Consider the following 121896-nt stretch of genomic DNA (forward strand, 5'->3'; position numbering starts at 1 on the left):
CAAGGAGCAACTCAGCCCATGTGCCACAACTATTGAGCCCGAGTACCACAACTCCTGAAGCCCGCGTGCCTAGAGCCCGTGCTCTGCAACAAAAGAAGCCACCCAGTGAGAAGCGCGCGCAATTCAACGAAGAGTAGCCCCCGCTCGCCGCAACTAGAGAAAAGCCCGCGCGCAGCAACAGAGAACCAACGCAGCCAAAAATAAAAGGAAATACATAAATTTATTTTTTTAAAGTGATTCAGTGGGGGATTCCCTGGCGGTCCAGCAGTTAGGACTCGGTGCTTTCACTGCCGCGGCCCAGGTTCGATCCCTGGTCGGGGAGCTAAGATCCCACAAGCCGAGTGGCACGGCCAAAAAAACAAAAGTGATTCAGTGAATAAATCTTCATTTTACCAAGGATCCCCATACATAATCAAGGAGCCGATACATAATCAGTGAAGGCTCAAGCATTTAGTGCCAAGTGAAGACGCAGAACCAGGTAGCTGTCTCCTGGAGAGCTTGGTCCCATGTGGGCAGACAATGCCATTGGTGCTCAGGGAAATTTCATTAAAATATCCTCATCCATTCATTTTGACCCTGAATGTTCACCTAGCCACTTCTTGCTGCAGGAAAAGCTATCTGAGGCAAAGGCTGGCATTTTTTCCAGGGCATCCTGGCACTAAGGTGCCACCAGCTTGTGCCTGGGAAGAGCCCAGCTACTACTGAGAGCTGTGCTGCAGCTGACCAGGCCCCTATAGTCAGATATGAGGAGGAGCCAACCACTCAGACCCCAAAACCAAGCAGCACGAATTCAAAAAATAGGAAGAAAAGGTTTCACAACCAAACAATAAAAGAACAAGGGAGAAAGACTTGGGGATTGCAGGCACCAGGCTATAGCTGCCAAGTGGCCAGAGGCATCCCAGGCTGCATTTTTATCCAGGTGGGAGAGCGTTTGGGTGAATACGGGGAGGCTCAGTGTCCTGGTCCCTTTCCCTCCACAGGGTTGCTGGCTCTGTGATTCCAGATTAGAACCATATCTGAGCAATAAGAGGTTGGGGTAAGGTGTAGTTGGGATTATGAGGGCTACCCCAGGAGACCTGGATGAAAGAGAAAGTGCCGAAGCAGTGGCCAGCTGTTTCTGAATCAGGTTGGCCCACAGAGGAAAGGGGCTGTCCCAGAGGCCTGCCCCCAGTGTACCAAGCACTGGAAGAGGTGGCACCACACATCCTTGAGGATCTTCCTCGTGGGAGAGTAACTCTTTGATTCTGTGATTGGGAAGAACAGGCTGAGACCAACCGGGGTTCATTCCAGGAATGCAAGGCTGGTTCAACATCCCAAAGTCAACCAATTTTTAATTTATTTATTTATTTTTTGCTTTATAACAAATTTAATCAGTTATACATATACATATGTTCCCATATCCCCTCCCTTTTGCGTCTCCCTCCCACCCTCCCTATCCCACCCCTCCAGGTGGTCACAAAGCACCGAGCTGATCTCCCTGTGCTATGCGGCTGCTTCCCACTAGCTATCTACCTTACGTTTGGTAGCGTATATATGTCCATGCCGCTCTTTCGCTTTGTCACAGCTTACCCTTCCCCCTCCCCATATCCTCAAGTCCATTCTCTAGTAGGTCTGTGTCTTTATTCCTGTCTTACCCCATGTTCTTCATGACATTTTTTTTCTTAAATTCCATATATATGTGTCAGCATACAGTATTTGTCTTTCTCTTTCTGACTTACTTCACTCTCTATGACAGACTCTAGGTCCATCCACCTCATTACAAATAGCTCAATTTCGTTTCTTTTTATGGCTGAGTAATATTCCATTGTATATATGTGCCACATCTTCTTTACCCATTCATCCGATGATGGACACTTAGGTTGTTTCCATCTCCGGGCTATTGTAAATAGGGCTGCTATGAACATTTTGGTACATGTCTCTTTTTGAATTATGGTTTTCTCAGGGTATATGCCCAGTAGTGGGATTGCTGGGTCATATGGTAGCTCTATTTGTAGTTTTTTAAGGAACCTCCATACTGTTCTCCATAGTGGCTGTACCAATTCACATTCCCACCAGCAGTGCAAGAGTGTTCCCTTTTTTCCACACCCTCTCCAGCATTTATTGTTTCTAGATTTTTTGATGATGGCCATTCTGCAAAGTCAACCAATTTTATCTACCAAATTAACAGACTAAAGAAGGAAAATCACATTATTGTATATCAATCATTGCAGAAAATGCATGTGACAAAATTCAAAACTCATTCGTACTTTAAAATTCTCAGAAAAACAGTACTAGAGAAGAGCTTCCCTGGGAATTCCCTGGCGCTTCAGTGGCTAGGACTCCACTCTTTCACTGCCAAGGGCCCGGGTTCAATTCCTGGTTGGGGAACTATGATCCCACAAGCCATGTGGCACGCCAGAGGCACGGAGTGGGGGGTTGGGGGGAAGAAGGAGAAAAAGAAAGGGTGAGAGAAGAACTTCCCCAGCCTGATGAAAAGCATCTACAGAAAAAAACATCTACAGCTAACATTATACTTAATAACGAAAGACTGAATGCTTTCCCCCTAAATTCAGGAACAGAGCCACTGTGTCTGCCACAGGATTACTTCTAGCAAAAGAAGAACAATCCTAGGAGACAATTCTCTACAGGTCTTTCATGTTTCTGCATAACTTGTAAATGAAATACTTACTGTTCTTTCTTCCAGACTATCTTTTCAAGGATGTTTGTTTAGCAAGCAGCTTTGGAAAATAAAGATAGTTTCTGGACTTCCCTGGTGGCGCAGTGGTTAAGAATCTGACTGCCAAAGCAGGGGACACAGGTTTGATCCCTGGTCCGGGAGGATCCCACATGACACGGAGCAATTAAGCCTGTGTGCCACAACTGCTGAGCCTGCGCTGTAAAGCCTGCGAGCCACAACTACTGAGCCTGCGTGTCACCACTACTGAAGCCCGCACGCCTAGAGCCTGTGCTCCGCAACAAGAGAAGCCACCACGATGAGAAGCCCGTGCACCGCAACGAAGAGTAGCCCCCGCTCACCGCAACTAGAGAAAGCCCGCGTGCAGCAATGAAGACCCCATGCAGCCATAAATTAATTAATTAATTAATTAATTAACTAAAGGTCCATAAATTTTCAAAAAAAGACAAGAAAAGAAAGACAGTTTCCCCTTTAGAGCAAAAGGCAGGCATGCTTACTGACTGCTATATAACATTCAGGTTCTCTGAAATCAGGGTTCCTCTCTGTAATAAAATCCATTGCATAAGCAGGCATTCACCTGTGTTACTCCCATTTGACTTGGGGGAAAAGGGAACTGATGCAAAAAGAGAAAACCCAGATAATCAATAGGAAGACTATAAAAGGAGACATCATTATAGATGGTACACTCATTAAAATGATTTTTTAATGACATTATGAAAACTTCTTGCAATATATTTGAAAATTTAGATGAAAAGAGCAAGAAACTATAGCTTACCAAAACATACTCCAGAAGTAGAAAACCCACACTGTCCTCTAACCATTAAAGAAAATGAATCAGTAATTAATTTTTTCCATAAGATCAGAAGCTTCAGAGAATTCTATCAAACATTCAAGAAAAAATTATAGTCTTAAACTCTTCCAGAGATTAGAAACAGATGGTACATCTTTTCAAAAAATCCCTTTCACAGGTTTTCTGGAGGAGCGGCCACAGCGCAGGAATAGACACCAGTCTTGGAGAGTTACAGTCAGTTAAGGAGAGAGTGGCAAATGTAGCTAAGTGGACACTGGTCTCTCTTCACATCACTTGTTCTTTTTTTTTTTTCGGCTGCCATCGGGTCTTCGTTGTGGTGCGCGGGCTTCTCGTTGCAGTGGCTTCTCTTGTTGTGCAGCGCTGGCTCAGTAATTGAGGCACACAGGCTCACTAGTTGTGGCTTGCGGGCTCTAGAACGCAGGCTCAGTAGTTGTGGCGCACGGGTTAGTTGCTCCGCGGCATGTATGATCTTCCCAGGCCAGGGCTTGAACCCGTGTCCCCTACATTGGCAGGCGGATTCTTAACCACTGTGCCACCAGGGAAGTCCCAGCTCGCTTGTCTTTTACCTTTTACTAAAGATTTTGTGGAGAGGAATGTGTGGGAGGTTGCCTTCTCATCTAAGAGGGAATGTTTCCAAGGTTTCATCTATTAGGTATGACCTTTGCTATAGTCTTTTGTAGATAGCTCTTACCACACTGAGATTCAATTTTTTCAAACTTTCTTTCTATTAAGATTATATATGTGCATTGCTAGATGGTACATTATTCCTTTTACATACTGCTAGACTCAATTTGCCAATGTTTTGTGTAGAAATTTTGCATCTATGTTCACAAGTAAGATTGCTATATAACTTCTCTAGAGCCTCACTTACAGATTGGGGCAGGGAGTCAGAGAACGCACTTCCCAGCCTACAACTTAAACTTGGAACAGTTTTCTAAAACAACAAGTTGGCTGTATCTTCTATTTCTTAACTACGAACCGCTTTATAGTTCTACACATCAGCCATTTGTCTTTGAAAACCCACATCCTTACCCTTATTTAAAGTAAAACCTCCAAAGATTCCACTACCAATTCTCAAGTGCTTCTCTCCACGAAAGTCTTTGCCAAGACAAAAACGATTTCGTTAAACTGGGGAGAAATGCGTATGTGTGTACCATGCATGCCCATCCTCCCATATACTCCTTGGTCCCCCAACGTTTGTGGTGCCTTTGTACCTACTAACAAAAACTTGTCTTCCATTGTAGAGAATTACCCCTAAACATGTTCTTACTGGGTAAAATCTCCTGACAAGAAAATAAAAGGTGGGACTTCCCTGGTGGCGTAGGGGTTAAGAATCCACCTGCCAACGCAGGGGACACGGGCTCGAGCCCTGGTCCGGGAAGATCCCACATGTCACCGAGCAACTAAGCCCGTGCGCCACAATTACCGAGCCCGAATGCCACAACTACTGAAGCCCCCGCGCCTAGAGCCGGTGCGCCACAACAAGAGAAGCCACCGCGAGGGGAAGCCCGTGCACTGCAACAAAGAGTAGCCCCCCTGCTCGCCACGAGTCGAGAACAGTACCCGTGCACACTAACAAAGACTCAACGCAGCCATAAATAAATAAATCGATTTTTCAAAATTTCTTTTAAAGAAAATAAAACATTAATTTTTGTTTATCAAACAGATAATACTGTTAATATTTCTCACGTAGTCTACACTGCATTCTGGTATGCAGATGAGCTAGAAGTGGAGGGGCCAAAAGCACTTGACTCTGCAGCTGGGGGCACAGCTCATTTCTAAGCCCTGTCTTCCATGCAGCAAGCACTTGTGTTTACCAGCTGTCCTATCACACCACATTACCTGCCCGCTTCCAGCTCTGCCTGTCTGGGGTTCTTTTCTCTTTACAAAAATATTCAGTCCTCTGCCATCTTCACAGGCTCTCCCACAGCCCACCGGCCCCTTTTATAGCACTTCTCACCTCGGCCCCTCCCCTGGTACACCCCACACACAGATCGGCCTCGGCGCCGCCGGCGGGAGGGACTGCCCTGGCTTGGGCTTCTCCACCTGGCACCCTTCCGTCCCCTTTCCTGCCCTTCCAGTCAGGCTAAGAGCCTGACCGCAGCCTGCAGCCTCCATCTGCCCACGCCCAACTCCAAGTCCAGGCTGCCCTGGCATCCAGGCCAGTTCCCCGTGCTCCTGTCCTCAGGGCAACGCCGAGGACTTAGAGGTGAAAATAGACAGCATTCAGGCAGACATCTTGACGACCAAAAAAGTCAATGTCACCAAAGGTGAGTGGGGTGTGAGGGGGCCTGGGGCAGAGGTGCAGGCGGCACCCAGACTCAGGCTCATCTCCCTGTCCCCAGAGCTGTATCTCAGTGGCCTCTCCGACAGCACCATGAGCTTTTACTTTGGCCATTGTAATCAGAGTCAGGTGGCCTACATCACACACTTCCAGAAAGAGGCTGTGGAAGCAAAGGACTAACAGAGCCTCCAAGGCAAGCCAGGAAGCTGAGGCTGTGTGGCAGGGAAGCCTGGCAGAAGGAAGGAGCCAGGGCCAAGCTCCGGTTGACTCCTCTTGGCCCTTGGTGGGAGGCTGGGGTTCTGCCCGCCAGAAGGGGAAAAGGAGAGCTGGCTGGGAAGGGTTCAGTAAACAAACGGTCTTGCTACCTATCTGGTGTCCGTGTGTGCAGGGCAGAGGGAGATCTAGTGAGAGTCATGATGATGGGTCGGGGTGCCTCTGCTCACCAAGGATAAAAGCTGGTCTGAGGGGAAGGACCACCAACGTCGTAGAAGATTCAAGGGCACAGCCTGAGGAGTGGGCCTTACCTCAGCTCCCTGCTGGCCCCTTGCGCTCTCCCCTCCTGGACACCACACCCACCTGTTTTTTCTCCTGCCTCTCCGGTTGCTTCCTTTCATTCTCTTTTGCTGCTTCCTCCTCTTCAACCCAGCTTCCTTCAAGGTGGAGTGAGGCAGGACTCTGTGACCTGGAGCCTCATCCCTACGTTTACACCCTGGTGATTCCATTGCCTTAAATACCACTTCTGTGCAACGACTCCCACATTTCTATTTCCAGATAAACATTTCTATGTCATTGTGTTGTCGACGAATAATTTAATCAGTTGACCTAAGAAAGCAATGGAAAATTTTATTCGAGCCAAATTGTGGCGTATAAGCCGGGAACAGCCTCTCAGAAAGCTCCAAGAACTGTTCTGCCTGTGAGAGGTCAAAGCACAGTTATCCAGGGCTCTGTACCTTAAATGACGTACACAGTGACATTCACACAATCCAGATCGACACCTACAAAGCAAGTAATGGGTCATGGGTCATCAGGGCCCCTTACAAGATCAAGAAGGAAGGTTATCTCCTAAGGACTTATCTCATTGATACTAAGAGAATGTTGCTTTTTAGAGTTGAGCAGGTATTTCTGCCGATGGGGAGGTTGGTCGATGCATGGTGCAGATACGCAATGCACAGTAGAGGGAGGAGAGGAGGCCAAAGGGCAGAGAAAAACTTTTATGTTCAAATTTTCCTTGACTCGCTTTAGAATATGGATTTATATTTCATCAGTGTCCAAAACTGAACTCCCAGTCCTGCGCCATCTTCCCCAACTCAACTGATGGCAACTCCTCCTTCCTGCTTCTCAGAACAAAAACGTGGTGTTCTCCTTGATGTCTCTCTTTAACCTCTGGATCCATCCTGTCTGTTGACTCTACCTTCCAAATATATCCAGAATCCAACTGTGTCTCACTACCTCCATTGCTGATACTCAGGTCCAAGCCACCATCATCTCTCCTCTAGATGACTCCGCTTTCTGCCCCATTCTCTTTGTCAACGCAGCAGCCAGAGTGCTCCTTGTAAACTTCAGATTCTGTCACTCTGCTCAGAACCTTGCAGGGCTCTCCATTTCACTGAGTAAAGCCCAAGCCCTTACTGTTATGGCCTCCAGGGTGATCTAGTCTCCCATGACTTCTGAACTCTCTCCTACTTCCCTCTCTCTTCTTCACTGGGCTCCAGACACATTGGCTGTGTGGTTCTTGAAGGTGACAAAACAAGCTCCTGCTTTAGGGCTTTGGTGCAGACTTTTCTGCTGAACACGTGAGAGAGGTTCTATTCCTAGAACCCTCACCCCAGGTGTCTGCATGGCTCACTCCTTGACCTCCTTTCAACTCTTTACACAAAAGGTATCTTCTCAGGACTTACCTCGTGGTGCAGTGGAGAAGACTCCGTGCTCCCAATACAGGGGGCCAGGGTTCGATCCCTGGTCAGGGAACTAGATCCCACGTGCATGCCACAACTAAGGAACTGGCGAGCCACCACTAAGGAGCCCGCCTGCCGCAACTAAGACCCGGTGCAACCAAATAAATAAATAATTTTTTAAAAAAACAAAGTTATCTTCTCAGGGACGGTTACCCTTTTTTAAGTCACATCCCACACTACCAACCCCTATACTCTGACCCCCAACGCCTACCACTGCTGTTTTTTCCATAGCACTTATTTATGTGTTATTTATTTATTGTCTGTCTCCCCACCTGAATGTCAGCTCCAGTAGGGCAGGGATATTTGTTTTCATTACTGATATGTCCCAAATGCTGAGAACAATGCCTGGCACACATGAATGAACAACAGAGTTACTGGGAGGGACTTGTCCCTCAAAGTCAGAGGCCATCAAGTCAGATGGCAGTAATTCTCCAGGGTGCCACAAGAGGGCATCACCGGCCCTGATCTTGTTGGTCAAAGGCAGCCTAACTTACCCCAAACTGGGATTTTTGAGCCTCAGCTTTCCTCTATTTGGGCAGAGGGAGGAGAGAAAAGCTAACGAAATATCGGTATGTTTTCCATAAAGCCAAATGGATTTCCTGTTTGAAAGACGTGTCCTGTCCTTTGGTGTCAAGTCACTCTTACTGTTTTTAGTCTTGGAATGGCCTTTTTGTAGAATCATGATTTTAAAAACCAGTACCCCAGAAATTTTTTGGAAATTTTAATAATTGGAAAATCCAAAAATCTGGAAACCACTGGTCTAAGACGATGACACTTTAATAACAATGGAACTTTAAAACATGAAATCTTAGGGGACTTCCCTGGTGGTCCAGGGGCTAAGACTCCACGCTCCCAATGCAGGGGGTCCAGGTTCGACCCCTGGTCAGGGACCTAGATCCCACATGCTGCAACTAAGTGTTCTCATGCCATAGCTAAAGATCATGCATGCCGCAGTTAAGACCTGGCTCAGCCAAATAAATATTTTTCAAAATAAATAAATAAAAATGAAATCTTAAGTATAATACAAATATCCAAAACAAATCTACGTTACATGAAATTTATTACTATACATTTATTTTCCCCCATCGTTTTATTTCCAAAAGTTCAAAACTACAAAAAGTTGAAAGAATGAGTACCTATGACCCATTTTCTTTCTCTCTCTCTCTTTCCTGGGCTATTTGAAAGTTTCAGATATCATGACATTTCACTACTAAATATTTCACATTACGTGTCTACTAAGAATAAGGCCGTTCTCCCACATAATTACTATATCATTATTGTGGTAGTGTGAGTCATCGCCTCCACATACATCCACATCCTAATACCAGGAACCTGTAGATATGTTACTTCACATGGTACAAGGGATTTTGCAGGTGTGATGAAGGATCTTGAGATAGGGAGATTCTCCTGGATTATCTAGGTGGGCCCCAGGTAATTACGAGGGTCTTTTTACGGCAGGAGGATCCAGAGTTAGGAGATGACACGACAGAAGCAAGAGATTTGGAGTGCAAGGAAGGGGTCACAGGCCAAGGAATGAAGCCAGCTTTCTAAAGGCAAGGGGACAGATTCTCCCTTGAAGCCTCTAGAAAGAATGCAGCCCTGTCAACACCTTAATTCTTCACTCCTGGCCTCCAGAAGTTGTTTTAAGTCACTAAGCGTGTGATAATTTGTTACAGCAGCAAGAAAACAAATACAATTATTAACTGAATAACGTCACGTGAAATAGAGTACATACTAAAATTTCCACAAGGGTACCAAAAGTGTACCTTCTCCTTTCTTCCTGCCTTCCTTTTCTTGGTGTGTTCTGGGGTGTTTGTTCAGGATCCAGTTAAGGTTTGTATATTGCATTTGATTGTCATGCAGTATAAGCTTTTTTGTCTGTCTAACTTATGTATTGTACTTATTTTGGGCTGTGTTGGCTCTTCGTTGCTGCGCGCGGGCTTTCTCTAGTTGCGTGGAGTGGGGGCTGCTCTTCGTTGACGCTGTGCGGGCTTCTCACTGCGGTGTCTTCTCTTGTTGCCGAGCACGGGCTCTAGGCACGTGGGCTTCAGTGCTTGTGTCACTCGGGCTCAGTAGTTGTGGCACGCAGGCTCTAGAATACAGGCTCAGTAGTTGTGGTACCCGGGCTTAGTTGCTCCATGGCATGGGGGATCTTCCGGGACCAGCGCTTGAACCCGTGTCCCCTGCCATGGCAGGCGGACTCTTAACCCCTGCACCACCAGGAAAGCCCTAAGCTTACTTCTAAAGTTAAAATTTATAGCAATTACTTGCTGTCTTGATCCACATTAGAAACTGGAAACTTCAGATGATCTTGAGCATGTTTCCTCTTTTTGGGGGGGGGGGGGCCGCACCGCACGGCCTGCTGGGTTTCAGTTCCCCAACCAGGGATAGAACCCGCGCCCTCTCCAGTGGAAGCGTGGAGCCCTAAGTCCTAGAGCGCCAGAGAATTCCTAGGATTTCGTATTTTTAACAGTTCTAGTTTTAAAGCTAAACTACCTCATCAGAAAGTATGTATATAAATATATATCATACGGAAATCAACCAACTATACTTCAATTTTTTGGAAGTTTTTTAAAAAGCCACGTTACACAAGTGCAGCAGTTACAACCACAGTCCCAGAGGGGAGGGCCGCGCCCGAGGTGCTCACGTACTGCCTTGAAAAACCTTTGCAAACAGAGATGCCCAAGCCTGAACTTGAATTCAAGACCCGAACCAAAGCCAGGTTAAGCGATTAGTCTACAGCTAGCAACCGTCTATTGGACGACTGACTGCTCAGTGCCAGGCACAAGAAGCAGTTTAAGTTTAATGCCTGGTGGTCTCCAACGTGCGAACATAAAAACCCGAAGCCCTAGGAACAAAGTGTGTTCTCGAGCTCTGTGAGTATTTGAATTCCTTATAACGGCGGGGGGGGGGGGGCGATTGCTTTAAGGAAGCGTGGGACGATTCTCTCACGCCTGCTTCTTTTCTTCCCCGTCCCACTCCCGGGTGCCACCTTCCTCGAACCAGGACCAATACCACACAACTGTGCGAACACCAGCTGCACCGTCCACACCAGGCTCGCTTCCTGCAGACAACCTCACAGGAACATGACAGAACACCTTGCTCCCCCCGGCAAGTACAGCTGCCTACGAATGACAGCCACAAAATCGCAAGCACGGATCACCCCTATATTTTACCGAGCTCGCTTTGACTCTGCTGTGACTGCAGGCGCTGGGTCGGGTTCCGAAACCACAGGGACGTGACGCTTCTCAACGCGAGAATACCAACAAACCAACCATCAAGGTGAAAAACACGACACAGCGAAAAGAATCCCGGGAGAAACACAAACCCCAACACACCACCACAAAAACGGCCTACAGCAAAGTCGAAACAGCATCGACACCCTTTCCAGCACGTGGAATACTAGCAGCAGATACACACCAAAGCACAAAACGTTCTTCTTTTTGCACAAACTTATTAGCCTTGCGAAGACAAGGCTTCCAAAAATTGTTGAGCCACTCTGAATTATTTCTCTCCACGAAAATCTTCAGTAAAAGGCGAAAGATTTATGCGTTTTGAAGAGAAACCCCACAATAGTGTCATAACCTCTCACACAGTCCTCGGCTAACTGGCAGTCCCAAGGAACCAACGGTAACTATTTACCCCCACACAACGAGTGAGTCCTGCCATTATTTCAGAAAATTCTCTGAAAATATCCTGATTTCGAGCGGGAGCGGGAGTCAAAAGAAATAGAAGAATCTAGCTTTTGAAAGGAGGCAAGATCCCGAGTGCAATGCACTGTGGGTATGTAAATGAAGCAGGGTCACGAACCCCGCGCTTTGGCAAACGCCTTCCTTTATTAGTTTTCCTGCTCGGTCTAGAGCCACCACCAGGGGGCGGAGCAGAAGACAGATAGGAATATAGTCGCCGAGTCCAACGAGAAAGTCTATTTTATTTTGTTTTTCTTTTTTTTAAGGGACGACATTTATTCCTTTTCCAAATGTTACAGTAACACCAGGAGGAAGAAAATGGTCTTAGCAGTTAGAAAAAAAAAAGTGCAAATCTGGGGTTTCGCCGTAAAAAGTTATTTACAACAGGGCTTCCCTGGTGGCGCCGTAGTTGGGAGTCCGCCTGCCGATGCAGGGGACACGGGTTCGTGCCCCGGTCCGGGAAGATCCCACATGCCGCGGAGCGGCTGGGCCCGTGAGCCATGGCCGCTGAGGCTGTGCGTCCGGAGCCTGTGCTCCGCAACGGGAGAGGCCACAGCAGTGAGAGGCCCGGGTACCGCAAAAAAAAAAAAAAAAGTTATTTACAACAATGTGGTGGGAGGGAAGACAAGAAGTTGTTTCACATTACAGACCTCCCCCCAACCCCAAAGCTTAATATTTCCTTACAAGTCAAAAAAGAGACACAGTTGGTTCACAAGCTGGAGGTTGGAACTTGAGTAACACACTTAGAAAAACCTAGACAAGGGCAGCGTCCTCCCCAGCCCAGGTGCCACTGTAGGCACAGCACAAGAGACTACAGACAGCAGGGGAAGGTGGACACTCAGGGTTTGGGAGTGTAGGCACCCCCGCCTCTGGCTCAGGGATTTGGGGAGTAAACATAACCTACTTGGAGAAGAATCGGGGAAGACAACCAGCAAACTGCCTTCTGCGCGGCTGGGGACAGGGAAGGAGGTAGGGCCAGGGGCAGGAGAATTTCACATCACTAACCTAACTTGGGAAACTGCAAGGGACCATCTTCAACTGGCCTTAAGAGCAAGAGCAAATGGATGATGGTGTTGCCGAAATATCAGCTTCCCTGTGCACCACTGCCGAACAGAAATACGGAGACAGATTTTGGAGGAAGTGAGAGATGGCTTTATTTTTCTGCCAGGCAGAAGGGAAGACACAGCAGGCTAGCGCCTGAAGAACTGTGCTCCCATCTCCTTCGGGAATCAGAAGAGATTTTATATGTGGGGCTCGCAGTCTGGCATATATGATAAGGATCAAAATAGTGAAGGTCTTGCATTACTCTTCTTCCTGCATTATTTCTAAACAGTGACTGCTGGCATCAGGCAGCCCGGTAACTGGGTCGGTTTGTCTCGGGGCTGTTGGCCTGCTGTGACCATTTTTCTGAAATGCAAATGCTACAGGGGGTGATTTGCTACAAGGCAGTGCAGGATGTAATTCACGTAGTGTTAAAGAGTCATAGGTTCGGGATGTCCATGGTGGCACAGTGGTTAAGAATCCACCTGCCAATGCAGGGGACACGGGTTCGAGCCCTGGCCCGGGATGTTCCCACATGCCAAGGAGCAACTCAGCCCATGTGCCACAACTATTGAGCCCGAGTACCACAACTCCTGAAGCCCGCGTGCCTAGAGCCCGTGCTATGCAACAAAAGAAGCCACCCAATGAGAAGCGCGCGCACTTCAACGAAGAGTAGCAGCCGCTCGCCGCAACTAGAGAAAAGCCCGCGTGCAGCAACAAAGACCCAACGCAGCCAAAAATAAAAGGAAATACATAAATTTATTTTATTTTTTTTAAAGTGATTCAGTGGAGAATTCCCTGGCGGTCCAGCAGTTAGGACTCGGTGCTTTCACTGCCGCGGCCCAGGTTCGATCCCTGGTCGGGGAGCTAAGATCCCACAAGCCGAGTGGCACGGCCAAAAAAACAAAAGTGATTCAGTGAATAAATCTTCATTTTACCAAGGATCCCCATACATAATCAAGGAGCAGATACATAATCAGTGAAGGCTCAAGCATTTAGTGCCAAGTGAAGACGCAGAACCAGGTAGTTGTCTCCTGGAGAGCTTGGTCCCATGTGGGCAGACAATGGCATTGGTGCTCAGGGAAATTTCATTAAAATATCCTCATCCATTCATTTTGACCCTGAATGTTCACCTAGCCACTTCTTGCTGCAGGAAAAGCTATCTGAGGCAAAGGCTGGCATTTTTTCCAGGGCATCCTGGCACTAAGGTGCCACCAGCTTGTGCCTGGGAAGAGCCCAGCTACTACTGAGAGCTGTGCTGCAGCTGACCAGGCCCCTATAGTCAGATATGAGGAGGAGCCAACCACTCAGACCCCAAAACCAAGCAGCACGAATTCAAAAAAAAGGAAGAAAAGGTTTCACAACCAAACAATAAAAGAACAAGGGAGAAAGACTTGGGGATTGCAGGCACCGGGCTATAGCTGCCAAGTGGCCAGAGGCATCCCAGGCTGCATTTTTATCCAGGTGGGAGAGCGTTTGGGTGAAGACGGGGAGGCTCAGTGTCCTGGTCCCTTTCCCTCCACAGGGTTGCTGGCTCTGTGATTCCAGATTAGAACCATATCTGAGCAATAAGAGGTTGTGGTAGGGTGTAGTTGGGATTATGAGGGCTACCCCAGGAGACCAGGATGAAAGAGAAAGTGCCGAAGCAGTGGCCAGCTGTTTCTGAATCAGGTTGGCCCACAGAGGAAAGGGGCTGTCCCAGAGGCCTGCCCCCAGAGTACCAAGCACTGGAAGAGGTGGCACCACACATCCTTGAGGATCTTCCTCGTGGGAGAGTAACTCTTTGATTCTGTGATTGGGAAGAACAGGCTGAGACCAACCGGGGTTCATTCCAGGAATGCAAGGCTGGTTCAACACCCCAAAGTCAACCCATTTTATCTACAAAATTAACAGACTAAAGTAGGAAAATCACATTATTGTATATCAATCATTGCAGAAAATGCATGTGACAGAATTCAAAACTCATTCGTACTTTAAAATTCTCAGAAAAACAGTACTAGAGAAGAGCTTCCCTGGGAATTCCCTGGCGCTTCAGTGGTTAAGACTCCACAATTTCACTGCCAAGGGCCTGGGTTCAATTCCTGACTGGGGAACTACGATCCCACAAGCCATGTGTCACACCGGGGCGAAAAAAAAAAGAAGGAGAAAAAGAAAGGGTGAGAGAAGAACTTCCCCAGCTTGATAGAAAGCATCTACAAAAAAAACATCTACAGCTAACATTATACTTAATAACTAAAGACTGAATGCTTTCCTCCTAAAGTCAGGAACAGATGCACTATGTCTGTCACAGGATTACTTCTAGCAAAAGAAAAATAATCCTAGGAGACGATTCTCTACAGTTCTTCCACGTTTCTGCATACCTTGTAAATGAAAAAATAACTGTTCTTTGTTCCAGACTATCTTTTAAAGGTTGTTTGTTTAGCAAACAGCTTTGGAAAATAAAGATAGTTTCTGGACTTCCCTGGTGGCGCAATGGTTAAGAATCTGCCTGCCAATGTAGGGGACACAGGTTTGATCCCTGGTCCCACATGCCACGGAGCAACTAAGCCTGTGTGCCACAAGTCCTGAGCCTGTGCTGTAAAGCCTGCGAGCCACAACTACTGAGCCTACATGCCACAACTACTGAAGCCCGCGCGCGTAGAGCCTTGTGCTCTGCAACAAGAGAAGCCACCACGATGAGAAGCCCACACACCGCAACGAAGAGTAGCCCCTGCTCTCCGCAACGAGAGAAAGCCCGTGCGCAGCAAAGAAGACCCCATGCAGCCATAAATAAATAAATAATAAAGTCTATAAATTTAAAAAAAAGAACACAAAGACAGTTTCCCCTTTCGAGCAAAGGCAGGCATGCTTACTGACTGCTATGTAACATTCAGGTTCTCTGAAATCAGGGTTCCTCTCTGTAATAAAATCCATTGCATAAGCAGGTGTTCATGTGTGTGTTACTCCCATGGGACTTGGGGGAAAAGGGAACTGATGCAAAAAGAGAAAACCCATATAATCAATATGAAGACTATAAAAGGAGACATCATTATAGATGGTACATTCATTAAAATGATTTTTTAATGACATAATGAAAATTTCTTGCAATATGTTTGAAAATTTCGATGAAAACAGCAAGAGAATATAATTTACCAAAACATACTCGAGAAGTAGAAAACCCACCCTATCCTCTAACCATTAAAGAATATGAATCAGTAATTAATTTTTCCCATAAGATCAGAAGCTTCAGAGAATTCTATCAAACATTCAAGAAAAAATTATAGTCTTAAACTCTTTCAGAGATTAGAAAAAGATAGTACATCTTTTCAAAAAATCCCTTTCACAGATTATCCTGGAGGAGTGGCCATAGCACAGGAATAGACACCAGTCCTGGAGAGTTACAGTCAGTTAAGGAGAGAGTGGCAAATGTAGCTAAGTGTACTCTGGTCTCTCTTCACATCACTTGTCCTATTTTTTTCTTTCGGCTGACGTTGGGTCTTCGTTGTGGTGCGCGGGCTTCTCGTTGCAGTGGCTTCTCTTGTTGTGGAGCGCTGGCTCAGTAGGTGAGGCACGCGGGCTCAGTAGTTGTGGCTTGCGGGCTCTAACACGCAGGCTCAGTAGTTGTGGCGCATGGCCTTAGTTGCTCCGCGCCGTGTGGGATCTTCCCAGGCCAGGGCTCGAACCCGTGTCCCATACATTGGCAGGCGGATTCTTAACCACTGTGCAACCAGGGAAGCCCCAGATGGCTTGTCTTTTACCTTTTACCAAAGATTTTGTGGAGAGGAACGTGTGGGAGGTTGCCTTCTCACCTAAGGGAAAATTTCCAAGGTTTCATCTATTAAGTATGACCTTCGCTATACTTTTTTGTAGATAGCTCTCACCACACTGAGATTCAATTTTTTCAAACTTTCTTTCTAGTAAGATTATATATGTGCATTGCTAGATGGTACATTATTCCTTTTACATACTGCTAGACTCAATTTGCTAATACTTTGTGTAGAATTTTTGCATCTATGTTCACGAGTAAGATTGCTATATAACTTCAATAGAGCCTCACTTACAGCTGGGGGGAGGGAATCTGAGAACGCAGTTCCCAGCCTACAACTTAAACTTGGAACAGTTTTCTAAAACAACAAGTTGGCTGTATCTTCTATTTCTTAACTAGGAACCTCTTTATATTTCTACACATCATCCATTTGTCTTTGAAAACCTACATACTTACGCTTATTTAAGTAAAACCTCAAAAGATTCCACTACCAATTCTCAAGTGCTTCTCTCCACGAAAGTCTTTACCAAGACAAAAAAGATTCCGTTAAACTGGGGAGAAATGCGTATGTGTGTACCATGCATGTCCATCCTCCCGTATACTCGTTGGTCCCCCAACGTTTGTGGTGCCTTTGTACCTACCAACAAAAACTTGTCTTCCATTGTAGAGAATTACCCCTAAACATGTTCTTCCTGGGTAAAAGCTCCTGACAAGAAAATAAAAGGTGGGACTTCCCTGGTGGCGTAGTGGTTAAGAATCCACCTGCCAACTTAGGGGACAAGGGCTCGGGCCCTGGTCCGGGAAGATCCCACACGTTGCTGAGCAACTAAACCCGTGCACCACAACTACTGAGCCTGAGTGCCACAATTACTGAAGCCCCCGCGCCTAGAGCCGGTGCGCCACAGCAAGAGAAGCCACCGCAAGGAGAAGCCCGCGCACTGCAACAAAGAGTAGCCCCCCTGCTTGCCACAACTCGAGAAGTCCCGTGCACAGTAACAAAGACCTAACGCAGCCATAAAGAAATAAACAGATTTTTAAAAATTTTTTTAAAAAGAAAATAAAACATTAATTTTTGTTTTTCAAACAGATAATACTGTTAATATTTCTCACGTAGTCTACACTGCAATCTGGTATGCAGATGAGCTAGTCAGGGAAACAACTTTGACGTCGAAGTAAGTGGAGATGCCAGCAGCACTTGACTCTGCAGCTGCGGGGACAGCTCATTTCTAAGCCCTGTCTTCCATGCAGCAAGCACTTGTGTTCACCCGCTGTCCTATCACACCACATTACCTGCCCACTTCCAGCTCTGCCTGTCTGGGGTTCTTTTCTCTTTACAAAAATATTCAGTCCTCTGCCATCTTCCCAGGCTCTCCCACAACCCACCGACCCCTTTTATAGCACTTGTCACCTCGGCCCCTCCCCTGGTACACCCCACACACAGATCGGCCTGGGCGCCTGCGGCGGGAGGGACTGCCCTGGCTTGGGCTTCTCCACCTGGCACCCTTCCGTCCCCTTTCCTGCCCTTCCAGTCAGGCTAAGAGCCTGACCGCAGCCTGCAGCCTCCATCTGCCCACGCCCAACTCCAAGTCCAGGCTGCCCTGGCATCCAGGCCAGTTCCCCGTGCTCCTGTCCTCAGGGCAACGCCGAGGACTTAGAGGTGAAAATAGACAGCATTCAGGCGGACATCTTGGCGACCAAAAAAGTCAATGTCACCAAACGTGAGTGGCGTGTGAGGGGGCCTGGGGCAGAGGTGCGGGCGGCACCCAGACTCAGGTTCATCTCCCTGTCCCCTGAGCTGTATCTCAGTGGCCTCTCCGACAGCACCATGAGCTTTTACTTTGGCCATTGTAATCAGGGTCAGGTGGCCTACATCACACACTTCCAGAAGGAGGCTGTGGAAGCAAAGGACTAACAGAGCCTCCAAGGCAAGCCAGGAAGCTGAGGCTGTGTGGCAGGGAAGCCTGGCAGAAGGAAGGAGCCAGGGCCAAGCTCCGGTTGACTCCTCTTGGCCCTTGGTGGGAGGCTGGGGTTCTGCCCGCCAGAAGGGGAAAAGGAGAGCTGGCTGGGAAGGGTTCAGTAAACAAATGGTCTTGCTACCTATCTGGTGTCCGTGTGTGGAGGGCAGAGGGAGATCTAGTGAGAGTCATGACGATGGGTCGGGGTGCCTCTGCTCACCAAGGATAAAAGCTGGTCTGAGGGGAAGGACCACCAACGTCGTAGAAGATTCAAGGGCACAGCCTGAGGAGTGGGCCTTACCTCAGCTCCCTGCTGGCCCCTGTGCTCTCCCATCCAGGACACCACACCCACCTGTTTTTTCTCCTGCCTCTCCGGTTGCTTCCTTTCATTCTCTTTTGCTGGTTCCTCCTCTTCAACCCAGCTTCCTTCAAGGTGGAGTGAGTGAGGCAGGACTCTGTGACCTGGAGCCTCATCCCTACGTTTACACCCTGGTGATTCCATTGCTTTAAATACCACTTCTGTTCAACGACTCCCACATTTCTATTTCCAGCTAAACATTTCTACGTCTTTGTGTTCTCGACGAAAAATTTAATCAGTCGATCTAAGAAAGCAATGGAAAATTTTATTCGAGCCAAATTGTGGCGTATAAGCTGGGAACAGCCTCTCAGAAAGCTCCAAGAACTGTTCTGCCTGTGAGAGGTCAAAGCACAGTTATCCAGGGCTTTGTACCTTAAATGACGTACACAGTGACATTCACACAATCCAGATCGACACCTACAAGGCAAGTAATGGGTCATGGGTCATCAGGGCCCCTTACAAGATCAAGAAGGAAGGTTATCTCCTAAGGAGTTATCTCGTTGATACTAAGAGAATGTTGCTGTTTAGAGTTGAGCAGGTATTTCTGCCGATGGGGAGGTTGGTCAATGCATGGTGCAGATACGCAATGCACAGTAGAGGGAGGAGAGGAGGCCAAAGGGCAGAGAAAAATTTTTATGTTCAAATTTTCCTTGACTCCCTTTAGAATATGGATTTATATTTCATCAGTGTCCAAAACTGAACTCCCAATCCTGCGCCATCTTCCCCAACTCAACTGATGACAACTCATCCTTCCTGCTTCTCAGAACAAAATCGTGGTGTTCTCCTTGATGTCTCTCTTTAACCTCTGGATCCATCCTGTCTGTTGACTCTACCTTCCAAATATATCCAGAATCCAACTATGTCTCACTACCTCCATTGCTGATACTCAGGTCCAAGCCACCATCAACTCTCCTCTAGATGGCTCTGCTTTCTGCCCCATTCTCTTTGTCAACGCAGCAGCCAGAGTGCTCCTTGTAAACTTCAGATTCTGTCACTCTGCTCAGAACCTTGCAGGGCTCTCCATTTCACTGAGTAAAGCCCAAGCCCTTACTGTTATGGCCTCCAGGGTGATCTAGTCTCCCATGACTTCTGAACTCTCTCCTACTTCTCTCTCTCTCTTCTTCACTGGGCTCCAGACACGTTGGCTGTGTGGTTCTTGAAGTTGACAAAACAAGCTCCTGCTTTAGGGCTTTTGTGCAGACTTTTCTGCTGAACACTTGAGAGAAGTTCTATTCCTAGAACCCTCACCCCAGGTGTCTGCATGGCTCACTCCTTGACCTCCTTTCAACTCTTTACACAAAAGGTATCTTCTCAGGACTTACCTCGTGGTGCAGTGGAGAAGACTCCGTGCTCCCAATACAGGGGGCCAGGGCTCGATCCCTGGTCAGGGAACTAGATCCCACGTGCATGCCACAACTATAGAACTGGCGAGCCGCAACTAAGGAGCCCGCCTGCCGCAACTAAGACCCGGTGCAACCAAATAAATAAATAATTTTTTAAAAAAACAAAGTTATCTTCTCAGGGACGGTTACCCTTTTTTAAGTCACATCCCACACTACCAACCCCTATACTCTGACCCCCAACGCCTACCACTGCTGTTTTTTCCATAGCACTTACTTATGTGTTATTTATTTATTGTCTGTCTCCCCACCTGAATGTAAGCTCCAGTAGGGCAGTGATATTTGTTTTCATTACTGATATGTCCCAAATGCTGAGAACAAAGCCTGGCATATATGAATGAACGACCGAGTTACTGGGAGGGAATTGTCCCTCAAAGTCAGAGGACATGAAGTCAGAGGACATGAAGCCAGATGGCAGTAATTCTCCAGTGTGCCACAAGAGGGCATCACCGGCCCTGATCTTGTTGGTCAAAGGCAGCCTAACTTACCCCAAACTGGGATTTTTGAGCCTCAGCTTTCCTCTATTTGGGCAGAGGGAGGAGAGAAAAGCTAACGAAATATCGGTATGTTTTCCATAAAGCTAAATGGATTTACTGTTTGAAAGACGTGTCCTGTCCTTTGCTGTCAAGTCATTCTTACTGTTTTTAGTCTTGGAATGGCCTTTTTGTAGAATCATGATTTTAAAAACTAGTACCCCAGAAATTTTTTGGAAATTTTAATAATTGGAAAATCTAAAAATCTGGAAACCACTGATCTAAGAGGATAATACTTTAATAACAATGAAATTTTGAAAATGAAATCTTGGGCTTCTCTGGTTGCGCAGTTGTTGAGAGTCCGCCTGCCGATGCAGGGGACACGGGTTTGTGCCCTGGTCCAGGAAGATCCCACATGCCGCGGAGCGGCTGGGCCCGTGAGCCATGGCTGCTGAGCCTGCGCGTCCGGAGCCTGTGTTCCACAACGGGAGAGGCCACAACATTGAGAGGCCCGCGTACCGCAAAAAAAAAAAAAAAAGAAAGAAAAAAAAGAAATCTTAAGGGACTTCCCTTGTGGTCCAGGGGTTGAGACTCCATGCTCCCAATGCAGGGGGCCCAGGTTCGATCCCTGGTCAGGGACCTAGATCCCACATGCTGCAACTAAGTGTTCTCATGCCGTAGCTAAAGATCATGCATGCCGCAGTTAAGACCTGGCTCAGCCAAATAAATAAATATTTTTCAAAATAAATAAATAAAAATGAAATCTTAAGTATAATACAAATATCCAAAACAAATATACGTTACATGAAATTTATTACTATACATTTATTTTCCCCCATCGTTTTATTTCCAAAAGTTCAAAACTACAAACAGTTGAACGAATGAGTACCTATGGCCCATTTTCTTTCTCTCTCTCTCTTTACTGGGCTATTTGAAAGTTTCAGATATCATGACATTTCACTACTAAATATTTCACATTACACGTCTACTAAGAATAAGGCCGTTCTCCTGCATAATTACTATATCATCATTGTGGTAGTTTGAGTCATAGCTTCCAAATACATCCACATCCTAATCCCAGGAACCTGTAGATATGTTACTTCACATGGTAAAAGCGATTTTGCACGTGCGATCATGGATCTTGAGATGAAGAGATTCTCCTGGATTATCTAGGCGGGCCCCAGGTAATTACAAGGCTCTTTATACGGCAGGAGGATCCAGAGTTAGTTAGGAGATGACATAACAGAAGCAAGAGATTTGGAGTGCAAGGAATGGGGCACAGGCCAAGTAATGAAGCTAGCTTTCTAAAGGCAAGGGAACAGATTCTCCCTTGAAACCTCTAGAAAGAATGCAGCCCTGTCAACACCTTAATTCTTCACTCCTGGCCTCCAGAAGTTGTTTTAAGTCACTAAGCGTGTGATAATTTGTTACAGCAGCAAGAAAACAAATACAATTATTAACTGAATAACGTCACATGAAATAGAGTACATACTAAAATTTCCACAAGGGTACCAAAAGTGTACCTTCTCCTTTCTTCCTGCCTTCCTTTTCTTGGTTTGTTATGGCGTTTTGTTCAGGATCCAGTTAAGGTTTGTATATTGCATTTGATTGTCATGCAGTATAAGCTTTTATTTTGTCTGACTTATGTATTGTACTTATTTGGGGCTGTGTTAGGTCTTCGTTGCTGCGCGCGGGTTTTCTGTAGTTGCGTGGAGCGGGGTCTGCTCTTCGTTGCAGTGCGCAGGCTTATCACTGCGGTGGCTTCTCTTGTTGCCAAGCACAGGCTCTAGGTGCGCGGGCTTCAATGCATGTGGCACTCAGGCTCATTACTTGTGGTGCCCGAGCTTAGTTGCTTCACACGGCATGGGGGATCTTCCGGGACCAGGGCTCGAAGCCATCTCCGCTGCAGTGACAGGCAGATTCTTAACCCGTGTACCACCAGGGAAGCCCTAAGCTTAATTCTAAAATTAAAATTTATAGTAATTATTGGCGGTCTTGATGCACATTAGAAACTGGAAACTACAGATGATCTTGAGCATTTCCTTTTTTTTTTTTTTTTTTTTTTTGGCCGCGACACACGGCTTGCTGGATTTCAGTTCCCCAACCAGGGATGGAACCTGCGCCTTCTGCCATGGAAACGTGGAGCCCTAACCACTGGACCGCCAGGGAATTCCTAGGATTTCTTTCTTTTTTTTTTTTTTTTTTGTGGTATGCGGGCCTCTCACTGTCGTGGCCTCTCCGGTTGTGGAGCACAGGCTCCGGACGCGCAGGCTCAGTGGCCATGGCTCACGGGCCTAGCCGCTCCGCGGCATGTGGGATCTTCCCGGACCGGGGCATGAACCCGTGTCCCCTGCCTCAGCAGGCGGACTCTCAACCACTGCGCCACCAGGGAAGCCCGGATTTCTTATTTTTAACAGTTCTAGTTTTAAGGCTAAACTACCTCATCAGAAAGTAGTATATATAAAATATATATCATACAAAAATCAACCAACTATACTTCAATTTTTTGGAAGTTTTTGGAAAAGCCAAGTTATACAAGTGCAGCGGTTAGAACCACACTCCCACAGAGGTGAGCCTCGCTGGAGATGCGCACATACTGCCTGGAAAAAACTTTTGCATACAGATGTGCCCAAGCTGAACTTGAATTCAAGACCTAACCAAACCTAGGTTAAGCGAATAGTCTACAGCGAGCAACCGGCTACTGGACGGCTGACTGCTCTGTGCCAGGCCGCGTGCAGGGCAAAACAAGCAGATCAAGCTTATTGTCCTTGGTGGTCTCCAACGTGCGAAGTCAGACCCGAAGCCCTAAGAACAAAGTGCGTTCTCAAGCTCTGTAAGTATTTCAATTCTTTAAAACTGTGGGTCCGCTCGCGCGAAGAAAACAGGGGGCGCTTCTCTCGCGCCTTTTTCTTTTTTTTCCCGGCGCCGCCTTTCTCAAAACAGTATCCATACCGCCACCCAGAACACGACACGGAGTCCGCGAGCAACAGCTGCACCATCAAGTTCGCCTAAAAACAACCTCACAGAAACATGAGACAACACGTAACTCCCATCGATGAGTGCAATTGTTTATGAATAACAGTCAGAAACCGAAAGCACGGCTCGCAACTGTATTACAGCGCTTCGCCAACCAGTTTAAATCCAGGCGCCCAGGCGCTTGGCCGCAATCCAAAATCACACGGATATCACGCTTCTCATCGCGAGACTACCATCAATAACCATCAACGTGTGGAGACAAAACAAACCGAAAAACTAAACCCGGAGACACTATCAGGAAAACGGCCTACAGCTAGCTCAAAACAGCATTATTACCTTTTCTAGCATGTAGAACACTATCACCAGAGACACACCGCATCACAAAATATATCTTCTTTTGCACAAACTTACTAGCCTTGCAAAAACAAGGCCTCAAAAAATTGAGTAAAAACTCGGAATTGTTTCTCTCCACGGAAATCTTTAGTAAAAGGCGAAAGATTTATGCGTTCTGAAGAGAAACCAGAGTATGGCACCGTCACCGCTCACACAGTCCTCGGCTAACTGGAAGTCCCAACACACCAATGGTAACTATTTTCCCGCAAACAACGAGTGAGTTCTGCAATTATTTCACACAATTCTGTGAAAATATGCTGATTTCGAGCGGGGGCGGGAGTGAAAAGAAGTAGAAGGCTAGAGCCTTTTGAAAGTAGTCAAGATCCCGAATGCAATGCATTGTGGGTATGTAAATGAGGCTGTCACCAACCTCGCGCTTAGGCAAACCTTTATTAGTTTTCCTGCTCGGTCTAGAGCCACCACCCGGGGGCGGAACAGAAGCCAGATAGGAATATAGTCGCCGAGCCCAACCAGAAAGTCTGTTTTATTTTATTTATTTATTTATTTTATTATTTTTTTAGCGGTACGCGGGCCTCTCACTGTTGTGGCCTCTCCTGTTGCGGAGCACAGGCTCCGGACCCGCAGGCTCAGTGGCCATGGCTCACGGACCCAGCAGCTACGCGGCATGTGGGATCTTCCCGGACTGGGGCACGAACCCATGTCCCCTGCATCGGCAGACGGATTCTCAACCACTGCGCCACCAGAGAAGCCCCTGTATATTGCATTTGATTGTCATGCAGTATAAGCTTTTTTTTGTCTGTCTAACTCATGTATTGTACTACTTTGGGGTTGTGTTGGGTCTTCGTTGCTGCGCGCGGGCTTTCTCTAGTTGCGTGGAGTGGGGGCTGCTCTTCGTTGCGGTGTGCGGGCTTCTCACTGCGGTGGCTTCTCTTGTTGCCGAGCACGGGCTCTAGGCGCGTGGGCTTCAGTGCTTGTGTCACTCGGGCTCAGTAGTTGTGGCACGCAGGCTCTAGAATACAGGCTCAGTACTTGTGGTGCCCGGGCTTAGTTGCTCCGCGGCATGGGGGATCTTCCGGGACCAGGGCTCGAACCCCGCTCCCCTGCAGTGAGAGGCGGATTCTTAACCCCTGTAGCACCATGGAAGCCTAAGCTTACTTCTAAAATTGAAATTTATAGCAATTATTTGATGTCTTGATCCACATTAGAAACTGGAAACTACAGATGATCCTGAGAATTTCCTTTTCTTTTTTTTTTTTTTTTTTTTCTTTTTGGCCATGGCGCGCGGCCTGCTGGGTTTCAGTTCCCCAACCAGGGATAGAACCCGCGCCCTCTCCAGTGGAAGCGTGGAGCCCTAACTCCTAGAGCTACAGAGAATTTCTAGGATTTCTTATTTTTAACAGTTCTAGTTTTAAGGCTAAACTACCTCATCAGAAATTGTATATACAAATATGTATCATACAAAAATCAACCAGCTATACTTCAATTTTTTGGAAGTTTTTGAAAAGTCAAGTTACACAAGTGCCACAGTTAGAACCACACTCTCAGAGAGCTGGGCCTCGTCGGAGGTGCTCACGTACTGTCTTGAAAAAACTTTTGCAAACAGATGTGCCCAAGCCTGAACGTGAATTCAAGACCGAACCAAAACCACGTTAAGCAGATAGTCTACAGCGAGGAACCATTTACTGGACGACTAACTGCTCTGTGCCAGGCCGCGTGCTGGTCACAAGAAGCAGTTCAAGTTTGTTGTGCCTGGTTGTCTCCAACGTGCGAAGATAAACCCCAAGCCCTAAGAACGAAGTGCGTTCTCCAGCTCTGCATTTCAATTCCTTAAAACTGTGGGGCCGCTCCGGCGAAGAAAGCGGGGGTCGTTTCTCTCGCACGTGTTTCTTTTCCTTCCCGGGCGTCGCCTTCCTCAAACCAGGATCGATACCGCCTCCCCAGAACATCACACGGACTCCGCCAGCACGAGCTGCACCGTGCACACCAAGGCCGCCTCCTGAAAACGAACCTCACAGAAACATGACACAACTCCTTGCTCCCACCGGGAAATGCAGCTGTTCACGAATAACAGTCAAGAAACCGCAAGCACGGCTCACCACCGTATTACACCGCTGCGCCAACCCGTTTAACTCCAGGCGCTTGCCGAGGCCCGAAATCACACGGACATCACGCTGTTGGTCGCGAGAACACCAACACAACAAACATCAACGAGGAAACACGACAAACGAAAAAACAAACGCGGAAAAACCATTCCAATAATGGTCTACGACTAAGTCAGAACAGCGTTGGTATTCTTTCAGCGAGTGGAATGCTATTAGCAAAAACACACCAAAGCACAAAATATTCTCTCTTTTAGACAAAGATATTAGCCTTGTAAAAACAAGACCCCAAAAAATTGAGTAAAAACTCGGAATTGTTTCTCTCCACGGAAATCTTTAGTAAAAGGCGAAAGATTTATGCGTTCTGAAGAGAAACCAGAGTATGGCACCGTCACCGCTCACACAGTCCTCGGCTAACTGGAAGTCCCAACACACCAATGGTAACTATTTTCCCGCAAACAACGAGTGAGTTCTGCCATTATTTCACACAATTCTGTGAAAATATCCTGATTTCGAGCGGGGGCGGGGTGAAAACAAATAGAAGGCTAGAGCCTTTTGAAAGTAGGCAAGATCCCGAGTGCAATGCACTGTGGGTATGTAAATGAGGCTCAGGAACCAACCTCGCGCTTCGGCAAATGCCTTCCTTTATTAGTTTTCCTGCTCGGTCTAGAACCACCACCAGGGGGCGGAGCAGAAGCCAGATAGGAATATAGTCGTCGAGTCCAACCAGAAAGTCTGTTTAATTTTGGTTTTTTTTTTTTAAGGGACGACATTTATTCCTTTTCCAAATGTACAGTAAGACCAGGGGGAAGAAAATGGTTTTAGCAGTTAGAAAAAAAAAAGTGCAAATCTGGGGTTAGGCCGTGAAAAGTTATTTACAACAATGTGGGGGAAGGGAAGACAAGAAGTTATTTCACATTACAGACCTCCCCGCAGCCCCAAAGCTTCAAACTTGCTTACAAGTCAAAAAAAGAGACACAGTTGACTCACAAGCTGGAGGTTGGAACTTGAGTAAGACATTTAGAAAAACCTAGACAAGGGCAGCGTCCTCCCCAGCCCAGGTACCACTGTAGGCACAGCACAAGAGACTACAGACAGCAGGGGAAGGTGGACACTCAGGGTTTGGGAGTGTAGGCACCCCCGCCGCTGGCTCAGGGATTTGAGGAGTAAACATAACCTACTTGGAGAAGAATTGGAGAAGACACCCAACAAACTGCCTTCTGCGCGGCTGAGGGACAGGGAAGGAGGTAGGGCCAGGGACAGGAGAATTTCACATCACTAACCTAACCTGGGAAACTGCAAGGGACCATCTTCAACCAGCTTTAAGAGCAAGAGCAGATGGATGATGGTGTTGCCGAAATATCAGCTTCTCTGTGCACCAATGCCGAACAGAAATACGGAGACAGAGATTTTGGAGGAAGAGAGAGATGGCTTTATTTTTCTGCCAGGCAGAAGGGAAGACACAGCAGGCTAGCGCCTGAAGAACTGTGCTCCCATCTCCTTCGGGAATCGGAAAAGATTTTATATGTGGGGCTCGCAGGCTGGCATATATGATAAGGATCGAAATAATGAAGGTCTTGTATTCTTCTTCTTCCTGCATTATTTCAAAACAGTGACTGCTGGCATCAGGGAGCCCGGTAACTGGGCCGGTTTGTCTCGGGGCTGTTGGCCTGCGACCTTTTTTCTGAAATGCAAATGCTACAGGGGGTGATTTGCTACAAGGCAGTGCAGGATGTAATTCACATAGTGTTAAAGAGTCATAGGTTCGGGATATCCATGGTGGCACAGTGGTTAAGAATCCACCGGCCAATGCAGGGGACACGGGTTCGAGCCGTGGCCCGGGAATTTCCCACATGCCAAGGAGCAACTCAGCCCGTGTGCCACAACTACTGAGCCCGAGTGCCACAACTCCTGAAGCCCGCATGCCTAGAGCCCATGCTCTGAAACAAGAGAAGCCATCAAATGAGAAGCCCGCGCACTTCAACGAAGAGTAGCCCCCGCTCGCCGCAACTAGAGAAAAGCCCGCAAGCAGCAACAAAGACCCAACGCTGCCAAAAATAAAAGGAAATACATAAATTTTTTAAAAGTGATTCAGTGGGGAATTCCCTGGCATTCCAGCAGTCAGCACTTGGTGTTTCACTGCCGTGGCCCAGGATCGATCCCTGGTCGGGGAGCTAAGATCCCACAAGCCGAGTGGCACGGCCAAAGAAACAAAACTGATTCAGTGAATAAATCTTCATGTTGCCAATGATCCCCACACATAATCAAGGAGCAGATACATAATCAGTGAAGGCTCAAGCATTTAGTGCCAAGTGAAAACGCAGAACCAGGTAGCTGTCTCCTGGAGAGCTTGGTCCCATGTGGGCAGACAATGCCATTGGTGCTCAGGGAAATTTCATTAAAATATCCTCATCCACTCATTTTGACCCTGAATGTTCACCTAGCCACTTCTTGCTGCAGGAAAAGCTATCTGAGGCACAGGTTGGCATTTTTTCCAGGGCATCCTGGCACTAAGGTGCCACCAGCTTGTGCCTGGGAAGAGCCCAGCTACTACTGAGAGCTGTGCTGCAGCTGACCAGGCCCCTATAGTCAGATATGAGGAGGAGCCAACCACTCAGACCCCAAAACCAAGCAGCACGAATTCAAAAAAAAGGAAGAAAAGGTTTCACAACCAAACAATAAAAGAACAAGGGAGAAAGACTTGGGGATTGCAGGCACCAGACTATAGCTGCCAAGTGGCCAGAGGCATCCCAGGCTGCATTTTTATCCAGGTGGGAGAGCGTTTGGGTGAATATGGGGAGGCTCAGTGTCCTGGTCCCTTTCCCTCCACAGGGTTGCTGGCTCTGTGATTCCAGATTAGAACCATATCTGAGCAATAAGAGGTTGGGGTAGGGTGTAGTTGGGATTATGAGGGCTACCCCAGGAGACCTGGATGATAGAGAAAGTGCCGAAGCAGTGGCCAGCTGTTTCTGAATCAGGTTGGCCCACAGAGGAAAGGGGCTGTCCCAGAGGCCTGCCCCCAGAGTACCAGGCACTGGAAGAGGTGGCACCACACATCCTTGAGGATCTTCCTCGTGGGAGAGTAACTCTTTGATTCTGTGATTGGGAAGAACAGGCTGAGACCAACCGGGATTCATTCCAGGAATGCAAGGCTGGTTCAACACCCCAACGTCAACCAATTTTATCTACCAAATTAACAGACGAAAGAAGGAAAATCACATTATTGTATATCAATCATTGCAGAAAATGCATGTGACAAAATTCAAAACTCATTCATACTTTAAAATTCTCAGAAAAACAGTACTAGAGAAGAGCTTCCCTGGGAATTCCCTGGCGCTTCAGTGGCTAGGACTCCACGCTTTCACTGCCAAGGGCCCGGGTTCAATTCCTGGTTGGGGAACTATGATCCCACAAGCCATGTGGCACGCCAGGGGCACGGGGTAGGGGGGTCTGGGGGGAAGAAGGAGAAAAAGAAAGGCTGAGAGAAGAACTTCCCAGCTTGATGAAAAGCATCTACAGAAAAAAACATCTATAGCTAACATTATACTTAATAACGAAAGACTGAATGCTTTCCCCCTAAATTCAGGAACAGAGCCACTGTGTCTGCCACAGGATTACTTCTAGCAAAAGAAGAACAATCCTAGGAGACAATTCTCTACAGGTCTTTCATGTTTCTGCATAACTTGTAAATGAAATACTTACTGTTCTTTCTTCCAGACTATCTTTTCAAGGATGTTTGTTTAGCAAGCAGCTTTGGAAAATAAAGATAGTTTCTGGACTTCCCTGGTGGCCCAGTGGTTAAGAATCTGACTGCCAAAGCAGGGGACACAGGTTTGATCCCTGGTCCGGGAAGATCCCACATGACACGGAGCAATTAAGCCTGTGTGCCACAACTGCTGAGCCTGCGCTGTAAAGCCTGCGAGCCACAACTACTGAGCCTGCGTGTCACCACTACTGAAGCCCGCACGCCTAGAGCCTGTGCTCCGCAACAAGAGAAGCCACCACGATGAGAAGCCTGTGCACCGCAACGAAGAGAAAGACCGCGTGCAGCAACGAAGACCCCATGCAGCCATAAATTAATTAATTAATTAATTAACTAAAGGTCCATAAATTTTTTTACAAAGACAAGAAAAGAAAGACAGTTTCCCCTTTAGAGCAAAAGGCAGGCATGCTTACTGACTGCTATATAACATTCAGGTTCTCTGAAATCAGGGTTCCTCTCTGTAATAAAATCCATTGCATAAGCAGGCATTCACCTGTGTTACTCCCATTTGACTTGGGGGAAAAGGGAACTGATGCAAAAAGAGAAAACCCAGATAATCAATAGGAAGACTATAAAAGGAGACATCATTATAGATGGTACATTCATTAAAATGATTTTTAATGACATTATAAAAACTTCTTGCAATATATTTGAAAATTTAGATGAAAAGAGCAAGAAACTATAGCTTACCAAAACATACTCCAGAAATAGAAAACCCACACTGTCCTCTAACCATTAAAGAAAATGAATCAGTAATTAATTTTTTCCATAAGATCAGAAGCTTCAGAGAATTCTATCAAACATTCAAGAAAAAATTATAGTCTTAAACTCTTCCAGAGATTAGAAAAAGATAGTACATCTTTTCAAAAAATCCCTTTCACAGGTTTGCTGGAGGAGCGGCCATAGCACAGGAATAGACACCAGTCTTGGAGAGTTACAGTCAGTTAAGGAGAGAGTGGCAAATGTAGCTAAGTGGACTCTGGTCTCTCTTCACATCACTTGTTCTTTTTTTTTTTTTTCGGCTGCCATCGGGTCTTCGTTGTGCTGCGCGGGCTTCTCGTTGCAGTGGCTTCGCTTGTTGTGGAGCGCTGGCTCAGTAGTTGAGGCACGTGGGCTCACTAGTTGTGGCTTGCGGGCTCTAGAACGCAGGCTCAGTAGTTGTGGCGCACGGGTTAGTTGCTCCGCGGCATGTATGATCTTCCCAGGCCAGGGCTTGAACCCGTGTCCCCTACATTGGCAGGCGGATTCTTAACCACTGTGCCACCAGGGAAGTCCCAGCTCGCTTGTCTTTTACCTTTTATTAAAGATTTTGTGGAGAGGAATGTGTGGGAGGTTGCCTTCTCATCTAAGAGGGAATGTTTCCAAGGTTTCATCTATTAGGTATGACCTTTGCTATAGTCTTTTGTAGATAGCTCTTACCACACTGAGATTCAATTTTTTCAAACTTTCTTTCTATTGAGATTATATATGTGCATTGCTAGATGGTACATTATTCCTTTTACATACTGCTAGACTCAATTTGCCGATATTTTGTGTAGAATTTTTGCATCTATGTTCACGAGTAAGATTGCTATATAACTTCTCTACAGCCTCACTTACAGATTGGGGCAGGGAATCAGAGAACGCAGTTCCCAGCCTACAACTTAAACTTGGAACAGTTTTCTAAAACAACAAGTTGGCTGTATCTTCTATTTCTTAACTACAAACCACTTTATAGTTCTACACATCAGCCATTTGTCTTTGAAAACCCACATCCTTACCGTTATTTAAAGTAAAACCTCCAAAGATTCCACTACCAATTCTCAAGTGTTTCTCTCCACGAAAGTCTTTGCCAAGACAAAAAAGATTTCATTAAACTGGGGAGAAATGCGTATGTGTGTACCATGCATGGCCATCCTCCCATATACTCCTTGGTCCCCCAACGTTTGTGGTGCCTTTGTACCTACCAACAAAAACCTGTCTTCCATTGTAGAGAATTACCCCTAAACATGTTCTTACTGGGTAAAATCTCCTGACAAGGAAATAAAAGGTGGGACTTCCCTGGTGGCGTAGTGGTTAAGAATCCACCTGCCAACAGAGGGGACACGGGCTCGATCCCTGGTCCGGGAAGATCCCACATGTCACCGAGAAACGAAGCCCATGCGCCACAATTACTGAGCCCGAATGCCACAACTACTGAAGCCCCCGCGCCCAGAGCCGGTGCGCCACAACAAGAGAAGCCACCGCGAGGGGAAGCCCGTGCACTGCAACAGAGAGTAGCCCCTCTGCTCGCCACGACTCGAGAACAGTACCCGTGCACAGTAACAAAGACTCAACGCAGCCATAAATAAATAAATCGATTTTTCAAAATTTCTTTTAAAGAAAATAAAACATTAATTTTTATTTATCAAACAGATAATACTGTTAATATTTCTCACGTAGTCTACACTGCATTCTGGTATGCAGATGAGCTAGAAGTGGAGGGGCCAAAAGCACTTGACCCTGCAGCTGGGGGGACAGCTCATTTCTAAGCCCTGTCTTCCATGCAGCAAGCACTTGTGTTTACCAGCTATCCTATCACACCACATTACCTGCCCGCTTCCAGCTCTGCCTGTCTGGGGTTCTTTTCTCTTTACAAAAATATTCAGTCCTCTGCCATCTTCCCAGGCTCTCCCACAACCCACCGACCCTTTTATAGCACTTGCCACCTCGGCCCCTCCCCTGGTACACCCCACACACAGATCGGCCTCGGCGCCGGCGGCGGGAGGGACTGCCCTGGCTTGGGCTTCTCCACCTGGCACTCTTCCGTCCCCTTTCCTGCCCTTCCAGTCAGGCTAAGAGCCTGACCTCAGCCTGCAGCCTCCATCTGCCCACGCCCAACTCCAAGTCCAGGCTGCCCTGGCATCCAGGCCAGTTCCCCGTGCTCCTGTCCTCAGGGCAACGCCGAGGACTTAGAGGTGAAAATAGACAGCATTCAGGCGGACATCTTGGCGACCAAAAAAGTCAGTGTCACCAAAGGTGAGTGGGGTGTGAGGGGGCCTGGGGCAGAGGTGCGGGCGGCACCCAGACTCAGGCTTATCTCCCTGTCCCCTGAGCTGTATCTCAGTGGCCTCTCCGACAGCACCATGAGCTTTTACTTTGGCCATTGTAATCAGGGTCAGGTGGCCTACATCACACACTTCCAGAAGGAGGCTGTGGAAGCAAAGGACTAACAGAGCCTCCAAGGCAAGCCAGGAAGCTGAGGCTGTGTGGCAGGGAAGCCTGGCAGAAGGAAGGAGCCAGGGCCAAGCTCCGGTTGACTCCTCTTGGCCCTTGGTGGGAGGCTGGGGTTCTGCCCGCCAGAAGGGGAAAAGGAGAGCTGGCTGGGAAGGGTTCAGTAAACAAACGGTCTTGCTACCTATCTGGTGTCCGTGTGTGGAGGGCAGAGGGAGATCTAGTGAGAGTCATGACGATGGGTCGGGGTGCCTCTGCTCACCAAGGATAAAAGCTGGTCTGAGGGGAAGGACCACCAACGTCGTAGAAGATTCAAGGGCACAGCCTGAGGAGCGGGCCTTACCTCAGCTCCCTGCTGGCCCCTGTGCTCTCCCCTCCAGGACACCACATCCACCTGTTTTTTCTCCTGCCTCTCCGGTTGCTTCCTTTCATTCTCTTTTGCTGGTTCCTCCTCTTCAACCCAGCTTCCTTCAAGATGGAGTGAGGCAGGACTCTGATCTGGAGCCTCATCCCTACGTTTACACCCTGGTGATTCCATTGCTTTAAATACCACTTCTGTTCAACGACTCCCACATTTCTATTTCCAGCTAAACATTTCTACGTCTTTGTGTTCTTGACGAAAAATTTAATCAGTCGATCTAAGAAAGCAATGGAAAATTTTATTCGAGCCAAATTGTGGCGTATAAGCCGGGAACAGCCTCTCAGAAAGCTCCAAGAACTGTTCTGCCTGTGAGAGGTCAAAGCACAGTTATCCAGGGCTTTGTACCTTAAATGACGTACACAGTGACATTCACACAATCCAGATCGACACCTACAAGGCAAGTAATGGGTCATGGGTCATCAGGGCCCCTTACAAGATCAAGAAGGAAGGTTATCTCCTAAGGAGTTATCTCGTTGATACTAAGAGAATGTTGCTGTTTAGAGTTGAGCAGGTATTTCTGCCGATGGGGAGGTTGGTCGATGCATGGTGCAGATACGCAATGCACAGTAGAGGGAGGAGAGGAGGCCAAAGGGCAGAGAAAAATTTTTATGTTCAAATTTTCCTTGACTCCCTTTAGAATATGGATTTATATTTCATCAGTGTCCAAAACTGAACTCCCAATCCTGCGCCATCTTCCCCAACTCAACTGATGACAACTCATCCTTCCTGCTTCTCAGAACAAAATCGTGGTGTTCTCCTTGATGTCTCTCTTTAACCTCTGGATCCATCCTGTCTGTTGACTCTACCTTCCAAATATATCCAGAATCCAACTATGTCTCACTACCTCCATTGCTGATACTCAGGTCCAAGCCACCATCAACTCTCCTCTAGATGGCTCTGCTTTCTGCCCCACTCTCTTTGTCAACGCAGCAGCCAGAGTGCTCCTTGTAAACTTCAGATTCTGTCACTCTGCTCAGAACCTTGCAGGGCTCTCCATTTCACTGAGTAAAGCCCAAGCCCTTACTGTTATGGCCTCCAGGGTGATCTAGTCTCCCATGACTTCTGAACTCTCTCCTACTTCTCTCTCTCTCTTCTTCACTGGGCTCCAGACACGTTGGCTGTGTGGTTCTTGAAGTTGACAAAACAAGCTCCTGTCTTAGGGCTTTGGTGCAGTCTTTTCTGCTGAACACTTGAGAGAAGTTCTATTCCTAGAACCCTCAACCCAGGTGTCTGCATGGCTAACTCCATGAACTCCTTTCAACTCTTTACACAAAAGGTATCTTGTCAAGACTTACCTGGTGGTGCAGTGTATAAGACTCCGTTCTCCCAATACAGGGGGCCAGGGCTCGATCCCTGGTCAGGGAACTAGATCCCACGTGCATGCCATAGCTAAGGAACTGGCGAGCCCCAACTGAGGAGCCTGCCTGCTGCAACTAAAACCCGGTGCAACCAAATAAATAAATAATTTTTTAAAAAAAACAAAGTTATCTTCTCAGGGACAGTTACACTTTTTTAAGTCTCATCCCACACTACCAGCCCCTATACTCTGACCCCCAACCCCTACAGCTGCTGTTTTTTCCATAGCACTTATTTATGTGTTATTTATTTATTGTCTGTCTCCCCACCTGAATGTAAGCTCCAGTAGGGCAGGGATATTTGTTTTCATTACTGATATGTCCCAAATGCTGAGAACAATGCCTGGCACATATGAATGAACGACCGAGTTACTGGGAGGGAATTGTCCCTCAAAGTCAGAGGACATCAAGTCAGAGGCCATGAAGTCAAATGGCAGTAATTCTCCAGGGTGCCACAAGAGGGCATCACCGGCCCTGATCTTGTTGGTCAAAGGCAGCCTAACTTACCCCAAACTGGGATTTTTGAGCCTCAGCTTTCCTCTATTTGGGCAGAGGGAGGAGAGAAAAGCTAACGAAATATCGGTATGTTTTCCATAAAGCCAAATGGATTTCCTGTTTGAAAGACGTGTCCTGTCCTTTGGTGTCAAGTCACTCTTACTGTTTTTAGTCTTGGAATGGCCTTTTTGTAGAATCATGATTTTAAAAACCAGCACCCCAGAAATTTTTTGGAAATTTTAATAATTGGAAAATCCAAAAATCTGGAAACCACTGGTCTAAGACAATAACACTTTAATAACAATGGAACTTTAAAACATGAAATCTTAGGGGACTTCCCTGGTGGTCCAGGGGCTAAGACTCCACGCTCCCAGTGCAGGGGGCCCAGGTTCGATCCTTGGTCAGGGAGCTAGATCACACATGCTGCAACTAAGGGTTCTCATGCCGTAGCTAAAGATTATGCATGCCGCAGTTAAGACCTGCCTCAGCCAAATAAATAAATATTTTTCAAAATAAATAAATAAAAATGAAATTTTAAGTATAATACAAATATCCAGAACAAATCTATGTTACATGAAATTTATTACTATACATTTATTTTCCCCCAACTTTTTATTTCCAAAAGTTCAAAACCAGAAAAAGTTGAAAGAATGAGTACCTATGACACTATGACCCATTTTCTTTCTCTCTCTCTCTTTCCTGGGCTATTTGAAAGTTTCAGATATCATGACATCTCACTAGTAAATATTTCACATTACATGTGTACTAAGAATAAGGCCATTCTCCTACATAATTACTATATCATTATTGTGGTAGTGTTAGTCATAGCCTCCAAATACATCCACATCCTAATCCCAGGAACCTGTAGATATGTTACTTCACATGGTAAAAGGGATTCTGCAGGTGTGATGAAGGATCTTGAGATGGGGAGATTCTCCTGGATTATCTAGGTGGGCCCCAGGTAATTACGAGGCTCTTTATACGGCAGGAGGATCCAGAGTTAGTTAGGAGATGACATAACAGAAGCAAGAGATTTGGAGTGCAAGGAAGGGGTCAGGAGTGCAGGCCAAGGAATTAAGCTAGCTTTCTAAAGGCAAGGGAACAGATTCTCTTGAAGCCTCCAGAAAGAATGCAGCCCTGTCAACACCTAATTCTAGACTCCTGCCCACCAGTTGTTTTAAGTCACTAAGCATGTAATAATTTGTTACAGCAGCAAGAAAACAAATACATTAATTGAATAATGTCATGTGAAATAGAGTACATATTAAAATTTCCACAAAGGTACCAAAAGTGTAACTTCTGCTTTCTTCCTGCCTTCCTTTTCTTGGTGTGTTACGGGGTTTGTGTTCAGGATCCAGTTAAGGTTTGTATATTGCATTTGAGTGTCATGCAGTATAAGCTTTTTTGTCTGTCTAACTTATGTATTGTACTTATTTGGGGTTGTGTTGGGTGTTCGTTGCTGCGCGCGGGCTTTCTCTAGTTGCGTGGAGCTGGGGCTGCTCTTTGTTGCGGTGCACGGGCTTCTCACTGCGGTGGCTTCTCTTGTTGCCGAGCACGGGCTCTAAGTGCGCGGGCTTCAGTGCTTGTGTCATTGCGGCTCAGTAGTTGTGGCATGCAGGCTCTAGAATACAGGCTCAGTAGTTGTGGTGCCCGGGCTTAGTTGCCTCGCGGCATGGGGGATCTTCCGGGACTAGGGCTCGAACCCTTGTACCCTGCAGTGAGAGGAGGATACTTAACCCTGTACGAGCAGGGAAGCCCTAAGTTTACTTCTAAAGCTAATATTTATAGCAATTACCTGCGGTCTTCATCCACATTAGAACCTGGAAACTACAGATGATCTTGAGCATCTCAATTTTTTTTTTTTTTTTTTGGCCGCGTCGCGCGGTCTGCTGGGTTTCAGTTACCCAACCAGGGATAGAACCCGCCCCTCTGCCGTGGAAGCGTGGAGCCCTAACCACTGGACCGCCAGGGAATTCCCAGGATTTCTTATTTTTAATAGTTCTAGTTTTAAGGTAAACTACTTCATTAGAAACTATATATAAATATGTATCATACAAAAATCAACCAACTATTCTTCAATTTTTTTGAAGTTTTCAGAAAAGCCAAGTTACACAAGTGGAGCAGTTAGAACCACAATCCCAGAGAGGTGGGCGTCGCCGAAGATGCTCACGTACTGCCTTCGCAAAACCTTTGCAAACAGATGTGCCCAAGCCTCAACTTGAATTCAAGACCTGACCAAAGCGAGGTTAAGCGGTTAGTCTGCAGGTAGCAACTGTCTATTGGACAAGTGACTGCTCTGTGCCCCGTGCCGGGCACAAAAAGCAGTTCAAGTTTTTTACGCCTGGTGGTCTCTCACACGCGAAGATTAACCCGAAGCTCTAAGAACAAAGTGCGTTCTCCAAATCTGTGAGTATATGAATTTTTTATAACTGTGGGGCTGCTCGGGTGAAGAAAGCGTGGGTCGCTTCTCTCGCGCCTCTTTCTTTTTCTTCCGGAGAGCCGCCTTTCTCAAACCAGCATCGATATCGCCTCCCCAGAACACCACACGGACTCCGCGAGCACCAGCTGCACCGGCCACAGGAAGCCGGCTTCCTGAAGAGAACTTCACAGCAGCATGACAACTTGTTCCTACCGAGAAGTGCAGCTGTTTAAAAGTACAGTCAAACCGCAAGCACGGCTCGCCACCGTGCTTATAACATCGTTTTACCAACCAGTTAAACTCCAGGTGCTTGCCTGGGATCCAAAATCACACTGACATCACGCTCCTCCTCGCTAAAACACCAACAGAACAACCATCAAGGAGGTAGAGATAACACAAACACAAAATTTCTGGAGAATAAACAAACGCGGACACACCATCACAGAAACGGACTATAATTAAGTCAAAACAGCGTTGTCACTCTTCCCAACATGCGAAACGCTACTAATAACGACACACGTAGCCACAACACATTCTTTCCTTTGCACAAACTTACTAGCCTTGCAAAAAGAAGGCCTCAAAAAATTGAGTAAAAACTCGGAATTGTTTCTCTCCACGGAAATCTTTAGTAAAAGGCGAAAGATTTATGCGTTCTGAAGAGAAACCAGAGTATGGCACCGTCACCGCTCACACAGTCCTCGGCTAACTGGAAGTCCCAAGGAACCAACGGTGACTATTTACCCCCACACAACGAGTGAGTCCTGCCATTATTTCAGAAAATTCTCTGAAAATATCCTGATTTCGAGCGGGGGCGGAGTGAAAAGAAATAGAAGACTAGAGCCTTTTGAAAGTAGGCAAGATCCCGAGTGCAATGCACTGTGGGTATGTAAATGAGGCTCAGGAACCAACCTCGCGTTTCGGCAAATGCCTTCCTTTATTAGTTTTCCTGCTCGGTCTAGAGCCACCACCAGGGGGCGGAGCAGAAGCCAGATAAGAATATAGTCGCCGAGTCCAACCAGAAAGTCTGTTTTATTTTGTTGTTTTCTTTTAAGGGACGACATTTATTCCTTTTCCAAATGTTACAGTAAGACCAGGGGGAAGAAAATGGTTTTAGCAGTTAGAAAAAAAAAAGTGCAAATCTGGGGTTAGGCCGTGAAAAGTTATTTACAACAATGTGGGGGAAGGGAAGACAAGAAGTTGTTTCACATTACAGACCTCCCCCCAACCCCAAAGCTTCAAACTTGCTTACAAGCCAAAAAAAGAGACACAGTTGGTTCACAAGCTGGAGGTTGGAACTTGAGTAAGACACTTAGAAAAACCTAGACAAGGGCAGCGTCCTCCCCAGCCCAGGTGCCACTGTAGGCACAGCACAAGAGACTACAGACAGCAGGGGAAGGTGGACACTCAGGGTTTGGGAGTGTAGGCACCCCCGCCTCTGGCTCAGGGATTTGGGGAGTAAACATAACCTACTTGGAGGAGAATCGGGGAAGACAACCAGCAAACTGCCTTCTGCGCGGCTGAGGGACAGGGAAGGAGGTAGGGCCAGGGGCAGGAGAATTTCACATCACTAACCTAACTTGGGAAACTGCAAGGGACCATCTTCAACTGGCCTTAAGAGCAAGAGCAGATGGATGATGGTGTTGCCGAAATATCAGCTTCCCTGTGCACCACTGCCGAACAGAAATACGGAGACAGAGATTTTGGAGGAAGAGAGAGATGGCTTTATTTTTCTGCCAGGCAGAAGGGAAGACACAGCAGGCTAGCGCCTGAAGAACTGTGCTCCCATCTCCTTCGGGAATCGGAAAAGATTTTATATGTGGGGCTCGCAGTCTGGCATATATGATATGGATCAAAATAGTGAAGGTCTTGCATTCTTCTTCCTGCGTTATTTCAAAACAGTGACTGCTGGCATCAGGCAGCCCGGTAACTGGGTCGGTTTGTCTTGGGGCTGTTGGCCTGCGACATTTTTTCTGAAATGCAAATGCTACAGGGGGTGATTTACTACAAGGCAGTGCAGGATGTAATTCACATAGTGTTAGAGTCATAGGTTCGGGATGTCCCTGGTGGCACAGTGGTTAAGAATCCACCTGTCGGGCCTCCCTGGTGGCGCAGTGGTTGAGAGTCCGCCTGCCGATGCAGGGGATGCGGGTTCGTGCCCCGGTCTGGGAGGATCCCATATGCCGCGGAGCGGCTGGGCCCGTGAGCCATGGCTGCTGAGCCTGCGCATCCGGAGCCTGTGCTCCGCAACGGGAGAGGCCACAACAGTGAGAGGCCCGCATACCACAAAAAAAAAAAAAAAAAAAAAAAAGAATCCACCTGTCAATGCAGGGGACATGGGTTTGAGCCCTGGCCTGGGAAGATCCAACATGCCAAGGAGCAACTCAACCTGTGCACCACAACTACTGAGCCCATGCACCACAACTACTGAGCCCGCGCACCACAACTACTGAGCCCGCGTGCTACAACTACTGAAGCCCACGCACCTAGAGCCAGTGCTCTGCAACAAAGGGAAGCCACCGCAATGAGAAGCCTGCGCAATGCAATAAGAGTAGCCCCTGCTCGCCGCAACTAGGGAAAGCCCACGTGCATCAATGAAGACCCAATGCAGCCTAAAATTTAAAAAAATAATATAAAAATAAATAAATAAACTCAAGAGAAGTCTCACTTTTGGCCTTATCCTCTCCACCCTATCCCCTCCACCCTTGGTTCCCCTGTGTTCATTAGTTTCTGGTTTATCTTTACATGTTTCTTTCTGAAGAAAAAAAAAACATTATCATCATTATTATCACACATATTTTATTTCCTTTAACAAAAGGTAACATACACTTTACCTATTTCATTTAATAATACACCCTGGAAATCAAGAACATCAGTTTATAGAGATCTCCCTCATTCTTTTGTGGCTGCACAGTACTCCATTGTGTGGACATACTATAATTTATTTGGTCAGTCCCTATAGGGGGGAATTTCAGTTGTTTACAGAATTTTGCTATTACAGATAATACTGAACTAATAGCTTTGTGCATATGTTTTTTCATATTTCTAAGTGTGTATTTTGGGTAAATTCTCAGAAGTGAATTGTTGAGTCAAAGTCTAAATTCACATGTAGTTTTGTTAAATACTGCCAAATTCTATAGTTTGTTTCCAAGTGTGCTCCCTCCAGCAACATATGAGGGTGTCTGTTTCCCCACAGCTTTGTCAACAGGATATTGTCAAGTTTTTAAATTTCTACCTATCTAAATGGTGAAAAATGGTATCTCAGTTTTAATTTGCATTTCTCTTTTTATATGTGAAGTTGAGTATTTTTTCTCTTTTTTATAAGTGAAGTTGAGTATATTTTTCATTTTTGTATCTTTTGTGTGTGTGTATTTTCTGTTTATATCTTTTGTCCATTTTTATGTTTGCTCTTTCCCCTCAATTTTTCTCAGAAACCTGCATTGTCATCTTTCAGCCATGCATCACAGAAAGGAAAAGTTTCCCATTATTTTAAAGAGCTCTCTGTGTGTTAAGGACATTAGTTCTTTATCTGCCATGTATCATTAAGTTGTTAGTATTCTCTCCCAGTTTTTCATTTTGCCAAGCAGGTGTTTTTTAATGGAGTCCAATTTATAAATCTTTTATCTCTTCTGGATTTTGAGTTATAGTTCAAAAGGCATTCTTCACACACGGATTATTAAGAAAAATACACTCATGTTTTCTTTTACTGTTTCATGTAGTTTTTTAAAATTTATTTATGTATTTATTTTTGGCTTTCTCTAGTTGTGGAGAGTGGGGGCTACTCTTTGTTGCAGTGTGTGGGTTTCTCTTGTTGCGGAGCACAGCCTCTAGGTGCGCAGGTTCAGTAGTTGTGGCTCGTGGGCTCTAGAGTGCAGCCTCAGTAGTTGAGGCGCACGGGCTGAGTTGCTCCACGGCATGTGGGATCTTCCCCGGCCAGGGCTTGAACCCGTATCCCCTGCATTGGCAGGCGGATTCTTAACCACTGGGCCACCAGGGAAGTCCTAAAATACTTCTTTTAAATCTCTTTTTCACTGATTTCTACCTTTTCCCCTTTCATTTCTTTGAATCTCAACTTTGTAGTTCTTTTTCAAATTATTGAACAAGGCATCAGTTAGGAATATTTTAGTTAGGTATGTTTTCAGTTGTTGATTAAAGAAAACATGAATAATGGTGGCTTAAATAAACAAGTTGGGGGACTTCCCTGGTGGTCCAGTGGCTAAGACTCCATGCTCCTAATTCAGGGGGCCCGGGTTTGATCCCTGGTCAGGGAATTAGATCCCACATGCTTCAACTAAGAGTTTGCATGCCACAAATAAAAAGATCCCACACACCACAACTAAGACCCAGCGCAGCCAAATAAATAAATGAATATTTTTAAAAAATAAATAAACAAGTTGGTTTTTGTTTTCTTTTCTTTTGTTTGTAGTTACATAGCAAGGACTTGGATTGTAGGTGGTTGCTGGCATTAGTTCAACTGTTCAGCCACCAAGAACCTTCTTGGGCTCTTCCTGCCTTCCTACTTGGCTGTCCTGAGTGTGTTGAATTTTCTTGATCTGATGACTATCAACCTACCTCATGATCGCAAGACAGCTGTCACAGCTCCTGACAAAACATCCATGTCCAAGGCAAGAAAAAAGGGGGAGGACATATTACAAGCAAATGATCCTCATTTCAGCCCCTTCTTTTTCGATCTCCAATGTGGAGATAAGTAAGGGAGAAGGGGGCTGAGAATGGCTGTAGGATTAGTCACCAACAGTGTGGGTCACAAACAACTAGCTCATTTGTTTTCTATCTTTCTTGTTTTCTTTATCCCTTCCTGATGCCGTTTGGAAGAATCCTCACCCTAACCTTATTGCTCATCGTTTCATTTTGGCTGTAACTATTCTGCTATTCAATCCATGTATGGATTTCAACTATTAAATTTTTCATTCCCAGTATTTCCAACCGATTCTTCTTGTTTGTTCCTACCTTAGGTTAACAATATCCTCCCTTATATTTTGAGGATATTTATTATACTTATTTTAAACTTGACCAGGTCTAGGGGCTTCCCTGGTGGCACAGTGGTTGAGAGTCCGCCTGCCGATGCAGGGGAAACGGGTTCGCGCCCCGGTCTGGGAGGATCCCGCATGCCGCGGAGCGGCTGGACCCGTGAGCCATGGCCGCTGAGCCTGCGCGTCCGCAGCCTCTGCTCCGCAGCGGGAGAGACCACAATGGTGAGAGGCCCGCGTATCGCAAAAACAAACAAACAAACAAATAAACCTGACCAGGTCTATTAACTCAGCTTCATCTAATATAGGTTTCTCTGTTTGTTGTTTTTCTTTCATTGCAAATATGTTTCCCTTTGAGTTCCTATTATTTTAGGGGTGTCAGTGAATTTAGGGGAAGGCTAAGGCCCAGACCCTAGGATATGAAGCAGGTGGGGAGGTAATGTTTAAGGTCCACTGGTCTAGCCCTACCTAGTCAGGCTGGAGTGCTGGGTTTACAGCCTCATGAGGCAATGGGGCAGGTAATGATCCACTCAGGGTCCTGGGGAGTGGGGGTGAGGAGGGGAGAGGCACAGGTGAGCACAACTGAAATAGCTCTCCCTCTCACCCCCATCTCAAGGCATCTGACCCCCTTCCACTCTGGCTACAGTCACAGTCTCCCCACAACTGGCCCCCAACTACCTTCCGTCTTCACATGGATTTCTCGGTTTTCACTCTAGTTTCTCAAATCCTCAACCCCTCTTCAGTCCAGTGGTTGAGACTTCGCCTTCCAATGCAGGGGGTGGGGGTTTGAGTTAGATCCCTGGTTGCAGAGCTAGAATCCCACATGCATCGTGGTCAAAAAACCAAAACAGAAAACAGAAGCAATATTGTAGCAAATTCAATAAAGACTTTAAAAATGGTCCACAGCCAAAAAAAAAAAAAAAAATCTTTAAAAAAAATTTTCAAACAAATAAACGTTAAGTGCAAAGACACCATTTTCCATTAGCCTGCATCTACTATCATCAATTCATGGCCACAGTTATTTCCTGTCTCCTCATCCCTCACCGCTGGCCCACTGGATTATTGAATAATTTTAAAACAAATCTCATTTCTAGATATAAAAGACTTTAGGGAATTATTTTCAATTTTTTAAGTATAATAATGATACTGTAATTATGTGGGAGAATGGTCTTATTCTTGGGAGATGCATGTTGAAATACTTAAAGAGTCATGATGTTTGCAACTGTTAAAGAGAAAAACCACAGGCCCAAAATGGTGTCACTTGTGCTAAAGCCCATGACACCAATCCTAGATTTAATACCTAACCTATGGCAGTTTCAACCTTCATTGGAAATGTAATCTTAATCACTTAGTCTGGAATTTTCTAGTCAACACCAATGAGGTAATCTGCCAAATGGGCCCTCTTCATTCCCCAGAGAAAGAAGAATCAATCTGTATAATAAAACCCTTGCCGGTCCCTTCCCCCACAAAAAGATGTCCTGGACTAAAAATAATCCTTTCTTCTCTTTTGCTAATAGCTCCCTTGCCCCACCCTCCTTCCTATAAAAACCTTCCATTTTATACAACCACTTAGAGCACCCTCCTAGTTGCTAAATGGGATGCTGCCCGATTCATGAGTCACCAGCCTAATCACCAATTAGATCTTCAAATTTACTCGTTAAATTGTGTTTTTTTAACACAACTTTCAAGTAGTTCAGAAAAAAATAATGAATAAAACCTAAGTCTAGAGGCTGGATTTAGCTTACACATTTTTTGGCATCATTTTCTCCTAGATGATGCTGTGTACTTCATCTTGTATCCTATCAGGAGACACTTAATGTCAGGGTGCCTCACTACTGGTGATACTGTTTGATCACTTGGTTATAATGATGACTGCCACATTTTTTCATATAAAGGTGTGCTTTCCCTTTACAAATGGTTAACAAAAAATCTGTGGAGCAATACTCCGGCACCCTACAAACATCCTGTACTCAGTAACCTTTCACCTAGCACCCACTGAATCATTTAATTAATTGGGAATTGTAGTACAGTTCCAGAGGTTTTTTTATTTCAGTGGCTGTACTTTTAAAGTGTTTCTAGTTTTTGGTTTTTTCATATAGGTCTTTTTTTAAACATATTGTTCTATCCTTTCACTATGATTTTTTTTAACTTGCAATTTTTTTGATGTAAAGCATACCAATTTTATAGACTCTGATTGTTCTATTACCAGTTCAAGGAAGGGAGGGCTTCTTTTTCTCTCTATTGTGGTGATATGTACATGGTAATATGTTGGAGTCCCTGGCACACATAAGTGTCCCCAATTTAATGGCTTTGTGTTTCCAAAAGTCCTAGAGGTTTCATTATTCTCAGACCATGGGACTCTTCTGGGTCAGTTCCCCTTGCTGCTCTGACTACTCTCTTCATTTTTGGCACAAAAGGAATTCTTGACTTTGGAGACTCTGAGTTTCCTGTTGGTTTTACTGTTTTTGGACCACTCGGTGTTAATTCCTTGACTTCAGGTTCCTATAACAGGAGGGTATTGGAATAAGAAACAAGTTATGAGGGCTGGAGTTTTATCATCCATGCAGGGCCAGGAGAAATTCACTAGGTCTGCCCAAGGTTGAGGAATTGGAAATGCCCCCTGCAAAACCCCAAGTGCCCCAAGGGCCTTGGGATGCAGCAAGGAAGTTTGCAACTACTTGGACCCACAGGTGGAAAAAGGTGGGGATGGGTCTGAATTTATATTGCCCTCCTAACTCAGGAGGCACAGAAAATAACATAATGAACATCATGTATACCCATGATTCATGTTAAAAAACAAAATTCTATTTTGTTGAAGTACCCCTCTCCAACCACTTTACTCTCTCTGCCAGAGGCAACTGCTCTCTTGAACCTTAGTGTTTATCATTCCCAAGCATATCTTTATTCTTTTATCACATATGTATGTATCTGTAAACAATATCCCACTTCTCTCTCTACTCTGACTTTCATCTTCAATACTTTACCAAGACTGATCAAGGTCACCAATGACTTAGGTGCTAGCAAATTTAAAGGATACTTCCATGTCCTCATCTTGCCTGTCCTTATTGCAGTTCTCCAGAGTTACTTCCTCCTTCATTCCTTCCTCTACTTCTACTCCTTGGTTTTCCTCATCCCTTCAAACCGCCCTAATCTCACCTCCTTTACTTCTCCTCTGCCCTCCCTCAAAATGCTGGTATGCCCCATGGCTCCATGATGGTTCTTCTTATGTCCATCTATACTCTCTCCCTAGGAGATCTCATTTAGTTCCAGGACTCTGAATACATCTACCTAAAATGACTGCCAAATTTCTATCTCTGGCCTGGATCTCTCCCTGAGCTCCTAATTTGTGTATCCAACTGCTAACCTGACACCTCCACTCTGAAGTCTTGTATATAACTCAGACTCAACATTACCAAAGTGAAGCTTTTGACCTAACCCCCCCAAACTGTTTCCTTCAAAACCCCACTCCCCTATTTCAAGAAATAGTCCACCACCCACCCAGTTGCTCTAGCCAGAAACCAGCAGTCATCCATGATTATCCCTTCTCCTTCACCCACGTATCCAACCTGTCAACCTAAACAGGCAAACCAAGGCAAGCTCGAATTACCAGAAATTGAGTTGCAATTTGAGAAACATATGCTGTAGCAAGATACAAGCAAGTCCGTTGAGGGTTTGGGCAGAGTTGTGTTTATGGACCAGAAGCAAGTCTGACCAGAGTCCTAAAGTATTAAGTTCATTGGCTTGAGGATGGGGAGTAATTCTTGGTGGATGTTCATTGGTCAGGAAATAAGTCTGTTTTCTGTAAACCAGGCAATTATGGGAAATCAGTCTCTAAGTTCCATTCTTTGGAGGGTACCTTTGTGAGATTCTCCATTTCAGATCCTCCTGTTTCATTTTAGACTGAAATCCTTTCACAAACCCATCAGCAAGACTCATTCACTCCACCTTTCCACCTCCCAAATTCACTCCACCTTTCCACCTCCCAAATTCCACCTTTAATCCATCCTCTTAGCTACATTTCCAGTATCATGACCCCAGGCTAGGCCGGTATAATCTCTTGCCTACTAGGTCACCTCACTTCCAGTCCTGCCCCCTTCAAATCAGTTCTCCACACAGCAGCAAGCCCAATAAACATAAAATCAAATGTAATTCAGATCTTGTCACTCCTCTGCTCAAAATTCTTCAATGATTTCTCATTAGGACAAAAGCCAAAATTATAATATTACTATGGGATACAAGATGCTAAGTTGATCTCACTCTTCTCCCCCTCACCTATTGCCTTCCATCCATATAGGCTTCTTTCAGTTCTTCAAGATCAAGTTCTGTCCCACCTCAGGGCCTTTGCATATATCATTCTCAGATCTTAGTCTGGAAGCCTCTCCACCTCCCTGCCCTTCATTTTGACATTCCTCCTTGTTCTCTAGAGTCAGGTTAAGTATCACTTCAAAGATTTCACCCCTGACTATTTTATCTAAAGTAGGTTCCTCCATTTTTCTGTATTCCAGTTCTCGGTTTCCCTCAGAGCACTTACTACATATCGTAATTTACTTGTAATTGTCTTCTTTTTGTCCCCTGTTCACGTTAGAAATGTTAGTTCGAGGGCAGGAACTACGTGTCGTTTTCATTATTGCTATCTCCAGCGCCTTGCACCATGCCTGCCACGTGGTAGACACTCGATAAAAAGCTAGTGAATCTGGTCTTCCATTCACTGTAAATGTAGCCCCTCATTGAAACTTTGCAATAATTCCGCGAAGGAGGAAACATGCTCCCCACTGCGTGAAGAGGGGAAGTTTGTAACTTGTCAGAGGTCACTGAGCAGGCAACTAAAGAAGTTCGGATTCGAACCCATGACTGTAGGACCCGTGAGCCCTCCCTCTGAAACACCATCTTGAGGTTTCTCAGTTTAGGGAACCCCAGCAGTACTGCAACCCTCTGAATGCCTGTAACCTGTCCCCTCCGGCCGCGACTGCTCGCGAAGCTCTCAGCAAGCCCAGCGTTCTCGGCTGTGGCCTGACGAGTGGGCGGTCCCAGGCCCCGGAAGGCCCCCCCTCCACGGAGACTACGTATCCCAACAGGCTCCGCAGGGCGCCGCTGATTGGCGGAAGAGAGGCCGGCGACAGCGTGATGACGTTCAGGGACGCCGGCGCGCGGGATTTAAACTTCGGCGGTTTACGCGGCGTTAAGACTTCGCAGTGTTGGTAGAGTTGTGGTTTTCTGTCATTTCGCGTTTCTCTTCCCGGAGCTCCTGCCTACCCATGGACTCGTCGCTTCTTCAGGCTCGCCTGTTTCCCGGTCTCGCCATCAAGATACAACGCAGTAATGGTGAGGGGCGGGGTCCTGAGGCCAAGGGGACCCGTGGGCTGAGACGGCAGAGATTACCTCCCCTCCCCAAACAGCAGGCCCTGAACCACTACTGGGGATTCCCCTCCACCCCCCAGGTCTAGGTCTCCGCACTGGCAGTCAGTCTTCTCTACCAGGGCCAGGGGCCTCTGCACTGGCGGTGGGTCCCCTCCCCGTCCTCCAGGAATGGGCGGAGCTCCTTTGTGTCACTGGACCTCTCCGGGACGTCAGGGTTGCTGGATTCATTTCCCCTCCAAAGTTCGCCCCTGCAACTGCCCTGCTCTTGTAGGGACCTCGGTTTTCTGGCCCCTCTATTCTCCCATAAACGCTGTGCACTTGCAGTATGTCAGATACTGGGATTCAGGGTAACGAGGCAGACGAGATCCCTGCTCTTCAGGAGTTTGCAATCCTGCCCTCTCTTTTTTAGTTGAGCAGCTACCTCAACTCTGGCAGGTCTAATACCCATATCACTAGAATGGTCGGACATAAAGGTCAGGAGTGAGATAGGGAAACCTGGGGGCGCTAGAGCCTCAGTGCTGTGTTGAGGAACTGCTCACCTAAGCACTAGTGTGATTCCCCTGCTCAAACATACCTTCACCCCACTGTAGGCTCTCTTTTGAGTAGGGATGAGTCCTTATCCTCTGCAGCTCGGTTTTAAGAACTGTTCCTTGCCTACCTCACTGTGGGATATCCCAAGGGTGAAGTGCCAGGAGGTTTGTCTCCTGGGGTTAGAAAGAAAGTCAACTGTCCCTTCCTTCAGGCCAACTCTACATTAAGAGTCTCTGTGGGATCCTAAAAGTGAAAAAGATGGGTAACTCTGATCTTTTCATACTATAGGCTTAATTCACAGTGCCAACGTAAGGACTGTGAACTTGGAGAAATCCTGCATTTCGGTGGAATGGACAGAAGGAGGAGCCACAAAGGGCAAAGAGGTAGGTTCTATGAGTATGCCTGTACCACATTTAACACCTTCCTACCTAAAAGATGTGTGTGGAAATGGAACTTGTGTCAGCCTTGTTTTTGATGTCGACTTGTCCTCCCTAATCTTAAATATGGTCCTCTTTGAATGCATTGGGATTTTATTTAGGCAGGCCTGTTCTAAATTGAAGCAATCAACAGTTTCTATTGTGTTTCTAGAAAGTAAACTGCACAGAATTCTAAAACCTTGCTCACCCAAGCTAGCTCTGAGTGCACACTACCTATGATATTGATTTGGGGAGCAAAATTGATAATCTAGTTGGGGAGACAAAAGTATGTTTCTGAAACACCAAATAATAGAAAGCAACTACAGATGAATAATGCTAGAGCAGCTCAGAGGTGGAAACTCACTGAGGATGAGCTGGGCTTGTGGGGGCCAGAAAGCTTAGTAGAAATAGTGAGATGGCCCTCATGGGGACTGGTAAAGAAGCTGGCTCCGGGCATTGAGGAAGGCCAAGGATGCTTGGCAGCAGCAAAAAGGCTAAAAAAGGAAACTAGAGGGTTTTTGTCTCTGGCACTAAGTTGTTTAAGATTTTATTCTGTAGGCAGTGGGAGCCTTGGAAGGATTTTGAGAAGAGGAGGGATGTGCCTAAGATATTTATGTTTTAGAGGCATTGTGGTGTGGTGAAGAGGTCACCAGGCTAAGAGTATGAAAACCTGGATTCTAGAGTCTGGCTCTGCCACTACTTAATGTGTTCTCAGGCACGTTTCTGTCCCTCTTAAAAATTCAACTTCCTCATTTCTAAAATGAGGATGATAATAATATCTACTTATTTTGGGTTGTTTTGAGGACTTATTCAACAAATCCTTTTGTACTGGTTCTAAAATGCCAGCCAGTGTGTTTGGTACTGGGGATACAGAAGTGAATAAGACAGACCTGGACCCTTTTCCGTGGAGCTTAACAGATAACACATGTAAAGGGCTTGCTTAGCATAGTGCCTTATGGTAGGTATGCATATATTTAGGTGGTATATCTGAGAAATAGAAGAGCTGAATTCTTTACATTATCTGTCCTTGAATCAAGAGGTTCCTAAAATTCCTTTCAACCATCTATTAGCAGTTCCGTGTGACTTATTTTTGTTTTTGTTGTTCGTTTAGAAATACAGCTCTTATTGGGTCTCGCTCCAGCTTAAATATTGCCTTTGGAATAAAGTCCAAACTTCTTAGTGAGGAATTAAAGCCTTTTCAAGATCTGATCCCAATCAACTCTTTTTCTTTATACCACACACTCCTTCCAAAGTAGTGCCAGGGACAAATGGGACAGTTCCCCACTCTATGATCCTGCCTAGTGTCTCGCTGCCTTCACACTCTCACTCTTATTCCTTCCTCCTGAATCATCAAAGTGAGGATCAGTTAATGTCAAAACTTTGGTCTCCTGTGTTGTTTATGCTCTCTGTAGTTTAGGGATTGGAATCGGGGGAGTGGGGGAGGGTAAAGGTCTGTAGCTGTCCAAGAAAAGTGGATAGAAGCCTGGCTACTGAAGTACTCGCCAGCTTTTGCATTTGGTGGTTCTCTCCTCCTCGTCTATCCCGTGCTGCTTTGGTTTCTAGCCCTTTCTGCGCATGGCTTCTGTCTCCCACTAGCATGTGAGCTCACTGAAAGCAAGGGCAATACATGTCTTAATTCATTTTTTTTTAAATTTTATTTTATTTATTTTTTGGCTGCATTGGGTCTTCATTGCTGTGCACGGGCTTTCTCTAGTTGCAGCGAGCAGGACTACTCTTCGTTTGTGGTGCACGGGCTTCTTACTGCAGTGGCTTCTCTTGTTGTGGAGCACGGGATCTAGGCACACAGGCTTCAGTAGTTGTGGCACATGGGCTCAGTAGTTGTGGCTCGTGGGCTCTAGAGCGCAGTCTCAGTAGTTGTGGCTCATGGGCTTAGTTGCTCTGTGGCATGTGGGATCTTCCCGGACCAGGGCTCGAACCCATGTCCCCTGCATTGGCAGGTGGATTCCTAACCACTGCGCCACCAGGGAAGCCCTTAATTCATTTTTGAATACCTTCCCCCTGCGGCCTTACTCATGACTAATAAGTGTTTGAATAGCTGATTAATACATAAAGGTTGTATTGTATAAAGGTTGCAATTGGATTGAACAAGCTATGTTGTTCACAGAAGCTTTCACTTGCTCCTTGCAGATTGATTTTGATGATGTGGCTGCAATAAACCCAGAACTCTTACAGCTTCTTCCCTTACACCCGAAGGACAATCTGCCCCTGCAGGAGAATGTAACGGTTCAGGTAGGTGCCTGTCACCTGACTGCAGCCAGTGCCCCATTTGGCTTGTTGGCTCTTTGCTGATTTGTTTTCTGGGGCTGCTTAGTTCTTCAGCACAGCACATGGGCCCAGGATAGGCCCTTGAGAATTGATAAGAGCCATATATTGTGGTGGTCTGTTTTGTTTTTCAGAAACAAAAGCGCAGATCAGTCAGCTCCAAAATTCCCGCTCCAAAGGAAGGTAAATGGATTTCTACTGGCTCACTGTCACGGGGTTTGTGCCAGGAATGATGTTCTTGGAGCTCAGGAAGCTGTGAAGTAGACTCATTGCTCCAGTTTAGCAGGTGGCTTTTGTGTGGGCTGAGTCCTGCCCTGTCTTCCAAGCATCTTCCTCAGTGAGGAAGAATCTAACCTACAGGGAGGAAGAAATGGAGAGGTGTTGGTCAAAGGGTACAGAGTTTCAGTTATGCAAGATAAAGAAGTTCTGGAGATTTAATGTATAGCATAGGGCCTATGATTAATAATAGTGTATTGTATACTTAGAAATTTACTGTGAGGGTAGATCTTATGTTAAGTGTTCTTACCACAAAAGGAAAAAACAAAATACAAAACAAAGGGAGCAGGAGGAAACTTTTGGAGGTGATGAGTAGGTTTATGGCATTGATTGTGACGATGGTTTCATGGGTGTATACCTACCTCCAAACCCATCAAATTGTACACATTAAATATCTACAGCTTTTTATATGTCAATCATACCTCTAAAGCAGTTTAAAAAAAAAGAAAAGAAGAGAAAGAATTCAACAGTTCAACCTACAGCTCTTACTTAGGCCAACCTCTTGGGGACCTGGTGCATTTGGGAAATTTGCTGACTGGCCTGTGGAATCCAGAGCAGTAATCAGCCATTGTGGGCTTGTTTTCTCTCCTTGGGGGAACAACATGCCTTGGAGTGAGGTGGTGGGCAGGCTGTGAGAAAAGCTAGGTCAGGGCCATTTAGAAGTAGAGTTGGCAGTGCTGTGGTGATCTGGGGTGGGGTGAGATTGGAGAGATAATAGCAATGCCTCGAACTCCAGCAGAAGGTTGGGCTTTCTCTGCAGAAGGAGTCAGCATAAACCTATTTGACTACAGTCATCTGTGACGGTGACTACAGGCACAAACTGCCCAAATAATCCAGCTTATAACCCAAAACCAGCTATACCTCACAGCCTGTCCCAGTCCAGGGGGTATCACTGCCTTGACATAACACAGCCACCTCGAGCCCAGAAACGACATGCCTGGAGCCTCAGGTTCCCGGGGGCCCAAGGTGAAAGGTGGTGCAGTTTTGAGCTTGAGCTGGGCATGACTGGTGTGTTGCTGGCCCTCTTGCAGGCTACACCACCGTAAGGGCCTGCAGGAGAGATGGGGGTGGCAGCCATCCCACTCCACGTACATGACCCGAAAGGATACTGCCACCGCTCCTTTTAATGGAAAAAAAACCTTAATGAATGTGCATGATATTGAACAGTAGAAATGAAACACAAGATTATAGATCTTTTGGGAAATAGGAAAATTATAATAATTCATGCTCTTTATGAAAAGTAGGCATTATATAGAGCCATCAGATCAGCCTAAATTTAGGAAACTCAAATTCAGTACAAGTTGATATTTTCTTATATGACACCAGTGTTTTATTTCCAAATTCACTACTTCTTTTATTTTTGGTTCATTATTTCTTTCTTATGGAGAGAAACTATATAGATGGGTAGAAATTGGCAAGAATTAAAGTATAACTCAATTGTTTTTCTCAGTTAAGCATTCTTTTAAGATTCCAGAAAATTCATGTAGCTGATCCCATGGTTTCTAAAGATGTGGCCCAGGCCTGGCTCTGTAAAATATCTTGGAGCAGTGGAAAAAGCCCAGACTGGAATCTGGCAGTCTTGGCTTCACATCCTGGTTCTGACGCTTACTAGTTGAGTGGCATTGGGCAAGTTGCTTAATTTTGCTGTGCCTTAATGTCGTCTTCCATTAGTTGGGAATACTGATACTTACCTCATGATGTTTCACGGTATGGGAAGACTGTAGAATGGTAGGTGCTGTTCTAAGGTTAAGAATGCTTTTTTTCAGGGATTAAGTCTATGTCTCCAGAAATGAATTCAGATTGTCTGTAGGTCCCTCCATTTACTCAAGACAGATGCTCTTGTGGGAGCCCTCAGTAGCTCTCAGATTGCAGAACGTAACAAATTAGTTTTGGGGTCACTAGTACTTGGCCTTTCTAATTTTTCCTTTCCTTGGATGGAAGGAATGGGGAGTTGGTGGGCTCCTTTCCTGTATAGAATCTTGGAGGGTTACCCCCGACCGCCCCTCTATTATGCCCGTTGGCTCTCCTGATCATGCTGCACTGATCGGCTGCTGCCCTTGGTCCTTCAGGTCTCCGAGGCCGCTCCACTCGCATGTCCACTGTCCCAGAGGTTCGCATCACCACTCAGGAGAATGATATGGAGGTGGAACTGCCTGCATCTGCAAATTCCCGCAAGCAGTTTTCAGTTCCCAGTGAGTAATGAATCTGTCCTCCCTGTTTGAAGCCCGGGAGCGGCTCCTCACACATCGCCCTGAACCTGTTCTAGAATATCCTAGGATTCCTACACTCCCTGGCTTTCGTATTGTTCTGCTCCTGCCCCACTGCTCCCTTATCTGGAAATCATCTCACTTTACTTTTTAAACTTTATTTAAACATAATATATACAGAAGAGTAAACCTATGGTTGACTACATAGTTCACAAAGTGAACACACTCATGTAACTGACACCCAGATCAAACAGAGCATTACCAGCACCCCCAAAAGTCCCCCTGAGGCCCCCTCCCAGTTCCTAAGCCCCCAAGGGTACCTACGTCCTGACTTCAGATCGCAAAAATTAACTTTTTCTCTTTTTTGGACTTTATATAAATGGAGTTTTTTAAACTTTTTTTAAATTTTATTTTTGGCTGCGCTGGGTCTTTGTTGCTGCGCGCGGGCTTTCTCTAGTTGCTGCGAGTGGGGGTTACTCTTCGTTGCGGTGCACAAGCTTCTCACTCTGGTGGCTTCTCTTGTTTTGGAGCACGGGCTCTAGGAGTGCTGGCTTCAGTAGTTGTGGCTCGCGGGCTCAGTAGTTGTGGCTCGCGGGCTTCAGTAGTTGTGGCTCACAGGCTCTAGAGCGCAGGCTCAGTAGTTGTGGTGCACGGGCTTAGTTGCTCTGCAACATGTGGGATCTTCCTGACCAGGGATCGAACCCGTGTCGCCTGCATTGGCAGGTGAATTCTTAACATTGCGCCAGCAGGGTAGAGGGTAGTCCCAAACATTTTTAATGGTCAGCTTTTACTAGTTATTAGTAAATAAAGTAGGTGATTTTTGTAATCATTACATTTAATGTGTATCAAATTCAGCTCTAATAAAGTGAAGGCAAACAAAAGGGTCACGACCAGGTATGGGAAGTAGTGAGTCACCATGGGTTGTACCTTTCTGGGTTGAATCAATATGGTTGGTTGGGGCTTCCCTGGTGGCGCAGTGGTTAAGAATCCACCTGCCAATGCAGGGGACACAGGTTTGATCCCTGGCCCTGGAAGATCCCACATGCCGCGGAGCAACTAAGCCCGTGAGCCACAGCTACTGAAGCCTGCGCGCCTAGAGCCTGTGCTCTACAACAAGAGAAGCTCGCGCACTGCAAAGAAGAGTAGTCCCCACTCGCTGCAACCAGAGAAAAGCCTGCACGCAGCAACGAAGACCCAACGCAGACAAAAATAAAAATAAATAAATTTATTTTAAAAATATATATGGTTGGTTGTTGCTCAGGTTCCCATTATTCCTGGCTTTCAGTCCTTGCTCCTGTTAACCACCTGGGTTCTGAAGTCAGAAATTTCTCCTAAATGAGTAGAAAGGCCTGGCCTGGCCTGAGAACCCATGCTTGGTCAAGCCTGAAGAGTAGGCCTTTAAAGGCTTTTCCCTTCATGGTGAAGCCCACACTGAGCTACTCACACACTCTTTAAGATTTCTTGACCCCAGGAGCCAGCCCCTGTGGAGGGACTTGTTGGGTTCAAGGTGTGGGCCGAAATGCAGGAAAAAGCCTGAGCTTTGCTCACACGGTAGGAGCCTGAGCCCTTGCTGAGCTGGCAGTCGGTAGCCTTCCTCCAGGCCTATGACCCGCTAGGGCTCAGATGAGCATGGCTGTCGTATGCCTGCCTGCTTCTCCAATGACTCTTGTTCCCCCACAGCCGGGCCCCCTAGGCCCTCCTGCCCTGCAGTGGCTGAGATACCATTGACGATGGTCAGCGAGGAGGTGGAAGAGCAAGTCCATTCCGTCCAAGGCAGCTCTTCTACAAACCCTGTGAACTCAGGTAGACACGCTGAGCTGTCTGCTGCCCTGCTCTTAGTGCAGGATAGGTAGTTACAGCCTGTCCCACACCTGGCTTGACTTGGCACCTGAATTCAAACCATGTTTGTCACATGGGGTCGTGTTTCCCTGTGGCCACAGAGTCAATCTTTCACAAGAGGTGACCCTGTCACTGCCAGGTGGCAGGAGCCCTCTGATGTAGTTGAGGTGCTATCACAGCTAAAGTCTTGGTCAACACCTGAAGAACAGCCCAGAGTGCCCACCAAGACCAAGCAGCGATGGTCTCACCTCTTCTGGTTGTTGAGAAGATGCCACAGAGGCATAGAGAGAGCTTGGGTTAGACCTGGAGTGCCCTACATTAGCAAGTCTCTTGTGGGCTTGGCCATCCCAAGAGTCATAGCTCTTGCTTCCTCTCCATGCATATGGTGACATAAGAGCAAGGGTCTAGAGAAGGCCTAGTCCTGGGAAAGGCCCAGGACTCAACACAACAGCCAGAGAAGAACAAGCTGGCTTAGACAGGTAAAAGAAAGGGCTTCCTTTTTTTTTCCCCCTAGTTCGGAGGAAATCTTGTATTGTGAAGGAAATGGAAAAAATGAAGAACAAGCGAGAAGAGAAAAGAGCCCAGAACTCTGAAATGAGAATAAAACGAGCTCAGGTACCTTTCTTGGGAAGCAAGGGCAAGGGTTTTTGGACAGGCATCCTTAACTGAAACCTCGTCTGCAACAGAGGTAACAGTTCGGCCCCAGCATTTCTGAGGCTCCAGTTCTGATATCCAAGAAGTTTAACTAGTTTCTCATCAGGATTCAGAGAACAAATAATTCAGATATTTTTCTGAAGGCCCTCAGATGAGGAATGTTTGCTGCTGATGTCCAATGGGCACGCCCATCACACAGTTCAGTGTCCAGTGGGCTGCTGGGCACAGTTGCCTGCCTCCCCCGACTTCCTAGTTGTGTGTATGCAGGGGTGCCACAGTGGAGTTCCAGTTTGGATTATTTCCCTTTAGTTGGGTTAATGGCACAGGGGAATCCCAGCCTGCTGGTCTCCTAAGATGTGGGACAGTGGCTCTTGCCCCAGTTCCTAGAGTGGTTGGTGCATGCCTAGGCCCCCTGCCAATCTCTGTTCCCAAGACTTTGTTCCTGGGTTCTCTGCCCAGAGCCAGAGTGGGGGGCAATGAGATCGTGTGGGGGCTTGTCAGCCCTACAGAGCTGTGTGCATATGAAGAGCTGTTGTTGCTGCCTAGCTCTGAGGCCTGAGAGCACTTAACATCTTGGCAGTCAGTCTTTCTTCGCTCCTATCCCAAACAGGAGTATGACAACAGCTTTCCAAACTGGGAATTTTCCCGGATGATTAAAGAATTTCGGGCTACTTTGGAATGTCATCCACTTACTGTGACTGATCCTGTAAGTAATCCCAAAGGGTTTCTACCTCTCCTTCCTGAGTAGGTGTACAATTTTTATTTTAACATAGTTGATTTCAACATTGTGTTGGTTTCAGGTGTACAGCACAGTGATTCAGTCTCTCTCTCTCTCTCTCTCTACATATATATGTAAATAAACACACACACACACACACACACACACACACACATACATACATACATATGATTCCTTTTCAGATTCTTTTCCCGAGTAGGCGTACAAGTGAGAGACAGAAACATCTCTTAAGGCAATGAGAGCGTGCAGGAATCTTCACTCACCTTCAAGGGGTTTTTTAATACCCTTTGGTGGGCTGAAGCTAGCGAGGCCTAGATGGGAGAGTCTGATCTTTATCAACTCCCACACCCCCATCCTCCCTGCTTCAGTAGGTTGGCTAGATTCTTACTACTAATCATGAAAGTGTGCTGAACCCTCCTATAGGCAGCAGAGTGAGGAAACTGGGAAGAAAATTCAGAGCTACCTTCTTATGCTCCAGAGTAACTATGGGCATAGTGGGTTCCAGTGTTAGATCTTGGCCCTTGCCTGAGCCAGACTTGGGATTAGAACTGGACGGGTTCTGGACAAGCTTTCTTTCAATATTGCTCTGACCTTTTGCTCTTGGTTGTCTTTTCTCATCCTCTTGAAGATTGAAGAGCACAGGATATGTGTTTGTGTTAGGAAACGACCGCTGAATAAACAGGGTAAGCCCTATTCAGTCAGAATGAGGCTTTGGACTGACTGTGGGTTCCCCCGTGTCCAGGGAGCATCCCCTGAAATACTGTCCTTCTGCAGAATTGGCCAAGAAAGAAATTGATGTGATTTCCGTTCCTAGCAAGTGTGTCCTCTTGGTACATGAGCCCAAGTTAAAAGTGGATTTAACAAAGTATCTGGAGAACCAAGCATTCTGCTTTGACTTCGCATTTGACGAAACAGCTTCAAATGAAGTCGTCTACAGGTTAGTCCCTTGCCTCTTTGTTTCTCCTCCTTCCCCCTGACACTTTACTCTTTCCAATGAGGGACATTGTGGTAATACTCACGCTCACAGACATGCTGACCCTGAAGCCCTTCCTGGCTTCCTCTTGTGTTTTCTTTGGATGGGCCATGACACAGAGCTGGCTCTGGCTCCCAGCACCTGGAAGGCCCTGTTGGGGCTGTCCCATCCCGTTTTTCAGCTTTAGTGGCCCGCGCTTGAGTGGACAGAAGTGAGGTATTACCCATTGCACTCTTTGAGGCTGGGCTGGGCAAGCCCTAGGGGGTCTTCCTGTGTCCTGCACAGCCACCCATTTCCCACTGGGCTTAACAGACTCAGCAAACTCTGGAACTGCTCTGTCCAATACAGCACCCACTAGCCTCATGCGACTGTTTAAATAAAGTTAAAAATTCAGTTCTTCAGGGACTTCCCTGGCACTCCAGTGGTTAAGAATCTGTGCTTCCACTGCAGGGGGCTTGGGTTCGATCCCTGGTTGGGGAACTAAGATCCCACATGCCATGCGGTGTGGCCAAAAAAAAAAAAAAAAAATTCAGTTCTTCAGTTACACTAGCCACATTTCAAGTGCTCAATAGCCATGTGTGGCAGTGGCTACTATTGGACAGCACTGCTCTAGACCAGAGGTTGATAAACTATAGTCCATGGACCAAATTTGGCTTGCAATCCCTTCTTATATGGCTCTCAAATTAAGAATGGATTTTGTGTTTTTAAAGAATCATTAAATATATATGTATATTTATGTATGTACGTATGTATATATATATATATGGAAGAGACCTATTTTAGGCCCACAAAGCCTAAAATAATTTAGATTCCTACTTTAGATGGTTTCTTTGATCTTTGTAGTGTACCTTATGCTGGAAGTCAGCTGCTAAGCTCAAGCTTTCACCTTGTGTCTCCAGGGTAGAGGAGGTGCTGGTGGCTCAGTTAGAGTGTGGACCATCAGCCTGCTCCTGGCAGGTCGGTCCAGCTCTCCCCAGGTGGCTAGGAGAATTTCAGATTTCTAAGTGGAGCTGGGGTCAGGTGGGACCACTTTGTGTGAGAGGTGTGCTCATGCTTGGAAGGAGGCCCCCAGGAGTCCTGCTTTGTGCTCCATGTTCCAGGGAGCACACTTGAGGAGAGATGTACACTCTTCCCCATCCTTTCTCCTAGGTTCACAGCAAGGCCACTCGTACAGACAATCTTTGAAGGGGGAAAAGCAACCTGTTTTGCATACGGCCAGACGGGAAGTGGTAAGACTCATGTGAGTATTCAGGCCTGGCAGAGAGCAAGCCTACCCATAGCGCAATTCTAGGTCTCTGAAAAGGAGGACAATGAGTTTGTTGCAGAAAATCCCCTCAGTGCAGATGCCCCATCTCCAGATGCCTTTGCTGTGCCAGGTTCAAGGAGGGGCCTTAGTAGGTCCAGCCTCCCTCCCAGCTTTGGTGTGGCCCACTGTGGTGGTGGAGCCAGTAGTGCCCTGGCCTAGGCCAAGGGCCCTTTACCACGGTCTTCTTCCCCTTCCCTTTGCAGACGATGGGTGGAGACCTCTGTGGGAAAGCCCAGAACGCATCGAAAGGGATCTATGCGATGGCTTGTAAGTAGTGTGTTCTGCCACAGTGGGGTTGGGCACAGAAGGGCAGGTTGCTTACTTAATCCAGCCTCTCCCCCCACAGCCCGGGACGTCTTCCTCCTGAAGAATCAGCCCCGATACCGGAAACTGGGCCTGGAAGTCTATGTGACATTCTTCGAGATCTATAATGGGAAGGTAGCTGACAGGGAGCCCTTTGTTTATGCTGTTGGGGCCCCTGAAGTTTCAGAAACCTTGAGGTTGGCTAGAAATTGTAGAAGCCAAACAACCTGTGGGTTGTCAAGCCTCTGGGCCACTTCGTCCAAGCGTGTGGGAGCTTTCATCCAATGGTGGGATGGTACCCACGCTCAACAAGTATGGCAGGAATATGCCTCAGGACCCCCTCTCAGATGGGAGGTTTGCCTGTGTGTGCCCTGTCCTCCCTCCACACACCTCCCTCATAACTCTCTTCTTCCCCATTCTCACACTCATGTTCTCTCTATGTGTCTATGTATCTTTCTACCTCTCTATGCTTTTGCACAGTCATCTTCCCCAAGTGGGGTCTAGATAATAATAGCTAGGGTTGCTTATTAAGATGTTACTAGGTGCTAAACACTATGCTAAGCACTTTACTTGTCTCAGCTCATCACCACAACCCTACCAGGAAGTATTACTGTCACTGTCACTATTGTACAGATGAGAAACGAGGCTAGGTGGTTAAGTACTTGTCCAGGTTCACATAGCAAGTAAAGTAGCAGGGTCACATCAAACTGAGGCAGGCTGGTTCAGCTCCCAGGTAGACTGCCCGCTGCTAGTCTGGCATAACCCAGCTCAGCCTCTCCTGCCTTTCCTGCTGCCAGCCCTTGTCTAAGCTGGGACCGGCCCTGAAGGAGGGAGGAGTCAGTGGGGTGCCCGGCGCCTGATGGCCTTGGCCTTGTTCCCCTGTTCCCCTGACACAGCTGTTCGACCTGCTCAACAAGAAAGCCAAGCTGCGTGTGCTAGAGGATGGCAAGCAGCAGGTGCAGGTGGTGGGGCTGCAGGAGCACGTGGTGAGCTGTGCTGATGACGTCATCAAGATGATCGACATAGGCAGTGCCTGCAGGTCAGAGTTCCGGCCAGGGGAAGGGGCCGCCTTCTAATGCCGGGTCAGGTGACAGACTAGCGCTGAGTCCTTTGCTGTTTCCACAGAGCGCCGCTTCCCCTGGCTTGGTGCGGGCTCTGAAGGCCTCTGCCTTAAGTGGTCTCAGTGGGGCTGATGACCCAGGACGAGACTTATCAGGGTCGAGTCAAAGTATCTTGAATCTGACCAAGGCAGGCTTTATTCCCCGGCTTTTACCTAAAGGCATGCTTCCTGGCTTCTCTGGGTTTCTCCTTGCTGTTCCCTCCCTCTGTGGTGGGAGACACGAGCTCTGGATGTGCTCTAGGCTGGAAGTGATGGGGCCACAGCTCCCTTCCTGTATAAAGGTAGGGAAGTGCAGTACCAGGGCCCTAGGTGTGGTGCAGTGGATGCTGGGCAGCTTATGGAGGCCCAGGGAGAGGGCTGCCCGCCCCAGGGCCCTTGAGTTGCAGCAAGTGGTTCATGACAGCCCCTCCTTCCCTGTGTGCCCTGCAGCAGAGGCAACTCATGCTTCCCTATGTCCTATGGGCCCTGGGGTCTGGCCAAGGCCCTCACACAGAATCCAGTACTTTGACTGCAAGGGTAAGCCGCTAGGTCCAGAGCTGGAGGGAGGGTAGGACAGAAGTGGGACAGGATGACACAAGACATCTTAGAGTCCTGACCTGTGTTCCTCTGCTACCGGAGAACTGACTGCTTTGGAACCTGGGGTGCCATGGTGGCTGGTGACCCTGGGAGCTCATAGTCCTTCTTTGTCTTCCTTTGCCACAGGACCTCTGGGCAGACATTTGCCAACTCCAGCTCTTCCCGCTCCCACGCCTGCTTCCAGATTCTTCTTCGAGCCAAAGGGAGAGTGCACGGCAAGTTCTCTTTGGTGGATCTGGCAGGGAACGAGCGAGGCGCAGACACTTCCAGTGCTGACCGGCAGACCCGCATGGAGGGCGCAGAAATCAACAAGAGTCTCCTGGCTCTGAAGGTAGTGGGGCCCAGCTGGAGGGGAGGGCGTTGGCCTGGAGGGCTGCTGGGGGAGGGAGGGAGAGAGTGGGCATCTCAAGAGGAGGGAGGGGACCTCAGCTTCCCCTGCTGTGCCCCAGGAGTGCATCAGGGCCCTGGGACAGAACAAAGCTCACACCCCATTCCGCGAGAGCAAGCTGACACAGGTGCTAAGGGACTCCTTTATCGGGGAGAACTCAAGGACCTGCATGGTGAGTAGGGTCCCTTTGGAGGTGGTGCGGTCCTGTCCCTGGGCAAGAGGCTTGGTGCTCTTGGCCACCTGGGTTTCTAGGCTCTAACTTGACTGGGCTTCAACCCCTGCTTTTGGACACCAGGCTCCTCTTTGCCTACCCAAGACGGGGGGAAAGGGTCTTCTCCCTTTATTGTATGTCCGTGCAGCTCTTGTTTTGGGGAAGGTCATTCCTCCCTTACCTGATGAAAAGGGGGCTGCAGAATTCAGAAGGAGGACCTTTGGGGAAGCAGGAGAGGCAGTCCTCGTCTCTTCTGTGGCTTCCCTCAGGGGTCATTGGCTCCCAGCCTAGGAAATAGAGGGCCACAACTGTGAGTGACTTTTTTGTGTGTGTGTGGCCGCGTTGGGTCTTTGTTGCTGTGCACAGGCTTTCTCTAGTTGCAGTGAGCGGGGGCTACTCTTTGTTGCGGTGCGCGGGCTTCTCATTGCAGTGGCTTCTCTTGTTGCGGAGCACGGGCTCTAGGCTTGCGGGCTTCAGTAGTTGTGGCTCGCGGGCTCTAGAGCACAGGCTCAGTAGTTGTGGTGCACGGGTTTAGTTGCTCCGTGGCATGTGGGATCTTCCCGGACCAGGGCTCGAACCCGTGTCCCCTGCATTGGCAGGTGGATTCTTAACCACTACGCCACCAGGGAAGTCCCCAGGGACCAATTTTTAAGGCACCTTAGTTTCCAGGGCTCATGGGGCAAGTTGCCTGGCACAGAGTGGGTGCTTAATGGGTTCTGCCCCCAATTCCACATGGGTATTAGCAGCCTAAAGAACACCTGCTGGCAGCCTTTCCAAGAGCACCCTTACCCTGTGATCCTTGACCTTTAAGTGCCCGTTCCCTCTTTTGCAGATCGCCATGATCTCACCAGGCATAAGCTCCTGTGAATATACTTTGAATACACTAAGATATGCAGACAGGTACTAGTACCTACACCAGGTGGGATGGGGAGGGGGTGCAGGGTTGGGGAGGGAATGTCAACAATAAGAGCAGGGAGGAAGCTCTGACAACTCAGTGCCCATTGTCTCCTCTCCTGTGACTCGCTGAATCTGAGGCCTTGGAGTTCATATATGATGCTACAAGGTTTTTTCCGATTCCCTCAGGCTTTGGTGGGGAGCAGTGTGAATGAGGGACTTCTCCTAGGCCAAAGCAAAGCTGCTAGTCCATCTCCTCGAAGTCTCGCAATCTGAGTGATGCTGCACACTCGTGAGTGCCAAGGAGGCTGCTGTGGGATCTGAGACCTTCTTGTTTTCTCAGGGTCAAGGAGCTGAGCCCCCACAGTGGGCCCAGTGGGGAGCAGCCAACTCAGATGGAAACAGAAGAGATGGAAGCCAGCTCTAACGGGGCCCTGAGCGCAGGCAATGTAAGGGGCAGGGTGGGCCAGGGAAGACAGAAATGTGGCCTCCTGAGATGGGGACTGGGCCGCACTGTTGTGTCTCTGCTTTTGCCCCCTTAGTTCTCCAAGGAAGAGGAGGAACTGTCTTCTCAGATGTCCAGCTTCAATGAAGCCATGACTCAGATCAGGGAGCTGGAGGAGAGGGCCATGGAAGAGCTCAAAGAGATTATACAGGTGGAGAGCTAGCCCTGGCTGGGAGAGACTGGATATCCCTCCTAGCACAGGCTCAGCGCCATTCCTTGACCGTGATCTGGGCTTTGCCCCTCCCCGGGTCTTCTGGCTGGGGTGGCGAGAGGCAGCCGTCTACACCAGCATTTCTTAATTCTCCACTTATTTTTTCAGCTGCTCTTCTAGGGCAGCTAATTACCGCACCTCCTTCCCCACCCTGGCACACATAGGCTTTCCTCCATCGTTCTGGCTGGAGCTAGCTCTCTACTCCATGCTCCTGACTGAGGGTTTGGAGGGTAACCTTGTCTTGTTTGTTCATTGAATGTTTGGTGAGTACTTTCTATATGCCAGCTCCTGTGCTGAGACCAAGGGCCAAAAACCTGAAGTATGGATAACAGGCCCGAAAGTAAGACTTGATCAATCGTGACTCTTCTATTTATAAGCTGATTTCCTTGTGAAAGTCATTAAGCTTCACTGGGCCCCCAGATTCTTCATCCCCAAAATGGGCAAGACAAGATGGTTACATCTGAGAATTAAGTGTTATGTTTTTAAAGCACTCAGCCGTCCCCAGCATGTAGTCAGCGTTTAGTAAGTGGTAGATGCTACCACTGCTGTGATCCCTGCTGTGGAAGAGAGAGTGGGGGAGAGTCCCTAAGAATGGGGCTCTCAGAGTGCAGAGCAGAGGGGAGAGCTCGGGGCACTTAGAACTGAGGAGGGAACATGTACGATAAGTGCCTACACGTGTCCTCCCTCCGTGGCATGCTCAGGGTACAAATGTTTGAAAGGACGTGGTAGTTTCAGGAAGAGTGAGAGGTTCACTCTGGCCAGAGCAAAAGGTGTGAGCAGATGAGGGAAGGAGATCAAGGCTGTGGACAGGTCAGCCGGGACCTGATGCTAAAGGGCCTTAATGGTTCACACCAAAGGCCTGGACTTCGTTATGAGGGCAGTAGATGCCTTTGAAGGGAGTAAAGCAAAGTGGTGACATGGTCACATCAGAGCTTTAGGTACCTTACTATGGCCACAGTATAGAGGCTGGTTTCGGGATGTGGGGCGAGCATGAGTAGAGGCACTTAGGAGTTAAGAGCGGTTAGGAGATGGTTAGAGTTCAAGAGAGATGTTGGTGTCTAGACCAACTATGACCATGGCCATGGTATTGGAATTAGGGCATGAGATTTAAGAACCATTTCGGGGGTGGAATTAGTAGGATTGGGGGACAAGCAGGGTGAAAGAAGTTCTTGCTGAGATTTCTGGCTTGAGCATCAAGACAGATGATAACATTCATTTGATATAAGGCACAGCACAAGTTTGGGGTGGGGAAGAGGATGAATTCAAGCTGAGAATTTCTGGGAGAGGATCAGGAGGCAGGGTATGGGCCATGGCTGGAGGAGTGGGCATCTGCATTGCAGATGGTAGAGCCCTAGGAATGATTTGCTAGATTGGTTTGGTCATTATTGACCTGACAAGGTTCGCGCTGTGTTGTTGCAGGAAGGGCCAGGCTGGCTGGAGCTCTCCGAGATGGCTGAGCAGCCAGACTACGACCTGGAGACCTTTGTGAATAAAGCAGAATGTGCCCTGGCCCAGCAAGCCAAGCACTTCTCAGCCCTGCAAGGTGGGTGCGGCCAGAGGATGGGGCCTCTGCGGGTGATGGCAGCTCTGCCAGAGGGAATGGGGCTTCTGAGAGACCCACTAACCCCGGGTGCACCACCCTTTCCTTCCAGATGTCCTCAAGGCCTTGCGCCTGGCCATGCAGCTAGAAGAGCAGGCCAGCAAACAAATAAGCAGCAAGAAACGGCCCCATTGACGACTGCAAATAAAGATCTGTTTGGTGTCACACCCAGCCTTTTCCCCTCCCCTTCCCTCCTCAGCGAACTCTGGGCACCTGGTGGGTCTAGTCAGGGTCTGAGCTGGGACAAGCTTTGGTAAATGCCAAGTATGGGGGCATCTGGGCCCAGGGCAGCTGGGGAGGGGTCAGAGTGCATAGGACACGACTTCCTTTTTCCTCACTTGTAGCCATGAAGGGAACAAGGATGGAAAGAGGGAGCTTTTAGTTATCTTATGTGCTGCCCGTCTCTCCAAGAAGAGAAAGCTCTCTGGTGTAGAGTTTTCCCTTGGGCAGCACTCTGCCCGTGTGGACTGGCTGCTGATGGAGAGCTCCCTGGGGTTGTCCTGGCTCTTGGGAGAGGGAAGGAGCCTTTAGTTCAGCTCTGCTGGCCCTGGCCTGCCTTCCATACCCTTGGTCGGGGCACTAATATGTTTTGTACTTAAAAAAAAGTTTCCGGGACCTCTTCCTTCCCTGCTGTTTTTTGAGGCCCGAGAGGATCCCTGCTGTTTTCTGTTTTATGTATTTATACATTGTGTCTAACAATAAAGAGAAAAAAATCAGCCTGTTGAGTGGTATGTGGGAAGTGCCTGGGATGTGTATGAGCCTTCTGGGACTTAGGACCCTACTGCAACTCTGGGTAGTGCTGATTCTGTACTCTACCCAGGAGACCAAATCTACACCTGCAGTTTCAGTGACATGGTGAAGACTCCAACCTCTGCCTTGTTCAATGCTGACTAGGTCCTAGGCCCTCTCCTGGGCACAGGAGCCGTAAGCAGAAAGGAGATGGTGCTCTGTCATTTACAGTCTGCTCAAGGCATGTTAAAAGATTCTGTGGCAACACTGACACGAAAGCACTTGCCTTGCTAGACAGGAAAGGATCTGATGGGTAACACATTTGATCTTGAAAAATGAGAAGTTTGCCAGGTAGACTGAGGAACCAAACATAGGGCATGTATGGTTTGGGAACTAGAAGACTCCAGATCCCGTGTCACAGAACATGAATTATCTAAATGGTAATGTGCCACTGAAAGGTTTTTAGCCTGGGAGCCATACAACCAAATGTGTGTTTTAGAAAGGCCTCAGTGATGGGATCTGTGTTCTGTGAATAAACACAGTTTTAATTTTTCCATTCACACATGGATGTCTTTTATTTCTTTCCTCAAGACTCTGGGTAGAACTTCCAGTACACTGTTGAATAACTGTGGTGAAGGCCTGTTTCCTGGCCATCTTCCTGATTTCAGGAGTAAATCTTTCAGTCTTTAACACTGAGCACGTTCCCTGGTGGCTCAGTGGTTGAGAGTCCGCCTGCTGATGCAGGGGACACGGGTTCGCACCCCGGTCTGGAAGGATCCCACAAGCCACGGAGCAGCTGGGCCTGTGAGCCACGGCCGCTGAGCCTGCGCGTCCGGAGCCTGTGCTCCACAACGGGAGAGGCCACAACAGTGAGAGGCCCACATAATGCAAAAAAACAAAAACAAAAAAACAAAACACTGAGCACGATGTTTGCTGTGGCTTTGTAAACTACTCTTTTCCATATTGAATAAATTTCCTTTTATTCCTACTTTGAGTGTTCGTATTATGAAATAGCACTGGGTTTTGATTATAGCTTTTTCTGCAGTAACAACAAAATGCTCATGTGATACAGACTAGCTGATGGGGTGGACCACTGGGTTAGGTGGATAGAGGAGTGAGACTATGGTGGGTGGGGGTGGGAATTATCAGTCCCATTCTCTTCCAAGCTTCAGACTCATCTTTCCAACTACTTTAAATACAAAGAATAGCACCTATATGTCCCACAGGCAATTCAAACTCATCCTAAGGTTGAACTTTCCAGAAACCTGCCTCTCCTGTGTTCTCTATTAATGGCGGTGTCACCCCACCATTAATGTGTTTTCCCAGGGAAGAAACCTCATGTCACTCTTCTCTCATCCCCTTAATCCAGTCTATCACAAAATCCCATCACCCAACAAATGCCCCTTGAATCCACCTTTCCTTTTTGTTTTTTTGGGGTTTTTTGGTTTGGTTTGTTTTTTTGGCCACACCAAGTGGCATACAGGATCTTAGTTCCCTGACTAGGGATCAAACCCTGCCCCCTTCAATGGAAGCACAGAGTCTTAACCACTGGACCGCCAGGGAAGTCCCCACTTTCTCCTTTTTATGTCCAATGCAATTGCCTTTTCTTTTTCTTGTGCCAAGGGGCTGGGGATGGAGAGATGAATGACATATGTGCACTATATTCTTAAGACCTCAGTCTACTGGGAAAACCCATTGAATACAATGTTAGTAGAACAATAATTTACTCAAATATTTGAGTACCATTCAAATATTTATTGAGTATTTATTAAATGCCAGGCATTATTCTAGGTGTTGGAAATACAGTAGTGAACAACACAGTTCCTACTCTTATGCTTATTATATTTTAGTGGGAAGACAGATAATGAGCATGTAAAAACAATGTTAGTATTGAGTGGGTAGAGAAAAAGGAGTGTTGCTATTTAGAGAGCGGGCGCAGGGACTTCCCTGGTGGCACAGTGGTTAAGAATCCGCTTGCCAATGCAGGGGACAAGGGTTTGAGCCCTGATCCGGCAAGATCCCACATGCCGCGGAGCAACTAAGCCCGTGCGCCACAACTACTGAGCCTGCGCTCTAGAGCCAGCCCGTGCTCCACAACAAGAGAAGCTACCGCAATGAGAAGCCAGCACACCACAACAAAGAGTAGCCCCCGCTCACCGCAACTAGAGAAAACCCGTGTGCAGCAAGGGAGACCCAACACAGCCAAAAATAAATAAATTAAAAAAAAAAACCTGAGTGGTGACACAGACCCTACAGCCCACAAAGGCTACAGTATTAACTTACCCTTTACAAGAAAAGTTTGCTCTATGCACTCCCTAGGTTCCGTTCATTGTGGTAGCTTTGGTTACCATTTACACGCCAAGGATTCCCAAAGTAACACCTTCTGTCCAGATCCCTTCTCTATGGATGGACCAGACATGACCATCCATCTGCCTGTCATTCCCACGTGCGGGAGTCACCAAGAGCTCAAAATAAACACGTCCAGACCAGCTCCTACCTCAGCCTACCCATTCTCACTAAGTGGCACCAATATTCATCCAACTGGTCACGTGAGTAATTCGGAATCCTTGACACACCTCCCGCCCCCTAAACCAAACCCTTCAAAACAAAACCCAAGTCCCCCTCTCGTTTCCACCTCTACTGCCTTTCGCCCTTCTCCAACGCACTCACAGCTCTCATCCAGGACTACAGCAGTAGCTTCTAAAATAGGTCTTTTCAAAACGTAAATAAAACCAGGCAAGCCCCGCCCGAATTGTGCCCTGGGTCTCTCAACCTCCCCCCAAGGCGCGCACAAGGCCGGGCTCTGCTGCACCCCAGCCTGACCCTCGGCCGGGACGCAGCACCCTCACGACCCTCTCAGGACCAAGACCTCGGCGCCCCGCCCTCCGACCCAAGGCCGCTCTCTGCGGCGCCCGGAAGATACGTCAAGAGGCGGGGCTACGTTTTACAAACCGAACCGTGACGCTTTGCGTTTTCTCTTTCCAGCCAGCGCCGAGCGATGGGTGAGTGGTTTTCTGCTTTGGGGCCGCGGCTGGGGAACGAGCTCAATCCGGCGCCATCCTGCCTCGCAGCCCAGCCGGGAGCGCGGGCGCCCGGGCCTCGGACAGCGAGCCTCCGCGAGGAGGGTGATGCTCGGGCTTGGGCCGCCCGGGCCGCTCCAGGGGCCGCAGGGACCGGGGCCGCGAGCGGCACCATCATGGCTGCCAGGGTCGGGACGGGAAGGGGCCGGAACGCACGCGCGTGATGACATCTTGGAAATGCTGTGACCTCCCGACTGCGCTATGGGGGAGCCAACCTTGGAGAGCTGAGCGTGCGGCCGCCGGCGCAGGGCGTTGGGCTGGCGGGGTCCGGCCCCGGGCTCCCTGGCTCAGGCTCCTTCCCCCCGCTTCCACACGTAGGCATCTCTCGGGACAACTGGCACAAGCGTCGCAAGACCGGGGGCAAGAGAAAGCCCTACCACAAGAAGCGGAAGTATGAGCTGGGACGCCCCGCTGCCAACACTAAGGTGCGTGCGGGGCCTCACCGCCCGGCAGGTCTCCCACCTGCTCTCCGCCTGAATCTTTGTGGGGCTCTGCGATTTGCTGTAGGGACTAGGCGGCCTCCTCGCCTTTGCGTGTTGGGTAAATACTGAGAGATTGCATGGTGACAGCTACTGTGTCCTAGTGGTACCTGCAGGGCGCCCGGAGCGAGTGGTCTCCTTAGTGATGGTCAGAAACCTGGAAATTTTGTTGCACGGAGACTTAATTTTCAGTGTTTGGAATCAGGCTTTTCCTCTTGGAGGTAACTAGAGTGATGAAGAAGTATCCTTAGGCATGGTTGTGGCCGTCTTGGTCACCTGTGTGCCACTTGCCAATGCTAGGACTTGTCATAGTTACACTGACTGTTACCTCCGTCCAGCCCGGGTTCCCTTCCCTCTCTCTAGCTTCTCCTTGATAACCTACTTCCTGTCTCCTTGTGTTTTCTAGATTGGCCCCCGCCGCATACACACAGTCCGTGTGCGGGGAGGCAACAAGAAGTACCGGGCCTTGAGGCTGGACGTGGGGAACTTCTCCTGGGGCTCCGAGTGTGAGTGAGGCCCTGCAGGTGTGGGTGGGAACTCAGCACCTAAACCTTTTCTAAGCTTCAATAAGTGCTTTTAGCAGGAAGTTCATGGCCTGAACCAAGATACTGAAGTTTCTCCTGTTCAACGACCTTGAGGTTCTGGAACTTTCTCTCCATCCTGTCCTGCCTCTTAACTCCTGTAGCTTCAGGGATTGGGCTGAATCTAGAGACCGTGTATGTGTGGGTGTCAGCCACGTCTGGAAAGATGGGTGTGTGGAAGATGAGCTTATGACCTATGGCTCTGTAAAGGCTTAGAGTTCCCATCTCCTTAGGCCCTACTAGGGCGCAGGTGGGGGACAGTTGACCTTAGGTTCACATGGCTTGATTCCGAATTTCTCTTGTGAGCAGGTTGTACACGCAAGACAAGGATCATTGATGTTGTCTACAATGCATCCAACAATGAACTGGTCCGTACCAAGACCCTGGTGAAGAACTGCATTGTGCTCATTGACAGCACACCGTACCGACAGTGGTACGAGTCCCACTATGCACTGCCCCTGGGCCGCAAGAAGGGGGCCAAGCTGGTGCGTGTTTGGGGAGCCAACTTCCTGTGGGGGGAGGGGAGGCCGCCCTGATTCCAGCCTTCTTGTGATGAAAACTGTCCAGTTCTGCTACTGAAGGGAGAGATGAAAGTCTTTAGTGCTGAGGAAGGTGGCAGGGACATGGGATATGCAGTGTTGAAGGCTATGACATTCCTTCCCTGAGATAGGGTTTGGGGAGGCCCCACTAACCCATGTGTGTTTCCTTTATTCAGACTCCTGAGGAGGAAGAGATTTTAAACAAAAAACGATCAAAGAAAATTCAGAAGAAATATGATGAAAGGAAAAAGAATGCCAAAATTAGCAGTCTTCTAGAGGAGCAGTTCCAGCAGGGCAAGCTTCTTGGTGAGATGGCTTTTGCATTTGGCGGAGGGGGGTGGTGTCCCAAGATGTGCTGTGCCCTCTGTGGGCTAGAGAGTTTGGTAACAGCACACAAGCACAAATCAGAATATTTGGTCATCCCATTAGTTTGAAGCTGAAATGGAAAATAGTGGGCAGGAGCCCATAGGCTTGAGCTTGGTTTTTGCCTCTTGAGTTTCAGGAGTATTCTGAGAAGTCTGTGTCCAGGCTTAGGGGGTTGTCTCAGTGATGAAAACTTTGTCCAGTTCTGCTACTGATTTTAAGTGATGATAAAGTATATCTGAGGAGACAGTGGGCTTCATGCCTGCCCCCAGGATACCTGGACCAACATGGACTCTTAAGGGGATACGTAGGTGTGGGTAGGGCCACAGTGTCATTTTGCTAAGGACCACATAACTCTCTTGCAGCTTGCATCGCCTCAAGACCAGGCCAGTGTGGCCGAGCAGATGGCTATGTGCTAGAGGGAAAGGAGCTGGAGTTCTATCTGAGGAAAATCAAGGCCCGGAAAGGCAAATAAATCCTCTTCCTTCCTATCTTAGCTCATGTTATAAAGGTGTTTATTGCTCTTTGCCCTGTGTTTGCGTTCTGAGAATATTTGATTGTTCGGCACACTGTAGAGTGCCCCAACTCCCTTTGCCCCGGCCTATTATGTGCCTTTTTATAGCAGGAGGAACATTTCTCACCCCCAAGGCTGGGTTTCAGTGGCATCAGGGTTGTGGCATGCAGGCTGAGGAGAGACTGTATGAGGGAGGCATCCCAGCACGGGGCCCCCAACAGTATTAGGCTGTTGACTGGACCATGATTGGAACCTGAAACCATGCTGCTTCTGTAAGGTTCTCTTAGAGACCCTGTGTGCAGACCTTGGTTTTAGGGGTTTATTTCAGGTTCATGGATGGTCTAGAAACCTTGAAATTGTGTTCCAGATTTCTGCATTGTTGAACAGGTTATACACATTTACATAATCTGTATCTTGTCAGCTTTTGGATGTCTTTCTGAAGTTAATTTTCTTTTGAACCCTAATCCTTTCCCCTCTGATTTACTCAAAAGTACGTAAAATTACCAGTGATGGCTGCTGAATCTCTAAGGGTCAGCTCTTGTCTTCAGTTTAGCTACATTGTTGTCTGTCATCAACTTTTAAAGGTGGTTTAAGCTCCATCTTTCTAACTAGCCCAGACCTACTTGACACCTGCATTTGGATATCATAATCGAACTCTAAAAGGTCACCGTGTTCAAAACTGATCACGTTCTTCAGCTTTCCCTTTTCAAACAGTTTCTCAATTATTTGATTGCAGCAAATAGTAGTCTTCATATGACAACATAAATCTTAAGGTCATCCTTGGGTCATAACTCCCACATCTAATGTCACCACATCTTGTTGCTTCAACCTTTAACACCACCTCTACTGTTCTGGTCACATCTCTGCATCCTACTTGGTCTTCTGTTGTCCCCAACGCAATCCCAGCTATCAGTGATCATTTTAAAAGATAAGATTTTTTTTTTTTACAGGACATCCCATCTCAAAATTCCTACCAGATGGTATGGAACTCAGTAGGACGTGGTCCCTTCTATAGTGACTGCCATCCTGGCCTTACTGAACATATGTTCACTTAGTATTCCCTGTGTTGGGAATACTTTCCATCATATACCCACATTGCTTATTCCTTCCAGGTCTTTGTTTTGTTAGTCTAGTGAGTTCTTCTCTGATCATAGGATTTTAAATTGTACTCCCCTCCATGCTATGTCCTTTGCCCCTGTTTTTTCTCCTTATCCCTTAATTTGGCATAAATTTTGCTCATTTTATTTGCTTGTCTTTTTTTGCCTTCTGTTAGAATATATCTCCAGGGGAACAGGGATATGTTTCCTGTGGCATCTCCAGTACCTGGAAAGGTATGTGGCAATATACCAGGCACTCAAATATGTGCTTAAGTTAATGAGTTCTAAAGAAAAAAGATTTTATCCAATTTAAAGTTGTTGGAAAGCACATGTCTTAAGAGCTAAAGAAGTACAAAATCTAATTGGTCCATCACCTTGGCTAAATTGCAGACTTCTGTGAATAGACGTTTGGGAAAGGTGAACCCCCTTTTCTAGTACAAAAACTTAAGGACAAAAAGTCAGTACAGTCCTCTAAAACCTTACCATTGGCTCTGGGGAGACCTGGCCTTGGCCTTCCCACCCAGTGATCTTCCCTTAGCACCTGAACATTAGCTGATGTTTGCTGAGCTGTGTGTTGGGCATGGCACAGCAACACTTTGCCTTCGAGCTCTACAAGGCATTGATGTTTATTCCTCCTCTCCTTCACCCTCTAGTCAGTCCATAGGATAAGGGGTTCTTTTTCTAAAGAGCCTTGAATTCATCAACTGTCAATCTCCACTGCCCTCATAGATGACCATTCTTACCCTGGAGCAAGGCTACCTCCTCTGTAGACCCAGCAAAACACCTCAGGTGCCTTCTGAGTGAATGGTGACCACAAGGTGCTTTGTCTTCACAGTATAGATTTGTCGACCAAGGCTGAGAAAAATTCAGTATCCCGTCACCCAGCAGGAAAGTAGAAGCCAGCACTATAATCCTGTCAGTCGACAGGAGGCTGCGCGTCCTCACAACCTCTACCTACACTCTTAATGCTTCCCTTCCTTTGAATTCTGGCATTTGTCTTCCTTTGGCCTTAATGTTCAGTTTTGGCATTCGCCAGTTTCTTTAGTGGTGGCTGAGCATATAAGGCAGGAATCTTAGAGAAACTCAGTTTAGCAGCAACTCTAATACAGTGCTCTGTGGGGCTGTTTTCCACAATGCCCCCTCTTACTACCATCAGCTGCGTGCTGCGGTCCTACCGCAGAGATGGATGGACCTGCAGCTTTCTAAACTGTCCTTTTTCCCTGTTTGGTTGGTGGGAGCAGAGAAGGGCTTGGTTCAGATGCTGGAAGTCTCTCGGCTGGGTGGTGTATGACTACCCTCACGTCTCAGCTGAATCAGCTTCAGGGCAGACTCTCAAACCCTCATCTTTAGTCCATTGGCAAAGCATGCCAATTCAGTGTTAAGCAATTTTAATTGCACGATAATAAATGAATATATTTTCATTGTAAACAAAAAATTGAATATGACAGATGAAGCAAAAGTACCCCAGCACACACTTTGACCCCTCATCAGAGTGAGGTTATCATGGTAAGGAATATCTTAAACATCTTTTTATGTATGACTCGAATTGTGATCCGTGGGGCGGCAGCAGCAGCATTCCCTGGGAACTTATTAGAAATGTAAATTCTTGACCCCATCCCAGATTTAATGAATCAAACGCTGGGAGTAGTACGCAAAACTTTACCAGCCCTTCGGTGATACTCATGCTTCCTCAAGAACCGGCCTAGCCCCGCATTGTGGAGGAAGTTAATCATGCGCCTGGGCTCTAATCCTCTATACTTCGCCTCTTGTGTCCTAGCTTCACCTCCCCCAAGCCAAAGTGGATGCATTCCTAACTCTGGTTCAGGCTCTCTGCCCTCTCAAGGGGCGTCCCTAAGTGCTCCGGCTTAGGGTGCATGGAAATATCTCTGGAGGGCCTAGGGGAGGCAGCCGGAGGGCCCGGCCCCGCTGCCTCTGCTCAGGGCTCCTGAGCCTCATCCCCTGACCCCGACGCCTCCTCCTCGATGCAGTCTGCGGCCTCGAGGTCACCGCCCTCCTCGGCCCGGAAGCGCAGCAGGTGAGGGGTCCGGGGGGCTCCTCGGATGCGGCCAAAGTTCCGGAGGCTGATGGCTGGCGAGGGCGCTCCTACGCCCAGGAAGCGGCCGAGCATCGGGGTCTGCGCAGCGGTCACCGGCCGGGCTGGCCCAGGGGACGCCTCTACCTGCAGGCTCTGCTCAGGGTCATCGCTAATGCTGCAGGTGGGCGGGAGGGTGGTGTGAGCGAGCCTCTGGCAGCTGGGGGACCGGCTCCCCAGAGTGGGGCCTGGGGCAGGAGGGACCGAGTCCTGGGCACCCCGGAGGGTGGGTAGGGAACTGGGGCTCACGTGCTGACTCAGGTCCTGCCTCAGCCTGCGTGGGCCACTCACCGCAGGTTGAAGGTGGAACCCAGGAAGGAAGGCCGCAGCGATTCGGCCACAGTGGCCACAGTGTAGGGTGGCTGCGCAGAGTCCTCATCCCAATATGAGTCCTTCTCCACAGGAGGCAGGTTCTGGTACATGTCATCCACGGAGAGCAGGGACACCTGGGGCGGGCAGCGGGTCACAAGGATCCCGCTCTCCTGCATACCTGGGCTGAGAGCTGGCAGGGAGGGAGAGCCTGACTGCCAGTGAGCTGCCACCAGACCCCTAATCACCTGCAAGTTGCGGTCTATAAGCTTGTTGGTTTCAAAGTCGTCATCATCCTCACCAAAGGGATTGATGATCTGTTCTGCCACCTGCAGGTGATGGAGTGTTTTCTGGGCTTAGAGCCCTATTTTCTAACCCCAGAGTTGGGGTGGGCCCTGGGCCCATGTCTTGACCACCGAAGTGCCCACCTTGAGCCAGCCAGCATAGAAGAAGAACTGCAGCAGAGTGGTGAGAGGCACGTACATGTCCAGGTCCCCCAGGGCCGGCCCTGCCTCCAGAGACTCCTGAGGTTTCGCAGCCCCTGCTTCTGACTCCACGAACTGGCGGCCAACCAGGGAGAGGGCAAAGAAGGAGTATACTGCTATGGTCACCACCTGGAGAAAGGGAAGCCAGGCTAAGTGGGGCAGGGAGAAATGCCACCCCTGCCCCGAGGGCCAATGGCAGATCTAATAAGTACAATAAAACATGTAGCAAGGTGTGGCAGCACCAGATAGGAGGGGATCATCTTAGTGGGGGGTCCAGGGAGGCTTTGAAGATGAGCCTGGGGCTGTTGAGTGTCTCACTGGATCAAACTGCCCCAGGGCAGGTACCAACTCTAATTCTCAGTGTCACACACAGCACAGGACATACAGCAGGCACTGGGACTGGGGAGGTGAGAGGCAGTTACTTGGGTGTAGACGAGGGGGATGCTGATCCAGTCATAGTGGAACAGCATGCTGCACTTGGCCCGGTACTTGTTCAGCTCCTGGTGGAACAGCAGGAAGAGGAAGTCAGTGGAGGCGAGGAAGGAAGAATGGGGAGGGGACAGGGGAGCCCAGCACACGTTAGGCCTGGGCCAGGTCTAGAGGCCCATTCTGCTTTCAGAGGTGTTATCAGGCTGGGGTGACTGATGGAAAGCAGTTTAGCAAAGTAACGGCAAGGACAGAGCCTGGAGCCAGGTCTGAGGATGATTCCCAGCTCCACTAACTAGCTGAGTGACTTGAGCAAGTTTCTTTTCACTCAGTGCCTCAGTTTCCTCACTTCCTCACACTTGCAACAGTGTGCTGTACATAATTGGCACCATGTAAGTGTTAAGCACTAAAATTATTATTCCAGTTTGCAAAACTAGGGGGAGGAGAGCAGATGGGCCTGGTCCTAGGCTGACTCACTTCCAGGAGCAGGCAGAGAGCAATGTCATCACGGATTCGCCCATCCCTCCGGGCCTGGGCCGCCAGGTTGGTGAACCAGACGCAGGGGACCCAGTACTTATTGAAGTCAGATTTCAGGCTCTCAAACTTTTTCCTCTCTTCTTGGGACATGAAACCTGCAGGGGTAAAGTGAGAGGGATGAAGACTCATCCTTGTCCCGGGGGACTCACCGCCTTGGGGCCCTGGAGCTCCCCGCTAGTGGTCAAACCTCCCCTCCCAGGAGGCCCGCAGGGCAGGTCCGGTCCCGTCCGCTCCAGGGCTCCCCCAGCGCGGCACCTACGTCGGGCTGTGGGCTGCGCACCTGCGTCCACCACGTGCTCCATGGTGGGGAAGCGCTTGAGCACGCGGGTGCTGACCGAACGCAGCACCAGTACCGACGCCAGGTTGGCGTAGCGGATGAGGGTGCGGCGCAGCAGGCGGCCGCGCTGGTCCACGCCGTGCACGCTGGCCGAGATGACGCACATCAGCTGGTCCGGCAGTGGGATGCTTGTGTACTGGGCCCACCAGCGGTTCACCACCAAGGTCACGTAGAAACCTGGTCACCGTCATGGGTAGGGGGGACGGGAAGGCAAGATGGAGGTCTCAGGAGTCAGTGTGTCCTGCCCCCACCCAGTGCGTGTGGTCCAGGCCAGGTGGAACCAAGGCAGGGGGAAGGACACATTGGCTCCAGCACCCTGCCTCTCTGTCAGGGGGACAGCCTCTTCCTCTTGGTCCCTCCCTGATGTACCAAACCAGGCAGGGAGGAAGAAGAGTGCAAACCTCCTCAAGCAGAAGAGGAGTGATGGTTCAAGTCCAGGCAATGGTTAACTCTGACCCCGGCTTCACATGGGGGTTGGGAGGGAGGTGTCACCTCTCTCCAGTTCTCCTCCAGTGCCCAGAGGGTTGTGAAGCCAGCAGGTGGCTTGGGCCTTGTTTGGAGTGATGGTCCAGCACGTGATAGGCAGGGCCTAGTCCTCTGGAAATCCTGGACCCCGCACGCAGCTCCCATGCCTGCTGAGCCTGCTCTGGTTGCCCTCCAAGCAGTTCCGCTGGGGTAATTCTGACCCTCAGAGCTAGTAACCCAACCCAAAGGTAAGGAAAGATGGTTAGGAGGCTACAAGGGAGAACCCCTGGTTCTTTGAACTTACCCAGTACAAAGGACAAGGGGATGAGGTCTGCAGAGCGGTTGCAGTATCGGGCCACCTGAGCATACACATGCCTCTGTTCCTGGGTCAGCAACAGCCTGGGGAATGTCAGGTGAGGCCTGGTTAGAGGGAGGTAGGCAGCCTAGTCACCCGCAGGCCAGCCCCGAGACCCTGCCCTCACCCTCGCACCGGTAGGTGATGCTGAGCAGAGCATAAAGGGCGATGAATAGGAGGAACTCCTTGTAGAGGAGCTTGTAGATGCTTCCCCTCCAACGGAGAAGCAGGCCAGAGAAGCCTCCGAAGCGGGCCTCCGCTACTTTGAGGGTGTATGAAACCGTCATGGTGCTGGGGGCCTGGGGCAGAAGGTCACAGGAGCTGCTCCCAGAGCTGTCCTCCTCCAGCAAACCTTCTCCTTAGCTTGCCTTCTCATCACCCACCTTAGATCCCCAGGCAACCTTCCTTCAACTCTGGTCACCCCCCACCCCAGCCTTCACCCTGTGTCAGTAGACAAGGGGGAGGGAGCTGCAGAGCACACCCCCACCCCCTAGAACTCAGTGGTGTGTGGGTCAAACCAGGATGAGGTGGGGCAAGGGGGAGCTGAGGTCTACACCCTCTCATGCATGAAGCTTCCCCAAGCTCCTCTTCCACTTGCAGGGCTAGGAGTAACCGGGTCCTGAACTGCTGAGGACAGGAGATCCAACTCTAGCCCAGACCCACGCACCTTGGAGCCTTGCTCTCGAAGCTGATAGCTGGTCTCTCAAGTCCCAGGGCACTCTCACCCGCACCCCACATCTACTTACCTGCTCTGGACAGCAGCCTGTGCTGAGGAAGGGGAACTGGGCTAGCCTTCAACCCCACAGCACTTAAGTACCTCCTGGGCCCATAAAGTTTGGCTGGACTGAGGTTATCATTGATGGATTGAGGCTGTCACCCAGCTTTCCCTGGTGCTGGGAACTGGATGTGTCTCCCTATGCCTGCAGGGCTGGGCTGGCCTTTGAGTGTCATAAATGCCATCATCATTGACCCCACAGTTCACACCATGTCCTTGAAGCCAGGGTGACAGGAATTACTGTCCCAGCTCCAGGTGAGAAGACAGATGCATGATTAAGTGTTTTAACAGCTGCTGATCGCAGAGCACTGACTAAGTGACGGGCACCGTGCCAAACGCCACTACATCACACCTCTGACCTGGCCTGGGAAGCTCCTTCCCCCACACTGTGAGCTGGTTCTCGATGCAAGTGTTTTCTGAAGAGAGGAAGCATGGAGAGGTGGTTAGGAGCACAAGCTTGAGAGACAAATCTGCGTTTGAATTCTAGCTCTCTGTAACCTTGTCCAAGATACCTAATTTCTCTGAACCTCAGTTTCCTCCTTTGCAAAACAGGATCAATAACTCCTTCCTCACAGGGCAGTTGGTAATATTCAGAGAAACAATGCCTGGAGCCTGGAGCATGCAGGCATTTATCCTGAGTGGCTGTTACCATGAAAAGCCAAGTCTTTTCCCTTTGGTTTCCACCTACTGGTCCATCCACTGTTTGCATCCCAGAACCAGGCAATCCTGCAGAGACTGAGAGTCAGAGACCTTTCCTCTGATGCCTGTCCTGCCTGTCCCCGAGCCAAACAGTGCCAGGTCCTGGCTTTTAATCTGGGTATAAGACCTCTGAGATGCCCCCCACTTCCACCTGCCATCACCAGCCTCTGGCCTCACTCCTTTTCACTGCTCCTTTGAGGTCCGTCCTTGCATCAGTTAATCATACTGGCCTATAATCCATCTACAGAGAGATATCCCCTCCAGCCCATGAAACCCTTGAGGATAGGATTGCATCTGATTCATCTCAGTAAAGCTGGGGAGGACTTGAACCCAGGCAGGCTTTTCTTTTCTTTTCTCTTTCTTTCCTTTCTTTTTATTTTATTTTAAAATTTTTTATTGGAGTATAGTTGATTTATAATATTGTGTTATTTTTTGCTGTACAGCAAAGTGAATCAGTTATACATATATCCACTCTTTTTTAGATTATTTTCCCATATAGGCCATTATAGAGAATTGAGGAGTTCCCTGTGTTATACAGTAGGTTCTTATTAATTATCTATTTTATATATAGTAGTGTGTCTATGTCAATCCCAATCTCCCAATTTTACCCCCCCATCCCGTTGGTTTTCTACATCTGTGACTCTACTTCTGTTTTGTAACTAAGTTCATTCGTACCCTTTTTTTAGATTCCACATATAAGTGATATCATATGATATTTGTCTTTCTGTGTCTGACTTCACTCAGTATGACAATCTCTAGGTCTATCCATGTTACTGCAAATGGCATTATTTCGTTCTTTTTTATGGCTGAGTAATATTCCATTTATGTATGTAATACATCTTCTTTATCCATTCCTCTGTCGATGGACATTGCTTCCATGTCTTGGCTATTGTAAATAGGGCTGCAGTGAACATTGGGGTGCATGTATCTTTTAACCTGAGGGGTCCCCCTCCCCACTTTTTATAAGAAACTCCCTGGATGAGCAAGGTCTGGAAGCCATCTCATGGCCTGACAAGTTATGTTCTCCCTCCAGGGCCCAGGTGAGATGTCCATATGTGGAAAGAACAGGACTCCATGTGTGTGTCCTGGACGTCTGGAAGACCCAGGACCTGACCTGGGAAGGGCAAGATACCAGCTCTGGGGCCTCAGCTATCTTGGCCATGCAGCCCCTTCCCAAGCTCTGATCTGTGGCTTTTCTAGAGCATTCTGGGCTGCTTACCACTTAAAGAGTCTCTGGTACCTGGGAAGCCAGGCCCTGGGACTGGGGGAGCTCAGGCCCTGAAGTCCTGGTAGCTTCTCTCTGACAGTGCTCCCTGAGGGCAGCCCAGCTGGCTGCATTTCAGTCCTCAGCCCCCATCCCCATGTGAGGCCCCCTCACATCTGCCTGTTACCAACTCTCTGGATCACTGGGCTGTGAATTTCCCACAGAGCTGTGGGTAAAGGTACAGAACCTGAAGGCTTGCCCCAGGAGGGAGCAGTCCCCAGGCCCCACCCAGCCCCTCCTTCCTCAGTCACTTTATCTCCCTTCCCAGCTGCTGTCAGGTCCCTTTGGTTTATGGTCCAGGAGAGGGAACCACTCCACCTGTAAATCATTTTCCCCACCCTTCTTTATCCTCCTTTGGCTCTTGCCTCTCCTTCTCTTCCAGTCTTAACCACCAATGCCCTCTCCCCTCCTCACAGCCGAGAGCTGTATATATGACTTGGCAGTTTACAGCATGGAGTCTGGAGCCAGACCACCCGGATTTTTAAATCCAGACTTCACTGTGAACTACCTTTGTGACCTTGACCTTGAGCAAACTGTTTAACCCCTCTGTCCTTAATTTCCCCTTGGGGAAACCGAATGATAGTATCTATCTCACAGAGTTGTTGTGACTATTAAATGAATTAATATTTATAAAGCGCTTGGTAAGCATGAAATGCTACCGTAGCTATTAGCATCTCTCTTCTTTTTGGTCCAGCTCTTTTACTTCCACCTCTGCCACCACCAAGGACATCTGAGATCTCCTTATTGCTGAATCCAGTAGGCCCTCATGAGTCCTAACCTTACTTGGTATCTTTCATTCTTGAAAGACTCCCTTGACCTCTGTGACCTGATATTGTCAAGAGATTCTGACTCTGAGCTGCCAAGGGGCAAGGAGTGTGGGATACGTGCTCAACTAGCAGTGGTCCTGAGAGCATCCTCTGGGGGATGGAGACCCAGAGAGCTCAGAAAAACCTCAGCTTGGGCAGGGGTTGTGAGAGTCTTGGGGGGAGGAGAAAGGGCACTAGTAAGAGAGACAGGGAGACATGGAGTAGTATAGGAGGACAGATGCAAGGTCAGAGAACAATGGTTCTGAGAAAACTCAGGCAGGGGAATTTCCTGGCAGTCCAGGACTCCGTGCTTCCACTGCAGGGGGCACGGGTTCGATCCCCGGTTGGGGAACTAAGATCCCACATACCACGCAGCCAAAAAAAAAGAAAAAGGCAATGATGAATAGTGGAGTCAGACATCTTGGGTTCAGATCTTGGCTCTGCCCCTTGGTAGCTGCATATGACCTTGGGCAAGAGGCTTAGCCCCATAAGCCTCAGTTTCCTCATCTGTGAAATGGGGATAATAATCACATCCACATCATAAGGTTACTGTGAGCAGTCCAGAAGATAAATGCTTAGCCCCATGCCTGGTATGTGGCAGGTGCATAAGATCCCTTAATGGCAGCATATGTTACACTGAGGGAGGAAGCAGAACAGGCTGCCAGCCCCTCCAGTTACAGCATCAGGAGGATGTCCTCCTGATGCCATGGCTCCCGGAGGAGGGCTCAGGAGCCTTTTAACCTCCCAAGGGGAGGAGCCAGTGATGGTAACAGAATATGCCACCCCAAAATATGCCACTCTGGCATATTGATTATTTTGAGCTGTAGGCACTTGAAAAACAGCAAATGCAGGGAGAGACTTTCTCTGAACTCCCCTTAACTGCCTAAAGACAGAGCCTCCAAAATGAAATCAATGGTCATAAATCCCCTTCCTGGGAGTTTCATCTCATATCACAGGAGAGGAAATTAGAATTCTATATCATATCCAGGCCACTTTTGTCATAAACTATCATACCTCCCATTCATTCTTCTAAGGGCCCATTCATCTTTCCTAGAAATTATTTACTCTCCCCTAAGAGGCTTACATTCCCCTCCCCCTTTCTCTACTCAGATGGTACTTTTTTATAAAAATTTATTTATTTTATTTTTGGCTGTGTTGGGTGCTCGTTGCTGCGCGCAGGCTTTCTCTAGTTGAGGCGAGTGGGGGCTACTCTTCGTTGCGGTGCACGGGCTTCTCATTGCAGTGGCTTCTCTTGTTGCGGAGCACAGGCTCTAGGCGCGTGGGCTTCAGTAGCTGTGGCACGTAGGCTCAGTAGTTGTGGCTCACAGGCTTAGTTGCTCCACAGCATGTGACATCTTCCCCGACCAGGGCTTGAACCCATGTCCCCTGCATTGGCAGTCAGATTCTCAACCACTGCGCCAGCAGGAAAGCCTACTCAGATGGTATTTAAGCCTAAATTCTAAGCCACATGGGAGAGTTATCCATTTTTCCCTGGTTATCTCCCATGTATACATAAGCTCTACGTGTTAATAAATTTGCTTTTTGGTTTTTGTATTGTTCTTGTTAATCTCTTTGTTGAAGAGTCCTGTATGGGTTAATTTGTTGAGGGAATCCAACTTTAGGTAGTGTGGTTGGGGAGACCTCTCTGAGGAGGTGACATGTGAGTTAAGCCAGAAAAGATGAGAATGAATGAGTAATAAGTAAAGACTAGGGGGAAAGTATTCCAGGCAGAGGGAATATATGTGCAATGGCCCAGAGGTAAGAACAGGTATTATGTGTGAGGAAGAAAGAGAAGGTCTGGCTGGAGCAAAGTAGACAAGAGGAGATTGTTTAGAGAGTTAGGCAGGGCCTGATTATGGGGAAATTTATAGATGGTTGCAAGGATTCTAGATTTCATTCTCAGAGCAATGGGAAACCACTGAAGAGTTACTTGTAAGAAATGTACCAACTAATGTGAGATGATAATAATAGGGGAAATTCTGTGTGTGGGGGGGCAGGGCAGGGGGAAGTATACGACAACTCTCTGTACTATCTGCTCAATTTTTCTGAAAAATCTAAAACTGTTCTAAAAAATAAAGCCTACTAATAAAAAATACAAAACTGAAAAAAAAAAGAGTCCTGTATGAAAACCTAAGATGGATGGAGCTTTGATTTCTCCTAATCCCCAGTACCTTAGATTGTGACTATATTTGGTGATAGGACCTTTAAAAAGGTCAAGTTAAAATGAGGTCCTGAGATAGACCCTAATCTGATCTGATTGATGTCTTTAAGAGATGAAGCAATTAGGACACACAGAAAAAGATCATGTGGGACTTCCCTGGTGGTCCAGTGGTTAAGACAAGACTCTCCGCTTCCACGGCAGCGGGTGTGGGTTCGACCCCTGGTCGGGGAACTAAGATGCCACATGCCGCGAGGCACAGGGCGGGGGGGGGCGCTCTGGGGGACTCCAAAATAAAAAAGATCATGTGAAGTCAGAGGGAGACGGCCACCATCTACAAACCGAGAAAGAGGCCTCAGAGGAAATCAACCTTGTCAATACCTTGATCTTGACCGTCCAGCCTCCAGAAGTGTGAGAAAATAAATTTCTGTTGTTTAAGCCACCTAGTCTGTAGTATTTTGTTATGACAACCCTAGAAAACTCATACAAAGACATTTTGCTTTATTTTCCAAATATAAAATTGCAATATTGGGACTTCCCTGGTGGCGCAGTGGTTAAGAATCCGCCTGCCAATGCAGGGGACACGGGTTCGAGCCCTGGTCCGGGAAGATCCCACATCCCGCAGAGCAACTAAGCCCGTGTGCCACAACTACTGAGCCTGTGCTCTAGAGCCTGCGAGCCACAGCTACTGAGGCTGCGTGCCACAGCTACTGAAGCCCACGCACTTAGAGCCCGTGCTCTGCAACAAGAGAAGCCACCGCAATGAGAAGCCCGCGCACCGCAACGAAGAGTAGCCCCTGCTCGCTGCAACTAGAGAAAGCACAGCAATAAAGACCCAACACAGCCAAAAATAAATAAATAAAATTTAAAAATTGCAATATCAAATATGCCTTTCAAACTATACATGCCTCAGCCCCATTTCCCCTGTGGATTCGCTTTTTCTGGCCTCACCTCTACCATCTACCCCCCTAGAAAATTGCTGACCTGTAGAATAAAGACCAAACTCCAGAGTATGGCACTTAAGGCCTTCCTGCCCACCCCCATTCCCCTCTCCCCCTCACTCATCTGAACTACTAATATTTCTCCACCTCTCTGGCTAGTTTGGCTCTCCATTCAGGGGACATGGAGGGCAAGGTGAGAGAAGCAGGCTCTTGTGGGCCTGATGAGGGACCGGGTGGGATATCCATATGGCGAGAGGTTGAAATGGAGATGAGACTAAAGGCAGGGAGACCAGCAAGGTGCTGTAGCAATTATCCCAACCTGAGAGACTGTGACCCAGATTAGGGTGCTTGGGGAAGATGGAACAAAGTGCATAGATTTCAGAGATATTTGGAAGATAAAACTGACAGGAATTGGGTACTCAATAAATATTTGTTGAATTTCCTGGCTACTCTTTCTAATATAAGCTCTTTGGTTGCTCCTCTGTTTACTTCCTTCACAGCACTTTTCACAACCTGCAGGTACCTTGTTTATATACTTGCCTATTATCTGTTTCCATCAAGCAGAATGTAAACTAAATGAGGGCTGCAACCTTGACCAATCTTATACACACAGTGCTTGGCACCTACTAGGTGCTCTCAGATCTTTGAGGACTGAACAGGTTAATTATTGATTGGATGGTACAGAGTGAGCACAGAGAGGTGAAAGGACAAGCCCAGGAAGAAGCCTGTGATCCTGGGATTCAGAGGGGTTAAGATCCCACCTTTCTACCACCTCACACCAGTCAGAATGGCCATCAATTAAGTCTACAAATAACAAATGCTGGAGAGGCTGTGGAGAAAAGGGAACCCTCCTACACTGTTGGTGGGAATGTAAATTGGTGCAGCCTCTATGGAAAATGGTATGGAGTTTCCTCGAAAAACTAAAATAGAGTTGCTATATGATCCTGCAATCTGACTCCTGGGCATATATCCAGAGAAAACTATAATTCGAAAAGACACATGCGGGACTTCCCTGGTGGTGCAGTGGTTAAGAATCCGCCTGCCAATGCAAGGGACACGGGTTCGAGTCCTGGTCCGGGAAGATCCCACATGCCGCGGAGCAACTAAGCCTGTGCGCCACAACTACTGAGCCCACGCGCTGCAACTAAGGCCACGCACCTAGAGCCCGTGCTCTACAAGAGAAGCCACTGTGATGAGAAGCCCACACACCACAACGAAGAGTAGCCCCTGTTTGCCGCAACTAGAGAAAGCCCACGTGCAGCAACGAAGACCCAATGCAGCCAAAAATTAATTAAATAAATAAATTAATTAATTAAAAAAAAAAAGAAAAGACACATGCACCCCAGTGTTCATTGCAGCACTATTTACAATAGCCAAGACATGGAAACAACCTAAATGTCCATTGACAGATGAATGGAAAAAGAAGACGTGGTACGTATATAGAGTGCAATACTACTCAGCCATAAAAAAGAATGAAATAATGCCATCTGCAGCAACATGGATGAACCTAGAGATTATCAATCCAAGTGAAGTAAGTCAAAAAGATTAAGACAAATACCATATGAGATCACTTATATGTGGAATCTAAAATGTGACACAAATAAACTTATCTACGAAACAGAAACAGACTCAGACATAGAAAACAGACCTGTGGTTGCCAAGGGGGAGAGGGCGTGGGGGAGGGATGGATTGGGAGTTCGGGATTAGCAGATGCAAACTATTATATATAGAATGGATAAACAATAAGCCCCTACTGTAGAGCACAGGGAACTATATTCAATATCCTGTGATAAACCATAATGGAAAAAATATGAAAAAGAATTAATATAGATGTATAACTGAATCACTTTGCTGTACAGTAGAAGTTAACACAAAATGGTAAATCAACTATACTTCAAATAAAGTAAATTTAAAAAAAAGTCCCCATCTCTCTGTCTCTGGCCATGGGAACGGTGGGCATGGACCAGATTTAGGGGTTCAGATGGCCCGGGGACCACCTGCCCAATTGTCTATTGCTAGATTTGAGAAAATACAATTCCCATTCCTCACTTTCTGGCCTCTGGCTGCTGATCCAGGGCAGTGGATGTTTTCAGGAAAAGAGAATAGGCACCCCTCCAGAACCTGAGATCTGCTCTTCAAAGGTGTGGATGTGGGTAGCGGAAGATGTGGCCTGGCTCATGTCAAAAGCCTTGAATGCCAGGCTGTTTGACCCCAAAACTCAGCATAGGAGCCCAGGCCTCCACGCTCCTCCCCACGCCAGGCAAGCCCAGCTGGGCGCGTGCAATTCCTTTCAGGCCCTAAGGGGGGCAGCACTGGCCTGAGCCTGGGGGCTTTGTCCAAGGGCGTGGCCAGTGCCAGTGCGCGCAAATTCCCGCGCACTTAAGGGGGGAGTGTTGGTGACGAGCTCAGGCAAAAGCGAGCACCGCCCCTGCCTCTGTCCTCCAGGCTGGAACGCTAGTCCATCTAGTTCCCGGGGAGATCCCCCAGATGTCCAGGCCCCCTCGGACCTCAGCATAAGCCCCCAAGGATGGGGGAAAAGAGGACCCCCCATTAGAGGGACTCTCAGTCACCAGGGCGAGGTAGGGGACCGGGGACACAGCTGGCTTCTACATCCTGATGACCACCCGCATGGTGACTAGCAGTATGGCTGCGTCTTCAAGGGTGGAACAGGAAGCTGGGCCTCTGGGTGCATGGGTGGGAGGAGGAGCTTCTTGACGTAAGGCCCGAGGAAGGGCTTGGCTTCTTGGTGACTCGCCTCCAGGAAGGGGGCGGGCTCTCAATGACGAGACGCCAGGGAGGGGGCAGGCGTTCATTGATAAAAACGCTGGGCTATCTCGGGCGCGAGCGCCGCGTAGCAAATCCAGCCAGCGCCACGCGCTGTCGCTACCTGGCGGAAGCCAGAATTAGCCGGGCCCGCGCTGCGTCGCACCGCCCTCATGGAGCCCGCGGCCGGCTTCCTGTCCCCGCGCCCCTTCCCGCGTGCTGCCGCCCCGCCAGCGCCCCCCGCCGGGCCCGGACCTCCTGGGAGTCCCATGCCGGGACCTGAGCCGGAGGTGCTGGCCGGGCCGCTGGCGCCGGACCCTGGGCGCCTCATCACTGACCCGCGCAGCGGCCGCACCTACTTCAAAGGCCGCCTTTTGGGCAAGGTGAGCTGGGGGGTGGTGTCAGCGAGGGTAGAGGGGGACCCTGCCGGCCTCTTTGCCCGCGCGGGGCGTGGCAGGGGCGTTTGGCCTCGGCGCGGGAACCTCTGCTGGCCTGCCCTGGCGCTCCCCTGGAGCGCCCTGCCTGATGCCCCCTCCTTATAGGGGGGCTTCGCCCGCTGCTACGAGGCCACTGACACAGAGACCGGCCATGCCTACGCGGTCAAAGTCATCTCGCAGAGCCGCATCACCAAGCCGCATCAGCGCGAGAAGGTGAGCCGGGACCCAGTCCCAGCAAACGACGGGTGGGGTGGGGACAGTGGCGTGGGAGCCCTTGGCGGATGACAACCCCGCGTCCCCATTGCAGATCCTAAACGAGATTGAGCTGCACCGCGGCCTGCAGCACCGCCACATTGTGCGTTTTTCGCACCACTTTGAGGATGCTGACAACATATACATTTTCCTGGAGCTCTGCAGCCGAAAGGTGAGGGATGGTGATGGAGGTGGGGGAGGGAATGGGGACCTTAAGACCCAAAGTTGGAGCCCTGCTCTTCCTCAGCAAGCACAAATGGAGGGAGGATCCGGGAGGGCAGACGAGGGGCTGAGGCAGTGGCTCTCTGCAGTCCCTGGCCCACATCTGGAAGGCCCGGCACACCCTGTTGGAGCCAGAGGTGCGCTACTACCTTCGGCAGATCCTTTCCGGACTCAAGTACTTGCACCAGCGAGGCATCTTGCACCGGGACCTCAAGCTGGGTGAGACTCCTGGGCCAACAGGATGGGGGGTTGGGGAGGCAGAGAAAAAGGCGTGTGACACATTTCTCTACCCCGGTCCAGGAAATTTTTTCATCACTGAGAACATGGAACTGAAGATGGGGGATTTTGGGCTGGCAACCAGGTTGGAGCCCCCAGAGCATAGGAAGAAGTGAGTGTCTGAGGAGGGGGGTGGCCACAGTCTGTGTGACACAGATGACGTGCGTGACAGACACTAAAGATGTATGTGGGAGGCATGATGACTGCCTGATGTGTCTGTGTGATAGATGGGAAAGGATGATGGGCTGTGTGTGTGTGTGTGTGTGAAGGTGGCAATGGCAGCCTGGGTGAATGGGGATGATGGAGAGGCTGTGGGTCCTCTGTATGTTTAGTCCCCGAGACAGATGGGTGTAAGGATTCTTGGAGGTGTATGATTGATCCTGTGTGTGAATGTGGACGTTGACATCAGAGTGTGTGAGATGGACTGAGCGTAGGGATGGTGGGACATGACACCCCGTGTGTCACGATAACCTGCTGCGGCAACGAAGACTGGGTGTAAAACAGATAGCATGTATGGTAGTTGAGTGTTTATGGGGGCATGACAGCTGGTGTTGGTGAGTGTGGCACAGACCATAGGAGGTGACAGCCTGTATGGGTTTCTGACAGACGGGAGTGGGGGAAGGAGGAAGGGATCAGTGATGGACCCTCTGTTGACCCTGGAGGAGGGGGCTGGGTTGGGGGTCAGGGCCTCCCCCTGTCCTGCAGAGCAGCTGAGCAGCTGGGCCAGGCGGGTGGGCAGGGACTCAGCTGCCATCCCTGGCATCCATTGTCTCAGAACAAGCAGGAGTTCTCTGGCCTTTGGTGACAGGCAGCTGCTTTGTCTGGACTCACAGTGGGGGCAGGGATGAGGGGCCAGCCAGGCTGCTTCTGAACCTTGCCCTCTGCTCTTCCCTACCCCCTTTCAGGACCATCTGTGGCACCCCCAACTATGTGGCCCCAGAAGTGCTGCAGAGACAGGGCCACGGCCCTGAGGCAGATGTGTGGTCCCTGGGCTGTGTCATGTGAGTCCCAGGGTCATGTGCACACAGGGGGTACCTAGGGGGGGCATATGTTCCACTTTACTCCTGACCCCCTTTCTCTGCCCCACAGGTACACACTGCTATGTGGGAGCCCCCCCTTTGAGACAGTTGACCTGAAGGAGACATACCGCTGCATCAAACAGGTTCACTACACGCTGCCTGCCAGCCTCTCACTGCCTGCCCGGCAGCTCCTGGCCACCATCCTTCGAGCCTCACCCCAAGACCGCCCCTCAATTGACCAGATCCTGCGCCACAACTTCTTTACCAAGGTTTGTGGCCCCCCAGACTTGTCCAGTCTGTGGATTCCCAGGGGATTGAATGGGAGCAGGTGACAGGACCCCTGGGCTGCTCTTCTCTGCTCACATGCCTTCTCTCCTCAGGGCTACACCCCCTACCGGCTCCCTGTCAGCAGCTGTGTGACAGTCCCAGACCTGACACCCCTTAACCCAGCTAGGATTCTGTTTGTCAAAGTTACCAAGAGCCTATTTGGGAGGAAGAAGAGTAAGAGTGAGTCTGGGATGTCGGTGGTTTTGAGGGTACAGAGCGGCAGGGGGCTTGTCAAGTACATGTGAGGGTGTGAGTCTGAGTCCCGGGGGACCCCTTGGGAGAGCATGTGTTACACAGGCACATGGGTATGCCTAACAGTATCATCCCTGCGGGAAGCAGGGGGGCTGGACAGATTTCTCAGGGTTCTATCTCGCCCCACCCAGATAAGAACCATCCCGAGGAGCGGGACGAAGTCTCCTGTTTGGTGAACAGCCTCACTCGGATGTCCATTGGCCATCAGGATGCCAGGCCCAGGGTGAGGTGCTCACGTGGACAGTGTTCCCCTGACTCACCCCCACCCTAGCAGCTGCGGGAAGCCTGGGATAAAAGAGGCTGATGAAACATCTAGCCTCGTGGTGGCCTAATTGGCTGTGTCTCATCAGCCAGGCAGGGCTGACCTGGGATGCCCCAGGTGCCACGGCAGGGCTGGGCCATGGACTCTCAAGGATTTGGATTTCGGGGCCTGTCTCACTCCCTTTCTCCACCCAACCCTCCAGGCTCTGGCAGCTTCAGGTCCAGCCCCCGTCAGCCTGGTAGAGACAGCACCTGAAGACAGTTCACCCCGTGGGACACTGGCGAGCAGTGGAGATGGTGAGCCACCAGGAGGATAAAGGGTGCTAGAGGTTGCTGGGCCTGAGACCAGGCCTAGAGGGAAGGAGTGGGTGGAGAGTCACTGTCTAGGACCTGGGGGACTATTGCCTAATTCTCAGTGCCCTGTTCCCTTCAGGGTTTGAAGAAGGTCTGACTGTGGCCACAGTGGTGGAGTCAGCCCTCTGTGCTCTGAGAAACTGCCTGGCCTTCATGTCCCCAGGTGAGGCTGGGGTCTGGCATATGTGAATGGTGGTGGGAGTTCTTTGACTGGGAGGCCAGGAACAGGTCCTCATTCCTTCCTCTTCCATGACAGCTGAACAGAACCCTGCTCCCCTGGCCCAGCCAGAGCCTCTGGTGTGGGTCAGCAAGTGGGTTGACTATTCCAACAAGTTTGGCTTTGGGTATCAACTGTCCAGCTGCCGTGTGGCTGTGCTCTTCAACAATGGCACACACATGGCCCTGTCAGCCAACAGAAAGTAAGTGGTGACATGGGGTGTCTTGTATGCAGCCCACTGTACTCAGCAGGGCTGTACCTTGGTGTGTGCTCCTGGGCTCCCGGACCTGCAGTCTCTCAGGGGAGGGGCGTGGGTACAGGGCTCCGTCTGACTTCTGTCTCCATCTCCTCCCCTCCAGGACTGTGCACTACGACCCCACCAGCACCAAGCACTTCTCCTTCTCTGTGGGTGCTGTGCCTCGGGCCCTGCAGCCTCAGCTGTGTGTCCTGAGGTATTTTGCCTCCTACATGGAGCAGCGCCTCATGAAGGTTTGTGGACTGGGGTGGGGCACATTGAGGACGAACACATCCTGATCCCTTTCTGTTCCCCTTTGGGGGCAGGTAGGCGAGGGGGTGGGTGCTGCAGCTAGAAGCTGAACCTCTAAGGGAGACATGAATGGAGAGAGGACTGACTCATGTCAGACAAGTGACCTGCCCCTGCTCCCAGGGTGGAGATCTGCCCAGTGTGGAAGAGGTGGAGGTGCCTGTCCCCCCACTCCTGCTGCAGTGGGTCAAGACTGATCAGGCCCTACTCATGCTCTTTAGTGATGGCACCATCCAGGTAAGAGCTCCTCTTGGAGTTGGGGGTAAGGTCTGGGAGGTCCAGGGTGCTGGGGAGGAAACGATCTGGGCCTTAGGCCCTGACCAGTGCCACCCTCCTGCACACAGGTGAACTTCTATGGAGACCACACCAAGCTGATCCTCAGTGGCTGGGAGCCCCTCCTTGTGACTTTTGTGGCCCGCAATCGCAGTGCTTGTACTTACCTCGCTTCCCACCTTCAGCAGCTGGGCTGCTCCCCAGACCTGAGGCAGCGGCTCCGCTATGCCCTGCGCCTGCTCCGGGACCGCTGCCCAGTCTAGGCCCCAACCTGCAGGGCCGGCCACCACCCAAGCCCTCAGGCCTGACGCCTGTGCCTGTAAGGCTCTGGCCCTTGCCTTTGTGGCCCTCCCTGTTCCTTTGGTGCCTCACTGGGGGCTCTGGGCCGAATCCCCCAGGGAATCAGGGACCAGCTTTACTGGGGTTGGAGGCGGCCTCCTACCCCTTCTCCAAGAAAAGCCTGAGCCTTAGCCCCCCGCTAGGGGGCGTTATTTATGGACCACTTTTATTTATTGACAGACATTTATTTATTGGGATGTGAGCCCCAGGGAGGGCCTCCTCCTGGTATAATAAACCGTTTTTGCAAAACTTGGGGGAGTCCTCACTCGCAGTAGAGCCTGTGGACCGTGGCCACGGCGAAGAGGGAGGCGTTGGTGACCAATGCCGTGGCCAGCCCGTCGCGCGCCGTGTCCCAGAGCGCGCGGCTGACCAGGCGAACGTCCTGGCCGGCGCGCGGCCCCAGCACCACGCTGCACACCAGCTTGTAGCGCGGCGGGCTGAGCTCGCGCAGGCGCAGGCGCACGCACCAGCTCACACAGCTCCGGCACCAGCCGCCCGGCCTCGGCACGGAAGAAGCACGCGTCGCGCGATCCTGCCTCCAACGCCGCTTCCAGGGCCCGCTGTGCGTGCGCCCTCCCAGCGCTCCCGTGGCGCCGACTCCGTGCGGTATGAGGGCGCTGCCCAGCGGGCGGCAGCCAGGGGTAAGCCAGAGAAGCTGACCCGCGAGCCTAGAGGGGGCAAGGGGCCCAGGGATGGGCGCCGACCCCCAAGACCTGCGCCTGGCCCGGCCAGCGAGTTGTGGCGCGAAAAGGACGAGGCCGGACCTAGCACGGAGCCACGGCGGGAGGCCGGGCCCTGGCCGTCTGGTCGGGTCTCATCGATGCTGGGCAGACGGCCTGGAGGCCGCGCTGGTGATTGTTTCAGCCCATGGTCTTGGGCAGTCTCCTCCTCCTCGTGTCCGGAGGGCACAGGCCTGCCAGCCATGGACCTGCCGGCTGGAAGACCCACGCTTGGACGGGATGGCCCTCACTGGCCGTCTCTGTACACCATCCCGTCTCTTACTTAATGATAAGAGTTTGTACCCCCTAATCCCTTTCTACCTGTTTTTTGGGGGACAGGTGAATCAAATAGTCCAGGGCTGCGTGGATTCCTAGGTGCTTAGAGGGCTAAGGGCTGTTAGGGACACAATAAGGGGAGAGATGCTGCTCAGACTATCATCTTGCTATCCCTGCCCCCTGAACTCCACTTTCCTTGGGCACTATGGAGGTTAGTTAAATGAGCTCGAAGTACACCTCCTTTTCTCCCTTCCACCTGACTTCACCAGCAGGATCTGCCCTCTGCCTCAGCCTAGATAGTGGCGCCTCCACCCCCTGACCAGAGGGAGGGACAGACAGACCCAACTCCTTCATCCCCCACAGATCCTTCTAGCCCTGTGAGTCTTGAATCCAGCCAACCTCCACCCCTACCTGCTCTTATGGTGGCTGGCACAAAGATCCCTACAACTGGCTGCGGCTGGGGCCGGGTGACTCAGGATGGTCCTTCCACTCTCCGCTTTTGGCTTCTGCCCCTACCTCCAGAATCAATTCTGGGGTGGCTGCCCTCTTCTCCCGAAACTCCTCAGACACCTGAGTCACCTGTAGCCTTTGGCCTCCAAGCTCTCTCCTAACAGCCCTTGCCCGGCTGGCCTGGCTGGCAGGTGGGAGGTTAAGGGCCCCTTGCCTTTGTTGTGGAGTTGCCATGGGTTACTGGGCAAGCACTCCCCTCTTCCCGGTTCCCTCTTTCCTGTTCTGGCTCTGGCTTAACCTGGGAGTGTTCCTACTATGAGCACGTGCCGGGTGACTGAGTCGTCAGGGGAGAGGGATCAGCGGGGGCTTAGAGCCCAAGGGCATACAAGTATGACTGAAGGGGCAGATGTAGAGAGGGGCTCTGGTCAGACTGGTGTCCCCCTACCCCAGAGCTCTTGACCCACTGGCCACTTCACCCCTTGTGAACACTGGCTCTCCACTTGTAAGCAAGTCTCAGAGGGCCTGGGATATGGGGAAACCCTGAGGCTGTGGGGGAGGCCCCTCAGAAATCCGGACCTGGGCCTACGGGAAGGAGCGCCCCCGCCCTGTCATCTCCCCGTCAGCCTCAACTAGGGCAAACGTTTCCGTTTCCTGTGCAGAGCTAGGGTGTGGCTTGGATGACTTCCTCAGTTCAGGGCTGGGGGAGGGGGAAGGGAGACCCATCCGAACACAGACCTGATGCAACAGTGGTGACTCCACTCCTAAGTGCACCCTGCTGACCTCAGTGCCCTGGGGCTTGTCCCCAGCTGTCCACACCTCTTGTGTGCCCTACTGCCCAGATTGCCGCCCCCCTTCGGTTGCATTTCAGGGAGGCCAGAGACCATGACTCCTCATTCAGAGGTGACACCTCCTCACCTGACCCCGCTCTGGGAGCGACAGGACTGCCACCTCCCAAACAAGCCAGGTCTGGGCCCTGAAAACGGTCCATAGGGACAAGGACTTTCCCCACTGAAGGGGGTTCCCCAGGCCTGGCTAGCCCGATCTTGACCCTGTGTGCCTGTTGGGGGGAGGGTGGGAGGGGGCAGGGAGTTTGAACTCTGAACCCAGGACAGGCAGGAGCCAGGGTGCCAAGACCCTCCGACTCTGCTGAGGGCCCCTCTAGGGCTGAAGTTTTCTCTGGGCCTGTGGGAGCTGGGCGGGGCCTCGTCTCTGGCTGGGCTCTAGTTTCCGTGGAAACCCACAGGCTTCCCACCCCAGCGCTGCCTGGGCAGGCTCCCCAGCTGGGGCCTCATCCGCAGCCAGCCTCTCCTCCCGAGTCCAGTCCGCTCTACCTTGGCCTCTCTTGGTCCCCTCCCTGAGTCCCCATCCCCAAGCCAAGCCTCTGGCCTCCTCCCCTGGCCTCTGATGCCTTCAGGAACCTGGGCCTCCTGCCTCATTCCTAAACTTTAGCTTCTCAGCAAACAGGCCTCCCAAGCTCTTGCCCCTCCCTCTCGGGCCTTTCTAGCTCCTCACCAGCTTTAGGGCTCAACCAGGCCTCCTGCTCCTTCCACCTACCGCCTCCCACGGACCAGCAGACAACAGGCCTCCTAGGCTGTTCCTCCTGCTCACTCCCCTGCCCTACCCCACCCATGGAGACCCCAGGACTGATTGTGCACGGGGAGGCTGCGCCCTTTTCCACAGCACTCCGAAGCCTCGTCAACAACCCCCTATACAGGTGAGGGGGCCCCTGTTTGTGGGTTTTCCCTAGCTGCCTCTCTGCTGGGCCCCATGACTCCGAGGAAGCTCTGGGTGCAGAGGACTTCCCCATGACCCTCCTCCCTGGTGAACTCAGTCTGGGGAAGTCAAGTGTAGAGGATAACTACTGGTCGCTTAGTGTCTACGAGAGCCAGAGGTGGGGGCCCTGGGGACCGGAGCTCAGAGCAGCTATGTGACCTCAGGGAAAGGCCTTCCTGTTTTGGATCTTAGGCTCCTGGCAGAGAAGAGCCCTCTGCCCCCTGGACCCTGAGAAATGGATGTAACTCGAGTGCCTCCCTAGGGAGGCAGAGGAGCCGATAACCCTGCTCTGGGGACTGCGGACTCACAAGGGGAACAAAGCTCAAGAGACCGAGCCAGAGTTGCAGACAGGAAGTAGTTCAAGGGTGCTGCCTGGGGCTCACTGCCTGCCCAGGATGCTGTGCTGTCTGAAACCAAGGGATAGAGTACGGGGGCAACGCTGGTCAGGAGAACTAGAATGCAGCTTTCTATTCCCACTGCCTCAGAGCTGGGCCCCTCCCTACGGGTCGGTGACTCCTATAACCCTACTTCTTTGGGCATCGCAGTCTGGTCTGAGCAGTGGGAACCCTCAGGCCTTGGACCTGAGACTGGGAGGCTCCAGGAAGCTCAAGCTTCATCTCCTGCCTCCTACCCGTTATGCTGTTCAGAGGCCCAGAGGCTGGGGCCGGTAGTGATCGTGAAGATGGAAAATGTGGTCCGGCCTCATGATGGTGCCTCACTGACATGTCTATTTGCAGCTGGTGCACTCTGCACCCCCAACCCTACCCTCTCCTGTCTGGAGGAGGCTGAAAAAGCTGAGTTTGCAGTCTGTGGAGGAGAAGCCAAAAAGTTTCCCTTCTCCCAAGACACAGGCTGGGGGGGAGGAGAGGGGTATTGGGATCAACCTTGTATCAGCCCTGGTGCCCCCTCAGTGATCAATTGATCAAACATAGCCACCTCCTAGGGTTTGGGATTCGCATCCCATTTCAGGGATGAGAAAGCTGAGAGTTAATGAGTAGGAAGTCTCTTGCCTAGGCACCACAAGGTGGAGCTGGAATTAGAACCATGCCTGTGTGACCCAGACCTTCGGCTGGAGGGACTGTCTCTTTTGCAGGGCAGATAAGGAAACGGAGTTGGGCAAAGGCAAAGCCTAGAGTTGCACAGAGACTCTGGCCTCCTCTTCCTAGTTCTCTGGCCCTCTCTCCCACAGTGATGTTTGCTTTGTGGTCGGTCAAGAACGGCAGGAGGTGTTTGCCCACCGGTGCTTGTTGGCATGTAGATGCAACTTCTTCCAGCGACTTCTGGGCTCAGAGCCGGGCCCCGGGGTGCCTAGCCCTGTGGTGCTGAGCACCGTGCCAGCTGAGGCCTTCCTGGCAGTGCTGGAGTTTCTGTACACCAACAGTGCCAAGCTGCACCGCCACTCCGTGAGCCCACCGGGCAGGGGTCTGGGTAGGAGGAGGGGTGGCTGAGGGACGGGGGAGACTCCTTTCCACTCCCCCAATCACCCACTCTGCAGGTGCTGGAGGTGCTGACGGCGGCTGTGGAGTATGGGCTGGAGGAACTGCGAGAGGTGGGTTTATGTGGCGCCTCATCTCGTTTCCCCCGCCTCTTATGGGCTCAGTTCCTATCCTGCCTCACACACCGGCTAGCCTGGAGAGCAACGTGCACCGGTACAGACAGAAGTATGGGTATCTCTGTGTAGATAGGCATTTATGTGTGCCTGTGTGCAAACGGATATGCGCGTGCCCTGTGGGGGCATGTAGGGCGTTTATGGATGGTGCTGTAGATACCAGGATAAATTAGCCTTGATCCCTGTTCTTCAAAGAGAGACAGACACAAGAAAACTCTTAACTCAGTGCCATAAGAAGTGTGACAGATAAGGGCAAATGGTGCTGAGACTGTACGGAGAGTCTCTAGTCTCGCCACCAGGGAGAGAGGAGGGGAAGACTTCCTGGAGGAGGAAACATTTGTGTTGGATCGGGTAGAACAGATAGGAGTTTGTTCAGAAGGGGAGAGGAAAGATGGCATTCTAGTTACAGAGACAGAGGTACAAAAGATGCTGGTGAGACATTTAGTGTGGCTGCACTCAGTGTGTGAGAGGAGGAGAGGGAGATATGAGATTGGAGAGCGTGCCAAGGGCTGGTTCCTGCAGAACTTTCAAGAATTTGGACTTCTTTTACCCAGAGGGCAGTGGAAATTCATGAGGTTTCAGATAAAGGAGTGAGGATTTGGAAGCTAAGGGGTGAAGGGATTAGGGCTTACCAGTCCAGTAAGGGGGTGGTGGTGGCAGTGGTTGCCCGAGAGAGGTGCATGGCTTTGAGAGAAGTGGAATTGGCATGACCCAGTGCTTTTCTGGATGTGGAGGGTGAGAGGGAGATGTTGTGGATGAAATTCAAGTTTCTGGTTAAAAGAGAAGTGTCTTCGAGTCCAGAGGGGGGACACGTGGAGAAAGATAAGTGTCCTGAGAGAAAGGGAGAGTGGAATTTTCACGTGGCTCTTATCTAGCTTGATTAGTGAGGAATGTACTAAAAGGTAGGCTGCTGGGCTTGGCTTTGCTAGTTTCTAGTTCCTCCAGGTTTGCCAAGTCTCAGGCCCTGGTGATTCCCTGCCTCCCTTGGCCTGGGAGGTCTGTATGGGCCTGGGGCTGCTATAAGCCTGGGTGGCTCACTGCTCCAAGCCTGCTCACTGCTTCTGCACTGGGGCTGGGGTCTTGGAACGGGGACATTTGGGCACAACCCACATTCGTTTCTGTTCCCAGCTGTGCCTGCAGTTTGTGATGAAGGTGCTGGATGTGGAGCTGGTTTGCGAGGCCCTGCAGGTGGGTGTTGCTGGACAGGCTTGCAGGTGGTCCCCCTGTGGAAGGCCGGGCTACATGGCCCCTCCAGTCTTAACCCAACCTCCCTCATTCTGCTCTCAGATTGCCGTATCCTTTGGCCTGGGACCGCTGCAGGAGCGCTGTGTAGCTTTCATAGAGGCCCACAGCCAGGTACAGCTCCCGACCTTCATACTCCCAACCCCACACGCCTCATCCTGCTCCCCCCTGACCCAATCGCGGACCCACAGGAGACCCTCCGGACCCGTGGTTTCCTGGAGCTGTCGGCACCCGCGTTGCTGCTCCTGCTGCGCAGCGACAAGCTCTGCGTGGATGAGGCCGAGCTGGTCCTGGCAGCCCGGAGCTGGGCGCGCGTGGGCGCGGTGAGCGGGAGCTGAGGGGAGCGCGGGGTGGGGGCGCTGAAGGAGGCTCGGGCCGCAGGAACCTGGCGAGCGGGCGGCTGAGCAGTTGCCCCCGCCCGCCTGGGCTCAACGCTGGCGTCGGCAGGCGGTGCTGGAGCGGCCTGTGGCCGAGGTGGCGGCCCCGGTGGTGCGGGAGCTGAGACTGGCCTTGCTGGCTCCGGCAGAGCTGAGCGCCCTGGAAGAGCAGAACCGGCGGGAGCCGCTCATCCCGGTACGGACGCGGGGAACACGGCTCAGATTCACTCCGCGGCGTGGGGGGAAGGGCGGGGGGCGCAGCCCAGGATCTGCGGGCTGAGGTAGGCATTGCGTGACTCCGCCATGACTCGCCTCTCCTACAGGTGGAACAGATCGTGGAGGCGTGGAAATGCCATGCTCTGCGGAGAGGGGATGCGGCCCGGGGCGCCCCGTGCCGCCGCCGGAGGGGTACCCTGCCCCGGGAGCATCATCGCTTTCTGGACCTGCCCTTTAAGTGACCAAATGCCGCGACTTGCGAGGAATTCTGGGCCTCTCCTAAACTACAGCTCCCAACATGCTCCGCGCTCGGAGCGGGTTTCCGCTCCCAGAATGCCCGGCTAGCGGGGCGCAGGAGGGGCGCAGGAGGGGCGGCAGTCTGACACGCGCAGGCGCTGTGGGTGAGGTTCCGGGGGAGGGCGGGCCTGAGCGGCGCGTCAGTGGGCTGAGCCTTGGCTTCGAGGCCCTCGCGAAGGCGGGTAGTGCGTTCCCTCGCGCTGTGCTCTGGCGTTACAGCCGGCCCTTGGGCACTCTCGCCCACCCTGTTTACTCTTTTAATTCCCACATATCGTTCAGCTCAGCCCCTTCTTTAACTCCAGACCTGCCTCCTGACGATCTCTCTCTAAATGTCCCACAGACACCTCATACTCAATCCAAAATTGAGCTCGCCCATCATCTTTCTCCAGTTTTGCTCCCATCGTGTTTCTCATCTCCGTGGGTGCCCAAGCCAGAAGTCTACCGCTCATCCTTGCTTTATTCCTCTTCCTCACATCTGCCTCCCGTGGCTTCTACCTTTTAAGAGGCTGAAACTTAGCAGAATATGCCACCCCAAAATATGCCTTTTTGTCATAAAGTTATTTTAAGCTGATTATTTTGAGAAAAGGGAGAAGTTTTGAAAACAGAGAAGTTACCCTTTTGTAAGGGAAGTTTTTAGAATGGAAATCTCCATTTGTAAGGGTGTCTCCCTCTCTGTACCAGGATGACTAACTCACAGGAGAATCTTCCAGTGAAGTCAGTGAAATCTGCTTAATAAACCTTATCCTTGCTTTTGGTGCTTTTTCCTGATGGCCTTCCTCTAACTGGCCTCCCCACAGTTTTCTTTCTCTTGTTGTTAGCTGAAGGAGGTATTTAAGCAGGTATTTTAGGCCACCTCAGGGAGTTACTCATTTTCCCCTGGGTATCTCCCATGTATACATGAGATATACATGCTAATAAACTTATGGGGTTTTTTTGTTTTCTCTTGTTAAGATGTCTTATTACAAAGGTCTCAGCCAAGAGCACAGAGAGGAGAGAGAAAATTATTTTTCCTCTCCTACAAGATCTTTCCAGTTGGTTCAGTTCTCTCAGCCCAGTTCAGCCAGTCCTGTCTGTGGCGGGAATCACTGCCACAGGCTCTTATTAATCCTCCTGCCTTCACTCTAGCGGCGACCCCCTCCCCAACCTTTTCCCACACTGCTGCCAGACCTGTGTAAGATTGTCAGCCCTACTCTCCTTATTAAGTTCCTCAACATTCCCACCGCCCTCAGGACAAAATATAATCTATTTCACTTTTAGGGAACTCAAAATTACTAGTGGTTCCAAACATTAGCAACTCTTCTCTCAACTATTGCCTTTGCATAAATTCACTGGTCCTGAAGGCAATGGTCCTCCAGCTCTGGATTTACTTTCTTGGTTATTGAAGACTCCCCATGCTCCCTTTTAATTTGTTACACATTTTTGTCTTCTTGAGGATCTGAATCTGCCTGGAGAAAGATCTCTGGGGCCTGGAGTGGTGCCTTATTCATTTCTACTTCCCCAGTCCCTGTCACATAATCAGTGCTCTGTAAATGTTCAGTGAAGACTTCGTTTTCTTATTTAAATGTTATTTTATTCCATTAAGATACTATCAGTGTGGGGCTTCCCTGGTGGCGCAGTGGTTAAGTATCCACCTGCCAATGCAGGGGACACGGGTTCGAGCCCTGGTCCGGGAAGATCCCACATGCCGCAGAGCAACTAAGCCCGTGTGCCACAACTACTGAGCCTGCGCTCTAGAGCCCATGAGCCACAACTACTGAGTCCACGTGCCACAAATACTGAAGCCCGCGCACCTAGAGCCCGTGCTCTGCAACAAGAGAAGCCACCACAATGGGAAGCCCCCGCACCACAGCGAAGAGTAGCCCCCGCTCACCGCAACTAGAGAAAGCCCGTGTGCAGCAACAAAGACCCAACGCAGCCAAAAAAATAAAAATTAAAAAAAAAGATACTATCAGTGTGAAATTAGGGACAATTAATTTTTTTTTTTTTTTTTTTGGCTGTGCCTCTCGCCTTGTGGGATCTTAGTTCCCCAACCAGGGATCGAACCCGTGCCCTCTGCAGTGGAAGTGTGGAATCTTAACCCTGGACCGCCAGGGAAGTCCCTAATTGGAAAAAAATTTTCTTCTTTCTCAGGGATCTTATGTAAAAATATATTGCACATGGATTAAAAGTAGTTATTTGCTATTATTTCTCAAGACTGAAAAATGTGGTTACCCTCCGTACCACTTTGTTTGGATAATGAAAATTGAAGACAAACTAGTCCTAGAGGACTGGTTTAACCTAGAGGACTGGTTAAATAAATTAACTATGGTATATTCCTACAGTGATATTAAAAACTATCCAAGATTGGGACTTCCCTGGCGGTCCAGTGGTTAAGAATCCGCCTTCCAATGCAGGGGATGCAGGTGCCGCCCCTGGTCGGGAACTAAGATCCCACATGCCGTGGAGCAACTAAGCCTGCACGCCACAACTAGAGAAGCCCGTGTGGCGCAACGAAGAGCCCGTGCGCTGTAACAAAGACCCAGCGCAGCTAAAATTGAAAAACAAACAAAAAAAGAAATCCATGATCTTTGGTAAGAAAAGCACAGTGCAGACCAAGTAGAGCATGATTCATTTTGCTGAAAGAAAAGGTAATATTGAGAGGAAAAAGTTTTCCTTGCTCCTCTTCAGGTCCTTGGCTGGATCTGAAGATTAAACTGACAAAAACAATTAACAGGAGAAAAGCATACAATTAAAAAAAATAATAAATTTATTTATTTATTTGTATTTGGCTGCTTTGGGTCTTCGTAGAGCGAAGAGCGGGGGCTTCTCTTTGTTGCGGTGCTCAGGCTTCTCACTGCGGTGGCTTCTCTTGTGGAGCATGGGCTCTAGGCGTGCGAGCTTCAGTAGTTGTGGCACAAGTGCTCACTAGTTGTGGCTCGCAGGCTCTAGAGCACAGGCTCAGTAGTTTCTTAACCACTGCACCACCAGGGAAGTCCCTACAAATTTATTTAATGTAAGTTTTTATGTGACATGGGAGCCTTCATAAGGAAATGAAGACCAAAAGAAACAGTTAAGCCTGAGTATTTTTATGCTAGGTTAAAGGGTAGTAATCTGGGGGGAATTTAGCAAGACTTGCCCTTTAGAATTCTCAGAGTCTCCTTGTCCTTGGAGATGATGCTCCTTTCCTCTCGGTATACTAAGGGCAGCTCTCACTTGAGAGTTTTATGACCTGTTTCATGGGTGTGTGTGTGTGTGTGTGTTGGGCGTTGGGGGAGTGAGGAGGTCAGAATGACTTTCCTGTTTTCTCAAACTCCTTCAGCTTAAAATACTCAATGTGGAGGTGCCATATTTTAGGATGGCATGTCCTGAACCCCATCGCTAAGTAGCACAGTGATGAAGAGAACGCCTCTTCTGGAGCCAAGCTGCCTGGGTTTGAATCTCAGCTCCATCACTTTCTGGCTTTGTGATTTGATTGAGGCTATTTAATTTTCTATGCCTCAGTTTCTTTATTTATAAAATGGAGATAAAAATAGAATCTATTTAGTTCTCAGGAAGATTAATTTTGTAAAGTGCTTAGGACTGTAGTGGGACAGTACATGTGATTAGAAAATAAATCTCTTCATTCATTTGTTACACAAATATTCATTGAGTGTTCATGTGCTAGACATTGATTTAGGGTCATGGGATCTATCAGAGGACAAATCAGGTAAAGTCTCTGCCTCACAGAACCTACATTCTAGGAGGAGAAAGAGCAGACAAGTAAAGAAATGCATGTATGATATTCCGGGGCGGGTTTGCACTCTGAAGAAAAAGCATGTTACACAGCGATGTGGTGGTGTGATTGGATTTACATTTTAAACAATTACTTGGCCTTTGTGTGGAGGATTGGGACAAAGACAGTCAAGGGAGTGAGGCGGGGGTTGGGAGGCTATTGCCAGAATCCAAGAACTCTTGGACCAGCTTGCTAGCACTGGAGGAGGTAAAACGTATGCGGTTGCGTGAAGCATATACTTTGAATATGAGAGTCACTGGGAGCAGCTGATGACTCTGAATTCGGAGGACACCAGGTAGGAGATAATATTCACTTTAAAGCCACAGATCTTCTAAGACCCAGGAACAAGAGAACACATTTGCTAGCTCGCCCTGTCCTCTCAATAATGCTCTTGCTATAGAGCACTTTTCACTGAGATTCTGTATTATGTACCCAATTTTTTTTTTTTTTTTTTTTTAGTTCTTGGTTTCACCAAAAACTTAAGCTCCTTAAGAGAAGGAGCCGTGTATATTTACACGGAAAACTGGCATCGAGCGAGCATTAAACGGAGATAATCTGACCAAACTGCCTTCTCTGCTATTTTTGGGAAGGGAACCAATAAGCCTGATTGGAAATGAACACTGTTGCGTTTAATTTGTTTCGCTGTACGTCGAGCCAAAAACGTTCAGTGCTTTTTCACGCCTTCCTTTATTTCGTCAACTTCATCACCTACTGCGAAGCCTTGGAGAGAAACCAGCAGAAAAGTAAAAGAGGCACACTTCGCAAAACGAAGTGAATAATCGGAAAGGAACTCCAACATCCAACACGGAACTTTTGTTTAAATTCTCCCGGGTAATTACAGACAAGTTGTTAAAATACAGGATCAAGCCCTAACTTCTCGTTTTTTTAACTCCAAAATGTACCCCGGCTAAAATACGCAACCTCAAAAAATAAGGCAAACTCTCAAAACTGTTTCTCTTTACGGAAATCTTCAGTAAAACGCGATAAATTTATACACTCTGAAAAGAAACCACAATATGCTTACTCGCTTCCGCTTGGAACACTCCCAGAACAACCTAACAGCTCAGTTATGGTTGCTCCGCTCCTGCGCAGTTCGCACTCCCTGCGTGGGATTTACACAGACCATAGATTTCTAATAGGCACTGTGCCCTGCAACAGTGGACAAACCCCGTGGGGGGAACTCAAGCAGCGTGAAACTGTCTTTTCGTGGTGCACCATGGGTATGCAAATCGCAGGCCGTTCCGGCCCCTGGGCGACACCAGTCGCTGGCCAGGCAGGGCGGCACCGTGGGGACCCCAGGGCTGCAGCGCTCTCTCGTCGCTGTGGGTCCGCCCGGGAGCCGGCGCTTCCTTACCCAGGCTGAGGTTAAGTCCTACCATTCGGTACCCTCAGGGACCACCCCCTCCCCCCACCCGCCCCCAACCTTGTTCTAGGGACAGAAGCAGAAACGGTCGAGCACAGACACTCAGGGACTTTGGACCATGTAGGAGGCAGGTCACCACCCCTTCTGGGGCAGATGGCATCCAACTTATCTGGAAGGATGGTTCGGGTTTATGGGAGGTGGAAACGTGTTCTCCGCAGAGGGAATGGCTTCTGTGAAGTTATGGGTGGTGAACATAGAAAGTAATCAGTCTGTCTGGAGTAGAGTGTGGTGTGTCTGAATGAGGGTGTGAATCCGGCCAGTCGGTGTCCTGAGAGAGCTGGGATGATGGCAGAGGCTAGATGGAGTTAGGCCTGGAAAGGGCTTGGCTTTGATCTTGTGATATCAGTGATGGGGAGCCATGAACAGGGCTGAATAGTGTGCACTGCCACACAGGGTGGGCTGTCCTGCAAACACTGGGACTTGTTCCCAAGACTGGCTGTGGTCAGTGCCCCGGAACTGACCATTCCTGGGGTGGTCCGGCTCCAACTGGCTGGAATCCTTCAGCTGCTGCCACACCAGGACACTGGGCAGTGTTTCAGGGTTATTCACTAAGCATGCAGTTGGAGCACAGACTTTGAGCATATCTAATATCCCACAAACTACAGAAATAGAGAGCACCTATGAGAAGCCGGGTGATGTCTTACATAAATATTTCATTTAAAATCCTGAAAGGAAAAACTAGTACCCTACAAGATAGGCTCTAATCTTCCCATTTCACAGATGAAGAAGCTGAGGCTCAGGTTCTCTGACTTTTCCAGGTCACTCAGCTGGTCAGTGGCACCGATGGAGTGACATCTTTTGCACTATTCCAGCCTGGTGAGCTCTTCTGCTCTACCCAAAAGCCCCTCCAGAGTGACCCAAACACTACTGGCTCCAAATCCAGTGTCCATCCCTTGGGCATCCTGGATGCATCCCCTACTCTAGGTTCCAAGCCAACCGCCTGCTTCTCTTAAGTCTTCTCAAGCATCTTAGTGTTGATTCAGCTGCAGAAGTCTTCCCCCGCCCCCCACCTCCCTGCCCACTTTTGGTCAGAACATGATTTTCTGGCCTTTGGCCTGGTGGGGTGGGGTGGAGTGTGAGAAGGCAGTACTCTGGGGGTGGGATCGTTCCTGGTGAGTGGGTGGCTGGAATCCAGGGTGTGTATGTGTGTCAGTTGAGACTGAGCCCTGGGATAATTGGAGAAGGGCAATAAAAGACCTCCCCCACCTCATGCGTCAGATGAGACTCTGTACTCTACACCCAGGGGTGTGGCCAGAACCGTCCAGACATCTGTGTAGTGGGCCTGTTCAGCCTTCACAGAACAAACAGCTTAAATACAGAGCCTCACTGGTTGCTAATGCAACCTCAATTTCAACAGTGCCCCTACTGATCCCGTAGCTGTCTGGTAAAAGATGCCTCTGGGGCGCCAAGCTGACTGCTGACTTGACGAAGACTCTGCCTTGGAGGTTGGTCTGGGCACAAAACTCCTAAAATACCTCCCTGCTATCCCCATCTCTGTTTCAATTGGCCACCTTCTTCTTCTTTTTTTTTATTTTGGCTGCATGGCTTGTGGGATCTTAGTTCCTCAACCAGGGATCTAACCCGGGCCCAGGCCGGCAATGAGAGTGCCCAAGTCTTAAGCACTGGACTGCCAGGGAATTCCCTCAGATGCTTTCTTTGTTTTGTTTTTTTTTTTTTTTTTTTTTTTTTGAGGTATGCGGGCCTCTCACTGTTGTGGCCTCTCCCTCTGCGGAGCACAGGCTCCGGACGCGCAGGCCCAGCGGCCATGGCTCACGGGCCCAGCTGCTCCGAGGCACGTGGGATCCTCCCGGACCGGGGCACGAACCCATGTCCCCTGCATCGGCAGGCGGACTCGCAACCACTGCGCCACCAGGGAAGCCCTCAGATGCTTTCTTGATCTGCTTCCACTTCTCCTCTCACCTGTTGCCTGGCTGTGTCCCTCTGCCCATCCCCCCATGCCGCTCACAAAGGAAGGTGGGTGATGAGTCTGGAGAGGTGCGCAAGGCTGGCTTATGATGGCTCTGAAAGCCACACGGTGGGGTTTGACATCAAAAACATTTGTATCACTTTGTGTACTAAACACTTCGGCCAGACCCTGTTACCACGTATATGACCAACACATTGGCTGAACATCATCTTCACGTGCCAGGCGAATAAACACACCAAGGACTAGGGTAGCCCCACGACCTGCGGCCCCGACGCCTCCACTTGCAAACTCACAGCTCTATCTGAAAACAAAGCGCCAAAGTCATTTGAGATGAGTTCATATAGAATATATTTCACTTTTAAAAATAAAACTTTCAGCATAGCTAACATCTATACAAACTACAAAAATAAACGTCTCCATATAAATAATTTATGTGGTGAGAGGTGGGCAAGGATACAGAGCGCCTACCCAGGAGTCAGCAAGCAGTGGGGGACCAGGACTGGCGAAGGGTGCTAGAGGATCCCTCAGGCTTGGTCTGCTGGGGGCAGCAGGGTGGGGTGGGAGTGGGGACAGGGCTGCACTGCAGCCTGAAGTGCTTGCTGGCTTTCACCCCACCCGGTCACGGGCACAGACACGGAACACCCGGGTGTGCAAGGCTGCTCACAGCCTAGAGGGTGGTGGTTTTGTGTGGATCTCAGGGAGGTCTGTGATGGCTGGGGAGGGGAGGGGATGGAGGCAGACAGCAGCAGCAGCAGGGCTCTCTCCAGGAGTCCGCCCTGCGTTCAATAACCCCCCACGGCTTCCCAGTGCCTTCATGTGGCCTGAACAGGGTCTCCATGCTTCAGCTGCTCTTTCATCAGGTGGCTGGACATGGTCTCCTAGAACTGAGGTTGCTGGAGCCATTGGCAGCTGGTGTGGCAGCGGGGGACCAAGTAGGCTCTTCAGAGGCCGGGTGGATGTAGGCACCAGGCAGTGGGGGTGGGCCGAGGGCCACGGTCATGGAGGTAGTCACTCTGGCAAAGCTCTGGGGAAGGGTGGGGGCTACCCCCCACCTGAGCCCTCCTCCTTGTGCAGCTGGTGGGCTCAGGACCTCCGGGCTCTCCTTGTACATCTGTACCACCTTGGGGGAGACACCAGCCCCAGTGAGCCCAGGGGCTACTGGGGACGCAGCCCCCTTTAGCACCTCCCTGGTTGGGAAGCTGGGGTCTTTGGCGGCTTCCAGCAGGATATGAGAGCTGACAAGGGACAGGATGTCGAGGTCTGGGGCAAACCCTGCACCTAAACGGCTAAGGTGGGTCCCAGGAAGAAGTCAGGAGGGCTGAGGGGTAGGGACATGATGTCTGGGCGAAGGGGGAGGCTGCCACCTTCAGCTGGTGGTACTTATGGGGAGGGGTCCCTGTGAGTTGAGCCCTGTCTGTTGGCCGCCGAGGGCATTTTGCCCTGGCTCTGTCCCACCCCGTTCCCTGGGCTGGGAGCAGAAGGAGGGTGGTCACCTCTGGTGGGGGGCCCAGGATGGACAACAGCACAGGCAGCAGCACGAGCCCATGGAGGAGGCCTAGGAGTGTGAGTACTGTCAGCACCACGAAGAAGTACCTGGGGGTGTGTGGGGCCGGTCAGCCTGGGCAGGTCCTGCAGCCAGTGCAGGCCAGCCCTGCCTCCTCGCCCCAAGCCCTCCCCTACCTTACAATGAAGTCAAAGTTGGAACCAGCAAGCATGAGCAGACCCAGCAATGTGGAGATGGCCCCATCGGTCACCGGGGCCAATGTGTGCTCTAGGGCCCGGGCAGCCCGGAGGTTCCGGCTACCCTGGGAGGTCAGGAAGCCCTAAGGGAATAAAGTGGTCCTGGAGCTGCTCCTTGGCCAAGCATGGCCAGCTCATCTGTGTCCCCAGGGCTCAGCCATGCCTTGGCCCACAGAAGGCCAGGTGAACCGAGTCCCTGGGAGCTGCCCAGGACGCAAGCACGAGTCCATATAGGTAACACTGTATAGATGAGTGAGACACAGGGATGTCTAGAATAGGTTGGCCAACTACAGTCTGTCCCATGTTTTTTTGTAAATAAAGCTTTGTTGAAACACAGCCACACCCTTTCGTGCACATAGTATCTATGGATGCTTTTGGGCTACCCCGGCAGAGTTGCCACAGAGACAATATAGCCTGCCAAGCCTAAAATATTTACTATCTGGTCCTTTACAGAATAACGTTTGCCAACCCCTGGTCTAGAAGGATGGACACCAAAGTGATAACTTCTAGGGGTGGCATTTCAGAGGATTTCTAATTCTTTCTTGGTACTTTCCAGCATGCTGACATTTTTTGTCTCCCAAGGAGTATATATTATTCTTATAAGCGGAAAAATAATAAGGCTTTTATGGGGGAAGAAAGAAGGGAGCTGTTTGCGGGGTCTGGCCAGGTCTGTGCCGGAGCTGCCAGCTGGTCCACGCCCCCCACCCCACCCACACTCCTTCCCTGCCAGAGACCACGAGGCTGTGCGAGAGGCCTGCCTGCCTCTGTTCTAATCTCTCTGTCTTGGTGGGATCTTGCCATCCAGCTACCACCCCATTTCTCTGGTCCTCTTCACTGTAAATCCATCCAAAAGAATCACTGGTTCCCATTTTCTCACCTTCCATTCTGTCCTCACCCCTTTCTGGTCAGGCCTTTGTCCCTCCTCTCTACTGAAATGGCTGCTTATTTATTTGTTTGTTTACTTGTTTATTGCTTATCTCTATGCTCTAGAATAATCTCCTTGAAGGTAAAGCCCATCTGTAGTGCTCTTATCTCCTCAGTTCTTAAATAGTACCTAGCACACAGTAGGTGCTTGATCAATATTTGTTGAATACCAAGTCAGCTGGCCCACCCCTCCCCTAGTGCCTGTGCTCACCAGAGCCACATGGACCGTGAACTCGACACCAATGCCTACAGACGCCACAAGGATCACCACGGGGATGGCGCTCAGCTTGATGCCCAGGAAACCCATGATGCCAAAGAGCTCCACGGTCATCACTGCCAGGACCAGTACCTGGGGAGGGCAGGGCTCACCCAGGGCTCCTGGGCAGGGCAGGGTGGGGAGCTATGGGTCTCTCCAGCCCCACCCCTGCAAGGACTCACTATGAGGGAAGCTGCCCAGGGGTTGAGCAGCAGCAGGGCGCAGATGAGGAAAGTGCACCCCAGCAGGATGCAGACTGCCAGCAGGAAGCAGCGCCGCAGGCCCAGATACTGCTCCCAGAAGAGGAAGGGAGAGCCGCTGGGGTAGGCGCGCACCCCAGCCTGGCCTGCCTCGGCACACGCTGCCCGGGCCCCCTCAATGGTCTCCACGAAGTCTGCAGTCTTCTGGAGGCCGTGCAGTAGAAAGGGGAACTGGGCAAACTCCAGGGGCTGGGCCGCCGGGACTGTGGAGGGGAGGGGACGGAGGGAGAGGGAAGGGTGGCCAGTAAGCACAGGGAGCAGTGGGCAGGGCCTTAGGGTAGGGCCTGTGTGGGCCCAGGCCTAGGCTCTTCGGGCTCCCCTGGGACTCACTGCGAAGGTTCTCCCCGGTGGTGTCATACTTGTCATGCAGCCACTCGGGAGGTGGGGGGTAGAAGTTGGCCTGTGAGGCTGCCAGACCCAGAGGGTCACTGCTCACCCACATGGTCAGCCCCATGTAGAAGAGCTCAGGTGGAATCAGCCCGTCCTTGTCCACCAGCTTCCTTGTGGTCAGCTGTAGAGGCAGAGAGAGCTGAAGGCTGGGCCCATGGGGCCCAGAGCCCCTGACCCTTCCAGTCCTCTCCCAACCTGGCTGAAATCAAGAGGCTCCTGGGCATCCCCGGTCTGGATGAGCAGCTTGTAGGCTAGGGCCCCATCCTCAGAGCCATTGCGGTATGAGTGGCGGGTGATGCGCCCAGAAGCCCAGTCCTGGTCAAACGCAGCCTGGATTCCTGGGAGAAAACAGGGTGGGGTCCGGTTGGCCTGGAGCTCTGGGAGCTCCTGCTGGCCGCAGCCCTCCCAGCCGGTCTCCTTGCCTCTCACCCTGTAGCCAGTTGCGGTAATAGTGCAGCCAGGTGCGGGGTGCCTGCGTGGCCGGTGGGGGCAGCACTGCCTTGAGGGAACTGAAGCGCTGGTGCAGATCAAAGAGGGCGCGTTGGGAGTGGGCGTAGTCAAAGCCACCCTGTGTCACCAGGGCCACCTCGTACAGAGAGAAGTACCTGAGCTGGGCGCTCAGGAAGGCATGCTCCTTGGTGCCCCGAGGCACCACATCTGTCAGGGCCAGCCCATCCTGCACCAAGGTCGATCCATAGAGGCTCAGGCCCAGAAGAGCCCCAAAAAGTACCAGCACCATGGCCTGTGGGAAATGGCAACTAAGCTGGAGGCCCAGGGATACCCTTGGGCCCTCAGATGCTGGGCTAAGCCCTCCCTCTTCCCTTCTTGGGGCCCAGAGATACCTAAGAAGCCTCTGCTGTGTCTCACCTCGACCTGCCTGGGCCTGGAGGCTTACCTTGGTGTGGGACTGGAGCAGCAAGGGTGCAAACTGAGAGCGGGCAAAATGGGCAAGATTCCAGCGGGCGCAGGGCAGGGACTTGCAGGCTGCCTTCTGCCTTGTCCCCTCCTCCTGGCCTAGAAGGTCCCGTGTTGACCCTCCTGGGCTGAAGAGCTCAGAGGCCAGTGGGTCAGAAGGTGGGGGCACCAGGTGGGCTTGGGGAGGCAGGATGGTGACCACATGCTGGCTGCTGGCTTCACAGTGCGCAAATGCCTGAACAGTGGCAGTCAGGTGAGCAATGCCCACTGGTACTGTCCTATCCCCCAGCTCCTGGGGCAGAATCTGAATCACCCGGGCAGAGCAGGGGCTGGAAGAGGCAGAGAGAGGGGCTGATGGGTCTGTGCCTGGAAATGCTGCTGAAGGGACAGGACGGGATGGGGCCAAGGAAGGATGGCCTGGTGGGGTAGGGATACCTAGAGAAGCAGCAGAGCACATCAAGGCGCTGGCAGTGGCGCCGGTGCAGGTCCAGGCTGAGGACCGCTGGGAAGACAAGCATCACGGCTGCAAAGTTGCAGCCAACCACTACTGCCGCCTGCGGGATGGACAGGAGGGGCACAAAGCCTGGATGAAGCCTGCTCCGGCTCCATGCCCACCCTGAGCCCGGGCCCCGTTTGTGAGGCCTCACCTGCAAGGAGAAGGCCCGCAGTGCAGGGATGGGAACTAGGGCGGCCATGAAGAAGGCGACCATGTTGTTGATGGACGTGAGTGCAACGCTGGTGCCTGTGCGCTGCAGACACTCACCTGTGCGCTCCTGTCAGGACAAGGCAGCGTGAAGGACGGCAGAGGGGGTGGAAAGGAGCCTCATAGCAGTTAATATTTATCGTGCTGTTCTAAGTGCTTGACTTGAATTACCTCACGGATCCTCACTACAACCCTTACGACACAAGCACTATTATTACCCCTGTTTAGGGATGAGGAAACGAGGCACAGAGAGGTTAATTACCAGCCCAAGGTCACTCAAACAAAGAGGCTCTGAGCCCCTACGCAGCACTGCCTCAGATGAGCCCAGGCTGGAGGACGAGGCCTCACCTGGAGAGGGGTGCCAGGTGGAGCCTCTGTGAAGGCATGTGCCAGCAGGAATATGTCATCCACGCCAATGCCCAGTGCCAAGAAGGGCAGCACCTGGAGGGGCACGGGGCGGGCAGCTGGGGGAACCGAGCAGCCTGGGCCGTCGGCCCCCAAGTCTGCCCCGCAGTCTTGATGTACCTGGGTAGTGGCGGCATTGAAGGCGATGCCGAGCAGGGCGCAGAGCCCGAGGCCCGAGGCCACCGCCAGGGCCACCAGCAGCACCCCGGCGAGGCCCACGGCACCCTGGGACTGAGCACAGTCCCACCGCAGCATTGTCACGCAGGCGTAGGCCAGCTGTGGGGAGAGAGGGCAGTCTTGGATAGGGCCTCCCAGGGTGGGGGCCGGTGGTGGGGGACAAGGTGCCAGGAGGACCCACCATGAGCAGGTAGCCTCCCACCACGCGGGCAGCGCTGACTTCAGAGAAGGCGTGCAGGATGTCATCCAGGGTGGTGGAGGAGAAGGCGTGGATCTGCTGGGACGCATTCCCAGGCAGGGCCTCCTGCGCCAGCTGGAGAGACAGGGCCGTGTGAGGGGCAGGAGGTGGCAGCGGCCTCAGGGCGCCGCGCTCGCCATCTCCACGCCTCCACGCTGACCTGCACGAAGCGCCGCTGCCAGGCCTGCAGCACCGTGCTGGCCTGCTCCTCGCTCCAGCCGATGTCGTGTGTCTGGTAGTCGCCCCGGAAGTGCTCATAGAGCTGGCGGGGACTCATCAGCAGGAAGGTGCTCTGCAGGGCCTCTGCCCTGGTTGAGGTACAGGAGAAGCAGGGGTCGGAGCTGGTCTGAACACCCAGGAGGGGGTGTGCAAGGGGCTTTTGCCAGAGTTGCCTGGCATCGGGGTGTGGCTCCCCATACCTGGGGTGCCCTTACCAACTCCCAGGGGAGGCCCTACCTCAGCAGCTGTCCTTGGGGGTCTCTGGCCATGCCTCCCAGCAGCAGTTCCTCCTGCCAGTGCATGAACTTGTGGGAGAAGCCATGGCAGCCCCCGCTCAACTCCTGAGCCACATTGGGAGCCTGGAGGGGGACAGCGGAGGGGCTCATTACTCAAAGCCCTGGTTTTGGGTAACTGGGTGTCTCTGGGCTGGAACCTCCAGGAACCATGCTTGCCACGGAGCTCTGTGGGCCTGGAGTGTAGATAACTATTCTGCTGAGCCTCCTGCCTACTCTGTAAGGGAGCAGCTAGTGTCCTGCAGAGAGGAGGCCACAAGAGGGAGCAGAGGCCTAGAGATAGGCTGCGGGGAGGCGCTGGCATAACTCTGGTGGTTTTGGAAAAAGGTCCACGTTCACAGGGCCACACAGACACTCAGGAAATCAGGTATGATACTCGTGCTTAGCTAATTTGTCCTGTTTCCCCGTACACGTGTATTTTGATGAAGTCCAGCTTTTCTGGGTTTAGAAAAGGACAAAGGGATTCATAGGCCACTTGAGGGTCTCTTAGCAGAGCTGAATAGGAATGGAACCCTCTAGGTGTCTAGCACAGTGGGGGCAGGGTAACAACGTCCAGGAAATGGGGGGCAGAGGACAGAGCAGTCCGCTCTCTCCTAGAACAGGGGAACATATGAGGGGAAAGGGAAGGAAAATAACCTGTCCCTGGCAGACCTGGCTGGAACCCACCTGCCTGCTGTGATGGTTAGGGGCACTAGATGGGCAGTGGAGGTCGTCAGGGTGCAGACAGGGCCGCCCCACGTAGGCCTGGCCCACCTGTGCCTTGTCTAGCAGCTCCCGGAAGCCCTCAAGGGAGGCAAAGGGGCCCAGCTCCTCCAGCAGCTGCTCTGGATCCAGGTTGGTCCACTGGATGTCGGGGCGGCCCCTGCAGGGGAGAGCCCAGAGTTGGTGAGGATCAAGGATCAATGCCCACCCTCCAGACCACTGCGATGGGACCCATGTAGTAGCCCACCCTCCTCCTAGCTGCTCATCTGTCCGTCTGTGTGGAGGGTGGGCAAGGCTCAGCCCAGCAGGCTGCTTCAGTGAGCTGTGGACAGATACCGGGGCTGAGATGGACCTCAAGACAGATGGTACTTAACACAATGCAAAGGCCCAGAAAAGCCCCATTGCATTCCTTCTCAAACCGTCTACCCTTGGTTCTAATACATAACCACACAGGCACCTGCTTATAACAGGTTTTCTTTCTGGCCTGGGTCACAGCTGAGCTGACACCTAGTTAACTCTCCCTGGCAAAGTCTTTCTGGGGATCTTTTCTGTCCTTTGTTCAGATCTTACAGATCTTCGTGTTTTGTCTAAATAAGACAGGTCTGCCTCTCCTTCAGAGGTGAGCGGAAGGGGGATGTGGAGAGAGCCCTGAGGCTGCCAGTGCTCTGAGCCTGGCCTGGGAGGTCATTAGGCCCTGGGTGAGCTTTTGATCATCATCCTTACTCCCACCCTCCTTTCTGCTGGGGAGTTCCTGGCAGGGGATGAAGCGGGGCCCTGGGAGCAGCTGTGGCAGCACTCACGGCAAGTAGGCAGAGCCCCCTTGGAGTTTGGCTCCTTCCCAAAAGCAGTCGAGGGGGGTGAGGATCACGCAGGGAAACAGCTTCTCAATCATCTGCCAGGGACATCCAAGGCCACATCAGTCCTGTCCCTGGGCTCTTTTCTCCATGACCTTTGTAGGATGCCCTCTGCAATGCCCCCACCTCCCGACGTCCCCCCCCACCCCCGTCTCTCCAAGCCCTCCCGTACTGCAGAAAAGGCTCCACCTCTACCTAGTCTCAGAGAACAGCTCAGGATACTCACCCGCTCAATCATTCCATTTTCAATTAGGGGAACTCCTGACTTGTAGCAGATTTTGTTCAAATCCCAGGACCTGCAATAGCCAGGGGCACAGGACATCAGCAGAAGAGGGGGATTCCCGCTCCAGCCCTGCTGCAGCACCTCTCACCCCCAACTGCTCAGGGGCTCAGCCAGACTCACTTTCCATAGAGTGATACTTGCACTTTACTGGCGGTGAGGGCTGCCTGGAGGTGGAGGCCAAGTGCCTCAGGCGTGAGGACGTTCTCCCCCTCCTGGCGCGGGGTCTGTATCAACATCTGGGAGGTGTATGCAGCCTCCTCCCCCAGCTTCTCCTTGGTGTATTGCAGCTCTTGGCTCACCCGGCTGCCCGCTGCCAGAGCAGAGAGAAAAAGCTGGGGGGAAAGAGCCTCAGTGGATCAGAGCTCTGGGGGACGTGGGACCCTAACCCACAGAAGCCTCCCAGGACAAGTGGGGGAAGCTTCTCCCTGATGGCCATGCTGACTCCCAGGCTCCTGGCCCTCTGCTTGGAATCCGGAGTGGAGAGGTCCAGCTGTGTGGCTCTGTGGAATTCTTGTGCGACCTAAGGTTTAAGCATGAACCCGGCTGGCTGGGTTTGGAGCAAATAACTTTAAAACAAGAGATCAACATGAGCTGGGCCAGAGTGGGGTTCTGGGGGTGTCCTGGTAAGGGAGCCCTCACTCAGTCCCTCTCTACTCTGGTGGGGAGGACAAGGAGGGACAGAGGGGCCAATAGAGAGGCTGCCCTTGGAGGGTCTCCTAAAAGAACAGGTCCAGCGCTGGGGCTGGTTCCTAGTTCAGGTTGTCCCAGGCAGTGGTTTATATCCAGACACTTTTTTGCAAACTGCTCTGCAAAGGGGTGGGGTGTGCCTGGCAATGATGGCTCTGTAGTGGCACAGGTGCGGGGGAGGGTCAGACGGTCTTTCAGTGTGATGCTGCCAACATACTCCTTCCACTCATGGAAGCACTCATGGATCCTGGCAGAGGTGACATCAAAGCGGGCCTGGGGAAAAAGATCCCTTTCACCAGTCTCTCTGTTCAGACAACGGGGAGTCCCGGCACCAGGCCTGCCTTCACTTCCTTGATCAAGTCCTGCACTGCACTGGCCACGGAGGCCAGCTCTGTACCTGGGATCTGGGGAGGCGGGGATGCTGTGAGGGATGCTATGACCTGTCTGTGGTTTGGGGGAGGAGAGGGCCAGGGCCAAACCACCTCGGAGGCTCTGTGGACTTGGCCTGGTCTTAGACCCATAATCCTGCTTCAACCCATCTGGGGCCTCTTCCTGTAGGTCACTGCCACCCTTGGGGCCCAACGGACTGCTTCTCTGAGACTCCAGCCCCACCTGGGATTATCATGCTCCCCAATCTCTTTTCCAAACCCACACAATCCCCTCACTCATGTGAGTCCCAAACCCTTGGTAACTCCCCATCACAGATTCACCCATATGCTCACACCTCCCATTCCCACAACAGTCTCACACAGCCATCATCCTGCCTTCTCCGCTGGCAATTCCACCTACTCTTTTTCTTCCTTTCCTGACTCCCCACTCCTCTGCAGTAGGTCCGTACTGCAGTGTTTATTTCACCAGGCTTGGGCCAGAGCTGCCACAAGGAGGGACAGGAGGGGAGGGCAGAGATAAGCTCCTCACAGTAAGTGTGTCTGCTGAGGGGAAGGAGGCACGGGAGAAAGAAGGAACCCGGACAGAGCTAATAAGAAAGCAAGAGAAAGAGACAAGCACAATTTAAAATACAGCATCAAGGGAATTCCCTGGAGGTCCAGTGGTTGGGACTCTGCACTCTCACTGCCGAGGACACGGGTTCGTTCCCTGGTCAGGGATCTAAGATCCCTGAAAGCCACGTGGTGTGGCCAAAAAATTAAAAAAAAACAAAAAACACGACATCAAAGAGAATAAGGAATCCTCAGAGAAAATGAGGAAGAGAAAAAGATAAGTCTTTGCTGCTGCTGCTGATGACAGATATGAGGACAGATGCACTAGGATGTATTGTGAGGCAAGAAGAGATGGGGCGGGGGGGGCACAAAGGCTCTGGACAGACCTGGCTTTGGGTCTTGGCTCTGATGCTTGGTCTGTGCTTGAGTAAATTACTTAGTCTCTCTGACCCTCAATGTTCTCATCTGTGAAATGGAGAAATGCCTACCTTGGTAGAATTAGAATCAATGCAAGCAAAGTACTTAGGAAGTTGTCCAGAACACAGTAGGTACAGATATGGTGTTATTATTCAATAGCTGCTGGGAGAGAAATGATATGATGGAAAAATGAGAAAGAACTGGAGAGAAAAAGAGACTGTAAGTGAGTGGGGAAGAAGCAGGGGGAACAGGGGAAGGAGACATCAAAATCATCACATTTGTTAAAAACTTTACAAAAGGGGCACATATATACAATGGAATATCACTCAGCCATAAGAAGAAACGAAACTGAGTTATTTGTAGTGAGGTGGATGGACCTAGAGTCTGTCATACAGAGTGAAGTAAGTCAGAAAGAGAAAAACAAATACTGTATGCTGACACATATATATGGAATCTTAAAAAAAAAAAAAAAGGTCATAAAGAACCTAGGGGCAAGACGGGAATAAAGACGCAGACCTACTAGAGAATAGACTTGAGGATATGGGGAGGGGGAAGGGTAAACTGGGACAAAGTGAGAGAGTGGCATGGACATATATACACTACCAAACGTAATGTAGATAGCTAGTGGGAAGCAGCCGCATAGCACAGGGGAGATCAGCTCGGTGCTTTGTGACCACCTAAAGGGGTGGGATAGGGAGGGTGGGAGGGAGACACAAGAGGGAGGAGATATGGGGATATATGTATATGTATAGCTGATTCACTTTGTTATAAAGCAGAAACTAACACACCATTGTAAAGCATTTATACTCCAATAAAGGTGTTAAAATAAATAATAGCCACTGAACTGTGGTGGTGGGGGGGAACTTTACAAAAGGGAGAATATAACTGGTTAGCCATCATGGAAAGAGAGTCCACTTTATAGGTAATCCAATAAATGCAAATTAAAATAGCAATGAATTATCATCTTTCAAATTAGCAAAAATTTAAGAATTGGTAGTACTCATTTCTGGCTTACAGGAATGCATTCTAACTTACCTACCGCAGGAGTTTAATTTGGTACAATATTTGGGGGAAAGCAATACTGCAGTATATTTTAGGATCCTCAGAAATGTTCATAATCTTTGGTCCAGAAATTTCACATGTAAGGACCTGTAAGCTACTGTAGGGACTCAAGCTGTCTCTGTGTGGAATGGGAGCCATGTTATGTTTTAAGCAGAGAAGTGAGATGACCTGGCTTTTTCATCACCTGATATATTCTGGAGCTGAGCTGTGAATGATGAATAGGAGTTGGCCAGGGAAAGAAGTCAGGGAAAGGGGTTCTGGACCAAGTGTGTGCAGGTAACTGTAAGAGGCTCCGTGTTGCTGGGCTGCTAAGAGTGAGGCAGAGACAAAGCTGGATAAGCAACCTAGATTATGCTAAGGAGCTTGAACTTGGTTTTGGAGACTCCCCAGAACCCAGTAGAGAGTGGTGGAAGGACTCTAAGCAGGGATTGACTTGGCCAGATTTAGAAGCACCACAGGAGGGCAGTGCGGAGGCAGATTTGAAGGTGAGGGGGAAAGATCAGTTACTTAATAGACCTCAGTTTCCTGGGCCATCCTCTGAAAGGCCTAGTGATTCAGGGCAGCTGGGCCCTTCCCCAGCCTTAGGAGGTGAAGTTTGATTAGTCTGATAAGTCAATCACAGTAATTCCACCGTCTTTGCCAAGTGAAGAATTTAGGCATAGGATGCTACACAGTTCTTGCCAAAGTATATAACCAAATGGGAAATCGGTGGGGGTGGATGGTGGGGAGGGGTAGGTGGTGTATTTTTCCTCACTTTCAAAATGGGATGCAAGACAGGGATGACTTCCCTTTTCCACCACTGCAGAAGCCACCTTGGGAGAAGGAGGTGATGAGCCTGAGGACAAAAGCCCAACATGCAGAAGGCAGAGGAGAAAGACAGAAAGAAACTGGGTCCTTGCTGATGTCCTTAGATTGCTGAATTATCCATTCTGGAACTTCTCTACTGTCTACTGCTAGACTCCTTGTTGCGGGGGATAATAAATCAGTCTTCTTCTTCCTTACCCTCCCTCTTTCCCTTTCTCTTTCGTGTGGCTAAAAGCATGCTAAATGATACAATCAGGAGTGTACTGCCAGGCCTCAACTAGAGCAACAGCCGCAAGCGTGGAAAGGAGGGATCTGAGAGAGGCTGAGAAGGAAGAATTTTAATTGTTTAGTGACCAATCAGGTGAGCAAGAAGAACTGAGGCTGACTCTCAAGGTTTCAGCCTTGGGTGTCTGAGTGAATAGTGGTTCTACCAGTTGATATGTGGCTGTCCCCTGCCTTCCAGACAGAAGGGCTGTATGTTCCTTATCTTCAGGGACAGCTCCAGTTTCAAACCATCTCTATCACTGTTCCTGTAAGTACTAGTTGGGCTACATGTTGTGATTTTCCTTTTCTTTTCTTTCCTTCCCTCCTTCCTTTCTTTCTTCTTCTTCTTCTTTTTTTTGTCCGCACCACCTGGCTTGCAGGATCTTAGTTCGCCGACCAGGGATCAAACCCGGGCCCTCGGCAATGAGAACACGGAGTCCTAACCACTGGACCACCAGGGGATCCCCTGTGATTTTTATTTTAGAGAATTTATCTGAGTCCTTCAGCTCTAATATTGATCAGGAAGGAGAAGTCACATTCCAAATCTCACCATGGCAAAGCTGGAGAGTCCAGAACTGATAGCTAATGTCTAGCTTCTTTCTTTGCTTTCTGCATTAACAAAACAGGAAAGGAATGGAAAATACCCTTCAGTCCTCACTGCCTAGGGCATTGTTGGAAGAAGCCTCAATGACAGATGTACAGAGAAAAGATCAGGTCAAGATCACTGCTTTTACCTCACCCATAGCCCCAGCTAATACAGGGCAGAGTGATATTCTTTTTTGTTTTTAAGTAATGTCTTTTTCTTTTTTTAATAAATTTATTTATTTTTATTTTTGGCTGCATTGGGTCTTTGTTGCTGTGCGCAGGCTTTCTCCAGTTGCGCTGAGCGGGGGCTACTCTTCGTTGTGGTGCGCGGGCTTCTCATAGCAGTGGCTTCTCTTGTTGCAGAGCGCAGGCTCTAGGAGTGTGGGCTTCAGTAGTTGTGGCACGTGGGCTCAGTAGTTGTGGCTCGCGGGCCCTAGAGCGCAGGCTTGGTAGTTGTGGCGCACGGGCCTAGTTGCTCCGCGGCATGTGGGATCCTCCCAGACCAGGGCTCGAACCCGTGTCTCCTGCATTGGCAGGCGGATTCTTAACCACTGCGCCACCAGGGAAGCCCCAGAGTGATATTCTGACATAAAGAGAAAAGACCTAGGAATTGATTACCACCCTCTTATATCACCCTCGCACAAGCAGCAGCAAAAATCCAGTGGGATCTAGCCTATCCTGTGCTGGAGTGTAGGAGAAAGCATGAGGAAACATGGAGGTTCAAGCAGTGTTTAGATTGGGAAGATCTGGGGAATGGAGAAGGAAGAAGAGGTGGGAGACAGCCTCTACTGTGGCAGGAAATCCAAGAGTCATTTGGGACCACCCAGGCAGCAGTAGTGTGGGCGGGGCTATGTGCATGTGCGTGTGTGCGCACGTTTGTCTTGGGGCTGGGGGTAGGCAGGCACAGAGAAACATCCGCTCTGGACCCCAGGGCTGGCCTAGAGTGTGTATATATGTGAGGGTCTGCAGAGGGCTGGGGGGTTGGGTGGGGATGGGGTGTGGGAGCCCAGTAGGCAGGCAGGCTCCAAGAAACATCTGCTCTGGATCCTAGGGCTTGCTAGCATTTAAAATAACTCAAGGGTGTGAGAGTCTAACCTGGGCCCTGCCTTTGGGTGTGGGCCAGGGCTGGGGGAGGTTTGGGAGAGCCCACAAATGTAAATTTCCCAGGAAAGAACAGAGGGGAGTTGGACTCTGTTAAAGGGTTGCCATACCAGGCTCCAGCAAAGGAGAGTTATGTCAAAACTATTACTAAGGAATTGTTTTACTCTAATGCTGCCATTAGGAAGTGAAGATCTGGTTCCATTTGACTCTGCTGTTGCCTCAAAGTACAGATTCTGTGCCACTTTTCCACTAAATGGTTGCAGGGGACCTCGGTGTATGGGACCTCTCCCTGGAGGCCTGCCAGATGATTTACTGTTTCCCCAGCCTTCTAGTTCTAACTTTTCTGATTCTCCTAGTTAGATGCGATCTCTCCCTGCCTTCTTTTATACAACATAATCATTTTCTGCTTTGTATTATATTGTATATTATATCCCAGCATATATTTTACTTTCCTTGCTACTGAAAGATGGGTCTTGTTTTAGTTGCCTTTACAAGCACTGTAGTGCAGTCAAATATATATAAAAGATTGCCAGTAAATGCTAAATAAACACACACGCACTCACAGATAACTGTTCCATATACCCATTCACAGGGTTCCACCATCTGTAGATGTCCATTTATGGATGTGAGAGGGAGCAGGGCTCCCAGACGCCCAGGCTCTGGCAGGCAGGTGCCCCCTCCAGACCCAGCACAAAGCCCACTAGAACTCAGTAGCCAGCTCCTCACCCTATTCTCACCATACCCAAGCAGCTATGGCCAGTGTCCACAACTCACCTTCCACCCAGAGCTGTTCTAGGTCTGTCTCAATGATGGCCACGCGGAGACCCAGTGCTAGGGCCCCAAAGGCCAAAAGTCCCAGGAAGAGCACTTTGCCACAGTGTCTCTGGATCCCGCAGCCCAGAGAGAAGAGCAGGCCCTGGAAGTAAGCACGAAGCCAGAGTGGAGCCTGAAGGCTCCCAGCTAGGATCTGGGGTGGAAAGAGAAGGGTCAGCCAGGCATTACTGCAACAACGCATGAAACCTTTCCCTTTTCTCCTTATTACACCCTCTACCAAGCTCTAGCTTCTTGGTTTCTGGATACAAGACAGAGGACCTAAACAGACACGGGCCCAAACTTGGAAAAAATTTGACTCGACTCCCTGCTTCCCACCCAATATACCCCTGAGGAAGGCACAGATTCCTTTTCTGAGATAGGATACATATACACACACCTGTTCTCAGGTGCACAGAGGTGGACATAGACACACCTACTCTCACCGGGCAGAGCAGGAGGAGACACGGACAGACAGACACACAACACAGCTTTCCCGGGCGAGGGCCAGTAACACATGGCATTTAAGAGACATCACACCTTGCCGAGTGACAGACCTGGGGTCTCTAGACCAGGCCCCTTCTTCCGGCTTCCCCTCCACTCACCTGGGGTGCTGCAGATCGAGCTGGGGGTGTGTAGCCCGGGGGCAGCTCCCCGAGGGGTGGCGGCCGAGCCATGCTGGCGGGGATGGGGGGCATGGGCGCCCCCAACCCGCGTTATCTGGGAGCCCCCATAGGCTGGCCTGGTCCCAGGTACCGCGAGGTCCCGCGTCGGAATTCAGTGGGGCCGCTTAGCCGCGGGTACGGGTGTACAGTGGTGTCCGTGAGCTGTAGGAGTGCAGGGCGGTGCGGGGCCGAAGTGGGTCCCGCGTGCAGGAACAGCTACGCGACGCCCGGCGCGGCTCGAGGTGGCGACCGCAGTGCTGAGGAGGCGTCTGTAGTCCAAGAAAAAGGGAAAGGCCGGGGCTACGCCCTCCCTTTGGCTTAGTCGCCGGCAAATTACCCGGAGCTGCGCGGCCGGATCCGTTGCTAGGCAACGGCGCCGCGGGGGGCGGGGCAGGAGACCACCCAGGCAGGGCCACCCCTCTCCTCGCTTCCCCACCCGCCTGCCTGCCCTCGGGGAGGAGGAGGGAGGGAGAACCCGGAGAGGCGATGCGTTGGCCAAATGTTAAGTCAGGAGAGACCAATGCTGAGAAAAGGTATCTGCTGGCCGACCCAGCCAAGACCCAAAGACTGCTTTTCACAGCTCTCTGCCTCCATTCTCTCCCCCTTCAGTCCACTCTCTCCACTGAGGCCAGTCATCTCTCTAAAATGCGAATCTGATGACAGCTGCAAAACACAAAGCCCACTTGGAGCACAGGGCCCTGCAGGATCTAATCAAAGTCTTCCCTCCCATAGTTCCTTCACAC

General features: G+C 50.0%; 7 protein-coding genes across 9 annotated transcripts; 4 read left to right on the plus strand and 3 right to left on the minus strand.

The window, feature by feature from the left end:
• Window positions 1-47699: 47699 nt before the first annotated feature.
• On the plus strand, window positions 47700-64969 carry KIF2C (kinesin family member 2C; the record flags this gene model as incomplete). The annotated part of the gene is made up of 21 exons (XM_079698023.1): window positions 47700-47766; window positions 48622-48716; window positions 50898-50999; window positions 51167-51215; window positions 53378-53500; window positions 55196-55318; window positions 55869-55969; window positions 56619-56714; window positions 57376-57430; window positions 57522-57684; window positions 58870-58960; window positions 59230-59293; window positions 59373-59464; window positions 60226-60368; window positions 61152-61356; window positions 61475-61585; window positions 62457-62524; window positions 62862-62967; window positions 63061-63174; window positions 64654-64777; window positions 64887-64969. 21 exons carry the CDS (start codon window positions 47700-47702, stop codon window positions 64967-64969), a joined length of 2175 nt encoding a protein of 724 aa, XP_079554149.1.
• Window positions 64970-68516: 3547 nt separating this feature from the next.
• On the plus strand, window positions 68517-71132 carry RPS8 (ribosomal protein S8). Its single transcript, XM_079696906.1, has 6 exons — window positions 68517-68565; window positions 68962-69068; window positions 69529-69628; window positions 70013-70188; window positions 70419-70548; window positions 70971-71132. The coding sequence occupies exons 1-6, from the start codon at window positions 68562-68564 to the stop codon at window positions 71078-71080; spliced, it is 627 nt and encodes a 208-aa protein (XP_079553032.1). The 5' UTR covers window positions 68517-68561; the 3' UTR covers window positions 71081-71132.
• Window positions 71133-74152: 3020 nt separating this feature from the next.
• Window positions 74153-77509, minus strand: BEST4 (bestrophin 4; the record flags this gene model as incomplete). Its single annotated transcript, XM_079696945.1, has 9 exons — window positions 74153-74426; window positions 74600-74754; window positions 74866-74946; window positions 75046-75231; window positions 75525-75602; window positions 76006-76160; window positions 76346-76579; window positions 77172-77266; window positions 77358-77509. 9 exons carry the CDS (start codon window positions 77507-77509, stop codon window positions 74153-74155), a joined length of 1410 nt encoding a protein of 469 aa, XP_079553071.1.
• Window positions 77510-86786: 9277 nt separating this feature from the next.
• On the plus strand, window positions 86787-91601 carry PLK3 (polo like kinase 3; the record flags this gene model as incomplete). 2 transcript variants are annotated; one of them, XM_079725171.1, is made up of 15 exons in its annotated part: window positions 86787-87011; window positions 87171-87278; window positions 87373-87489; window positions 87629-87758; window positions 87840-87927; window positions 88721-88816; window positions 88905-89103; window positions 89215-89341; window positions 89545-89636; window positions 89878-89971; window positions 90108-90191; window positions 90285-90447; window positions 90605-90734; window positions 90913-91026; window positions 91134-91601. In XM_079725171.1, the coding sequence occupies 15 exons, from the start codon at window positions 86802-86804 to the stop codon at window positions 91323-91325; spliced, it is 1944 nt and encodes a 647-aa protein (XP_079581297.1). In that variant the 3' UTR covers window positions 91326-91601. The 2 variants fall into 2 exon arrangements, with proteins under 2 accessions (XP_079581297.1, XP_079581298.1); XM_079725172.1 differs by having other exon boundaries at window positions 86802-87011; window positions 89545-89585.
• Window positions 91602-91663: 62 nt separating this feature from the next.
• DYNLT4 (dynein light chain Tctex-type 4) lies at window positions 91664-92325 on the minus strand (the record flags this gene model as incomplete). Its single annotated transcript, XM_079697936.1, is given in 3 exon segments — window positions 91664-91865; window positions 91867-91965; window positions 91967-92325. Coding segments are annotated over 3 exon segments (660 nt in total).
• Window positions 92326-94474: 2149 nt separating this feature from the next.
• On the plus strand, window positions 94475-98426 carry BTBD19 (BTB domain containing 19; the record flags this gene model as incomplete). 2 transcript variants are annotated; one of them, XM_079728123.1, is made up of 8 exons in its annotated part: window positions 94475-94560; window positions 95809-96022; window positions 96115-96168; window positions 97357-97416; window positions 97516-97584; window positions 97662-97793; window positions 97918-98043; window positions 98171-98426. In XM_079728123.1, 8 exons carry the CDS (start codon window positions 94475-94477, stop codon window positions 98303-98305), a joined length of 876 nt encoding a protein of 291 aa, XP_079584249.1. In that variant the 3' UTR covers window positions 98306-98426. The 2 variants fall into 2 exon arrangements, with proteins under 2 accessions (XP_079584249.1, XP_079584250.1); XM_079728124.1 differs by lacking the exons at window positions 96115-96168; window positions 97357-97416.
• A 7891-nt stretch (window positions 98427-106317) lies between these two features.
• PTCH2 (patched 2) lies at window positions 106318-121165 on the minus strand (the record flags this gene model as incomplete). The annotated part of the gene is made up of 22 exons (XM_079698001.1): window positions 106318-106581; window positions 106955-107054; window positions 107142-107284; window positions 108337-108474; window positions 108564-108844; window positions 108972-109152; window positions 109227-109369; window positions 109461-109773; window positions 109927-110275; window positions 110382-110500; window positions 110594-110719; window positions 110998-111090; window positions 111175-111330; window positions 111413-111544; window positions 111630-111777; window positions 111926-112047; window positions 112648-112843; window positions 113484-113575; window positions 113764-113833; window positions 113941-114130; window positions 120453-120645; window positions 121094-121165. 22 exons carry the CDS (start codon window positions 121163-121165, stop codon window positions 106318-106320), a joined length of 3621 nt encoding a protein of 1206 aa, XP_079554127.1.
• Between the last annotated feature and the right edge of the window lie 731 nt (window positions 121166-121896).

Source organism: Hyperoodon ampullatus, assembly GCF_949752795.1.
Source record: "Hyperoodon ampullatus genome assembly, chromosome: 2".
NCBI lineage: Eukaryota > Metazoa > Chordata > Mammalia > Artiodactyla > Ziphiidae > Hyperoodon > Hyperoodon ampullatus.

Coding starts and splice junctions, on each gene's coding strand:
- RPS8 (XM_079696906.1), top strand. Junction 69,069..69,528: donor GCCCCGCTGCCAACACTAAG/GTGCGTGCGGGG, acceptor TGTGTTTTCTAG/ATTGGCCCCCGCCGCATACA. Junction 69,629..70,012: donor CTTCTCCTGGGGCTCCGAGT/GTGAGTGAGGCC, acceptor TCTTGTGAGCAG/GTTGTACACGCAAGACAAGG.